A 144,179-nucleotide genomic window follows, 5' to 3' on the forward strand; every position below is an offset into this window, starting at 1 on the left:
AGAAGCCTGCATCTCCCAGAGCTCATTTTCATTCCCCGTTTCCTGGACCTGGATTGAAGCTCTTCAGTTTTGCCCCATCTGAGAAACAAAAACCAGAAGGAGGAGACAGGCTGAAGTAATAATAACGAGATCAAGTAGTAAATCAAGGAAGTTTGAACAAATGTGGCTAATTGTGTCATTCTGTGAAACAAAACAAATGTTGATTTAACTATAATTTAGGCTAGGGAGTCAAAGGCAGCTGAACAGAATATTTGTATGAGTAAAAGCAACATTTCTGCTCAGATGCAAATCTGTTGCAGTTTTTAAAATACAGATTTAACATCAGAGATGCTAGTAAAAAAATTACGTTTTTCAGGATTTTGCAAATTACAGCACAGTATATTAAGAGGAATGAATGGCAATTTATCTGAATATGCAAGGCTATAAACTGGTGCAGTTCAGCAGCTGCTCCACAGGCAGCTAAACTGTCTTTGTGATGAGAGCAAGAGCCTCTTGGAGAAGGGCAGAGTGGACAGTCATGGGTAGGAACTGTTAAAAAGCATCATTACCTGTAAGTAAGCAAGCACTGCTAGAGTGGGCTGGATTGTGAGAGTCACTCGCAGGCAGCCTGGCAGGCTGTCTCCCCTTCATTTTTAAAATTATTGGTTATTTGTTTATTTTAACTTTGGAAAATTTTGTTTCCTTCCCGATGATGATGTGATTTGAATTCATCTGCATATTTGATTATTGTATTGTAGAAGCTTAAATAAGTATATAAAATGAAAGCATAGCTTCAGTCCATTCTGAGGAATTGGCACCAGCAAGACACCTTAAATGCTCCCAGTGCTGCTGCCCTGCCAGACCTGAGGGCTCCAGTCTCGGGAGCTGTTGGGGCAGTGCTGTTCACCAGGGCTTTGTTTCCACAGAGAAATGTGGTGCATACAAGGGATAACAAAGGCAGCTCCTTTTTTTGAAGAACACCAAATAGATTAAGCTGGTCTCAGCTGAAAAGGATGCCATCAATTTAGACAGCAGCCTGCTCTTTCAGCTGAAAACATGGGAAATGGAGCAGCACAAATGGGTGAACTGCTTGATTCTCCAAAATATTTGTGAGATAATTAATCTCTACTGCTTGCTTTGTTTGATAGGGGACCAGCTTACTGCTCCATTACATGCAATGATATTGCTGAAGAAGGTAGGCATTTTCAAATGAGAGAAAAACAGAATTTATTTTCTCTTTAACACAACATTCTTTGTGTGTTGAGAAGTAAAAAAACAAACTGTCCTTGTGTTTGCGGCTCCTCAGAGCTGCAACACTGGAAGTTTAGGGGCAAAGGAACAGTTGTAAACCAGAAAGTAGGGGCAAAGCAAGCAGTGCCAAACTTCGAGGGAGAAAGTACTACTGTAAATATACCAAATGACTCGCCATAAAAAGAAGTACTGAGTGATTCCTCATGCTCTTGTGAACTGAAAGCAGCTTGGTGAGAAACCTCAGGGCAATCATTCCCAAGCTTGCTGGTACAGCAGTACTCTAGGATAATAGAGTTGGCTGCCCTGCTAGAGCACTCCCTCCTGGCCAATGTAAGAATTAGTTAAGAATAATATCCCATTTCCCTGAAAATAAGACAGGATCTTATTTTAATCTTTCCACCAAAACCTATTAATTTTTTACATGTGTAGCTGCCTGGACACTATTTAAATTGACTTTTTAAATGAACTGTAACTAGGGCTTGTTTTTGGAGTAGGGCTTATATTTCGAGCATCCTCAAAAAATCCTGAAAAATCGTGCCAGGGCTTATTTTTGGGGTAGGTCTTATTTTCAAGGAAACAGGGAGTACAACCTTGTGACGGAAGGAAGAATAAAACCGTTATAATAAATTCTGCACAGGAAGAGTTGGAAAACTGAGACATCTATCAGGATGAATGTCTTGCTGTTACAATAGTGGTACTTAGCCTGGACATCTTGGTACAAAGCAGCTTGAGCCAAGAGCATTAAAACTGCCTTAACCCTATTTAAATACCAAGTTTCAGCTGGAATGGAGAGGATGAGACTCCTTGTAGACATGACATCGAGACAGAGCTGAAATGTCTGTTCTTCAGCCCCTAATTTGAGTTTTTCTTCTGTGTTTCAATTTTTCCTCAAATGGCTAGAGATAATTTCTGTCTTATTCCTCCAATAAGATCTTTAAATTTCTCATTTACCACTCAGTACATCATTCAGATTCTCCAGCTCTCAGATCAGAATGCACTGCTTTTGGGTCTTCAGTGAAGGGTTCTCTACTTTTGGAACAGGAATCAGAGATATAGCACATTGCTTCTGCAGAGAGCTTGTTAGCAATTCTTTTGTAGTCAACTGAAGCATGTATTTGTTTCTCAGAAAAGTATTTTCTAAAACCTTTTTATTATTGTGTCTAAATATATTGTATTTGAGCTTCTAACCAGTTTCTAAACACCATTAAGAAATTAAAAAGGAGAAATTACTTGCCTCAGATTTCTTTTCCTGGTGATATCGTGTATCCCAGAATTGCCAAACGTTTCTGCCTTCTGTAGCTCTTACTTGACTTGCACGGTATTGTTGGCTGTGTTAAAACAGACTTGATGCTTTTGCCTTGTCCATCTTACTTGAGATTTCAGTCAGTTATGTTTTGGCTGGATTTAACTGAAAAAGCTCATGTTCTGGAACATAGAGGCTGAAGTTGTACCCCAAAACCTGGGGACATCTTTTCATTTGTCCTAACACATCTGGTGACAGCAAGAATCTTACATAGACAGCAACTTTATGTGAAACCCATTTGAAATGGCACAATACTGAATTCTGATCTAATGAGGTCTGGTAAGCTGAGTAGGGTGGGTTAACAAGACATTTTTTGGTCAGACACAGCCTAAACATGTCTTTGGCAGAGGATTGGGTGTGCTATTTGTGACCTTGGCTTCCAAATGCAACAAAGCCCAGCTTTCCTTTTACCCAGCAGATGGCCAACTGCTCTTGGAAACAGAGAACAAACCTCAGCAGAGCCTTCCTCTGTGCCATTTATAGCCCTGCAGATGGACACTCTAAAGGAAAGGCAGCTTTGGTAAAAAATAAAACAAAACCCAATAACTTTAAATTCAAGGCCTGATTCTTTTGTGCTCTGTGGTGGATCTCCCTTTTTTCCAGACAGCTCTCCTTGGGCAGGAAAATTCACGCAAGGCCTCTGGGAAGTGTAGCATGTGCTCCAGGGATGTGTGGTGGTTTGCTTCTACCAGAAGTGCAAAAGGCTGCAATAACAGAAATGGTAGGCTTTGTATCCCTGGAAAAGGTTAGTTACAGGAGAAAATATAAATAAATATTTTGAATTTTTGTTCAATGAATCTCTATCTGCCATTCCCTGATCTTGTTCTTTCTCTGAAAGTTCATTGCTGTTCCCGAGGGCACTGCAGGTTTAGCTGGACCCAGCTGCTCCCAGTGGTTGCAATTCTGCCTGATGCCTGTGAATTCAGGTGGTCGGAGAGCGCTCCTAGATGGGAATGTGAAAATCTGAACTTGAGCTAGTGTTTCCTCCAAAGTTCACATTCAGGGTTAACCTAGCAGCTCAGACATGGTACTGCAATGTACAGTTACTCATCTGGAGGGGACAGGTTCGACTCACTTAGAATTATCCCTACTGTTTTGTCTCCCACCATTAACTTTTAAACCGAAGGTAGGCACGGGCAGGCGAATGGACAGACAAACATCTTCTAGCATCAGTAAAGGTCTCACAATTGCAAAATGAAATGGAAAACAGACTAGAAATGGAAACAACAAACTTTCCTCCATTGCTAGGACATTATGCAGTCTGCTGCAGTGTGGCAACCGTTGGTGGACACTCAAAAGCTGGAGCATGAGGTGCTTAAGAGCCTTAGACTGACCAACCACAGGCTTTGTCAACCCACATCTCCAGAACTGAGGACACAGTAGACATCAGTTGTCCTCCCAGACATGCTGTGTTTGCAGTAGTTTTCCCCCTTCTGCTTTTCCCATAACTGTTACAGCCAGCACTGTTCAATTGCCAGGGAGGAATATGTACACCCTGTCAGAGATTGCTGTAGTGCAGACATTACAGAAAACCATTTCCCACTTTATTTGGTATAATTTCTAGCACAATTTGAGCTACTGTTTTATTATTCCTCATATGTAGCCAATTAGCATTTTCTGTCTGAAAATCTCTCAGATGGCAACACAGCAAAGAATATGAATTAAGAAAGTATGACTCTGTGCTAGAAAACGAAGAAAACTGGCAGGAATCTTATAGGCAGATAAAGCAAATAAAACGGCATTAACAATCTTAGCAAAGCATTCCAGATTTTGAAATGACAAAGTCCTTCTCAATAAGCTTTTTGCATTACTTAAACACGGGCTGCAATATGCCGTGCAAACAGTTTTAATGTTCTCCTCTTACTGAAACAGGAGGTTGTGCAACCAGACTGCAATACACACGTTGCCTTTTGAAGAGAAGTTTAAAGAGCAGTAAAGTACTGTAAAAGTATTGTTACAGGAGCAAAAGCTCTTTTCAAACATTCTAGCTGCTCATTTCACAAGAGAGGGAGGTTATTTAAATTCTGTGCCATGGTATATTATGCATGTAAGCCATAAAAAGTAACCTTGGGAGACAGAAGCATTGCCTGCACCCGTCAAAGAATGGGTGCCACAGGCATTTGTCTTTCAGAGGTGGCAAATTCACATACAAAACTGTGTGCAAATGGGCTAAGAAATGCCGAACAGGTGGAATGGAAGGTTTCTAACATGGAAAGCGACTAACCTGAGGGGAACTTCTGAGCAAGTAAGGTGGAATGTGCTTCCCTCCCCTGCTAATGATCTCTGCCATTCTGCCCTTTACCTTGCATCTGTTACCTTGATGTGCTTTTACTATTTCCTGCCCTGCCCCAGGTATCTCTAAGCTTAGTATTTGATTTTGGCACCCTTTTCCCTGTCTTGCTTATGCTTGTTTCAGGCAACAGCAGCTGCCTGGAATAAATCCTTTGGGTCTTATAGAGCCATTGTTCAAAGCTGTGTTTAAGAGTGCTCTTACATGTTTGCAATAGTAAGCAACTATAGAAAGAAGCTGGAATGAATTAAAATGTAATTAAAAGGCAGAGCTAAATACTCTAATACAGTGAAAGCAGTTGGAAGTATGCTTGTACAAAAAGACTTCTTTGATTAGCACATTATGAAGAATGATGATTTTTAGAGGAAGAGCATGCAGTACTTATTTCATCCGCCAAGATATGTCATTGGTTTTGTGTTTTGAATCCAGTTTTGAATAAACACAACGAGGCAGAGATGTTAGATTCACTGTCTTCATTTTGTAAGTAAATGTCACTTTAGGTCCTCTTTCTACCAAGTGACCAGTACTGCAGTGTATACTGGAACAGCCTCAGGGATGATCTAGTTATGCTCAGACTACATTTGCTCCAAAGGGAGATTCTAGCTAAAAATATAAGTCTTTCCTCTTTTCCGTCATACCCCCTTTCTGCAGAAGAGAAGCATTTGGCACACAGCTCCTCTGGCAGCTCCACGCCAGCTCAGAGGCTGCCTCGCCACAGAGCTATTCCTTGGAGTCCATACTGGATCACGTTGCTGGAAAAAGGGAATGGCTTGGCTATAGGACAATTTTCTCTATAGTGGTGTTTTGTTTTTTTTTACTGGGTTATCCACAAATCACTAGTTAAAAGGAATGGATACTTAGAACAGATGAATTCAGAGTTACCAGTGAGACTTACTATTTTGACTGTTTTACATTTTACAAGAAAGAAAACAAAATGCCAGTAAACAACTTTTGCTAACCCTGTGTATGCCATTCATGTAGCCAACTCCGATTTTGAAAACCTATATGTATAGCGTGCATTTTTATATTATCTAGTACTTCAGAACACAAGATGGCAGTGTACGTTGTAGTGATTTCAGGCTTCAAGCTGCTCCTGCTACTCAAACAGAGCATATAACATTTTATTCTGTCCTATATTAATCCGATCATGTACTTACAATATTAGAAATAAACCTAAAAGTATTTGTCAACAGCAGAAACATGCAATTTGCCAATAAATGAATATTGCATGAACAAGCGTTAGGTAAAGCTTAATTCAAGATTTTATCGTACATAACAACACTCTGGAGACATTAAAAGCCTTTTATGGAACTCCTCAATTGCAATAACAAGAGGGTATCCCTTTATGAAGGAATGGTAGTTGGCTCAGTTGTAAGAGCTTCAGAGCAAAACTGGCTGCTGGGGAACAGCACAGAAGAGCTGGCGGGCTGAAATACGTGCTTAGCTCAGGGCTCTCGGAGGAGCAGCGCAGACCACTGAAGTGGAACAGAACGAACAGTATCTAAAATTGAACAGGTGCCTTTCTGTAAAAAAAAACCAACAAAGCAGACAACTGTTTGGCATGACAATTCAGAGAAAAAAAAAATCCACTGAGAAGCATCAAATTAGAGGATAGATCTCTGGCTGAGGACAAAATTGTTTAAAGGGCTATAAAGAGTCAGACATTTCTGTGTGTAACTTCAGTCAGAGTCTCTCTGGGTACCAGTGGGCAAAGAGAAATGCAGTAACAAATTTTCTAGGCAACTACCCCCCAGTCTCTTTTCTTGGGTTGAATTGAGTATCCGAATTAGTAGGTGTAACTAAAAAGTTGTCTTGGCTGCCTTTCTGAGCTGAACTCCTAGTATTTGGTTATGCAAACATGGCCTCATTAGAAAGGCGTGCTACAGAGTAAAAAAGCCCTAAGAAAAATAGTAATATTTCAGAGTGTAAAATAATCCTGGAAACCATTATCCCCATGGGATGTGTAACACTGACAAAATTGTGGGCAGCCCTGCTTTCTCCTCAGGGGATGCTCAGGGGACATTGCCTCCCTGCACCTGAACTCGTGGCACTGACGGGAAAGTCAGGCTGACCCAGAAGATCAACACTCAACACCAAGGTTCATCATTTCTGGATACAGCTCTTAATTGAACATAGACTTTGATCATCAAAATATATATCTTTCTCTCTGACAGGTGTGATATAACTATTTTCTGTTTCCATCCTCCATTGTGCTGAGCAATGGAGAACCTCACGGCAGTGCGCGTGGAGCATGGCATACAGAGCCGGACCAGCGTTTTCGATAGAAGGTGGAACTGGGAATGCTGGTCCCCAAGTCTGCTTTTCTTGCGGTCATTATCCATGTGTGAAAATACCGGCCTGTTCCCAGTCACTCAGTCACAGCAGCTCCAGTGGAACGCTGTCAGATTTTTCATGGTAGTCCACTCCTGTCGTTACAATTGAATCAATTGCTGCCTGTTATTGCCTTATGTTCCCATGCATAAATCACTGGGTTCATTCCAAGATTTCCCTCCCTCCCCCCTACTTTCTGAGTTTGCGTAAGGTTGAATTAGGCATTGATTCAAATCAAATAATTCAAATGTCATTTTTTCCTGGTATTTAAACTAATGCTGGATGTGTGTTCGTGACTAAAATAAAGCGTCTGCCTAGCAGTTTTAGTCATTTGGTCTGTTAGTTACCGTAGATTACAGAAAGCGTGGCATGTACAGAATTATGCATGCACTTTTCAGCCATCTAAAATGGAGGATAAATTGAACATGTCATAGTTCTAGGGCAGTAATTTATATTGAGTACAAGCTGGGGAGGGACCAGAGCCAAAACCTCAGATCTAAATTACCTTGAGTTCCAGGGAAATTTTAATCCAAATAAAAACTTCACAGCAGTTCATTATATGATTAAGTGAAGCAACAAGAGACCGTGTATCAGCACTCCCAAACTAAAGAATTTACACCAAAACTGAGCCTCTGTAGCTAAGTCCACAGATGCCCTGATCACCAAAGTTCTCTGTATGCAGTTATTGACTCTTGACTTCTGCTGTCTGTTGTAACCACTCCATGTGTCTCTGTTGGCTTTACATATATCCCCATTTGCTGTAAATGAAATTTTTCAGCCCAATAATATCTCTTCACTGGGAGTGTGTCATGAGGATTCACAAACTCAAGATTTTTCATATATGGACTATTAAAGTCAGTCTCATGGCCTTCTTTTCATTACAGGTGCTTATTCAAGGTTTGATTTGCCAGGGTGCCTCTTCCCTTTGGCAGCCCTGGGAATTGCCTGCCTTTCAAATTTCTATGAATGCAGATACTGCCAGTAATGTCCAGGTTTGAGAGGAGAAAGGGAAACACTATCTTTTCTTACTTCTTCTGCACGGTCTTCCTTCCAGTGTGTCCCATCTTCTTTTGCTTCCAGTCAAAACCAGACTACTTTTTAAATGACAGTAGTCAGCCCACGTTGACATACAATGAAATTCCTTCTTTAGGTAAAATAGTTCTTACTTTTCTATTCCGAATCATTCCTAATCCAATCTTTTTTTTACCAGGTATAACCAATGTCCTCATAATCATGGATAATCTACCCTCCTCCCAAAATAAAATGCAGCTATAATAGCCTACCCTAAGATTAATTCCCCCCTCACCAGTATGTCACAAAAGCACCTCTTTGACCCAACGCAACCCAAATCAAAATTAACTTATTTCCCATAGTCCAAAACAACTTCTTCTCCCCCAAATAAACTCTTCTCTTGCCATTATATTGGAATGACACTTGCAAATTCAGGAAGTCACACAGAATCACAGAATGTTAGGGATTAGAAGGGACCTCAAAAGATCATCTAGTCCAATTCCCCTGCGGGGCTTCGGACACGTTCAGGGTAGGGAGCAACTGGGAAAACAGGTACTGGGGTTATTGCTACCACTGATACATTCCCCAACTAAACACTGATTGTAATAATGAAAGTAAAAGGCAATATATTTAAAATGGGCAAAAGTAATATGCCTGTGAAACATGTTGGCAAATGGTATCGAGGCCAAGTGCTTAGCAAGATTCAGTAAAAGGTTATACATACATATTCATACATTTATGTAGGGAATTAGATTGGACCTGATAAAAATTCATAATGGATATAAATGTTCACAGTTCAGGGCATAAATCAGCCACCAGCCTGAGGTTAGAAAATAACTTCCCCGTTAGTCAGGTTCTTACATAATTATCCATTATACTTGCGGAGGGGGGAAAAGAGGTTGAAGAATAGGGCAATTTCCTCAGAGACATCTGGGAATTACTATTGGCAGACAACTAATTTAGATTTGATCTGGTATGGAAGTTCTTATTACATCAAATAATGTAATTTAGAATTAAAGCATATGATTTATTTTGTATTGCTTACTCTTCGTGTAATCAAGTTCATGCCTGAGGGGAACTGCAATCTTTCCCTTATAAGCTGGCCAAAGGTAGTGAAATCCACTGTGCTGCGTTTTCTCACAGAGCATCCTTAGAAACGGTTTCAAATTTTCCAAGGAAGTCAGCCAGAGTCCCAGAAATTTAGTTTGTTGAAAACCTAGCCAACTAATATAGCCAACTTACTGTCTGTATTAGCAGAGGAAAAATTGTGTGCGTGAAATGCATATTCTGAAAAGTTCTCATTCTTGTTTAGTTTGCATAAAAACCTGAAAAGACTTGCAGAGCTCCTGAACATCAGAAATTATAGCACACGACCTGCTCCAGGCCTGTTTTTCCAGCTTGGTATTACCAGCTCATCTAAGCAAAGCATAGGTGTTCAGCAGACGTTTTTCATCAAGCAACATACCTCCAGCGCTTTTGTTGTGCTTGCAAACAGTCTGCAAGCAAACGTGACGCACACTGCATGCTAATAAAAACTGCCTTGGTGACCTTGCAAACAGATAGCTTGATTGAAAATCAGATTCTTAATTGATGAAGAAACTCTAAGTGAATACAGGAAATTATTTACGTTTGCTGCAGGGATCAAGAGATACTAGCTGCTGCATCCTGCTATAGTTCCTCGAATGCGTGGGATACAGTCATTGTAATTACAGCATAAATTAACATCACAATAGATGTAGGAAACTGAGGAGCATTTATTACCAAACATCTCACTAATTTTCACAAGAAAAAAGAGTGCTACTTGGCAACAATCTCTCTTAAGCATAATTTCTGTTACTAGTGAGTAGTACTAGAAATATTGGACATCTGGAAGGTTCTGTGGCCACAATCAACAAACACTATGGCCTTATTAAAAAAAAAAACAACTTGTTGTGCAAACCTGAGTGATCCATTCAGACAGATTTATAAAAGCAATGGCTGAAGACAAGGCAGCAGGTGTAATGCAGTAGATTTTTTTTAAAAGATATCAAATCATATTCCATAAAAATCTTACTGGAGCAGTGGATTCGAGCTGGCTTTGCTGGGAAAGGGGTGAGAGGGCTACCCCAGCCCCATGGCAAGGGTGGCAGAGCCTTTGCAGCTCCCGATGCCCATTGGGCCTCCTCTAACAGCCAGGGCACTGCAGAACAAACAACACTGCTTCATGGCTTTCTCAGAACAAACAGGGCAACTCCCTTCAGCACAGTTAACTCTTAACAGTGGCAACATTATCAGCCCTGCAGCTGAACCTAAAGAGCATTATGATCATATGGGGTGGGCCTTGTTGGGGCCATTTCACACCAGTCTTCTGCCAGTCACAGAGGGAGTCTTGTTGTATCTCCCACGTCCTTATGTACTCCTGTTGCTCCGGATGCTGCCCCGCCAGCATCGGGCTGTTTGCTTGGGAGGCCCTGAGGCTGCTCACAGCCCAGCTGCCTCCCTCTGCCAGGCTCTGCTCAGTCCTGGGTGCGCTTTCCCCCTCCAGCACCGCTTAGAGCGTGCTGGAAAACCCAGTATATACTGGGAGCCTCAATACAGCATTGCGAAGACACATACGACGTATTGAACTGTGAGTAGAATTTTGGGGTATGATACATAGAGGTGTGAGGGCTGATTTTTTTACATATATATTCTTTGGGAAAATGAAGTAAACATCAGCCTGCTGCTGACATTTACAGTTGTACGTCGCAAAAAGCCACAAATACCAATGAAGAGAGAATTATAGATGGGATGTAAAGAAATGATGCACTCAAAAAGCAATAGTTTTGATCTAGAATAAGGTTAAGTTGATAGTGTACAAATAATCCAAATAATTTTTCAGTGGAAGAAATAGTTTGAAAAGCATGACTTGGAAAACAAAATGATAGGAAATTCTCCTTCTTTCCCTGTGGAAACCAGATGGAAGTTTGCACAGAACATGGCAAGGCAAAACAGCAATGTCACTTTGGACTCCACATGAAGAGCTGTAACAACATCAGGTTAAGTCATTTTCTCTATGATTTTGGCCTAAAATGTTCAGTTCTATCCACAGTGCTATCAAAAAGACCAAAGATAAATGAGAAAGAGTTCTGAAAAAAGCCAGAAAAAAAATAAACAGCCGGAGGCCAGATTTATTTGGAAATACGTGTATATGTTTAACTTGTCCAAACCTTAAAGGGTGATTAAGAGAAACCCATAATGGACGCCTTCTTCTGGAACAGGGTACTTAGAAACACAAAGTAGGAAAAAAGGGTCAGCAGGTCATGGGCTGCCAGAGATCCCAATACTGCTTTGTTTGCTGCTGCTGAGCAGCTGCCAAATTATTTTAGTAGCAGATCCCAAATGAGTGCGTAAAAATGAGGGCTACATTTATATTCTGAGAATCAAGCTTAGCTTTTCTTTCCTCACAAACACACTTCCAGAGACAAGCCTCCCTGTTTCTACCACATATTTAAATAAAAAGTAGGCACACGGTGCAATATAGTGCTGAGGATCACGCCAATTGCTTGATATTGTGTCCTATGGAAATCCAGCCTTTGTTCATCCCCCGGCCTGTGCGCTGTCCTCTCCCCATGGCGCACTAATGGGGATGAGATTAGGAGTGAGGCTAATGGGTGGCAGCACCATGTATATAATGGCATATTTAGGAGAGGAGAAAGAAGTAAAAGTTAAGCTAGAAAGAAAGAAAGATAAAGAGAAATGAGACAAAATACCAGCAGAAACCCTGCGACTCCAGGGTTTCTGCATTTCTGACTGTTCCGTTCATCCTGAGGCACAGAGGACACAGCGACACTGGAAGCCGGTCTGTGTGGCTCATTCAGGGTGTCGCCTCTGCTGCCCAGCAGCCCTGGGGCTGCACAAACACGGCTGTGCAGCGCTGGCCTCTGCCCTCCTGCCCTCGCCCACCTTCCCAGCCCTGCGCACATCTGGAAGTCGGAACGCACCAGATGCACCAGGCCTGAGGCTGCTGACAGCTGAGGGGTTGCCCGCGTTGCACCCCGTGCGTGCTGCTGCTCCAGGAGCCGCTCCAGCACAACAGCCTGAATAGAGTCAGCAGGATGCTTGTATTTTAAACATGGTGAGTAAGGACTGCTAAGGGTTAGCAGAATATACAGGCATGACAAGAGGCCGAAGGAGTAAACAACATATTGTATTCCCATGTCATATGAGTATCAGGAGGAAGATCTCAAAAAAAGATAAAAGGGAAGGGAAAAACAGTGACAATAAAGCAGCCAGCTTCTCCCTTTCTCTTTGAAAAGCAGAACAGGAAATAACCTGGGGTTTCCCCTATTTAGCAAATTATTCTGTTATAAGAGGATGTATAGAATGATTAATTGGAGGTTAAGAAAGGTATTTCCTAGAGGAGATTATGAAGATGAGATTATCTCTCGTATCAGAAATGAAAGTCAAAGAGACCTCAGTAGTATTCTTGCTTTCATACTTTCTGGATTTTTTTGTTGGTGGAAGGGGCAACAAAAAAACTGATGAACTATAGTATACATTTGGGAAATGCCTGGGCTCTCTGAGCTCCAGGGAACATTTGAGAATTTAAAGGGAAAGGCAGGCAGGTACTGGGTCAGCTCACCTATGGCATAAATGTATTCCAACACTTGGAGGATGGTGGGGAGTTCAACAGCATGTCAGGCGTGGGGTTCCAACTTCAAACCACATGATGCACTTTAGACTCTTTTAAAATGTTTGTTTATAGTTAGTCTGGCTTCAGCAGTTGAAGTCACAAAGCTAAGTCTTTTAAAACTATACCCAGTGTATTCAGTGGAATGCAGGTTGCAAACGTTTCTATTCATGGAACTGAACTTGGATTGTAAATTGCAAATCATTAATTCTGGAATAAGTTCCTTCATCTATTTTAGGTTGTTTCAATATTTAATTCTAGAGCAGTTATTCCATTCTAGAATTATTCCAGAATTTTCTTGGCTCCAGAAGGTCATAGAGGTATCTTTCATCACACATACTGATACTATAGTATGCATTGAGTAAAACAAGAATAAGGAGTTAGGACCATAGATTACATCATTTATTATCTGCAGATGCCAGAACATTAAGACTTTCAATTGTTTTCCCACCAAACTGAATGCGGCAGTTCGTTAATACAATTACCTCTGTATAATTGGAAACTAAATCAACGATGACTGCGAGATCTGAATATTACTTCAAATAATTTCATTTTTATGATGCTATTTTGTTGTACATGGTATTACCAAATAGCTTATTCATTTTCCTGCTGACTGTGATTTGAGTTTGCGCCTTTCTTTGAGAAGGAAGAAGTGCATTTTCAACCTTTTTAGTTTTCTTGGATACAGCATGCATTGCTCTTAATTATTTAGGCTGACACACATTGATACTAGAAGTCCATAGTCTACAGTGAGTGAAACAAGAGGGAAGGATCAAGTGGATTATATCTGTCCCAGGAAGAGGAGAAGGCACCAGAGGCCTCTGGGAAGGCAGGAATTTGGGGTAGACAACTAATTGGAACTCGTGCATTGCGAAGGATTTCCCCTGCTGCAGTCAGAGCAGCTTCCTCAGTCACTGCTTGCTCGCTCTTCTGAAAAGAAGCAGTTTTAAGGTATTTGGAGGAGGTAGCAGGGAGAAGGGCCACAGACTGCTCGCTCTGTGTCACAGTTCATGTGGATCTCTCAAATTTACAGGACAAAATTGAACTTTACTTTATGAGCTCATTAGGAAATAAAACAAACATGACAAGCAAGGGCTCAGTCCCCTTTGTACCAGCTAGTCTAGCACGTGAATTCACTAATTTGTCACTTAAGTCATGAGGTTTCTATCTCACAAGTTTTCTAATTCATAGCTCGCAATTCATTAACTCGTAACTTGTAACTTGTGCACCTATGAGCAAAATAATTGCCTAGCCAACAGTGAGAGTGCTCATCCTTCCTCCTTCATGGTGCAGGGTCCCCTGTATCACACTGGAATCACAAACATCAGTGTTTTATCAACACTCTTTTCATCACAAATCAAAAACATAGCATTATACAAGCTACTATGAAGAAAATTAATTCTATCCCAGCCAAAACTGGTACAATCTCCAACCCTTATTCCATACCATTGACATAATGCTCAAGTCCCACCACTATTCAGTAGATCCTCAGACACTTTCCCCCTTCCCATCCTTTGATATATACACAGATATTGTTCCCTTTATCTATGGACCACCCCTGTAAAATATCCATAAAATATCCACAAAATGTCCACTGAGTTGATTAGTCCATGACTTGGATTCGGTCTGTTACGGTGGTCACTCAGGATGGGAGAGGTGGTGTATTGTGTGGAGTTTTTGGGCACCAAAACCAGCTCAGGTCAGGTCACTGCTGCACTTGCTCTGCACCTCGTGAGGCCCGTCCTCCACTGGGGGTGGTTCCTGCTATAGTACTTCTTATCATATGCAATTTCAGTTGTAGGTTACAACAATGTAAAGGTATATCCATTACAATCTCTGCCTCTGGTCTGTTTGGACACCGCAGTGTACTCCTCCCCTTGCCTCTGCTCCAGTGTGGACTTACAAGCCACAGCCTCTTCAGGGGTGTAACCCGCCGCCGCCTGGACTTATCCATGGCCACAGATGCTTTGAGGTGTACCTGCTCCAGCATGGACTTATCCACAGCCACAGGCACTTTGGGATGTCCTCCTCCCACATGGACTTATCCACAGGTCACAGTCCCTTCAAGTCAAGTTGGCACTGGAGCTTCAGCCTGTCCAGCACAGCAGCACAGGCACAGCAGCGATGCCGTGGCCACCGGCCAGCCCAGGCACATGGCCACTGCTGTTATCAAAATGCTCCCAGGCACAGCCGGGTGAGATGATAAACACTACAGCAAACAGCAAGAGCAAACAGCAGCCACCAACAAGCTCTGGACTCTTAACGTACAGTAAGGCAAGCATAGGAGCCTGACAATAATAGCTAAAAAGCTGTAACAGCTATAGATTTGGTCTAGCAAACTCCAGGCAAATTGGTCATTACCTCGAACCCTTCAGGCCCCACACTGGGCACTACAAAGTACTGTCGTGGTTTAATCCCAGTGGGCAGCTCAGCCCCATGCAGCCATGTGCTCACTTTCCGCTGGTGGGATGAGAGAGGAAATTGGAAGGGTAAAAGTGAGAAAACTTGTGGGTTGAGATAAAGACAGTTTAGTGGGTAAAGTAAAAGCTGCATGTGCAAGTAAGGCAAAATAAGGAAATTATTCTGTACTTCCCACAGGCAGGCAGGTGTTCAGACATCCCCAGGAAAGCAGGGCTCCATCACACACAATGGTTACTTGGGAAGAGAAACGCCATAACTCTGAACATCCCCCCTTCCTTCTTCTTCCCTGCAGTATTTATTGCTGAGCAGTGTCGTATGGTGTGGAAGATCCCTATGGTCAGTTGGGGTCAGCTGTCCCAGCTGTGTCCCCTCCCAGCTCCTTGTGCATCCCCAGACTGGTGGGCAGCCTGAGAAGCAGAGGCCTTGATGCTGTGTGAGCACTGCTCAGCGACAGCTGAAACATCCCTGTGTTATCAATAGTTTTCTTCACAAATCCGAAACATAGCACTGTACAAGCTACTATGAAGAAAATTAACTCTCTCCCAACCAATACCCATTTAGTAAATAAAAAAATAATTAATTGACCAAAAAGTCATAATGAGTTTTCATTGCATGAAAGACATAGTAAGATCAACAACTAAGAAATGTCCTTTATCTTGTTTTTTTATAAAGCTAACTTAACAGGAAGTGAATTCTTAATGTGTAGGGTTGGTAAAACGCGCATCCAGACTTGCATGTACATAAGCATCTGTACATTACAAAAAGCTCTTATGAAAATTGTTATCTGTTGAGTAGATCAGGCTGCTGTTGCAAAATGAACTACTGCAGACTGATACTGTCACGACAGCAGTTCTTCTCTGGGAATGAAAAGGGGGGTCACGCAGAGTTCCTCCACAGGCTTCTAATATACTGCCACAAAGTGGCTAAATTGTCCTTACAAGCTCTATTGCCTGTTTGAAATGCACTGCTCTCAAGAATTTTTCAACTTGAAAAGAAATTAATTTCTAAATTTAAGTCGTCAAGCCATAACAAGACATAAACTCTGACAGTCACGCATTCAAAGCATTTCAATGTCAGTTTATTCTACAGGATGAGACAAGTACCAGCAGAAGATAAACAATTCCTGATTCCGCAGAGCCAAATTTAAAGTTGAACTTTCCTCGGGAAGAATAAAGGTCTATATTCTGCTTGTTCATACTCATGTATAACGTCCTACCACTTTTTGTATTTGCGTGTTTCCTGGGAATGAGATAATAACAAATACTTAACCTCTGGGACATGGGAAACGGTTGTAGGCACATGGTTACTATTTCACTAGTACTAGAGACAGGATCTTCTCCCCGAAGTGAGGAAGGAACCAGCTACTGTACTTCAGACTGTACATTAACCTCATCTAACTTTCAGATGGTAAGGGTTAGGGAAGATGAATTCCAAACATCGTGGCTCAGGATGTACCATCTTGTGCCAACAGCCAAGCAGGGATCCATGGTCCATCTCATGACTTTGCAATGTAAGAAGGGAACAAATTTCTGCCACATGTGATCCTGATTCCAAGGTCCTTGATTTACATCTCGTGCAGAGCTCTCTGTAAAACAGAGGATGTCTCCTTATCACTGACTGAAAAATACTTTAACTGAATCCTTTCATTTTTGTTTTTCTAGTGATGTCACAGGGACTAATTTTAAAATGAAAGTTCTTGCTAAAAATGTAACATCAAAAAACTTCTAGTCAAAATCCCAGATTCTCAGTTCTCTTCCCGTTACAGTATCAGTCAAAAATAGTCACTGGTTCAAAGTTCAGAAATTCACTGTGACTGAAATTCACTAAACAAGTCAAGACTTGTCTCCAGTGTTTTCCAGAGGTTTGAAAGATGTTATTCCAACAGATATTTACCACCATTGCCCTTTTATGTGAAGGTATCAAATCTAGCAAGGTGTTTATTATAAAATGTGTATTTTCAGCAGTAGGTGGCACTATGAAGTTTCCATCTTCATACTCGTTCTAATACAAAATAATATTAAATGTTATGCAGATATATTAGAACTTCATTAGAATTTTGTTAATAGTCGGTTATCTGAAAATATGTCCACATCTTTCAATTTTCCTATCATTTTAAAAAGAGCATGAAAACATAAATAATAATATATATATATATATAAAAATCCTGATAATAAATGTTTTTCTAAATATTGCAATTGACAAAAGGTCAGTTGCCCCTATAAAGGGAAACTAACAAAAAAGTCTGTGTTTCCAGATATTTCAGGTTGTCTAATCAAATGAAAATAACAATATTGCCAAAGTATTGCTCACACTTTTGTTTCAGAAAGCTCCTAATGCCATATACCTTGTTCATCAGTGGCATACAGTGGGAATAGTGCAGTCAGATAAAGGATTTTCATTAAGCTGATTTTTGGATGGCTGCCTTACTCATCAGAAATGAAGCACTGGCCTGCCTGAGCTCAAGGTGTGAAGATAAGGAAAGGAGAAAAGAAATTAAGCAAGGAGCACAAATGAAATATATAGTCAATGCTCTTTTATCTGGTCCAGCCAGAAAGTGTCCTTGCCTGTTTTTTTCACCCCGGGCTCCAAACAAGCTGCTTAGCTTTGCGTACTGTTTCTGCACTATGATATAATCTATGCCAATGCCTGAGATTCACATTTGCTTTTATTTTGTATTCTATTAAATAGAGCATGCAGAAAATACACCTTTATAGCTTCAGGGTAATTTTTCACAAACTGACATAGTGTATTACTCATTTTGTGCTAATGTGGTCTGCTTGCTGTTTCTCTTACAGTACTGAAAAAGTCAAAAGCTGGTACTTAATAAAAACATCATTTGCAAGGAGCTGGCAGCAGCTGAACTCAAAAGGTTTTTTAACTTGTGACAGCCCATTTCTGTTTCTCCAGAGCCTCCAACAGAGTCCTTTCAGCTGGATTTAGTTGGGCTCACTTTTAGACCCCTGAATGAAGTGGTATTACAAAAATAATATATAGGAGTATACTTAAAATTTTCCTGCTGGTTCTCCATTACAAATGATGTATTGTTGTCATGCATTCTTCCTCCAAGGAATCAAGCCATAGTATCATAAGAGCTCCTTCAGTACACCCAGCTCATTCAGTGATGCAGCATGTTCTGCTTAGACCTCCATCATATGTTCAGTGGCTCTATGGATGTGTTTCAACTGATCTTTGATTTTAAGGCGAGTGCTCTATTTAATACAGTTGTCAAATGTTCATATAATAAATCTACATGGATTACAGGTTCTTCTTCCTTCAAAGGAATATATCAATTTAATATAATTACAGCAAGCAATGTATTTGGGTAGACACTCACCTGCAACATGGTGGTGCAAATGATTTTTTAAATTGTTACAGCTTTATCAAATGTGTACACTTGTGCTATTTATTAATTTTTAAAGTCACACTCCTGTACCTTGTAAGGCAAATGTGAAAATGAGATCTTGACCCTAGCGCTGTTTAAAGGTGCAAGGTGCACGAGCACGGCTCAGCAGCCGTGACTATCCAGAGCAGGCTCAGTGCCAGTCTGAGAGGGGCTACAGCAGCCACAGGGGCTAAATAAGCACCTGCAAAAGAACAGTTAGACCTTCTGTTCTGGCTAGTTACCGTCCTAATCCCATGCTATTTGGTTATATTCGATCATTGAAAGTAACCTCAAAAATGGTCCCAAATGATCATTTGAAAGGTATATATTGTCATATACTGTCAGCCAGGCTACAAACACAATGGCAGCGGTCACGCCCTGTTCAAAGCCATATTCAGTGCACTAAATTGATTAACTATTTGAGTGCTTATTGCATTTCTAGATGGAATTCAGCTTGCTTTGTGATTGATATCATTTATGAAATAATGAGACGTGATTTAAGACAAGGCACCCCGACAATTCGGTAGCTGTGACACAGGTGTAGGGATCCAGGCCCGGGCCCCCCTGCTCTAAAGCATTCCCTGCTGCTTTTTGGGTGTGCTGGGGCACCTGCTCGTTCTCACACCCGAGGAATACGATGCGTTGATGGATGCATATTAAATAGATGGAGGAGTCAAAAGGCTGGCAAAAAGTTACTAGGAGCAGTGACAATACTGCTCTGTGGGGGTCCTGTCTGAAGATGTAAAGTCGAAACAATTTCGTGTACCGAACTCCAAATCTCCCTGTCTCCGAACTGGCTGTTTCGCGTGTTGGTCACTCGTTCGGGATCTCCTGCCGGGCAGGAGGCAGCCGGGGGCAGCCGCTCCGCCTGTCCGCTCCCCGCACAGCCCCGCTGGGATCCCCGGGCGCTCCGCCGGTTTCGCCGTCACTTCCACCGCCCCCTTACAGTGCTTGAGACCGCAGTGCGACCGCACGGAGCTGACAAGCGCTGTGCGAACGTGGAACACGCAAAGCCGTGAGCAGATGGGCAGCTGCGCTAAGGCACCAGAGCCTACACAACGAGCCGGCTCCGGGGGCTGCGCGGGGAACGGCGGCGCCTGCCCGGTGCGGCCGAGGGTACTGGGGGCCGTCACCGCGGGCAGGGCCGGGCTGGCCCCGTGGGGGTGCCGGCTCCTCACGGACGGAGGCTCCGGGCAGCGGGGGGGCGGTGGAAGCGCCAGGGGCGGGCGAAGTTCCCGGTACGGCCGCCGCCGCTGCCGGGAAAGGAGCCGCCTCCGCGGGCTCCCGCAGCCGCTGAGTGGCTGGGTGGCGGCGGCGGGGCGGAGCGCGGGGGCGGCTGCTGGCCCGGGCCGGGCCGGGCCGCCTCCGTTCCCAAACAGCACCGGAGCGAGCGGACAGGCGGTGCCAGCTCAGCCGCCACCGCGTCGTACCGGCCCCTCCGTGCCCCCCGGCCCCGCGCGATGGAGATCGAGCTTCCCCCCGACGCCCAGGTGAGAGCGCGGCCGGCGGCCGGGATCACCGGCGCCCCGTCCCCTCCCCGCAGGGCGCGGCCCGGCCCGGCCCGGTGTCCGGGCGAGGGGTGGGGCGGGCGGTCACGAGACTGGCGGAGCACGTGGCGCTGCCCCGCCCCTGCGAACGCGCTGAGTCACGGCGGGGCCGGGGCGGGGCCACACAGCCCCCCCGCCCGCTCCAGGGGGGGCAGGTCGGGTCGGGTCTGGTCTGGTCTCTTCCCGCCCATGCCGGGCGCGGAAGGTCAGTCAGGGCCTCCAGGAGCCGCCTCCGCGGGAGCTGCCCGCTGCGGGCAGCCTGGGGCGGTGGCAGCAGCTCCGAGGAGCCGGGGAGGGTGAGAGGGCCGGCGCCGGCCCCTGCGGGAGCGGCCGGGGAGGTGCCCGCCTGCTGCCGGAGGGGCTGCTCGCTTGAGGCGCGGCCGCCCGCTTGAGGCGCAGCCCCGCTTGAGGCGCAGCCCCGCTTGAGGCGCAGCCCCGCTTGAGGCGCAGCCCCGCTTGAGGCGCAGCCCCGCTTGAGGCGCAGCCCCGCTTGAGGCGCAGCCCCGCGTCAGGCGCAGCCCCGCGTCGCTGCCCCCGGCGTGGCCGCGCGCCCCTCGCTCCGCACTCGGGTGAGTGACCGCAGAGTTCCTTCTGTCGTAGCGCGGCGGCCCCGCCGGGGCCTGGTCCCCTCAGCGCGGCCCGGGCCGGCAGCAGCTGTTGCACAATCATGCACTTCCCTGGGGTGGCCTCGGTCCAGCCTCTCACACGCAGCCTGAGGAGCCTGAACCGGGGTGACACCGGCCTGGGCCGCAGGTGAGGGGCTGTGGCCGGGGCTCCCCTCGCACCTCGGCTGCTGGGCACGCCGCTCGCGGGGCTGGGCCGGGGCGCTTCTCGGGGCTCCGCACAGGACGAGGCTGAGCCTTGGTGGTCTCCTCCGGGGCGGAGCTCTTGGAGGCATGAGCGTGTTTGCGTGTGTTGGTGTTTCGTGCTCTTGTGCTATGAAGCCTCTTCTCTAGAAGGCTGGGGAAGTTCAGTGCTTCTGGATTGCAAACTAGTTGCACAAGAGTGGGGTGAATAACTGGAAAGACAATTGAACTCCATTGTAAATTTATATAATTACATTTATCGTATATGTCATTACATGTTTTTCTTGGGCTTTTAAATGGAAAACATACCCTTATCAACTACATATTAGGTTTAAAAAAGTAATATTTGAAACTGCGTCTAAAGCTCTTTTAAGACTCGAGATTTTTGAGGGTCCTTCAGTGTATGTCAGTACAAGTAACACCTTGTTAAGTTTCTCTGTTCATTGAATGCTGTTGCTTTACTGTCCTAGGCCACTTATGCCCCACCTGTTTTTCTAGCCCCATGTAGCATGTCAATGACCTCCACCTTGCCTCCTCACTTTCTTGGAAAATACTGCAATGAAAACCAGGCTCTTGGCCTGTGCTACATAAATTTAATAAGTTAATTTCTTTTTGCCTATAGTATCCATTTACGGCATTGTTTTTTCTCTCATTTCTGAGAGAATCTTTGGACAGACTGATTCCTGGGTATCTGCTTCTACAGTGTCCAATCCACTGTATCTGCTCTGCCAGCAAACTTAGCTTTTGCTCCTCGTTTGCCTGCTTTGTCAAACCCTTCCTACTGAGCCACCTGCTGCAATATTCCTATCTAAGCTCAGCAGCTGCTGGTGTCTTCCCTTGCAGACTTAGCCTGAAAAGGTGCTGCATTTTTTAGATAGTAAATGATTACCATCTTTGATGTATGGTTTTAGATGTATTTATTAAATGGAAAATTCAAATACCCTTTCCCATAAAGTGTTTGCTCAAAATGAGAGACAAGGAATACAGTCTTCATTTAGCCCCTCAGGTTTTGCAAGGCAGTGGCTGGGAAGGGTGTGCACTTGTGCAAATGCAATACGAGCTCTTAGTTCTTTATGTGCCTGGTAGCAATTGCTGTAGCATTAAAGGTGAATGTGAAAGACAGGTGTTGGTCTAGCTCCTCAACTAGGATGTAAAATCACCACGTTCTGCTACATAATTCTGAGGGAGTTAGCTGTGCCATTGCCTGCATTATTCTTGGTAAAAAAGGACTTCTCTGCCTGGAAATAGGATGTATCTCTGTATGCAGAGTTGAAATGGGATGTTGCCTATTACAAACTAGTAACACGGACATCAAAACACCTAAGAGAAAAGAGTGCAATGGAACAAGAGTCAAGATGTTTCAAATCACACTTGTAAAGGCATGATATTCTCATAGTAGCTGTTCCTCTCTCCAGGAAATTTGAAGTTGTTGAAATGGTTGCCTGTAACCTTGTAAAACAGCTCAACAAGCTCTTCAGTTAAGTTTTGAGCCGTATGACAAGAAGAGAGTAAAATGAATTTGCTTTCCAGCACAAAGAATGAAGACATGGGTTGTGTTTAGACTGAAGTAAGACCAACTGTAACAACTGGCAAAGCCAAGTAAGCAAATAACTGAGTGCCTGTGTATCTCTTAGGGGGCTTTGTACCTGGAGAACCACCCTGAAGAATCTCCAGCTCAATTAGTATGATCTTTTCAGCCTAAAGGGCTTTAGTGAGGAATTACACATACTTTGTTGTTTGGGTTTTTTTGTTTGTGTTTTTGATTTTGTTTTGTTTTTCCTTAGGACATGCTGCATTAAATTGTCTAGTGAATGGGTTTATGTTTTTATTCCCTAATGGCCTATCATTTCCACATGAGGTAGATTCTGGAGGCAAACAAGTGTACTACTAAGGCTTGTCAACAAGTCTTTGGTTTTTGGCTTGGTGGTTTTTTGGTTTTTGCTTCTTGATAATGAGGTTTAATAACACTGTTGAATAGAAATATCTGATCAAGATATCTGTGGAAGTATCTGTTTATCTATGTATGTAGATACATTTCAATATAAGAAAACATCCAAATTTCTGAATATAATGTTATCTATTAAAATTATGGACAAGTCTGGAGGAAGCAAACGAGTACGACAAGCTTTATCTTAAGCGAAAATGCATTTATTTTGAACCTCTCAGTTCTTCTGTGCCTGCCTTGATATCAAGTTGAACTGAGGGGGTTTTCTTTCCTTCAAAACTCATGAAAAAGTATCTTCAGTTAAGACAGTGCTAGATGCAATGCAATGTGGTATGTTTACCTGAAATGTATGGAGACTCATAGGAGCTGACTGCGTCAATCCCTTCAGGAGGACAGCTAACTGGATATCAATGTTATTGTAGTAAATATCCTCTCTGTTGTAGGAACACTCTTTTGTAGTTTGTCTTCAAAATGTGCTAAGCATTTACAATTATATTGGAAATTGATGGAAGTGCAAGAAGCTAATTGCCTCAGAAAATTCAGCTTGAAGTGTGGTTAGGACTCAAAGCTAGAGAAGAGTTTGGCTTTGAAAATTTGTTGGATAATATTTGAAAGAGACCAAACTGGGACAAAAAAGAACATAGAGTGCAAGCAGAGGGCAGCTGGATGATCTCGTGTGCTTTAAACAACTTGAGACATTTTTATGGCACTGTGTGGGTGGTTAGGAAGGCTTGTGTACACTTCCCACTAATGGTCATGGCCAAGAATGAATTTTGGCTCTCTGTACCTTCTTTATTTTTAATTGAAGAAATAGAAAGAGTATAATACTTATCCTGAATAAGAATGCAGCAGGTTTTGTATAATCCTGAAGGACAAGGATGTTGTTAAAAATGTGTCAGGTTATTACATTTAATGTTGCACCTAAATGCCTTTTTGATTTCTTGTGGTTTCTATTCCTCAAGTTCTAGGTCTTAAATTTTAACACAGAAGAATATCTGTTTGATAGGTATTGCAGTCTTGGACACCTTTGTGGAATATGCTGGGCTTTGTGAGATTATGACAAGGAACACTAGAAATGAAAGGAACTGGGTGAAATACTTGTTTATATACTTTATCAGGAAAATCGATTCATACTATTTTTAAATGTAATTTTTCCTACATAGTTGTAAAATTTTCATGTTTCAATAGAACCAGCAAACTCTAAACCAGCAAAAGCTTTTGGAATCTGTCACTGAAAAATTTTTGAATGCATTAGATTTCTAAAGGAGAGTGAAAAAGAGTCAATTGCAGGCTCAGAAAAGGGTGGTCTTAGGGACAATATAGGAGGTTTAGATGACGACATCAAATGACACCAGCTTTGCTTGTAACACTGGATGTGTGCTTAATTGCAAAGAAGGATTTGGGTTGATTTTTGTATCTAGAACACTGCTTCTTTCCTTTCTCCCCCTTTGAAATCATGAAGATAAGCTTTAAAATGACTAAACCATTCACTAAAATTAGGCCAATTTGTGGAAATGTGATGTATTTGCAATGATTGTGTTGGCTGAGGCTAGTCTGGACAAGTCCAGACAGTAACCTCTCGGCATAAATTAAATATTAATCCCCTGCTGCTGTGTTTGGATTGCAGCCAGCAAAAAGTCTGCCAAAGGCTCCAGGTTAATCACCCTGTTAAAGTTTGTTGTGGCCTGAATCTCATTCCAACCCCAAGTGACCTATTATTTTAATATAGCACATTCCTAAAGAACTTGAAAGGGTTTGAAGTCTGTTCAGTTTTCTGATGCAGTGTATTATACCAAAGCTGGACTTTGTGCCACAGAGTACTGCTTGAGGTGAAGGCAAAAGAATACAATACATTGGCCAGATCAGTTGTTTTTCAGTAACAATCTGGTTTAACTGGTTTGGAGAACACATCACCTGTTACCTCTGCAGGTCTTTCTATGCAGATTAATGAAAAGTCAGGTAGGAGGAGCTGGAAGTTGTGACTTTGAATTCATGTTATCCAAAGATGACTGATATACAGTGAACTCCAATCCTGCTCAGGGTTGCTCAACAGTAATGCTTTTATGGCATATTTGTTTTATTAAGGTAAACAATTAAACCAGCCAGTAAGAAATGAAGCCAGCAACACTATCTGCGGTGTATAAAACTGCATTAAACTGTAGAAGACTTATCTGAAACTGATACTGGCAGATACATTTCAAGTAAAGATAGGCATTGTGCACTATTATCTTTCCTGCCCACTAACTGATTTCTGTACAGAAAAAGCACAGCTAGTGACAGTCACATATTAATCGGCAGTAATAAGAAGTTAATTTATCACGTAGTGCTCAGGTTTTTCTGAAGTATAAGAAGAGTATTTCTGCTCTGTGCAGCACAGTACTGAAGCAAGTACAGGGACAGCTCTGCCTCAGGATTTCTTTGTTTCAGTGAGTTTTTACATAATTATTTATTCATTTTTATTTCCTACCTTTTAAAATAAGGAAATTTAAAAAGTACATTGCCCAGCAGAGTATCTTGTTCCACTATTAGTTTAGTTTTACCTTGACATGCTTAGTTCAGCAGTACCTGTTTCAAATGGAAGCAAAGTCTCTTAGAGCCATACATTTAAATTAAATATTAATTTGGGTAACTGAGTGGTCTGTAACAACATCAAGTATGGATAAAAATGTTTAGTTATTTGACTACTTTGGAGAAGAGGATTTGTCTTATGAAGCATCTTCTGGTTTTTGTGTTTAGCCATTTTGAATTCTTGGTTAAATATTTGCTCATTTTTCTTTAGCTGACACGTTTTTTTGAATGCTATGTGTTGATAGATGTGCTTGGTGTTTGGCTCTTGATTTCTGCTTTAATATTCACTTTCAAAGAGTTAATTTAAGTGTTTTGATATGATTTTGGAGCTGTTAGAAAGCTAATAGGAGCTAATAAGAATGTTAATAACTCAATAATAGTAGTGGACATTAGCATTGTTTTACCAGCAGAGTGTAACTGCTACTCAGTGGTATATTAATAATTCCTAGCACAAGTACTAAGTGGCAAGGCTGTAGTAGAATGAGTATAGTTTAATACTATGTCAGTGCAACTTAGATACTACAGATCTGGTTTAAGTTTTTCATTATGTCAATTTAGATTTCTGCTTTTGGCCTGATTAGCTGCAGTTTTTATACTGGGAAGAAGGAATTATAAAGTAATGGGGTTTTTTTAGCTACGCTATTTTGAGGGTGCTGTAAATGGCTACTAATGTTTCCTATCCTCACAATTAAACTAAACTATTTGAAGAAGTATGGTCTCTGATGCTATTGCAGCACTGGGGGAGTTGAGACCACCAGACCTTGTACTTGTCTCACAGTCTTAAGACTTTTACTCTGACTTCTGCAGTATTTTTATGAGCAATGCAATTAAAAAAGAGAAGAGAAAGGAAAATAAAGTTCCTTAAAGTCTGACGTTGCAGCAACAAGTTATGTAAGACCAGTTTGAAGCCATCTCTTTCAGACCTTTTAAGGAAGTATCTTCTGTATATCTCTGAAATGTAAAGATAACTTCTCCCTCCTTGGACCCACCTCTGTCTCACAGTTCCAAGTCTTATTGCTGTTTGTTGTATTGCTTTTACATGCTGTTGTAAGTATGAAAAAATCCACTCCTGGAGACTGCTTGCAAAACCAAGTTTGCATACTTGAGAAATTGGCTCGGGAGGAGCTTGAGTGATAGCTTGCCTTTCAGAAGAGGTTTGTTTTATGATTAAGGGTGTGTCTATTTGCTGGGTTTGAAATTAATACCCACTAAATGTTGAAGCGTTGACTTTTCTACTGCTGAGTTATGTGAAAAACTGCTGTGACTTTGATTTGCTTCCTGCTCAGATCATCACTGCCGTCTAGCTATAAAGAGCTATGAGAGAAAGATCCTGGGGAGTTCTGTTTGCTTGAATCCTTGTGGTAAAATCATAAAATTGTTTTGGTTGGAAGAGACTCTAAAGATCATAGAGTCCAGCCGTCAAGCCAACACTATCACTAAACCATGTCCCTAAGAACCTCATCTATGTGCCTTTTAAACACCTCCACCGCTTCCCTGGGCAACCTGTTCCAATGCCTGACAAACCTTTCAATGAAGAATTTTTTCCTAATATCCACTCGAAACCTCCCCAACTTGAGGTCATTTCCCCTTATCCTATCACTTGTTTCTTGGGAGAAGAGACCAACACCCTCCATGCTACAACCTCCTTTCAGGTAGTTGTAGGCAGCGATAAGGTCTCCCCTCAGCCTCCTTTTCTACAAGTTAAATAGTCCCAGTTCCCTCAACCACTCCTCATAAGACTTGTGCTCCAAAATTGGTATCTCCCTACTAATTGCTATAATTAGAGTAGAGCAGTTTGCATGCTGCTTGGGCTGCTGGAAGATCCTCATTCAGAATTCCCAGCAGCAGGTGGTCGATGCAAGTCTGCTGCCCTGGGTGCCACCTGCTCCTCTGTGAGGTGGCCGGTCCTGTCTGCTGCGCAGCTGGGGCTTGTGTTTTTTGCTGCCTGGAAGCTCGGTCAGTCCTTCTTTTCGTCTTCAGGAACTGTTTGGTTATGTGCTGTTGTGTAAGAAGGCTGAATTTTGTTCTAAAACAGGGTATTTCCAGTTATATTGCATGCGGTTATGTGACCAGATAACATGTTCCACAATCAGCTGAATAATAAAAAGATGGGTTAAAGAGAGTGGTAGGGTGCGTGGACGGGCAGGTCTGAAGGTTGGTGCAGCTCACCTCAGATGTGTGACAATTCTTCAGAAGCTTCACAGCTGGGAGGAGAACGGGGAGAATTTAGTGGCAAAGATTATCTGAGACTAATCAGGGGTAGGATACCACCCCAGCTTGTTACACTACCACTCTCCTTCACTGGTATCACAGAAATAGTGACTGATCTGTGTGCACCTGTGCACTTAACATATTCATTAAGTGTCCTTGGAACAAGTGTACTGTAGACCCTAATGCAGCCTTCTGTTAATTATTTGACATGAGTCACAGAGACATATTTTGTGTTTTATAACATTGAATTATATTTGCACTTTGTTTTTCTGCTGTAGATGGGTATTGAGCAGATCTGTGTCAGCTGAGGAGTTTCTGGGAGATTATCCCACTGGTATTTGTAAAATAAACTTGAGTAAGCTTTTTAAACAAGTAGGATTTATGATACCTAAGGATGAAAATGGAAGTACTTCAGTAACAAAAATGGTACTATTAAAATAGCGTGACATGATAAAACAGAACTTCTATTTGAAGCCAGGACATAACTTCTGACAGCTGGTCTTCCAAATTGTTTAAATTGAATTATTTCGCTATGGAAATGCATGTCATGTTTAGGTGCCTCATAGCTGTATAAAGTGTGACAGAGAGAATTACAGCATAGCGATTTCTGATGCTGTGCTTTCCAATTTGGTTTTAGTATTTGAGCTCGAATATTGTCAGGTCACTTCTTCAACTAGTATAAATAGTTGTGACTCTAGTGAGATGTTGTAGTTCCACAGAATGTTTCCAGCTCGATCTGTGATCCTTTATCATCTCCCACTTCAGGAATCCAGTCTGCACCTACTGCTGTGAGGAATCCTTGCTCAGCTGATAAACAATACAAACATCTCTAGACATCTTTTATCTCTCACAGTTTTTTTGCTGGCAAAATGAAGAATGGGAGCTACTTAAATAATGAAACTTTTAATAGAGTGCTTTAAATTATTCTGAAAAACTCTGTTACTAAGGTCAGAACCATAGAGTTATTTTAAATTCAAAATGGAGCTTGGGATGAGAGTTTTTAATAAATAGTGTATATGTGGCCAAGATGATGAACAAGGTCTTACAAAATGCAGGTAGTAATTACAGAATTAACAGTTTGTAGCTGACTCTGTGAGCAGTGACTTACCATAACAAGATCTTTATCTCTCGTTGTCTGAATTAACTATGCTATAGAGAAATTTTAGAATCTTGCCATTTTTACTCTTAATTTGCTGTAATCTGTTTTTTTCCCCAAGTATTTACTGAGGCATAAGGAAGTCAAGTGTTTTGACCAAAAGGCAGAAAACTGTTCAAGATCCAAACCTGACATTTTCTTTGCATTCCATATTTTCTTATTTTACAAGTGATCTTCTTAAACATCTTGCTCAACAAACTGATTCTAATTACATCTGGGAAGCAATCAAATCTTCTGTGATGTCTACTACTAGAAACATCAGCTGTAAATGAAGATTTTAGAAACAGTCTATAGTGTAGTACACTTGCAAACTGGGTAGCCTCTCCCTTCGTATTTAAGGTTTGTTAAGCATATTAACATGCCTGGAGTATGTTTGCTGCTTATGGATGGAAGAGGTATATTGACATGTTTATTCATGACAAACAGTATTGTTTTGGCTGTCGTAAGTGCTGGTGGAGCGCAGGACTTGAAAAAGTGAGGGTTGGATTGCACCATGCAGAAACAAAGCTTTAGTTTTGTACACAGTCTTGTTCATTTCCGCAGTGGGTTTACCATTTTTAAGCAAAAGCTGTCATTGTGTGTAAAAACGATAAACTGGCATGTAGATGTCTATATTGTTGGCCCTTCTTGAGCTTTCTGGTTTTGTGTTTTAACTTTGCAGGACCTTCAAGTGGAAGAGGTTCCTGGAACCTTTGTGGGGGTTGATGGCTTCTAGAGGTTTGCTTTTTGCTGAGAAAAATGTGAATTGCAAGTGCTGAAGAAAATGACTAAAATCTGTCCTTACCTCATACTATGGAAAAACAACTCTCATAATGTGTGGCTGCGGGAAGGGGGAAAGCTATACAAATCCCTTTCATGCAAATTAAATAATTTCTGTGATGTTTCATGTAAATTCAGGGAGAGCATTTTTGGTCATCAGTACACAGTTGAACAGTGTTGTTATTTACTGAAGCTCTTCTGTAGTATGTCATTAATAAAGGCTGTGCACAGTGTCAAACCATTTAACTGTGAATTAGTTGTGTGGAAAGATAGTGTCACCACAGCAAAAATTTGCCACACTGGGCCTCTCTTCCTCGATTCTGTTACAATCCTGTACTGTCCAGTGGTGAGCAGTTGAATAGCAATGTATTTTTGGCCTTTTTTCTGTCTACGTGTGGGTTTTTTTTTTCTTATTGTAGAAACAAAATAACCTTTCTAAGTGTATTTGAACACTCAAAAACAAGCGCTGCTTATTTGTTCAAAACTGTGCACTGACACTAAATTCTTAGCGTAATCTGTATAAATTGTGTATGTGAAAAGTGCATAATAATTGCAAGACTCTGACCCACAAAGGTATTTAACACCCGTGCCCCACAGGCTGCAGTGGGAGGTGGGCACTTATGTACTTTGCCAGATGTGGGCTGACATGCAGAACATGTCACAGCTGACAACCTCTGGAGCAGGCTGTATTCCCCTCAGTGGAACTGAATGCTTAACCCTCCAGTCTTGCTTTCTAACCCACACAGGTATTCCTTTTGTTTGCACTTGTCCTTTGGCCCATGAACAACATCAAAGTAAGATACTTGTGAGATCAGTGAAGTGGAACTTGTTGTGACATGTTTCTTCTAATACCAGAGCACATGGTTTCCACATCCAGGCTGCGGGGCAGCTATGTTGTCCCATCTGGTGCCTGTCCCTGTAACTTGCCCAGTCATTGGCAAAATTACAGCTAAAAATTGGGGCTTTACAAGAAGATCCCAGTGCAGTGAGAATGTTTAGTAGAAGAGAGTTTCTGAATACACCCAGATAATATTTTGACTCACACGCTGTTTTCATGCATGGTTTGAAACACTTTTCCAAAAAGTATGTCATCCTGATGAAATCAAAGTAGTGGCTAATAGGTTATAACCCAAGGTGAATACAACCTCATCTATGTTATCTGAGGTTTTTTAGGCTCTTTTATCTGTTTCTCTGTTCATCTTTTCTTTCTTACTGGTTTGTTTCACTGGACATAAGAGTGTGCTATAATTGGACTGGATCGTGTTTCCCAGATGACTGAGCCATTATTATAAACAAGTCCTCTTGTAGATAAACTAATGTGTAGCCTGTGGCAATATCCACACACAGCACATGCCTGGGTGGGTACAACAGGGTAGCTTGAAGATAATAATTTAACAGGTAATTGTTTTCCAAGTACTGTAGGTTCAATATATATAATGAATTGGGACACAAAGGCTTTTGTATTCCTATGGTTAAAAGATCAGCAGTATCTTCAGATGCTGTATGTGATTTGTTTGGTTTTGTTTTTTATTTTGTTGTATAAATGACAAAATTCAATAAATGTCGTGGGTTCTTTATGATGCAGTTTTTACTTGGGAGGAAAAAAAAACCAGACACAAATAAAGCCATTAAGTTCAGCTTTTCCTGAAATGAAGTAGACTTCTGTCTGAGATGGCTGCTATTTAATACCTTTCAAAATGGAGTTACATGGTATGCTACATGGTGATGAGACAAAAACTAGAAAGTTCTCCACAGCAGAATCACTCACTTTACTTGCTGAGGCAACACAGCAGAGTTTTTTTGATGTATCAAGCATGTAAAAACAAACAGCCTAACCCACTCATTTATAAAACAATCCCATATTCTTGCCAGCCTCCCAGTTTCATTATGCAACTTGTGTAATAGATTGTAACTTGAATACACATTAACTTTGTGTGCTTATTGACTTCATCATTTTGTAATGCTGCTGATGCAAGATAAAGTGGCAAGGAAATGGCTCTAAGCTGAAAGCGGGATTCAAAATTTGAGTGGAAGGGATCAAAACACTTTTATACTAGCCAAATATACTGTGGAAAAGTGAATATTAGATTAACACAATATAATTGAGACCTGAAAAGGGAAGAATACAGAGCAAAGCTCTGAAAACACGCAAGATTCATTACTTCAGATACTGATATTCCAGAAAGCACTCTGGGATGTCAGGAGATTTAGAGACTAAGTTTGAAGAAGCTCGATGGCACCCGTGGCCATTTTTGGCTTTTGCTTAGCAACGAGGGCAGTGCTTGTAAATATGGGCATAGTTATATTTATTCAGGAGAATTTTATCACCATCAGCTCACAACATGAGACCTCACTCTGACTTTTCCTTTAGGCTAAGGCAGAAATAGGGGAATTTGGAGAAAATACAATGTGTGACAGATTTGGCCATGGATATTATAAATTATTGAAAAATATTGAACAATCAGGTATTACACAAAGAAGTACCAATGTCAGATGTAAGATTGCTTTCTGTAAGCCATGTGAATGAAATGGGGTTTGTTGCCTTCCCCCCCCTGCTTAAAAAAAAAAAAAGTTGAGGCAAGATCTGTCTTGGGACCATTCAGCCCATGGAAAACTGCATACTGTATCATAAACTCTATTATTTCAAAGCTACCTTCTAAAATATATATTGATTAAACAATTCAGAAAAACACAGCTACTTCTGGAGTGTCTGAGACAGAGCACCAAACAACCTTCTTGCAAAAAGATGTGCAGTGCTGAGCAAGAATCTGTTGTACCAGAAATGGTCATCTCAAGGCAGACCAAATTGGTGGGAAAAGGATAAATGTGTGTATTTCTGTCTCCAGAGATTAATGAGCCAGGGAGGAGAATGTCACTCCTGCTGCCATGCCCCAGGCTGGACGGGGGGCTCTGAGGCTCTCGCACACTTTCAGTATTTTAAGGAGTCTCATGGAGGTGAGGATTGATTGGGTTTTGCAGAAAAAGAAGACTGTTTTCAAGTGTGGAAGTAAACTGCTCTTTGTGTCCCCTCTTGCCCTTCTCTTTGCTGTCTTTCAGATGAGGGTGTTTTTCTTTACCTGCTGTGGTCTTGTTCTACTGTTAGCATTAGGATTTTGCAGCTTTTTGGGCTGGAATGATGTTAGTACATTAATGACCATGAGCAGCCTGTTGGGAGCTGTACAGATCTTACAGTCGTAGCCTTTGTCAATGCCATTCCTGGAAGATGATGCTTCAGGTGAAATAGGTAAATCATCCCCCTCTCAGAGGAGTTATTTCTGGAGTGAGGGTTGGGTGAGTGGGTGAGTGGTGTCCAGAATTGCACTTGCAGGGGAGGATTGTCCTTCCAGATGGGCAGAGCCTCCCCCTTCCCTGTCAGAATAATGCCCTGACAAGGCTTGTAGTGAAACTGTCTTAAGAATGCTGGACGATCCAGCCAAGGAGTTTTTCAACTAATCTAATTTGTAAGAGTAGATCCTGAACAATTTAACATTTATTGGTAGACTCTGCTGAAATACAGTGGGAGGTACAGTCTGAAATATGAGATGTCAGGATGAAACAGAGGCCAAGTGCTTTTGGCTAATGAAATATCAAGACAACTTCTGTTCCTGGCCTGGCAAAGCATTCTAGAGGTTTCTTACTTCAGTAAGAAAATGAAATTTGCCTACAAGCACTAACATTTCAGGGACTGCTCTTATGTCTCTGTCTGGGCAAAAGAATGTCCCAAGGCACATGGTCAATGTTTTTCAACAGGCTTATTTATATATACATGGAGTGGAAACTCCCTTACAATGTCAGTTCTCTAAAGCTATGGCTCCGCAACACTTCTAGAGCCCTTTTTCAGGTAAGTTAGCCCGCCTGGGCTTAAATGTTGACCAAGAGATCAGGCATCCAAAGACTTTTTACGTCTAGGAAGAACATATGGGCATGAAGAAGCAGAAGCAGGCTGGTTTGTGGTCATGGTGTACTGGTTTAGTGTCAGTCCAGTTACACCAGTGGTAACTGGCACAGGTATGAAAGACGGGAAAAAAAGACACCCTCTCACACCCACCCAAGCACCATTTCCTTCTGGATGTCCTGGGAGCTCCTGGAGAAGAATGTGGGACAGCAGGGAGCTCCACAGGGCAGTCGGGGATGTGACCTTGTGTGTTCACAAATCACAGGTTGCTGTCATGTGGCTTAGTTTGACAGCTGTCTGTGCTGTCACACTTCCAAATCCTAAATCCAGACAGCTAAAATTGCTGCTGTACCCCTCTGCCCTCCAGCCTAAATAGCTCCTGCCATTCCCTTTCCCCTGTTCTTCTCATAAGGGCAGCTGCTCGTTCGAAGGTTTTTATGTCCTCACTGCCCCTTCCTCATTCTTGAGTTAACTTTTGTTCTTCAATTTCCAGTTGTGTGGGATTGAAAATCATGGGTCAGCTTCAAAACTCAGTTGTTTTTAGAAAAGTTACGGGTGTTGGACTAATTTTATCTGCTTTCAGTGCTTTCTCTGAAGCAGGAGGCTTATGTGTCCAGGATTTTTTTCTGTAATTATGAGTTGTAATTAAATAAGTAACTTACCTTGAAAAATATTTAGAAAACCACTACTTATGGTGATTTCAGAGATCTTCTGAAGACATCACATGTTTTATAAATCTTTCTTAAAACCTACTTGACTAAAATCAGTTCCTCCTGAGGATAAAAAGGGGTAGACGTTCAGCTGTTGCTTGTGCAGCCTGTGCTTTTCTGAAGTGTTAAGATGCTTCCAGCTCCTTCTCTTGCTTTATTGCTTCATCCCCTGCCTTTTAGTCTTGCCTTGGAGCATCTCAGGTCCTTGATCCTCACTTCCCACATGTTGTTGTTTTTTTATCAAAGCAAAAATGTAAGGTGCTTTTTGTTCATTCCTTTCACTTTCTGGAAAACAAATAGGAACTGGGGGATACTTTGTCATCTCTCATTCTGTGAGTGAGCTGTAAGAGTGTTTTTTCTGCTTTTTGTGTGGTCCTGGTCCGAGCTCCCTGCTGGCTGCAATAGCCATTGATTTGGTGCCTCTTCAGCTCTGAAGTTTATTTGTGCTGGCATGTGAAATCTTTTCTCTTCTTGGAGTGAGGTGCTAATGGATTGTGGGCAAGCACAACAAAACCTTGCCTGGTGAAGAGATTCTGCTGGTGTTATCCCAGTTTATGTTGCAAAAGGCTTGACTTTAAGAAGTAAATGTGCTCTGCATGTAGGGGATAGCTGATAACTGGTTGAAAGTGCTGTCTGAGATACAGTGGATTGTTTTCGCTGCTGGATGTTTTTACCAGTGGTATCTGTAAAAGGCTTATTTACCAAACAAAAACAAAACCAGTCAGATAAATCAAACAGGGATGAAATGAAAGATTGGCATTTTGTTTAAAGCACAAAAGTCAGTCTATGAAAGTAACATGAAAACAGGGTCCCTTGCCTTTGTTCACCCTCCTGCAAACATGTTCACTTAGGAGCAATAAGAGTTAATTGTCAAACTTTACAATGTAGTCAGAGATTTTCTCATAAAATGTATAACAGACTCTGCCCAGATGGCAAATGCTGATATGTAAATCTAAAACATGAAAATTTCCACTGGGGGCCAGATGGTGGCTTAATGTGAATTGTTTAACATTTATGTTTATCTTATTAGAAGTGCCTTTGTATGTCCAAACTAAGCTATCAATGTGGTGGAAGAGCATATCAGTAAATGAACAAAAAAAAATCAAACCATGAGTGCAAGGCACCTCCTGCTTACATGGGTCACGGGAAAGCAAAGCATGTCCTCTGTCCGGAGAAGTTCTGTCTGTTTGCAAACTTGTGGAGAAGATATTATAAGCAAAATCATGGTTTGCCTGCTTGGGAAATGGATTAAAACCATGTTACTGTAATACATTAAATCAAGGCGTTGGTGCTCAGTGCGCAAGGGCTGAGCTCTGGCTGGGTCCTTCCCCCGCCCCTCGTGCTGCCAGACCCAGCGTTTCCTCTGATGCAATTCCAGGAATTGCACAACGGGGGAAAGAACAAACGGGCACTTGTGGACTCTGTCACATGAGGAACGGCTGGCGCCTTTACAGTAAATAGGTCTGACACGGAGGGAAGTGGTCAGGAGCGGTCAGAAGCGGCTCAGAGGGGCAGCAGCAGCCTCTGGGGCAGGTGAATCGTTCACGGGGCTCTCGGTTCTCGTGCTCTGTTTCAGATGTGAATCCGTGCTCGCTCGTCCCTCCAAGTGAATCTTTCTGAGACCAGCACATCACGTTGAGGCGTCTACAAATCAGAGGGTAGCTGTTGCACAGGCAAGAAGTAAAATACCTTTTAATAGCTTTAGTGAAACACTCCAGGCATCAAATACACAGTTATTTTTGCTTTCACAGTGGAGGGGGAAAAATGCTTCAGCGATAAACCTAAAATAGAGCGCTTGCCTATGTCTGTGGTTGTCTCTGTGTATGTGTGTGACAGTGTTCAACAAGGCAGAGAAATAATTTAAAGAGGATGGATGTGGGAGGCTGAAGGAACAAAATTGCAAAATATTTGCTTTAGACTGCAGTTTTAAAAATTTTTCTTTTTTGGTTCTCTGCCATCACCTCGTGCTGGGGGTTGTGATTCACTGCTTACTGAATCACTGGTCAATGTTGACTCCATTAACTTTGACCTGCGGCTTTGGACTAGTGCCTAGATTTTTTTTTCTCAAGGGCAATATTACTAAAAGCATTGGTTGAGCTTATAGATAAGCGTTAAATGGCAGGTTAATATTTAAATCAGTGTGCTATTTTATGATATTACATATTAGCATATTGAACAGAAGAACACTTCCTCCATGCAACCCATTCATGTGAAGAGTAATTACTCAAACTGTTATTCGAAAGCTAATATTGCTGTATTTATATAGAACTTTCTAATTGAAAGTAGGCGGGCTCTTTTCCAATTACTTAGTAGTTAAAAAACCCCTACCCTTTTGGTTTTATGTGCCACAAACGCAACAACTAAATAATATTCAAAAAAGGTGCCCCTGACAAGCATCCCCCCAGGGCAGAGCACCCCACGGGGCAGCAAAGCTCAGCTCCTTGCCCGAGACAAGACACGGGGCTGAATGTGATCCCTGGAAACATGGTGACAGGAGCCGATCAGTGCTGCTGTATTTCTCAGACAACAGCCCAGGTCTTGACCATCCTGGAAAACAGGCAAGCATGTTCATTCCAAATGTGATTCCGCTTGCTGGGCCGGTTGCTCCCGACACACAGTGGTGGTGCTGGAGGTGCTGGCGTTCAGCCACCACCTTGTCCCTGGTCAGCTGGTGGCTTTGGAGGCCTCTCATCCCACAAACCAGGCAGCACCCAAAGCTACTTATTTTAGTAAGGAATACGGCCAGTAGTGTGGCTGAAAGGTTTAATAGCTGTGACTTCAGTTTGTGTGCTAAGGCTAAGTGGTTTTTCTTCTGAAGGAAAACATGCTAAGGCTTCTGTGCCTCTTTTTTCCATCACTTTTGTTTTTCACGATTTAAACTGAAACTGAGCACCAGTTCTGCTATTTCTGTGCTCTAGGCTTTTGCAACTTGGGGAGGAAAGCAGCTCTGTTAATTCACAGCCTCGTGCATGATACACACAGAAAATCTTTTGAGTCACATTTTAAATGGTGCCTTGTAAATGAATAATTCAGAAGTGAGCCCTAAAATCCAGATCCTGCAGTTTTATCTAGAACATATTGCAAATGCTTTGAGACTGGGAAACAGTTTTGAATCTGCTGCAGAAGGAGACAATGAGCAGCTGGTAAACTACGGGCCCTTAATGAAACTATACCATATTGCAATATCTCCAATTACTGCAGAACTTAATTAGTTCGTTTTACCCTGCCAATTTGGAGAGACCAAACATTGTGTTGGGCAGCTACTGTAATTGTTTCAGCTTCTTCATTGCTGGCCATTAAAGCTGAGTGTGGTCTCCCCCAGCAAGGTATATTAAATATGTCTTAGATTTGGGAATGGCTGCATTGTTTTACACACAGATATTTGATGTAACTGCTTGATTTTAGAGAAAAGTAATTTTTTTAGTAACTGATGGAGGTAGTTCGTGCAATGTTTAAATAGGAGTGTTAATAGTGTAGCATTTTTAATAAAGAAATGAGAACACAGAATTGCTTTGTTCAGATGTGGACTTGCCCTAAAGCTTTTTGCTGTAATGGCCGTACAGAAGGGATCATTTTGAATGGCAGCGTGACTTGACATTGAGGTTACTTTGCTTCTCTATTCAAAAATAGTCTTTAGAGTTAATGGAATGTTTTAATTTGATATGGTGGCCAAATGAATGTATCTTGGGTGTAGAGCTGTTCACTCAAGCAGTAAGGTTCTCTTGAAATGACATGTGGCATTTGGTATGTTATTTGTAGTGTGCAGCCTGGTGAGAGTGCCCTACACTGAACATTATGTTTGTGTGCTGCCTCTGAAGGGTCATGTTAAGAATAATGAAACATGCCATAAAATCAAAACTCCTGGACACCAGCTAGAAATGGTTGGCATGTACCCATCTGACAATTTTGGCCACCAAGTATTAAAATTCTGTGTCAGTTGACATCGAAAGCGATGATTTTTTGAGTGCTAGATTTTCTTCACAGAAGTAATCCAAATTTAGCCCTGAAAAATACCGACTGTTTGAACAGTAAAAAAACCAAAGCAATTCACCAACCCGCCTCTCACTAAAAAAGCCCATGTGCAAAAAATTAAAATAATTTCTAGCCAAATAAAATAATATTAAGGGGGTGGATTTCTCTAAATAGCAGAGTTTAATTTGTCTTCTGAAACACTACAGGCACAAGAGATCACTGGTCTCCAATAAATACAGGTCATCGTTAGCTGTCTGGCAATGATTGACGCTGTGACAAGCCAGAGGCCAAATGGTTTACCAAAATTTGACACCTATTGGCCTCTAGTTTATACTCAGCTGCTCCAAACCAACTGCACTAGGCCATCAACTTAGACTAAATTATTATTTCTTAGTAATTATTATTAAATCATTATTTTTTAGTAACAGTCTCAATAATTGTTTTTAGTTCTACAGTGATGTTATGTCACTTGGTGACTTTCAGACCAGGTTATCCTCTGGCTCTGGTTATCCTCTGGCTCTGAAGCCCTGTTCTCCTGTCCTTTAATACTTAGTAGCAGGATGGAACATAAATATTTTAGAATACATTGTGCAGTATGGCTGTTAGACCCACTTCAGACAGCCCCTGTCATGTTTTTAATCAGCTTTTACAGTATTATAAGATCATACTGAAAAAAAATTTCCACGGGCAAACTTTTAAATTTGTTATTTTCTCTTAAAAATGACTTTCTTAATGTGACATAATTCATTTTATAGCTTCATGCGTTCTATGAGCTAACTTAGGAAAAAATGTATGTATTCTCTGTTCAGTTCACGTGTTACCTTACCAGTTGTAACAAATTGCTTCGTGTCTCTGAGCCTGCGTTCAGCCCACAGCGACCAAACCATCAGTTCGCACACTTCAGAGAGGTTGTACAGAGCCATATTTCACTTAGATAATTTTGTAGGATTAAGAGAAGCAGCCTTGGTTACATGAGCGTACCTGTTTAATAGAGACTTTAAAAGCTTTGCTGTTGTTCTAAACCAGTTTTGCTGGGGAGGACGCTTGCTTAAAAAATCATTTCTATTACAGGACATGAACTTGATTGACATCCTTTGGAGGCAAGATATAGACCTTGGGGCAAGGCGTGAAGTTTTTGATTTTAGTCAACGACAGAAGGAGTATGAACTCGAGAAACAGAAGAAACTCGAAAAGGAAAGACAAGAGCAGCTCCAAAAAGAGCAGGAGAAAGCCTTGCTGGCTCAGTTGGAGTTAGACGAAGAGACGGGGGAGTTTGTTCCAGTTCAGCCGGCTCAGCACATTCAGGCAGAAAATACTGAGCCACCGATAGATTTTTCTCAGGTAAACTCTAATGTGCGTTTGTGAGCATATTTAAACCTTTTTCCATTCACAGGAAGCCATAATGCGAGTGGTTGCCTAAAATGGATTTGCATTTGTTACTGTAATGGAAGATTCTTCAGTTATGCAAAGATACAGTAACATTTTTTCGTCGCTTTCCTATTTAGACCACACAGACTTCAAAACCAGAAGCAGAGGCCTTGTCTTTTGATGACTGCATGCAGCTCTTGGCAGAAGCTTTCCCATTTCTGGAGGACGATGAGGTAAAAACAATCAATGCAGTGGTTTTGCGGGTGGTCTTCTAGGGGATCAGTCTCATGTCTTCCCTTACTAAGATTTGTCTTCACCAAAATATTGGTTTGTGATATGATTTTTGTCCCCAAGCTGACTCCATCTGGAATAAAGCACCGCCCTAGGCTGAAACTCGGGCTGCATCCGGAGGGAGCGGAGCGCTGCTGTTGTCTTCTGCTGCCTGCACCCGCAGCCGGGGCTTGCTGTGGATCCAGCTGTTGGCAGCTGCTCCGGCTGCTGCAAACAGCGTGGCTGGACCGGGCCAGTTTGTCACGGTGGCCGTTGTGCAGCTCTCCGGAGCTGGTGTGTTTGAGCTGCTTAGTTCCCAGGTGCTGACCCTCGCTATGGGATGTGTAAAGGGAAGCCCCTCACCAGCCACATTCAGTTTCTAGCTTTTTTTCCACCCCCACCATTTCTTCCCTTAATATGAGAACTCCTTTCATAGGAATATTTTTGTATTCCCGTTATTTACAAATATTTTTTTGTTGTTAGGAAATACCTGTCCGTTCTGAAGAAATTGTAGAATACCCAAAGCCAGGTTTTAGCCTTGGAAAATTCAAAGTGTTGTGTTGTTTTGGTTGTTTTGGTTTGGTTGATGTTACTGTTTTGTTTGGGGGAGGGTTGATTTTTTTGTTTGTTTGTTTGACCACTCCAGGCTTCTTCAGCTGTATTTGAGTCACTGGATCCTGCTCAGGTGGATAGCAACCCAGTCTTCATCTCCTCTGATCAGACTCAGCCACCTGAATCACCTGTTCTAGTTCCACTTACTGATGCGGAGAATATGCAGAACATAGAGCAAGTTTGGGAAGAATTATTGTCCCTTACAGAGTTACAGGTAAAGGTTTAGTGTGATAAAGACCTTAAAAAAATAGCATGATATTTTGGAAGAGTATGGACTGCAGTACAAGAGCATCTTAACAGATGGTGATCATGACTGTCGTGTTGGATCCTACACCCATAGGTTGTCTATAACTCAATATGAGCTTTAATTTTCTTAAAAATAATATATTGAAAAAATGTAGGAGGAAGGAAATCAGTTGCTTAGCAGAAGGCCTTAGTGAAACACGATGTATCTTCCCAATCGGAACTTCCTCAGATTTAGCAAATCATTGTTTGCATCTGTATGCACCTTGTTACAGCCTCATCATGGTTGAAATTTCAGCTGCTTAAAAATGGAGCTTCTGAATTATAGATTTAAACCAGGAATTGTTTCCACAAGCATTACTGTAAATGTTGTTTTGGTTGTTTGGTTTTACTGTGTCTGTGTGAATCTTTTACGGTTACTTTTGCATTCAACTTTTATCTAAGGAAAAGGGCCTGTAAAGATGATAATAGAACGTATATTTAGACACATAGAAGAGTCAGGTATAGTTATATAACTACTGTTCATATATGTGCAGGAAGAACTAATAATGTCATGTAGATGAGTGGAATATTTCAACAAAAAAATCACTTTGCTATATTTCTAAATTGTGCATTACAGGAGACATCTAGGGGTTCTTTTTCTCCTATCCATATGTTTTTATTTATATTTTCCTTAGATTTGATTATAAAATTGAGTGAATTTATTTTCAAGTATGTTGTAGAATGTCATAATGCTTCAGCATGATGCTGCTCTACTTGTTGTTAACACAAGAGATGACTGCTCAGTGGAATACCTGTAAATCCAACTCATAGTGAGAAAACCAAAGAAGGTGTTTGTAGGAACTGCATTTTTTCTGCCACTTTACTTTTTCTCTTTGTGTTTTTGAACATTTTCCAGTTTTCCTAATCTCTACTGTCGTGGTTGGCTTAAAAGCCCCACATAAGTAACAAGGGCAAGTGGCTGTGAAGAGGCAGCAGTGATGCTGAAAATACACTACCAAACCAAACCAAAATTACCTATTCCAGTCATTTGTAATAATAATTGAATAATCTCCTGAAAGAAGTGAGATAATTAAATTGAGGGCATTGCAGTTTACAGATTATGTTTGAAGAAAATGTAAAAAAAACCAGTCCTCATGTTCAAAACCTCAGTTTAAGCCTTGAACAATCTCTGGTTAAATAATCAGTGTGTGGTCCCTTCTTAAGAGAAACAGAATCATTCTGGTAATTGCCTGATTCTTTGGGGACAGCAGGCACATTTCTTGCAGTTTCAGTTAAGCAAATGCCACCCCGCTGGAAAGCACGTGGGGCTGGTAGCCACTGGAAGCCCATCAGCCTGATGGTCTCCGTGGCTCACACTGATGTCAGCCGGCTTAACTAAAAGTATGTGGCGTGAGTTAATGTTTGCGAGGCTTTATGTTCGTATTCTTTATTTCACTGAGGATTACATTTCTCTGCACTGAACAGCTGTTTCATTTAGTAAATCCTGAAGCAGTCTTGTCCTTTGAGGATATCCATCACGTAGCATGAAATTAAGCGTGCAACAAGTAATTGTGTGCGAGTAATGTGCATTAAGTCTCATGCAGTGATTTCACACGTCCTGTACTCCTGCCGTTTCTAGCAGTGCTGCTTGTGAGACGTTCAGACCTGGATCTGCACCAGCAACTCAGCAGAACGGGAGGGCATTGGAATGGGTCTCCAGCATCCTGCTCTGAGTTTGAGAGGCTCTGCTGTCTTAATCTAAATAGCTTCATCCAGAACAAGTTGTTTCATACTGTTGCTTTAGGTATCGAGTCTTCTTCCTAGATTGCATCTCTGTGCCAAAAGCGTGTTGCAGTCAGCCAGGTTACAGCAATGTTGTAATACCCATTTTATGTGCATGTTGATGGCTAAAATATGTAATGTTAGTGGGTTATATGGAAAGGTTTTATCACTGGTTGGTGATGTGCTACTCAACTTCTCTCTTGTATTTCCCGTGTAGTGTCTTAATATTGAAAGCGACAACCTGGCTGAGGTAAGCACAATCACAGGCCCCGAAACCAAGCCAACAGAGATGCACAGCGGCTATAATTACTACAGCTCATTACCCATCATGAGAAAAGATGTTAACTGCGGTCCAGATTTCCTGGATAGCATTGAGGACCCCTTTTCCAGCATTTTGCCGCCAGAAGACACCAGCCAGCTGAGTGTGAACTCTTTAAATGACGCATCCCCTTCAAACTCCGATTTCTGTGATGATTTCTACAGCACCTTTACTGATGCAAAGTGTTTGTTGCTGTGTCCCCGTTTGCCTATCAGTCAACCCCTCGCAGAAATTCTGAGTGAACCCATCGATCTTTCCGATTTCTCACTGTGTAAAGCTTTTAATGGCAGCCACTCAGGAACCGCACCAGAATGTAACGATTCAGACTCTGGCATTTCACTGAATGCAAGTTCTGGCGTAGCGTCGCCTGAACACTCTCTGGAGTCCTCTGCCCATGGAGATAAGACTTTTGGTTGTAGCGATTCTGAGATGGAAGACGTTGATGGCACTGCGGGGAGCGTGCCACAGAGCAACGCCAGCGCCTACTCATTGCAGCTCCAGGAGCAGGTGTTTTCTTCTGTGGGGCCAAGCACTCAAGCGCCTGGTTTGCAGTGTACGAACACGCCAAAGAAAGAACCCCCGGGCAATCCAGGCCAGCCCAAAGCTCCGTTCACAAAAGATAAACCTTCAAGCCGCCTCGAAGCTCATCTCACGAGAGATGAGCAAAGAGCAAAAGCTCTGCAGATCCCTTTCCCTGTCGAAAAAATCATCAATCTCCCTGTTGATGACTTCAATGCAATGATGTCTAAGGAGCAGTTCAACGAAGCCCAGCTCGCGCTTATTCGAGATATACGCAGGAGAGGCAAGAACAAAGTGGCTGCTCAAAATTGCCGTAAAAGAAAACTGGAAAATATAGTGGAACTGGAGCAAGACTTGAGTAACCTAAAAGATGAGAAAGAGAAATTGCTGAAGGAAAAAGGAGAGCATGACAAAAGCCTTCGTCAGATGAAAAAGCAACTAACCACTTTGTACCTGGAGGTGTTCAGCATGCTACGTGATGAGGACGGGAAGTCCTACTCTCCTAGCGAATATTCCCTGCAGCAAACCAGGGATGGCAACGTCTTCCTTGTTCCTAAAAGCAAGAAGTCAGAGACTAAACTTTGAAGGGCAGCACAACTGGCTACTGTTGTTTTCCGAGTTAGTATTTTTGTATCATTATCCTGATAGTTTGTACTGTGAGGTGGAATGCAGAATTAGGTAATATTTTTGAAGTAATTCTATGCAATGATAATTTTGAAGCTAATAATTAGTTTATGGAAGAGGCAAGTTTAAAATGAATAGTGTAATGCAGATGGATGTATGCAAAATTTGTAATCTCACTTTTATAACAGATGTTTCCTTCTTATAGCACCACTTTGCCTAGTTTCCATATACATGTAAATATTTAAAGATACCGTATTTATATACTGTTCCTATCTCTTGTTATATTCATAGATTTATTTGATATATATATAAATGATTCTAGCCTTCTAAATATAATTTCTTGCAAGACAACCAGTATGGCTTCTGGTACTTTTTTTATAAATATGCAAGTGTTTGTTTCCCGTTTTTCTTACACATTTATACTGGCTTTATATTTAATATATTATTTTAATTTAGTATAAAAGTTGATAATGCTTGAGTTTGATTTATCAGTTCATTAAACTTTTGTTTTTAACTCTACTTCACACACGTTTATTTCCCTAAAGTAGGGAAATCCTCACTAGTTTTCCAAGGCTAAGTCTTTGTGTAACAAATACGCTTAATAACCAGCAATATGTCACACAGCGTTGTTGGTCTCACTGACGCTTTGTTCAGCCTCATTTTAACTGCCATTTGGTGGAAGGATTGTGGAACAGAAAGTTGTTTCCAGTTGATGTAGGTTGACATAATTTGTTTTGCTCTTCAAACACTACTTAAATCCATGATCAGATCTCTCCTCCAAAGGCATTTAAAATGTGTTAATTAAGACATTGTCAGCATTACACGTTTTTCAACTAGAAGTTCTGTACCCTTTGGAGCAGTTGTTCTGTACCCGCGCTGTCTCTGAGCAGCGATTGTCACCGCAGTTACTTTGGAGCTTATGGGAAGAGGCAATGAGCTGCCAGCCCCCTGCACTGTTGGGAACCTGTGCTCGCTTAACCGAGAAGCATCGTGGAGTTTAAAGTACGATTTATAAGAGAATAAAAATTGGACAGATCAAGAGCATCGTTTCATTTACTCTTCAAACGGACTCATTGTACCTGGTAATTGTGTATTTTCTGAATACAGAAAGTGTGTAATTTGTAATACATATTGATCTGAACATTAAAAACCATATAATCTTCCTTTATCTTCCCTATGGCACTTCTAATAGAGCACCAGTGGGAAAAAAAAAACACATTTCAGATCAGATGTGCCTTTATCTTTTTAGGAATATTTTGTCTATTACAATATTTATACATGACCACATTTAGTATAATAAATAACTATTTGTTTTGCAAGAGCTTACAGTATATTTTGTGAAAAAGAAAGAACTGGAGAAGGGCAGGATAGGACCCACAAAGGTTGTTTAATAATTTTGTAGGAGAATGGGTTTGAAGTGGGACATGCGATTATGAAACCAGCCTTCCATCAGCTCATTATTCACAGAATAATGCTAAATAAAATGATACGTTGCTCATGAACTCAGCCTTCGGGTTTGTATTTCCCAAACCATTTAACCGTGATGCAGCTGTATATCCAGCAGAAAGCAGCTCCTCTCATGGTTGGCCACAACAGCCAAAAAGAACAATTTTTTTATTATCATCATCCCCGTTCCACATTCCACATTCCACTTTTTATGGACCTTCTCAGTGTCGCCAAGAACAAGGACACAAAGAGGAAGGGCAGGGGCTGGTACAGGCAGCCACGGTTCTGATGAACGCTGCTCTGCCACAAGACGCTGCGCACGTTCTCCTGGTTGTGACGGTTCTGTGGTGTTTGCCACTTTCCTACAACACCCTCGTGCCTCCCAGCCCTCTCAGCTGAATGGCATTAACTACTTTGGAGCCGGTGGTTATGTAGGCATCAGTTTTGGTTTTCCCTGTATGTACAGAATTTCACATGCTATTTTATTGTCCAGGTGGTCACAGTACTGTCAGTGTAACTCTTCACAGGCAGCTTTTGGTTTAATAACCTCAAATGATCTTGTATTTCCAGTCTTGGTCACCTTGTAATTCATCTTCTTACTAACTTGTTCACTGATTCTGAACAGCGAAGGCCTCGAGTAGTTGGTGTAAACGCACACTCAAACATCACCTGCAGCGTGACCTCGCTAACCCGGGGAGAGCAGAACAGTAACAACAGCTTCACTGGGTGGGCAGCTGTGCTGCAGGGCAGCGAAACGCCAGGAACCATGATCCCATCGGCCATGTCCTCTTTAAAAGCCAGGCCTGAGGACCAAGTGCCAGCACCGGGAGAGTCTTCGGTACCTAAACCTGGGGCTGTCAGATGCTCCAGCCCTGTCTGCCTTAAGAGAAAAGTCAGTTTCACACTGCCCATACTGTGTTAACTTGCTGCAAACCTTGAAGTGAGGCCCTGCCACATAAAGGTTTGTAGGTTTCCCTGGAAGCACGAGGAATCCCACACCTGACATCAAGTAGTAACATCTGTGATTCTGCAGAAGATGCTGGGAAATGTAAATCCAGGTGACACAATTTGCAGTTGGAGGCCACTTACCTTATTTGTACTGCCCTTCCTCTTGGTAGCGATGTCAGTCCTTCTGTCTGCACAGCTCTTGCCAGGCGCCAGGCGCAAGGGACTCCTTTTGGAGCAACGGGTCAGTAGCAGTGGTTGAAAACCTAAAGGCTGGATTAGATGGATGACGCAGATTTATTTGCTCTAGACAGGGCAGCCGCGCACCAGCTAAACTCAATCGAAGATACTGTTCAAATGCGCCTCTATTGACTTTGCCACCAGCTGCCTGGGCAGGAAAACATCCCTTACAGTCACCACACCTGGGCAAGACACGAGGAACACCAGACTTTGCTGCCATTAAAAGCAAGAGGACCTCATCCATGTTTAAAGACAGCAATTTCAGAGCAAAAGCATTAAGGGGGAAGCACAGCCAGCTGTGGCCCAGGGTGGTCTTTTCAGCACTGCCCCACCGTGTGTCTAATGCACAGGTAGGTCTGATGGCAAAGCACAGAGAACCTAAAAAGAGGGACTGCTCCTGGGTCCCCTCCCACCATTAACAAAGCAATGTCTCCAACTTAGAGCAGAAGTGTTCTCTCTCACTGTAATATAAATACTTTCATTACAAATTGGCTATAAAAAAGAGACCTCAGTAACCACCTGCCCTCCAGTTTGTTCCCTATTTTAGCACTAATGCAAAGGCTGAAGGCAAACAGCATCCTTACAGCCTTTGCAGGGGCTGCTGGATTGGTACTACCCACGTCTAAACCCCTACACAGGGAGACTCACTCTACTGCCAAGATGAAAAGAGCAACAAAGCCGCAGTTAACACAGAAGCCGTGTTTTAATTCCACCAGGCAAAGAATCAGGCTGAAGCAACTCAGACCACAACACCTTGTGTTGTTTAAACCAGTATTTTTCTCATGAACACAGTGAATGTACTCGCACCACAACACCCAACATCAGTAAGGAAAAAAAATTCAACATTATTTTGGTGTATGTGAAAACATCAGATTGCAAGCTATATCCTTCAATTTATTATTACTGAGATACAGAGCATGTTCCCAAACCTGAGAGGGACGAGTGACATTGCCAAGTCTAATGTATCACAGCGCTGACTCCATACACTGCCAAGTCTCCACCTGGAGATCATTTATTTCTTGATCAAAATGTTCCATTTTAAAGCTGTTAAAAGCTGAGGAGCTGGACTGAACCAAGGCTTTGCAGAGCAGAGTTGGAAAGATGATCCTGTAACTCATAATGTGTTACAATAATTTAAGACCACATTGTGTTCCTCACAGCACTAAAAAAAAAGTGATGGCAACACATTTTAGATGGTAAGTCATTTGACAATGTACACTTTATTCTGATACAAAATAGAAATATTTTAACAAATTTCAATCCATTATGGACTATACTGAAATATTTAATTTTTCCATGCTATTTTTAAACTTGTTTAACCACAAGTTCTAAGATTGCAGCACACTAGCACCATTGCTCTTGAAGTCTTTGCCAGTTACTTTAACATATCATTGTGGTTCCAGTCTTGCGATATTATCTTCTACATGAAGGCCATTTTTCTTCTACGGAGATACTTGGATTACTTTAGTTCAGGAAAAAGCTAATCTTAGATAGAGATGTCAACCTGTAGCACCCACAGCAGAAAAAGAATCATCCATCAGATAACCTGAATTTTAGTGATACTCAAGATCTTTCATGCTCCACACAATTTAAGACACAAACACTTGTCAGAGTCCACAGACTGATAGGTGAGTGAATGTTCCACCGCAGTGCAGACAGCATATGAGAACATGTTAACGTCTTAAACACAGGAACCAAAGACAGCAAGTCAGTACATCACACAATCAATGTCTGAAAAGCTAGGAGCATTCCGCTGCCCACCTTAAATATTTAAAGGATATCAACGTTAAGACACAGTGTCTAATTTCCCTGTTCTATAATAGCAAAACACCTATCGTATCTGCATCAACCAGGGCCCCTTTTGGGGAAATACATTATAAAGTACCATTTACTTGTATAATAGATTAACACACAGGTTTAGGTATCAAATAAATTTCTGCAGAACTGCAGCTTCGGGACCAATTATTTGTAAACTTCCCATCTTTACCTCTCCAGTTACAGCTGCTGTTTTCAATGGCAGCCGCCACAGAAAAACTTAGCCGTGAAACCACGTTCTTAACTCTTGGACAAAGATCTACTTGACAAAGTACTACCTCAGGATGTGTTTGACAATGTTTCTTTCTGAATAAATTGGGATATGAATAATTGAAATTAAGCAAGTCAGTCTAACAAGGATGTTACAAATGCAAGTGTGAAAATAATTCTAACAGTGTATCTAGTTCTGTGTGTGGTGCAAAAGGACCTCTCCGCAGCACAGACGGGTCTGCAGCAATGTAGAAACCTGTCCTGTTAGGGCAGAGCTTTGTTCTATACACAGGCCTACTAATGGGATGCAAACTAGAGTTTCTGCTAAAACACTTTCAAGATCTTACTATTAAAAAATTGTAACACTCCTCCTCCCCCAGGTACACAAGCATTTGCCCTCAACTGAGTAATCCTGAGGCAAGTGATGGTGCTCCCTGTCACCTGCTGCCACGCACAGGCACCTGGGTGAGGTCCCAAGAGAACTGTGCCCAGCACAGGAACGCAGAAGTTTCCACCGTCAGCTGTAAGGACACTTGTCACCTCAGCACCAACCTGCCTAGCATGCTACACTAAGGACACTGTCACCTCACTGCAACTTGAACAATTCTGGCTCAACAAAAATGCTTGCCAATGTTTTTTTAAAAAAAAAAAATCTATCAACTCATTGTTGAGATTTCCACTAAGCAGCTCCTGATTACAAGAAAATCTCAATGTTACCATTGTAAACTTCATCCAAGTTAACTTGTAATCGTACATTATAATGTCAACAGCTTGCTTTCTGGATGTTTACAGACAGCAGGTAATGAGGTTAAATACTTGAATCAGTCTGTGAACATGCAGAAGCCCCAGGTTAAACTGAAATGCACAGGTCCCATTTGACTTTATTTTCTGAGTAACTGGAGCATAACCAACACTAAAATAGAAACTGACTTCACAAAAGGAAGTCACAGACTCAAAAATACATTCATCAGTATAAATAGACACTAGACTATATAAAAGCAGTTAAAAATATTCCAGATCTGTAACAATCAAAGATGCAGAAAAGGAAATACATGTTCCAAGAGTTAAGAACCAGCGTGCATAAAAGCAGATTCCACGGTAAGTTCTCTCATTGCCATTCATCTGTATAAACGTAGTTGTGCTTTCAGCTGGGTACTGGGTGACAGCACTGGCCTCCACTAAACTGGCCTGCCTGAAAGCACCAAACACCTGAAAGGGAACTCTGAAGTGTACAGATAAATCCAAACCCACCTGGTACACCAAGACCCATTAATTAGGAGAGAAATCACTGCTCTAACCAGTGCCAAGGGCCTTTACAGAACTGCAGCAGCAGCACATCACACTGCTGAGAACTGTGATGAATGAACCGCTTCAGCATCTTCACCTCTCCAGGCTTCTGTAAGGTGGCTTTCTAGCACAAGGTACCAAACAATTTCTCAAACCCCTCTGAGCACACTCCCCATGGTAACTAGTGCTCATATTTCATAACATTTATCATTTCGGTCTTGTTGGTCTTGGACACAGAGCAATTTTGTACCTGCCAGGGACAGAAGATTCTTGAATAGCACTGTGGCAGCAAGCACCCCTCACCCAGCACAGGCAGCACTGAGTGACAGGCTGGAATACTTGCTCCTCAGTACTTAAGGCTTTCCTTGGTATTAAAAGGCTGGCAAAGGCAAGCCTAGAAGGAAATAAGGGTTAGGCAAGTGTTTTACTATACACTACAAATCTTACCCAGTCAGAAACCTTCAATTGAAGAGGATGTGCAAGACATTGCCCATTTTGTCAAGCAGCAGCTTCATTCAACCTGAAAATTAAAGAAATTACTCTTACCTTGTTTAACAATCTCCCACCACTCTTTATAATTCATGAAAAATTTTAAAGGCAAACCTTACCTATGCTCATTGCCCTTCCTTTCAGGTCTAACCGCTAGACCTATTGATTTTGAGTCAACTCAAGTAGCTATCACTCAAGGAGGTTCCAAAACGTGAAGAACTCTTGCTAGACTTTCTTCGATATTTCAGCTGTGATTAGCAGATTTAACTAGCCTCGGGACAGCTGCTCACTATCAGCACAGTATCTTATGCCTTCACTTGTCTGGAAGTTGAAGCTGCCGCTCCTGCTGCCTTGTCATTCTTTAATTATGCTGACTTCTCCATACTCAATAGGCTGCTGAAGTCCTGTCTTACGAGTCTCCTTAGCAAAGTATGGATCACAGAAGTACATCCTAGGTTCTTTAAAGCTGGTTAATCACTGTCCTCGCACCTTCCCACAACACAAACAACAGCTATGCTACCCCACCCACCTACAAAGCCATCACTTACATCCATCTCTTTTAACAGGTTGCATACAGATCTTGTTCATAAAGTTTATTATGACACTATTTTTCAAAGTTAACATTGTTGTCACAGTACAGCTACTGTTAAAAACAGTACAGGCCCTGTTAACAAGAACACTGTCAATACATTCTAAGATAATTTAGAAATACCAGATCAATTGTCAGAAGGGACACCAACCCCATCCTCCAGTTGTCCCTGCAACCAGATGCAGGCCCCGGGTACAAGTCTACACATCTTCTAAGCATGGTGACGCACAAAGCAAGTCAGTAGTTGGGTGGCTCACTCCCTAGTGAGTTGTGTCTCAGTTTCCAATGTTTTCAAACTCCAAATGGGTTGTTTAAAAAAATGCCTTTATTGAAATACAACCTCCCCCCCACCCCAAGCCCAAATTAATATGTACAACAAAAGCGTTCACTAGATCACCAATTCTTGCTTTAACTTTAGAGATATTTTAAACTCCACAGAAAAGAATAAGCAAACTTTGAAATCCAGTTTGGAGACTACTGTCTTGACACCAGTTCCTTGGTTAAGTGTACTGCAGTCTAAATACACGCCAATAACAGTGTTTAAATAACATTGTTTAATTGTTTTTTTTTCAAACAACACACTCATTTTTCTACTACTTCTTAAAATTATAATTCATTATTAATATGACTGATTATGCCTTTGAGCCATTTCACACATCTTTGCAGATTCATTCCTACACTGGAATTGCATTTACCTTATACTGCACATTGACCCAGAAGTGAAACAGGTGTGAATAATTCCAATACCATATTGTCAGGTGTTTGAGCATTTCTTCTATCGACTGGGTCCCTACTTTCTGAGTCTGAATTGACAGAAATCACTGTCCTGGCAATAGTTGAGAGAATTCACATCAGCTGAGAAAAGGACAGATGCAGTGCCTTAATTTGGAGGTCAGAAGTGAGAATGAAGTACAATTTCTAGCCATATGTGCTGATAAGATTTGCTACTCCAGTGCATCAAATCAAATTGTAACACACTATCATTCTACCTGTGGAAACTGAAGACTGTACCATTCTACATTGTGGCAAGTGTTTCTAGTCAGTAAAATACAACTAGATTGTGTTTGTTTTATCTTTGAGCTCTTACTTGAGCGTAGACGTTTGCAAGGGAAGAAGCTTGAAAACTATACTACTTAGAGCCCACTGTGGATGGGCTTTTGGAACGCGTTACCTGGGACTGTCAGTGATTACACCTGCGCTACCCTTGGCTCCCAGTCAGAAGAATGTGTCCAGAAAATTGCCTAGGGTGCATGCAAGAAAGTATATAGCCATTAAGTTATTGAGGAACACACCTATAACTCTCACTATGACGCCTCATTTAATCGAAACAGCGCAGTCTGGTGTGAGGGAGGGGGAAATGGGGACGAAGGAAGGGGATGAAAATTCCAAGCCACCCTCCCCAAAGTATAGTTTTATTGAAACAGAATCATTGTATATCCCAAGGAAACAGGCACTTGATTCCCCCCACCTTAACTTCTTGGGAATTACAATAAATATAAAAGTAAAAAGCAAGTTTCTTTTTCTCTTCACCCAGGACTTAAGCAACTGCAGTTATCCCTTATACATCTCAAATGAGACGGGAGACAGCTTTAATGTGTCTAAAGTTGGTCTTGTTAAAATATGTATCATGCCTTAATTTCTTGAAGCGCTAGTACTAATACAGAACTACAAATTAAAAAAATATGCACAAACCAAAAAGTAATTTGAAATTTTCATTAAGGTAAAGCTTAGTTCTATAATTCACAAACACTAATTTGAGTAACTCAATCCTAGTTATACATCTAAACAAACTATAATGCAACATACAGATGTTTTCCCTCTGTATGCCTATGTAACTCATGTCAATGACAGTTACATATATACACTGAGACTAGACCCCTTAAGACTGCAAATCAATAGGTGTTTCTATTGTTAACTTTAAATTAATACAAAATAGTAATTGAGAAATGCATTAATCCTCTCTATTAACTAACAAGGAAACACCCTAAACTACATTTTATTTCTGTTATAGAGTTCTCTGTACTAAATGTGGAAAAACTGAACTACACAAATATTGAAAAGTTAAAAATTCCTTAATTTCTTTATTCCTGGTACCACTACCACAATTTACAGGGCAATATACCTGATGTAATGGGAAAATAAAAAGAAAAAAGAAAGACAAAGCTACAACAGATAAAGACCTCAGGAATGTACATCTAATCGACACTACATTGCATTAATCAATAGCTGCACTTTTTGCAAACTGTGGCTATGACAGTCCTGAACAAGAAGGGTTTCCTGTTTAAGCTGCAGTAACTTTTCTGACTATGGATCATCGTTCCTTCTGTGGCAGATTTTACAGTTCCTCTAATGCATTTGGGACGACTGTCTCAAAGTAACCTGCAGCTTTCCTGACAACTCCTCGCTCTCTCTCCTGCTAAGAACTGTAGCCTGTTGAATACAGGATAAGAAAATTATTACTCTCAGTGAACAGTTGTACATCATTAATCATCATTAAAAATATGCATTGCACCTACCCTTTTCCTGGTAGCATTTTTAGAATCTTCTACCACCATAGCCCCCACTTCCACTTCCAGATCCATAACCACCTACAAAACACAAAGCGTACATGGAAATAATGAATAACAAGAAATTTTGCCCACAAAAGTATTTTCTGTACAAAATCATATTTACCACCATAGGGACTGCCTGAACTTCTGCCACCAAAGCTGCCACCACCTTTCATGGGACCATAGTTAGACTGCTGTTGTCCACTGTAATTGCCAAAGTCATTGTAGTTTCCACTTCCACCATAATTACCTGAAAGAAATGCAGATTTATAAAGCCACTTTTGTTCAACACTTAGGACATGAAGCTTGCCAAATTATGACATCCAATGTAGATGTAAATTTTAACTGTTTAAAACAATTTGAAACAGAATTGCAAGCCTTTTGCATGCTACTTCTACTCACAATACACAAATGATGGAAGACCCTTAGCATTTTGAAGATTAGAAAGATATCTCATTGAAGATGAAAAACATCATGCAATAACAGCAAACATACAGATTTGAGTAGGTAATTTGATGTTAATGCAACAGGCCAAATTTGAGGCCTCTGAACTCAGAAAAGCGTGAGCTTCACTGTCATTCTTCCACTGCTCAACACTTTGCACATATGACAACAGTGTTAACTACATACAATTTATTTGCTCTAGAAAGAGAACTGTAACACACATGCTGTATATAGACACCCAGAGCAGACTTTGTAGTTTGACTCCCCAAACTTGGGATAAACATTTAAGAGCTTTGTATAAACTTCAGATTTCTAGTCCTCACAAAGGAGGATGTGGGGTACATGGTATCAACTGGTATTTGCCAGTAACAGTGTACTTCTAATGGTCAAAAGCTTCAAAATTCTCCTACTCTACCTCCACACATTGATTTATAGCGGCTGCATTTTGAAAAAGAAGTTCCAGGCAAAACAATATTGTATAGGAAGTATAACAAAGCTGATCCAGAGGGAAAAACCTTTCCTTAAGTAACACAGCATTCTACATTGAGACCTAATTGTATAATTCCTTTTATGCAGTATCATACTTCAGGCATTGTACAACTCAGATCTGCCTAAAAAAAAAGAGTATGTCTAATTAAAGCTGGCGTCTTACCACCTCCAAAATTTCCTCCCTCGTTGTAGCCATCATATCCTCCTCCTCCACCTCCGTATCCACCACCTGGGTTTCCATACCCTGGTCCTCCTCCACCACCATACCCTCCTCTGCTGCCATAGCCAGGACCACCTCCATAGTTGCCACCTTTGAACAGAAGAGTCAAACAAAACACACCAAAGCTAAATACTGGTAAGAAAAAGACCCATTTAACAAAAAATACCCCCAAGAAACACACCAACACAAACATACAATAAACCGTCCCACAATGTTTTCCCTGTATTATATTAATTGTGATTGCATAATTTATCTGAACTATTTAATCCAGACAAAAAAAGCCCACTGGTTTATGCATACCCTTGAAGTACAATACTTAAAAGTTCACCACATGGATATGCTGCTACCACCACAACCATGCACTGTGTGTAATAACTGCCTCTTTACACAAATGAAATGGCTCCGTCAGTACTGTGTATCATTCTTTTATTCCTCTGAACAGAAATAACCCAGTAGGCAAAGCCCTCAAAAGAATTCTGGTTTATAGTTTTTATCTAGATATACAGCTTTATTTGAATGTCCAGTAGCTTTGACACACATGTATTCTTTTATAATCTCATAAAGCATATCTGAAATTCTTAGTATTCTAGACGGTGACCTGGCCTGCAACATTTTGATTGATTAGATCCAAACTGGGAAATGGTTCAAAAAAACACCCCAGCATCACTACAATGCATCTGCTTACAGAATCAGGACAAGTAACCACATACTACTTCCCACATTTTTCCCTCCATACAAAACCGCTACTTCCATAGCCATTTGTTTATTTCCACAGTTCTCTTCACATGCATTTGACACCCATCCAAACTTGACAATGAAAAAGATAATACTGAGCCATAGAAAGTCTAACAGTTGACAGAGAAGATTCTTGGTGTTAGCTGGTGGTCACTGCTTTATTCATTTTTAGTCATCTTAACTGACACCACAATCTTTGTTTAGTTCTAAATAATCATAAACAGCTGCTGTATGACCTCATGCCATAAGGTTATTTAAAAGGTAAATATGAGTATTTTTTTTCCCTCCATCATTTTGTAGGGAAAACAAAAAAAACCTTTTAACTCTTCACAGCTCTACAATGTAGAAAAAATTATCACCAAAGCAGACTTGTTTTCCAAGGTGAAGTCAAGACTTAGAGTTGCTTATAACATTGGGGGGAGAGGAAAAAAAAGTGAACAATACACTTACCATCACCAAATCCATTGTATCCGTCACCACCCCCAAAGCTTCCTCTGCTCCCACCACCGCCACCACCACCCCCATAGCCTCCTGGAACACAAAACAGATGAGAATGTTTCCCTGAACACATGTGTTTGGTGTTTAAGCCAAGTGACACAGGAAATAAAAAAATAGAAATTGCATTCTATATAAACATTCCAGTCATTTACCTCTTCCACCGAAGTTTCCTCCTCGGCCAAAGTTCCCTCCACCACCTCCGAAGTTTCCACGACCCATGAAATTGCCTGAGCCACCCCCACGACCTACAAAATATTTGGCTTAAATTACATTAAATGAAAATCAGTTACCTAAAATAACCATGCACAACTCAAAACTCACCTCTCTGAGAGCTAGCAGTCTGCATCTCTTGTTTTGAGAGTGCTTTTTTCACTTCACAGTTATGTCCATTTATAGTATGATATTTCTGAACTGGAGAAAATTGTGAAACAGCAAAGAGTTAGAAAATCAAATCATTGAAACCAATATGCTGTAGAACTCTCACAGAAAGCTACTGTAAGGCATGACCACACTTTAAAAAGGAAGTTTAAATCTAGCCCATCTCTTAGAATAGTCAAGCAGTTAATTATGCCAACATATTACATTCCACATTGTTGTTCTGAAATCTAACATTACGCTTTTATGCTGTAAGTCATTTTTTGCTGAAGAGTTACATACCAACAATTTTATCAACTGTATCATGATCATCAAAAGTTACAAAAGCGAAGCCTCTTTTCTTTCCGCTTTGCCTGTCCTCCATGACTTCTATGGTTTCGATCTTGCCGTATTTCTCAAAGTATTCCCTTAAATTGTACTCTTCTGTATCTTCTTTAATTCCACCAACAAATATTTTCTTTACTGTAAGATGTGCCCCAGGCTTTACAGAATCCTACAACGCCAAAAATGACACTGAACATTTTAAATTATTAAGTAAAGATCAGAAAATAAGGTTGACCAAAACACTAACTTACCTCCCTCGAAACTGCTCTCTTTGGTTCAACCACACGTCCATCAACCTTATGTGGTCGAGCACTCATGGCAGCATCCACCTCCTCCACACAAGAGTAAGTCACAAAGCCGAAGCCTCTGGAACGTTTTGTTTGTGGGTCTCTCATCACCTGCAAAAACATAGGGGGAACTCTGCATTTCTGTACTTTATTAAGTACCTATATCTTTTCAAAAGCACAAATATTTGACACTTTACCACACAGTCCGTGAGTGTGCCCCATTTTTCAAAGTGCTCTCTCAAGCTGTCATCTGTTGTTTCAAAGCTCAGACCTCCAATGAACAGCTTTCTCAACTGCTCTGGCTCCTTCGGCTCGTGGCCCTACAAAATCAAAAATCAAAACCATATTTTGAATACAAAACCAGAGTTAAAATTCCACAGAATTACTAAAAATTATCTGTGTACATGATAACTACAAATAAGTGGAATACATTTACATAAAAACAGTGACTTCTAATGGGTTTAGACAGCAGCATAATAAACACTTAATGAGGCGTGATTTTAATTAAAACCCTAACTAACAACTTAAGACTGCTCAAATACAAACAACAGTAAAGAGATTTCAATACGCTAAATAATTTGGTTGGTCCCCAGCCCCTTGGAAGCGCATCCATTTTATGTCTATCTTACTTTCGAGTCGCACATTGCTCTGTAGGGATTAACAACGAAGCACTGCTAGATAAAGGGAAGTTCTAACACTTTATGAGGCATAATCATGAGGAACTATAAAAAATTAAAGAACACAGTGTACAAGAAAAAAGGTTATTGTCCAAACTGTCTAATCTTTTGGGAAAAAAATTTTGAAAGGTTAGTTTTATGCATTTTGAAGAAAATTATCAATTCTTAATTCCTTTAAATGGTAAATTGTGTACTCTGATCCTTTTGTAAGTTGAGTACATGTGAGCAACGAAGTAGAAGTACGTATGTGGTTTTCAGTGTCACAGGAGATACCTCTTAAATGGGAATCAACATGGACTTCTGTGTTATAGGTTAAAAAAATGTCTTCAATAATGACTAATCAATGACCAGTAGTGTGTACAACCACTGGAATACAACTGCTACCTTGGCAAGCATTGTACAACAATTTTAATTGAAGCTCCTGACAATACCACCTACATGTGAGCAGCCACGTTTTAAAATGTTCTAATTTTCAGAGTCTGTTTTTCTACAGCACAATTAAAGTGGGCCTACAAGTGCATTAGTGTTTCTGCTCTCTTTCAGTGCTGCATGCTTTTTTTCAGTTAGGCAGGGAACATCCCTGCACATTTGACAGCAGTTTATGAAAAATGATTTTACAACTTTCTTCCACCCCCAAGACAGAGAAGTCATATAAAAAGCAAACAGATTAAAATCTTATTTAACAAGCTGTTACTTTTGTGCTTGTAAAATACTCTGCAACAAGGTGCTGGCCAGCTATGCTGCTGGGTAGCAATACTACATATGACTTCAATTCTGCAGCATGAATATGTAACAGGCTTCACTGTTTTCGCTGCAGTGGGTTAATCTAGACTAGATGCAGCATTAGCTTGAGAGGTGAATGACATAAAACCAGCCACAGACTTATACATGTAGATGTCTTGCTTCAAACCTGAAGGTAAAGTGCTTTCACCTCTGCCACAGTTCAAATAAAGGGGGTGGCAGCACTAGGCTTTGTCAGAAAAGTACACATCCCTTTGAGTGTAACACAACCACCCAAAAGAGCAATGAATAATGTAAAGAAATACATGATACAAGAGAGAATTTCTGAATTATATACTGCTTTCAGGAAACCATTGGCTTATGATGGTCAGGTTGTACTGGAGGAAACAACACTATTAAAGACTATGAAAAGCTGGCTGGGAAGTAAATCCCTGCTCTTACACCTGCTAAACTTGGTTAGAAAGAGCCCCACCATTTTCAGTAACAACTACCTCTTTAAGGCACTTTGTTACTACAGGCATTATATAAATGATTGACAATCAATCGTTCTGTGACTACAAAGTAAAGCTGCTTTTCTGTGGCCTTCCAAGTGGTCTGCGCTACGGAATAAAAAAAATAATTCTTCCTTCTAGCTATAAATAAACTTAAAATCTTACTGGGTGACACATCTACTGTATATAGAAAGTATTCTAGGTTAAGTGAAATGTTGTTTTCTGTTGCTAATTGCATGTTTTTTTAAATCTACTGACACTAGTGGATTTTTAGCAGGGTTATGTTAAAGCTGGGAACATTAAGTATTTCACACTCTCCTATGCATACTAAAGGAAATCTATGACATGAAATTGTAGAGCTCCGACTCATACAAATACCTATATAAGGAAACACTGGACAGATTTTTTACAGTTCTCTGACACCCCTCAAGGCTATGGGGTTTTCAGTTGGCAACTCAGACTGCTTTTACTTTAAAAGAATGACCACAGAACTCCTCAGGTCACTCCTGAAAGGAAAAGTGAAGCTCTTTTCTGCTCATTTTTATTATGTGCACATGAACTGCCATTCTCATATGGGAGGAAAAACACTTGCTGTTACAGCTTCTCTCATCTGTCAGAGAGAAATTATTCTCAGGACACACCTATGGTATAGAAGCTCTCCACAGAAATAAAAGGCATCACTTTCTTAGGGAATTATTTGTTTTGGTTTGTTTTTTTTTCAGGCATTTTGTTCTTAATGAGGATGAGAATCTCTAGAGTTTTCAAAGTGCTGCCCTCTGTCACACAAGATGTTGTTTCTCAGTCTTCCTGCTGCAAGCCAGTTATAAAAGCCATCTCTCCTGGGCAGCAAACTTTCAACAAAACATCTCTCCCTCCCTAGTGTAACTACCACACTGCTTCAGCAAGATCAGCAGGCTCCCTCCCACTCAGGTGACACTGTGGGCCAACACGCCATCTTGCAGCACTCCTTCACTCGGGGTGGGGGGGTAGCAGTTAGAATGTCCAGCCTGCCTGCAGCTGGCAAGACGCTTTGTTTCTCCCCCAAAAGCAGTCTAAGGGACTTCCCAAACACATTAACAGGCCCCGCGGGGGCGGGGGACTTTCTCTGCAGCCTTGACTAGGGACTCCCTCCCCTGAGCCCGAGTCCTGCGTAGCACTGCCCGCCGCCATTTTGTGAGCGGTCTCATCTCCTCCACCCTCAATATGGAGCCGGAGGGGCGGGGCCACGGGCCGCACGCGCGCCGCAGTGGCGCCACGGGAGTGTACGGAGTGGGGGGGGCATTACGGGAGCAGCTGGTTCCTCTGCTCGCCCTTCCTGGCCAGCAAAACCCAATTACCGGTTCCTGTGTCCTACCGAGAGCCCCGCACACCCAGTGCAGTCTAACTGTACCTCTCATACGAGAGGAAGAAAAAAAAGGCAATTAGCAGCCTCCCCGCCAGGGTTCCTGTAAAAATCTGAATCTTTGCAGAAATCCCAGGACCTTCTGACAATGTTGCTGCAGACACACGCTGCCTTTATTCAGAGTTCGCTATTAACCTAACTTCTCTATAGCAGGGGTTTTGAATAATCAGCCCTTTGGAGCTGCAGTGTTTCTCTCTAAAGGCACTGTTTTCAGGAGAGTGCTTCAGCGCACCGTAGGCTCTATGAACCTCCTACAAGTGCCCACAAAATATGTGGCACTGCACCTACGCTCACCTGCACCTAAACCTGCGTGGTGAGGCTGCTCTGTGCCCTGGCAGCTCAACCCTGCATTGCCTTCTGCAACCAGAAAGCTTACAAACATCTGGGGCCTCCTCAGATTGCTCTGTGAAGCATTTTCTGTAGCAACTTAACTTTAAAGTGCACTCTAGCCCAAGCTACTGTTGTAAACTACAAGGGCTCATTTTGCAGGCAGCAGAGTGACCCCAGTTACATTCTGTCCAAAGTCCAAGAGCAGTGAGACAGTTACAACACTCCTTCCAGAAGCTGTACTTCAATACAAAATAACCAGATACATGCAATTCCGACAAGTTTTGCTCTTAATTCAAGTTCATAGCCCTCCCCACACTGCAGTAGTGTATCATTCCAGAAAAAGTTGAACTAGCTAAAATATTCAGGCACACTGGAAAAATGTTGTTAGAAAGCAAACAATCAGAAAATGTCTCAGTTATAAGCTGCATAAACATATTTAATACCCTCTTTGCTGATCTTAAAACTGAGTTTATTTTCTGAAGGGTATCAAGATTTTTTATTCCCCCCTCCCATTTCCACACCCTGCCCCACAGTAACTAGCTCCCATCCTCCCAAAACAGCCCAAACATCTTCTCTATACTACGCACCTTATTCAGTCTACGGTATTTCTGCTAGAAGCAAAAGAAAACAGTTATTTTTACTTAGTACAGCCTCACTTTCATTTGCAGTGACTAACAGGCAACCATTTTTATTAAAAAAAAAAGGAAGAAAAAAAAAAAAGGAACCTGTCTTCATTCCCACTAAAAACAGGATTTTGAAGATAGGAAGGAATCAAGTTCCTGCAGATACTGAGGATGCATTAATTTCTTAAAAAAAAAAATAAACCTTGCTTTAATCAGAAAACATACATTTCATTAGTTTTGTTATAACAGAAAACTAAGAATGCAAAATATCCCCACTATGCTTAACACCCCACCCCTAAAAATTGTAAGTAACATACTGCAATTTAAAGTTACTCCACTAATATGGGGATGAAGAAGGTAGGAAGCAAGCTATGAATTAATACATCAGATAAAAATGGTTAAGTTTTTTTTTTTTTTTTAATCTTTACCCCTTATAGCTACTTTTTAATTTTAAAAAACAAGCAATCCTCTCACCTGTGAGGATCGTCTTCCTTTCCTCTTGTAGTCTTCCACTTCTCTCTCTTCCTTAATAGCAGCCATTTTGGAAGGGTACTCTACCTCAGCCTTTCTTTTAGATCTAGGAAACCTAGAAAACAGGTTGGATAAGTCAGTACTTACCCCAAATGCTGTGGAGCAAGGCCTTCTCGGGCTGTAAGGCATGGGTGTGGCTTTATGGGAGGAAACAGGAGAGGGGTGAAAGCAGAAAAAAAAGTATTTAAGAGTAAAGTTAAAATCCTCAAGCTCTTTTGCTCACAATTAAGAAGAGTTGCAGAGGCAACACCTGCTGTCCTAGCAAAGGTCTTTTTACAGCTGTTGGAATAACTAGGTACAACCTAAAGCTAAAATAGCAAACAACTTATGTCCATTACTGTCTTCCCTAACTATCATGAATACCACTGACACAGGGCAAGCAAATTCCACTTTGACACCCAAGCCCACAACATAAATCAAACTCTACTTCTCCATATTTTAAATCCAGAATTTTTTTAAGTTTCGCAAATACTGCTTATTAGAATGATCTTCTGTGTAACCTATTTTAATCAGTGACCCAGCAGCCTCCAAAACTGGAACACCAGAGGATGTGTTGTTTTCTGTATTGGAAAATATTTTCCACTAACACCAGTGCAAGAATCCTTTACTGATTCTATTCTTGCAGCATCAAAAGTTTTACCACTTGATCCTCAGCAATGTGTAGCATTAACCATCTCCAATACTTTTCCTTCCAAGTAATATATTCAATTACTACCCTGTACTCTATTCACATGCCCAACTATTCACAATAAATGTTATGTATCACTACAAAAATCAGGTATTTCACAAGATAAGCTCAATGAATCTGAATCTAAGCACTCAAATTAAAAAAAAAAACAACCAACTTTCCTTTAGTTTTTATTATTTCAAGTTTCCTTAGATCATTAAGTTATCTAATTTGTCTTACTATACTATATTAGTATCTTTGGCTACAGTCCATCACTACTTTGGATGTTTCTTTAAACTTTATTACAGTAGCCAAAATACAGTACTGTCAATCAAATAAGATGCTTCTGAAAAACTATATTTGTGCTACATTAAAATCATTGAAATTTACAAGATTAGATGTATATTTCAGTAGGGTTTTTGTTTAGGTTGTGCTTTGTTTGTTGTTTTTTTTCCATTATTATTCCTGCAAATACTGCATAGGGAAGGCAGACAGGTCTCTACTAATGACCAATATGTACCATTACTCAGAGTGAAAATTATTAATGTAATTTCATGTTAAAATCCCTCTTCAAAATAAAGTCAACTGTGAAATCATGAGTATCACGATTTAGTGTACTGACAGTTTTAAAGGTTTGAAGAAATAATACCAAAGTGTTTGTATTATCTTCAGTTACTTTCTATACAATGTTAAGCTCGCTCTTGAAATCTTTTAAGTGAAACATCAGTTTGATTCAGGAGGCATTAGGATACAAAATGTTTCAAATGAGCATACAGGGGAGGTATGAAACAACATTAACAACTCAAGGGCTCTCAAAAAAGTACCTGTACAGCAAAATGAAAGTTGGGGAATTGTTAGGGAGGAAAACTATAAGCCTAACTTAAGTTTTTAAGTAAGAGCATGCAATTGCTCCCTGATTTTGTCACCTGCTGCTTTCCCCAGTGAGGCTTCATGCTGGCCAGCATGAAGCTCTCAGGGAAGGTTTCTGCCACGATGGCCCACAAGAGTTGCCTCCTTGCTGATGGGTACCATTAGCTGAAGTGGAACACAGCCCTGTTCAGCCCTATTGCTACTTTGTCTGATACAAAATTGTTTTTAAAAAAGCTGTCAATATTAGCTTTATTATACTTAGCATCAAGAAAATACTATATTCAACTCTAAATAAAAATATTCATAACATTTTTATCAGCCAAGTCAAAGTAGCATTGAAACAGTCATATACCGCAAGTATACAGTTCTGTACCGCAGAACTGAAAGTAGTCTGAGAACAAATCTGTTCTTTTAAGGAGCAGAAAGTCACTAGGAGATGCCTCATTACTCAGAAGAACTTATAATGCTACTGTATCTCTTACAGAGACAAGTAAAGAGGCGAAACAGACATTTCCAAGATGGAAGTTCACCTGTCCATCCAGAGAATACTATGGAGATGTGTTGATCCTTTGGAAAAAAGCTACATTGGACCTAATGTGCATACAATGTATCATGCCAACCTAAGAGTCAAAGGAGCAAAATACATTTTCAGCTCTGTGTTGGCAGTTTATTCTCAACGCCAATAGGAACATCTGCTGAAAAAAACCAAGAATATTTTAGCTTAATAACTTCTGTGGTGGGTTTCCAAGCTTCCAAGCATGTTTAAATTATCATTATCCTTCCCACTTGTCAAACTATTCAACAACCCTGAAGAAACTAAAACAATTGTTTACATGGAAAAGTTATTTTTAGCTGTTTTTCTAAGGGATCCAATTTCTTTTCTGTTTTTAATGTAAGAACAGAAATTGGTGTGACCTGTTGGTTTCTCTGTTCTCAATTCTCTTACGTTTCAGCTTGCAATGAAGAGGGTCAAGAGGAAAAAAAAAACACAACCAAAAAAACCTGCAGCATTTTTGCTTGCCATATCTTGAAATACTTGAACAAAAAGAGATCGTGACAGTATTTTCCTCTGTATGTTGACGTGCATTTAACCACAACTTCATTAAAGTTGAGGAAAATTTGAAGCAAGGTTTGTGAAGGACTGCTTCTTGTTGCCCGCCAGGATCACGGTAGGACTCGGCCAAATGTCGTGGCTCTTGTGCGTGTGTGGCTGAGGGAGCTGATAAAGGAAAATGGGAAGCTATCTGAGAGCCCTCCTGCTTCCCCGGGCAGCAAGAGCTCCCTGCACGTGGGAGCCCTCCCGGAAAGGGGCTGAAGGATTTTAGGGAGGTGCTGCAACGTGTGCCAGCATTCTTTAGCGAGAAGCAGGGAACTTCACTAAACGACCTTAATGCTTTAAAAGTCTGTTCCCAGGAAAGCCATCTCTTTGGCGCACTACTCCGGGTAGCTTGCGTAGGGAGGGCAGAACAACGACACACGCATATGTGTGCCCCAGTTCTCGCCAGTCTCTCCCGAATACGCGCCCGGGTGTTTCTGTGTCCCCCCGGAGAGCTGAGCAGGCCGCTGCTACCCACAGCCCCGTCTCCCGTCGAGGGCCAGGCCCACCCCCACGCTCCGCAGCGAAATGGCGGCCGGCGCCGCGGTGCCCGCGGGGCCGCAGAGCGGAAGCGCAGCCTCTCCCGCACCCTCCCTCTTCCTGCCAGCAGCCGCCATTGCGGGCTAATGCGCCATCTCGCAGAGAAAAAACGCGTCCGGAGCGCGGCAAAAACGCTACAAAGAGGCGACGGCCGCTCCGAAGCCGAGGGGCACCATTACGTGATCCCTTTCCCCCGCCGCGCCCAGCGCCCCCCCTTCCCGCCCGGGAGCTTTGCCGGAGAGCTCAAGCAACACTGCCGCCGAGGGGGGGGAAGGGGAGGAGGCCGCTTCACGTCCTTTCCACGGCCGGGCCCGGTGGGCCGTTACCTCCATTTTGTGACCAGCCTCACCTCCTACAGCGCCAACATGGAGCCGAGGGGAGAAGGAGGGGGGGTCACGTGGCGGGAAGGCGGGCTCCAGGCACCGCGCGACAGGGCGCGAGGGGAAAGCCAGCAGCTGCGCTCGCGCGGCGGCCGTTAACCGCTTTCTTCTCCGCGCCCGCCGCCCCTCCCCCCGCGTGCCGCCAGAGCTGGGCTGCGCTCCGTGCAAAGGCCCCTTCCTCACCCAGAGAGGGGGAAAGAACGGGGACAGCCGGGGAGGCGAGGCGGGGAGGGGGTGCAAGAGGAGAGAAAAGAGAAGATATAACCGTGCCAGCGTTCGGATAAGCGCCTTCCCGCCCTCGTCGGTCCCACGCCAGCCGCTGGCCTCGCGCACTAACCGCCGCCCGCTGAGGGGGTGGTGACGCCGGCGCGCAGCCGTGACTGGTGCGCACAGGCCGACCCCGCCTCTCCCCGCCACGTCAGGCCGCCCGCCGGCCCCGCGGCCTCCCCCCGCCCTCCCCCCGCCACTGTCGCCCGCCCCCGCGCCGGCCCAGAGTCCTGAGCGCAGCCTGCGGCCTGCAGGGCGTGTCGTGTGTGACTGCAGCCATGGGGGTGCTGAGCGGGAGGGGAGCCCGTGAGGGACAATGTTGATCAGACACGTTAAAATCCTTTGTGGAAAAGAAACGAGAAGAAGGGGATGTGATACATAGAGAGGACTTGTGCAGGAGGATATATCAGGTTATGCCTGATGCGCCCAGAACTTTCTAAAGTTACTGCTCTCTCCACACATTGTTTTTATTCTGGAGGTGCTGCAAAGAGGAAATAAGAAAAATATTCACTCTCCGGAGACTGTTTAGCACTCACCCTTTGAAAGGGAGGGCAGGTTAGTCTATTTCTGGTTGAATACCAAAACATATCAAAGCAGTAAGTTTTATAAACTTTCATATGGTTTCTTAAACAGAGGCAGTGCCCATATCTTTAATGGTGTTTGACATCATAAACTAGCATAGAGAGTTCAAAAGAAAGGGGTGTTCTGCAACAATTTTGTATAGAACAAAGCAGAGTTAAGCACATACATAACCATTTTTTTTCTTTATCTGTAAAATGACATAAGGAAAAACAGCATTGCAAAAACTTACCCTTAAAGTCAGAGTTCCTTCAGTCTTGATTCTCTCACAGTACTAGTAGCTATTTCAGTAGAATGACCTAACCCTAGGCAGGAGGTGTTGGCACTTACTCTCTTTAAATATACCTTTTTGCTATATAAAGGAGTAAACCAGTTGATGTAGTTTTACTGAAAGATTTGTAGGTGGGTGCCCCTCATCTGAAATACTTGCATAAAAGGGTTATGAGTCACTAGAAGTTCAGTATTAACTGCTAATTTAATTTTATACCCTTACCCTGCAGTTCTCTCAAAAAAAGAGGAAAATATTATCTTTGAGTTTCATATAGGTATGTTTCATTTTTGCAATGTCGGAACCTGTTTCATTTCTCTAACTAAAGAGAATTTTCTTAATATGTAGAGAAATTCCCAATAGGTTTAGAAACGTTCTGCCCACTATTGTGTATAGAAGCTGATAGAAGTTTTTAGACTATTCCTAGATTTTTATCTCTGTGAGAAGGTGACTTCCTAGAAAGTAAAACCCACTGGAAATCTCAACAGCTTCCAGATATTCTTTGCATCAAAGCCAGACCAAACAATTTCTCATCTTCTTTCTCTCAACCAAGCAAACCACACAACTTTTTATTTCAAATAAAATTCTTCATATATGTGTCTTTTATGTTGCTGTTCTCTTATGCCTCTTCCCTCAAGGTGAGAATACTGTGAGACAGACAACAGTACTGGCTTAATGTATCTCCTAGTTTAAAAGGTTGTTCTGTTTTACAAAGGAGCTGCCTCCCCAAATTTGAAGCATACCATACCTTTATTAGTTTGATTGTCATTCATTTCACAGCTACGTGTCACTCATGAATCCTGATTGTCTTGCAGTCTCATTTGGTTGCACAGGCATAGGTAGATCACATTTGAATTCTATAGTGTCAGTTCACAGTTGTCCTCTCCTATGAGTAATCAGTTTTACAGAATGTGGTAATTTTATAATATAATGCTTCCTGCACTGACATAAAAGACAAGGCAGTAAATGAGGGAGATGCACATTTTACAAAGATTCACAGTTGCTGATGAAAATTATCCGCAAGATTGAGGTCTTAGATGAAAAATAATAATTTTGATTTGAGGCAAACAACTTTCTGCTAGTAAAGTGTTTTCAGGTTGGTTGTTATCTAGTAGAATATTGCTGATATATTTTCATAGTAAGATGTAGTTTTATATTATGTAGCAGATGCAGTATTGGTGATCTATGCAGATACCTAACATGCTTTTCTTTTTTGCTAGCAGTGTTTGTAAACATATACTCTCCTCTTTGTAAGCCAATGGAACAGTTTGTACCTTGTTAAAAAAACCCAAAACATTTGAAAGGCTTTTAACTTTTATGTATTTATGTGGCTGAAATGTTGGTTTATTTTCATTATCCTTTTTTGTTGAGGATTTGTTGGAGGTTTTGTTGCTTGATTCTTACATGGCATTTGTTTGTAAAGTGAATCTTTGAAATGTAAATATTGTTGGTGAAATTGGCCAAAGTTTGGTTTTAGTTTTACACAGAGATTAGGATGGGAATATGAAATTGATTTTGAATTCTAGCCTCCAGAATATTGATGTTAATAGAGCCAATTCATTGAACTCGATATATTGAATAGTTTCCTAAACATTTTTCCCATTTGTTCTGCTCTTCTTTAGATGCCAATTAAATCTGAACATATTATACTAGACTTCTGCTCTCTCTGTGTTTTATCTGAGTTTCTTCTTAACATTTTATTTGCTTGAAGCCTCCTGACACAAATTAAAGGGAGAAGTGTCCATTTGGGATAATATTAGAAGTAACGAAACAGTAAAACCTCTAGCAGTGAAGGAAAGACAGCTTGCTGAGATGCCATTATAATATAGTTTGGCTCTGTGACTTTATGCACAAGGATTTCATGTTTCTTGTCTAGATCGTAGGATAGGGCAAATTCTGCTACTAGCAAAATTATGCACTAGACAAAGTATAAAGCTTCATGTAAAGTGTCAACAATAATATTTAAGGAGCTTACCTGAGATAAGTATGGCTAACATTCTGTGCTGCTTGATTTACACAAGGGTCTGGGGTAAATTAGGGATTTCTTAAAAGCAATACTTTTTAGTGCTATATATTTTGTTAGCAAACATACATTTTCTTTAAATATAGATCAAATAGAAAGGGGTATATGTATTGTTAGGGGAAAAGAGGATTTGATAGCCACTTACAGTTGAAAACTCTAGGTAAAATGTAATTTAATATGTTGTATTTGAGATGCCAGTGCCTCAGGAGGCAGTTGTGCTAAAAATTGTGTAATAAAATCATAACAGCTGGGAAAAATGGAAGAAATACACGATTTGTAGTATAATCATTAATTGGGATTCATGTTGTTTACACAGGAAGAAAAAAAAACAAACTCAAGATGCAGAAGAAAGAAGAAACACGGAGGATGTAGCAGGTAATATCTGCTGTTCTTGACATCAAAACTGTAAAAAATAATATATGATTATACTTGATCTTAGTGTTCATTCTTTGTTACTAAGTTTTGGAAAACACTAGGTAGCATTAACTGTACAACTAAATAAATAGTAAGTGTTATTTGGCACATTTTATTAAAACGAGGAACTGCAGGTGGATTTCCTGCTTGCCTACATATCTGTACAAGAGAGTGGGGCAGGGGAAATAAATCTTGTTCTTTCCTTGACTGCAATGCAGATCTGGCTCTGGGAGGGGTTTTCATATCCGCATGGCTCAAACACATGGTCAGTGTTCAGCCAATAGTTAGCCTTACATCTGGCACTGAATTTGTGTGGCTCATAATGCCTTTTCTGACTGCTAAATGTGAAAACCTCACCCTTTTTTTCCTAAATTTAATTTACATATATTCTTTAGCCTGTGATTTATATCAAACATAATTTTAACTGTTCATCTGGTATACACTGTAGCTACCCTAACAACTGCTTTGGCAAGGATTGTCACAGACAAGATTTTTTTGGGAACACGGCTACATAGATTATTCCTTTCCTGTATTTAGTCTCCCAGCTATGCTTAAGATGCGAGGATTATACTTTCTGATGGCATGCCATGCTTTAATCTGTTTGTAAATTGTACTCCACTTTTAAGTATTACACCCCCATGGCAAGTCAGATATTTCAAAATGCATTGTGTTGATTTTTTACATAACTATCTTCTGGTTGTTGCTGCTGAGAAACATTCATTTTATAACATGCATTTCAGATTTTTAGATTACTATGATACAAGGACATATGTGCAGTTATTTTTATATAGCATGAAATGTATATGAATAAGTTTATGTCTTTCAAAAGCTGCCAAAATAAATTTAAATTCCAGAGGCTAATACCACATGTGCTGATGTTTGCATTTGGAACATTAAGGGATATCTGTTTAAAAAAAACCTCATTGAGTCTTCATAATGAATTCCATACAAGTTTTCTATTTCTTCCTAACATACACATTTTGTATTTACTTTGAAATAGATATTGCTAAATGCAAAATATTATGCTCTAAAATAGAATACAAGTGATTGTAATTTGAACCAGTATAATATGCATTATTGTAGTTTCTGCTAAGTATCTTGTAATTCTTTCTCAGTACATTTAAAATGATCGTATGGACCAATACCAGGAGTTCAATGGAGATGCTGGGTAAGTAGAATAAAACTCTAGAGATTGTCAAGAGCCAATCTACTCATTGTGGCTGATTAGATTGCTTAATTAAGAGAAATATATTGAAAATGCTGGGATGATATAGCCAAAGGTGAGGAAACTGCAGCTAGTAGCCATTTGTACATTCAGAGACATCAAGTGTATGAACTGATGTATTCCATGGAAAATTGTTTTATGAGTTAAAAAAAATGCTCTGTAATGCTAGAATATTTGCCATGGAAATGGCTGCACATGCTTGTTTACCAAATATTTTAGGCCATGTGCAATAAACAGTTGGAAAATGCTGAGTGGTGGATATATTTGTGGCAATATATAATCCGATGACATATCTGCCTTCAGGACACACATGGTTTGAATTCATTTCCCATATAATTAATCATTTTCTATGCGATAATAAGAGGATGTTAATATAAACAGATAGAAATCTAACTGTCTAATTCATAAAAATGTATTAATGTTAAAGGCTGTAACTTTCAAACAAGTTATGTTGTGTAAATGGGAACAAATCAGATTTAAAATGTTGATCTTTTGCTTTTGGAAAAATGACAGACAAGTATTTTTGTGGAGTTTCCCCCGAAACCTGTTCTTCTTGGTGAAAGGTATAATAACTAGTACCTTTTGAGTGCTTGCAACCATGACACTATTGTAGTTGTGTCATCTGCATTTAACATATGTTTCATCAATCTACATTATCCAGATGTCAGAGGACTTGGTTACAATATCTTGTACCAGATACAGTTAAAACATAGTTGGAATCTGTGGTGTTTAAGGGGTTTAATAAACTGCCTAACAGTGTCCCCAAAGTGTACAAAAAGTCTGGATACAGGCTTTAGAGTTATGAAATCAGATTAATGTCTGATATACATCCTTGCACTTACTGTTGGCTGAGGATGAGGCCTGCAACCGAAGCAGACCTAAGTAATTTGCAGGTATTATCAATTTTCATATTCTCTCTGAGTGCCATTTCAGGGACTTGTTACTCAAAACATGCAGATAAATGTGTCTGATTGCTTCGCTTTAGTGGATCCATCTCAAAGAAGTATCACCTGGGACTCTGTGATTTTGAGTTCTAAGTTTAGTCAACCAAGAAGGCTGTACCATTTTGAATACTAGCTGTAGTTGTACCACAGATTTTCCAATGATAAAAATGATTTCTTATATTTTTGTGTCTATCAGTGTACAAAGTTTTATTTAAAAATCAAGAAAGATGCTTGTATCATGGAAATAGACAATGCATGTAGCTTGCTATTTCTGTAATTTACAGTTGCCATTTTATCTAAGCAAGAATTAACTGTTGTTGATGTTCTCATATGGACACGTTCTAAACCTCCACCACACCTGTTGCTTTTATTCCCTCCCTCTCGTGCAGTTAGCTATGGGATTAACTGAATCAGTTATTATTTTCTTCTGTTCTGTAGTCCTGTGCCCAAACAAAACCTCTGTTTTGCCTATTTTTTTTTAGCTTAACACTCTCTCAAGAGTTTCAGAAAGCAGATTGATGCAATTACACAGCATATCCCAGTGGAAAAGTAGGACTACTGTGTCAGACCTAGAACAGTAAGGCAATATTCCAAGCTGACGGGTGGAAGCCACAAATCTTGACCATTATTACAAAATTTGTGGTAGGAACACAGAGGAGAGTATTATTAGCCAGTCATAGAGTATTAAATTATACATGACTGCCGCACTGCCGAAACATCAGCCACCCACCTAAAGATTTTCCTCTTCTTTGTTTTGTTCACATTGATGACAAGAGGCGGATTTTCCTATTTTGACCTTTGAGTTAAATCTGTCAATATTGATCTTAAAATCTGCCAACAGTCCATCTTTTGAACCTGGTGTGGTTTTTGTTGTTGTTGTTTGGTTTGGTTTGGTTTTGTGTGTGTGTTTGAAATCCATATCTGAGATCCAATTTAAACTAAAACACAACCATGTGTGTTTCCAAGTGGTTTACACACATTTTGGCCGTAGGATGCTGAGGGAATTGGCAGTATGTAAGCTGAAAAATGTCTGTACATGTTTCACCTCGTTATTAGGATTTTAATTTACTGATATTCCAGTAAGAATGGAACACAAACTTTAGTCCATTCTCATATGACTTCTGTATGTCTGCAGCAGCAAGGTTCTTTACTGTAACCAAAGCTAATTACTGGACAAAAATAACGGTTGCTTAATTACTTCTCTGTGAAGGGTAGTGAGGAGAAGGGAATATTTTGGTATTAAATACAGTTTCTTTTGGAATGTGCATGTCCATACTACATGCTGCTAGATATTATCTTAGCTTGATAACTGTCTCACAAACCTTCAGTTCCTCACAGCAGGGGCCATGTTCCTTTGTTATCTGCATAAATGATATTAGTATGCAAGAACCCACATTTTTTACCACTGTATGAATACCACCAGTGCAGGAAGTCTCCTCAAACATTGCCAAAACTGTCTCAGGCCTTCCTTAGACTTTCCTGGACACTGTTGCTCTTCCTAGTGCTCTGTGAGTGTTCCTGCTTCTGCTGAGGACTGTATAGGAAATTTGCTATGTAACACTGTAGGACTGCCACCTTGTTACTTCTTAATTACAATTCAGTCTTGTAAGGTCACAGTCTAGGTAGGATGATTTGAAGAGTAAACCAGAGTTCTATCTTTGCTGTCACAAGTGGCTGTGCTTTAACCATTCTGTGAAGAACGGCATTATAAGAAAAATTAAAATACATAATTGCTCATTGTTACTTCTGGGGTGGGGCAGAAGGAAACCCTATGTGTTTATGTGTTTCATACTGCAGAATTTGAATACCTTTTTTTTTTTTTTTGGTAACTACTGGCAGATTGGTTATGACTTCAGCTATGGTAATTTGGTAATTGAGGATGTTTTCCAACATCCCATGATTTAACATGTTGGATTGTGAACTGAAGCAGCTGAAGTATAGGCCCACTTTCCCCCTCTATTATCTGAAGATGGTAACCTCCAGCAGGGGAGGTACCAGACAACAGGCAGTGTGCAAATGACTTTAATCTCTGCAGCTGTTGGCTCATTTCTATTCTGGTGCCACATGTTGTTATCAGTAATTTGTGACATTCATCAGAAGTGAAAAGCAATGTTTTTTTCATTTGAAAAAAAACCTGTGTGTATGTTTTTCCTGGTTTTGTAATATGAGCGCTACCATTGCAGTTAAACTGAATGTTACAGTATTAATTCAGTTTGTTTTATTACTTGGGCAATACTGCCCTAGCAGTTGCTGCTCAACAGACAGAGTCAAGGTGAGGCACAGCAAGGAAAAAAAGGGTCATTAGCTCCTAGCTAATCAGAAAGAAAACCTTAAAAAAAAATCTCGTTCTTAATATATAGCAGAGGAAAATTATATAAGAAAGAAAGGGCTTGATGAATTTAGTAGCAGGAGGTTACAGAAAGAAATAAACCCCTTTGTTTTCTTTCTGTTTACTTGCTTGGTGAATTTCAGACCGTGGACTTTTCTGTGGTTGTATTTACAGATAAGGTAATTGATAGTAGTTTAGCTGGAATTAGTATCAAATTAGAGCACACAACAACAGAATAAACATTTGACTCCATATAGAGTTTGCTTAAATATATTTATGTAATATGCAAAAGTATTACCACCAAAGCTTACATCTATTTTTCTAGTGATAAGTCCTAGCTTATAAAATCTGAATTCTGAGCTGCATATTCCCACAATCTGGAGTTGTTTTGTTTGCAGGTTTGCTTTCTGATCTCTCAATAGGCATTGCCTTTTACTTTATTTTTACTCATAAGTGAACTGAAGCCTTGCTCTTTTTGTAGCTTCCTTTTATTTTCAGTTTTTGATTTGCTGTTCCATGTTATTATCTGTTTTAAAAAATACATTGTAAACTTTTAAAGTTAATAGTAATTTTATTTTTATATTTATGATTAGTATTTTTCTTTAGTCTTTACTTCTAATTTAAAATGAGATGGCTGATATAGCACAAAGTAAATATAATTAAATGTTAATAAGTAATTACTATAATAAATACATTTTACTTGCAATGCCACATTAGTATTTTACTCTGAGGTCTGAATCTTGGACTTATATTATTGTACACAGACGGCTAATCCTCATACAGCCTTCCACTGCAGTCAGGCCTTGGTGAAGAAGGAGTCCTTCTTTACAAAACCGATTGGTTGCCGAGGATCCAGATTATTCCTGAATGATGGATCTAATTTTTTTAATTTAAGAATAATGATGATACTGATTTAATGTATCAGTTCTCTTGCAAAGTAAAATATTTTGAGCCACAAATTCAATTCTATTTGTTGAAATAATCTATTAATTCAAGATATGAACAAAAATCTAAGTTTACTCTGTTTGTTTATTTTGATATTTCATTCCTAAACCATGTAACATTTTTCTTCATTTTGACCATGTCCAGGTGGACTGGCAAGCCAAAATGCTAGTTCTAAGAGTACAATTTGTATTTTACTAATAAATGTGGTGGTTTATGTGTGAAATAATATTTGAAACATCTCCTCATACATAGATTAACTAATTAAATAGATTAAACAGGGTCAGATTTAAATTCTTGCATATTTTGGCAAACACCACAAGTAAGGTACATATGTGCTATACTACAGCATTTCTTTATTTCTTTGGGAAGAATCAGAATTAGGGATATCAAACCTGAATCTCTTTTGCAAAGGAAGACATGAAATACTTTTGCCGCTACTACAATAGTATTATCTGAAAGAATATTGATTTCCTGAGTATGAACTTTTTGGATTTGTAGTACTAAGGCTCTCATTCAACCAACTTTGGGGTTGGTTAGATACGAAGTTGTAATATAGGTCTCTTACTAGACTTAATACATACTAGCTTTGAAGAAAGTGTTGCTATATTCCTAAAAAGAGGATGAACCTTTCTTGAAAGTATTGTTATAAACAATACATTTGTCAAATAAACCTCAGATGGTGACACATACATTTGTTTTAATCCACAAACAGATTTGTATACAATTTAAAGCAGTGAAAATTACTGGTCTAGCTTTGTGAGTGACTGATTTTTTTCTTTTCCACCATTCCACATATAAATACTGAGAAGCTTGGCATAAAGAACACAGCCTGAGGCATACCCCATAAAACTTACAATGCAATTAAATGAGCAATTTCTACTGGAAATAAAATGGGTATGTTGAGTAGAATATGAATTAAACCAAGCAAGAACAGAGTCAGACAACCTTTCATAGTACTCCAGGCTCTTCAAAAGAACCCCCAGGGTCAGCAGTACCAAATGCAGCTGACAGGTCAAGGCCAATCAGTAAAGAAAGATAACTGCAGTTTGCAATGAAAAGCAGGTCATTCCAAATTTTGATTAATGTAGTCTCAATGCTGTAGTATCCACTCGAGTGGGTTAGCAAAATAAAGACAGATAGCAGTGGATTAACTCTAACACTTCTTTATTATATTGCAGCTGTTAGAAGCTTCTCTGCTGCATTCACCAAAAAGAGGTTTTCTCCAATTTACGATCCTTCGTCTCACACTGCTGTCTGTCCTGAATTCTGTGGAATTGACTTAGTTACAAGGGGCTGCCCTGTTGACTATCTACAGGACTACCAAAATGACCTCAAAATAACTTTGGAACAAGGCAAACCCACCGTGTTCCTAACATTATGGTTAGTTCATGTTGGCAGTGTGTTTATTCTGTGGAGCATATATGGCAAAAAGGTGTCAGCTCCCATGACTTTGTTAAAATGCTATGGGTGACTAATTTGTTGTTTATTGTCAGTTTTTTGTTGTACAAAACAAGGACTCTTGGGCTATAGAGTGAACTTCGCAAGTGTATCTTGCCACTGGCAAGAATCTGAGGAGCTCACATACCATGAAGAAATGTTGCCATGTAAGCTTTCCTCTTAGGAAAGAACAAATGTGATCCTAATCTGTGTTCCTTAGATGGCATTTTTTTAAGATAAAGAAGTGCCCTCTTAATTATTCTTTTCTGTTCCAAGATAAAATTAGCAAGTAAGTGTTTGTATGCATACTGTCCAACAGTCTTCCAAATCAATCTGTTAGAACTGGTTGCATCATTTTAGCCAACAGCACTTTCATGACATCAGTGATGATCCTGGGAGCACAGGTGCAGTCTATGCACGTCATCTCCTCGGCACTGGTGTGCAGGAGCTCCTTTTTGCTCTGCTGTGCAGCTGGATGCAGGGCAGTACTTAAAGTGGGCTGGAGACTAGCCTGGCAGTGGTACTGTAGGATGCAAATCGTATCATGTATGGCACTGTTGTTCAAAGTGTACATTATCTTCTCTCTGGTCCTATGGAAGACCAGAGTAAAAAGGAATACATGTAACTTTATGAGCTATAATGTTTACTGATGCCACAGACAAATTAGCACGATTCTGTTGAGGTGACAGCTGTTACTGATACAGAAATCTTGTCCCATCTTTCAGAGCAACTTTGGTTGGACAGCTACTCAGAACCTGCCCTATAACAGGAGAAAGCTTGAATTTCTTGTTAGGGAGGATGTTACTACATTATAGAAGTATTTCAGTGTCTATTCAGACCACAGCTGACAGATTGGTCACAAATACGATGTATTTGTACATTAACAGTGCTCACTTATTGGTATGTGAACATTTATGGGTTTCCTTGTCCCACCTGTAAGTAAGTAAGTATAAAATTCATAGACATTCATTTCCAACAGTTGCCTGATTTTTTTTTTTTAATTTTATTTTTTTTTTTTAATTTTTTTTGGTCTCTTCTGAGTCTGAGCAGTAGATGACTAGCTTGTAACTCTCCTGCTTTGAACTTTGTGTGTGTGTCTGGATGTGTGGGGCTGTGTGCCAACACATATGTCCGGTCAGCCCATCGTGACTAGTCTGAAAGAATAAGAGCAGAACATGGTGGTGAAGTCTGTTGCGATGTCTGATCTTCTACCACTGGAGAATGGAAACTGGGTCTCTGCCTCTTAGGGCATTAGTCTCCAGTAGCAGACAATGGAAGCAGCAGGCTCTAATGAGAAAAGGGAAGCCAGTGAAGGAGACTGGCTCTGTGAAATTTATTAGCCCATGCAATAAAGCTGCTTCTTTGGAAATGAACCTGAAGTGGCCTCTGAGTTTATTTGGGATAAAAAGCCCGGTAAGGGAGGCTTTGCAATCCAAGATACTGACCTCTACGATCTCCCAGCCAGTAGCAAAAATATCAGACTCTCCCATCTGTGCACAGTACCGTTTATTTTCATCTAATAAAAAGAAGCTCTGAATCTGTTAACTATTATCCATTTCCCTTTGCAGGATGTATCTTACCAGTCATCATTGACAATATTGCTATCAGACTCATTTTAGTTTACAACCTCAGCTATTTCTCATTTGCTTTGAATAATGGTTTTCTGTTGAAAATTAGGTAGCTGTCTTGTTAATTAGTAAGATATAAACGAGACACATGACTGCATTTTTAAAGCTGTGGTGCCAGCTAGTGGTGAAAGATGATAGACAGCATCTCAAGCTTGACATTTATGTAATTGTACAGTATATTTTTATTTGCATCATGATACGGTGACATTAAGTTTTATTTGTCAGTTATCATTACTTTGTGACAAAAAAGGCAAAATAAAACCAGCAGCTGCTATCATTTTCCAGTCAGATTTTAATTGGGTGTTGTTTATTTGAAACCTTCCTGCCATTATTGATGGAGTTTGATTGCATCATTCATCAGGCTATTTGCCAGTGAAGTCTTTTAGTCCTTAGTTTCTCATGTGTGAACATCAGTTCATATGCATGATGGACCTGTAGATGCTCTTTTACTTTGCTAGAAAACTGAATTTCTTAAAAAATGCAGTAGAATTTAGTTGTTAGCAGTGGAAAGATGCTTAGACGCTTTATGCAATTGATTAATTTATGAACACTGAGGAGAGCTCTAGTGTGGCAAATACGGAGTAAAACTCTTCATTGATTATATTTACTTGTAACTGATGCACTACACTAAAATGTAGAGCCTGTATATCATTAACATGTGAAGAAAATCCAAACAATTCACATGCATTATCTGTACTCAAATAATCTCACAGCAGAAAAGAAAAATATGCAAACCTTAAGAACATTTGTGAAGAAATGTAAAAAGATATTTTTTTCATGTTTTTTTGAACAACGGGTCATTGACAGGCCATCTTTTCTAGTTTAATTAAGCAATAACTGATCTCAGTGAGGTTGTGGAAGGTTCTTGAATACTAATAAATAAAACCAGAAGATGAAGCATTTCTTTCATTAAATAGTAGGAGCTGTTTATAACTCTATTACTTACTGCTAAAATCAATTATTATTACTAATACTCTACAAGTAATTTATAACTGAAGGCATACTGAAGGTTATAAAGCAGAACTTTTCTTTTTAAATGTCAGACATAGCCATGAAGGTCAGCTATTGTGAATAAGGACATCTCAGATGAACACACTTGTAATAATATTTGTGAAGATAGATCTAGTGTTAGTGACAGCTGCAGGCAGTAAGCAGAGCTGTCACAGTCTTCCTTCCGATCAAAAACATATGGCTACACTGGTGTAAAAATACAGGGAAGTTTATAATCCAAGGATTATAAGATTGTATAAGATTTGATCAACTTATTTAGACACACAAGCAATTTATTTTAAAAAGATGCTTGAGATATTAACTTATGCAATAAATAGTCTTCTGTTATGAAAATGAATTGTATTTCAATAGGCATGAAAGAATGTCAAGGGCCCATGGTGCATGTTTGGTTCCTTGCATGTAACTACTTGAAAAATACTGTCATATTTTCATCATATACTTTCTTTTTGTCCACTTCCCATAGACAATGTATTTGTGACAGATGTGCACTTTCAGTTTTTTTCATGTGCTGTTATGAGACAGTTGTTTTAATTTAATACCACAGGGAATATTTACATGAAGAAAGCTATGTCTACTAAAATATTAAAATGCAAGTACAAATCTTAAATGATTTCTTTTAACTGTGGGTTTTATAATGTCCTTCATGCTCTTTCCTTATTTATCACTTAAATGAGTTAGGATAGTCTGCAAATTGGTAGTTTCTTGACATTTACGTAACTGTTGATTCAATAAGGTTTTAGTTTTTCAGTGAACTTATCACATATTGCCCAGACATGACAGTTGCAGAAAATTAGGTGCACGCTTTGAATTTCGGATCAACTAATGGCATTCTCCAGGTTCAGTTTTCTCTTCTTGGTGCTTTAAATTAAATAATTGTCCATAAATGTCCTACTGGTATGTAACTGAAATACCATATTTATGCTATAATATTTTATTTTATTGGAATTCCACTGTCATTTAAAAAATGTCACTTATTTGGACTAATGACTATAGTGCTGTCAGCAGTGACATTAAATTGCCAAGATATTTGACTTCCAAACAGGATAATGTGGAGTTCAATGGTCTAAACACAGTGACAAATATTTATTATGTTGAAATATCCATTTGGATTGGCAGTCCTTTAGCCATCATGGCAAATTTATTTCTTGTACAGAATGAATACTGTATGCAGAAGACAGAAATGATACAAAAATACTATTCTAAGAAACATTTTAAAACATATTTTAAAAATTATTTTGAGGTTTATTTTTCACATGTTTACTTGGTAAGATATAAATGTAAGTTTCTTTACTACTGTAGAACATATCTAGTTATAATAGCACTGAGACAGTATACACTTAGTGTATTCTAAACTGGATACCCTTGTGCATCTCATAAAGCTCTCTGAAATGTATGCATTTTTAAATCTTTATAGTAGATTAAGCTCAGTGGGCTTAGAAGAATCCAGATTTTAAGCATAAACCTTGCTTTTTAAAGAAGAAAAAAACCTGCCTAAATTGGGTTGTCATGTAATTCCTTTGCATCCATCTACTGATGTTGTGTTGGGACTGGATTTGATACCATGGCTGATGAAGCTGGGAAAAAGAGATTCACAATATTCCTGAAGTCAAAAGGAATGTGTTTGGAAGGCCCTCTGGAAAACAACAACAACAAAACTGCTTTGCAATTTGTAAAAAGCTACCCGATTTGAGTACCTGGTGGTGGCATTTTCAGCCCTTCCCTCAGAACGCTGGCGCTGGAGCTCTCCACAGAGAGCTCTGCGTCAGAAGATGTAGTGGCCCTATATGGTAGCTGGCCACATCTGTCAGGGAACTGCTGCAGATGGTTCAACTCATCAGCTGACAGAACTCTTGGCAAACATCATCCAGGAGTGCAGGAACCTCACAGGACTAAATGCTAAGCCTGCCTCTTGTTCAGTGCCATGACATTCTCTGCAAAGTAAGATCCTTAACCATTTCTATTGGACCCTGGATACACTTGAAGGTAACCAGGCTGCAACCCTGTTTTATACAATTTGCAAATGTGAAAAAAATAAATTAATACTGGTTGCAGCATTACAAGTCCACCCAAGCAGTGTCTCAAGCATAGCTTACAGTATCTTTTAAATTTTAGCTATATCTGATGTTAGTATATCTCTATAAAGATGTCACAATAGTGACACAATAAACTCCAATGCATTTCTGGTACACATATTATACGTTTGTATTTGTAAAACTTTTGCTTTAGTATCAAGTTCATATTGCTTTGTGTGCAGTCACTCATGCAGTTTCCATTACTTTTATCTACTTTTCTTCTTGTTACTTGATGTTTCTAGCAAAGTTGTGACGTTTATGTTGGTGTTGTTGGTAGCAGAGCGATTACAGCAGGTGTGGTTCACAGTTAACTTCTGCAACAGAGCCGGTAGAGGGAGCATACATGTCAGTGTTTTGTAGTACTTGGAGATTTTGGTCAGTTTTTTGTCCTGGTTTTGCAAATACGTGTATTTTTAATATATGTGGTTATTATATATGACAATGTGGCCAAATGTTTGTGCTCTGGAAGTGCAGTAACTGTGGAGAAAAGCTGAGGTGTTTGCTGGTTTATGATTATAAAATCAGCTTTGATTTTGCAAAGACTGCATATATCAGTCTGTGTACTGGGAGTAATGATTTGGACAGAGGTTTTTTGGGCTCTGGAGAGAAGAGAATTTGCTCAGAAAAAACCCTTCTATTATACCACAGAATACACTGTCTTTAGAAAACTGACAACATAAATTTAAGGACAAGTTAAAATGACTTCACACACTTGCAAGGTCAAGCCCTTAATAAATCACTATATGCATTGTGTGCAGTTCACCTGTGTGAAATAGGCTTGAAAAGGTTGTTCTGTTTTCAGCTGATGTTTGGAGATACATTTTGTGTATGTACAAAATATACTATGCAAAGACTTATTTTTTTCATTACGTGTAAATGCATAGACTCTTAGAATGCGAAATTGCTCTGAAATCACTCTCACATTCATAGTCATTGTGTCTTGGGTGGGCCTGCTCCCAAAGTTGACAGGAATTTTATATAAAGAATGTCAGGCTAGAAGGGTGTTTTTTGTACAATCTTATGTGTGTTTAAAAATACAGTGAATTAAGTATTCCTTTGTAAATTCTGTTGTTTGCATCATCATTTAAACTTTATTTAAATATACTTTTTTATTATTTTTTTTTTTATTTAGCATTATTACACTATGTGCTTGGTTAAGCCAGGAAGGGTTGATTATCATTAAAGTGTTATTTATTTCTATTTTATTAAGCTCCTTTTTACATTCATGTTACAGGTTAATTTATACTTTTATTTCATGCACTACTTGGCTTTACTGATTAATATGCCCCATGGCATTCAATAAAGCCAGGCAGTGGAGGAAATAAGAGTGGTATTAATTTCTAACATTGCTATAAATTTGCCTTAATAAAACTAGCTCAATAACACTGCAGTAGTAATACAATGGATGCTTCCAAATTGTTAGCAAAGACACAATTGAAAGAACAACCCATTTTTTTCTGGAATTTAAGAATGCTGTGCTGTCTTTTTACTAGTGTTCAAATTAGACTACTTGTTATAATACCGAGTGCTGTTACACTGTGTTCTAAAAAGTGGTATCTATTTTTCAAAAAGAACTATTTTACTGAGTCAGTCAGTTCAGTCAGATGCAGGTAAATCCTTTGGATCCTTTCAAATGCCTTGCAGATTTTTGTGGCCACTGTTACTTAACAGACTGCCTAAAAACAGATTTTAAAATATCAAAGAAAAAAGAGAAAATTCTGGAGGATAAGAGCAAACAGCAAACAAGAAAAAATAGAATAATGGATTTTCTTTTTAGTAGTAAAATAACAGCTATTGATTTATGTTTTCCAATATTTTCCATTGATTTACATATTGATTTGTAGTAGAGTGAAATTCTCAAGAAAGAAAAAGATATAGGATTGGTGAATGATAGTTTTAGATCTGTGAACCACTCACTATAGTGTAAATATTTTTGCTATATTTAATTTTTAACTATTAACTATTATAGCTTTAATTTTTTAAATCTTTCTAGTGTGAAATTCTTAAGTAATCTTTGCCATGTAGCAGGTAGCTGTGACAGACTTTATCTCATGTCCACATTCCTTTCTTGCTCAAACTTGTATTGCCTTAACTAAAAATTTTGCTCAGTAAAAGGGTTATGGATACAGCTGTTACCTGACCTTAGTGCAAAATGAAGGCACGATAAAGAATGTTAGCATACAAAAATCTGAACAAAACCATCGTTCCAAAAGATTGTCAGATCCTCAGAGTTTGATCCTGGAAGGTGCATGGAGAAGCTCTTAATTGCTCCTGAAGCCGGTGAGGTGTGAGCTGTCTCTGCACTTTGCTGGGTCACACCTTAGTAAATCACTTGACACATTTTGCAGGGATCACCTATGGGGTGAAAGGCAGCAAATGTTTAAAAGGATTAATATAAACATTATATATCAAATTGAACTTATTTTTACATTCAGGCAGCTATGAAAATAATGGTTAGATAAAATCAGATGGTCAGCAAACTATCACTTGATTTTACTAAATAAATGCACCTATATGTATTTACATAATGCATAAGCTGAGAATGTACTGATGTAGATCCAAATTCAAATTTTAGGTTTTATGTAGTGATCTTTGCTTAGTATGTTTTTCTGAATAGTAAAAAAGCCTGTAAAATTGCCTTAGTTACTATAAAAGTCTTATATGTCCAGACATACTATTTAATTTGCTTGTATGGTGCTGGTAGAGTTTAATTATGTCAAATGACTTTGCTTAACTGTTCTGTAGCTTTTTAATCATAGAGTCACTGAAGTTAGAAATGGATATGATGTCCTCGCATGTGCAGGGCATAGCCTGTTCAGGTCTGTGCTCTACCTGTGCAATGTGTGATATTTTATCTGGGTTAGTCCTCTTGCAGATTTCCATTTTATCCACCGTTTTCTCAGAAGAGTATTTAGTTTCTAATGGAAATCTAAATGTCTTCCTGTATCAAACTTTAAACAAGGTAATAACCAGCAATAGGAATGACATTCATGGTCATGTTAGATTCCATGTTTTAAATGGGGATATAATCCTTCATATTTTGGAAGAAATTTGCCAACTGCTGAGTCAAGCTGGATGGCTTTTTCTAGAATTGTACTTTGTACTTCATGCAAAGCTCCTCTATATGCCCCTGGAGCGGTGGAAAATCAGGTTAGACAAACAAACCATCAATTAGGTTGTTTGGCTGTTTGCCTCTGTTTCAACTTCTCTCAAAGTGGCTTTTATTGGTAAGGATAGGTCTGATATTTTTCTTGTGCCTTTTTTTTTTTTTTTCCCTTCCATCCATATAGCACGCCTGTGCTTTGATAGAACACAGAAAATTCTCTACTTTTTGTAGAAGCAAATATATACTGATTTTCTATTCTGCCCCTCCACAAAATGTTTCTCCTCTTTCAACGTATTTTTATGGAATTATAAGCTGTCACCTTTATTTATTGGCTGGCAATAAATATTATTTATTTTTACACCTCCTTCTTTACAGCACAATTTTGGAAGAGGAACTATAGTCTAAACATTGTTGTTAAGCTTTACATTTCCAGCTATGCATTTAAGTAACTTTTGTTTCAAAAGGTGACATTTTCTGGGAACTAGAACCTAAAATTCAAAAAGAATATAGCCAAACCCCTGCCTGTATGTACAAGGAGAGTGTAAACTGAACACAACACCCACCAAATACAACTGTAATTAGGATCATTAAAATATTTTCTGGATATCTGAGGCAAAAATCTGTGTAATGACACAATAATCAGGCTGACACGTTCTGTATGAAGCGTTTGAAAGAGTTGTTCTGCTGCTGGCGTTCGTTAGGAGTTCGAACAGTGCCTCTGTCTGCGCCTTCTCGCACGCAGCAAATGACGCACGGGGACGGGCCTGCCCGGCGATACACACGAGCTCCGCAGCGATCGCTTGCGGGCAAACGCCGTTTCTCGGCAATCCCGGCGGGGGCGGGGCCTTTCCCTCCGCGCCACGGCCACGCTCCGCCGCCGCAAGGGGGCGCCGCGGCCCGCCTGGCCGCCGCCCCTCCGCCCTGGAGACGGCGCCGGCTGGCGGGGCTGAGGAGTCCGCTGTGATGGATGGGGAGTGCTCACGCCAAGACAAAATATGCAATAAACTTAACGTTACTCGGTACAATTCTTATAATGTGATCATTTGCTAGCGATCGTTATGGGATCGCTGTACTGAAAGCGGTACTGCTGTCTGCTCAATTCCTCACAGCAGAGCTGTGCCCTGCAATCAGTTCCATAGCAGTGTGCTAGGCATGTTATATCCCTGCAGAGTGTCACTGCCTTACAGCCTTTGCAACAGATCTTTTCTGCAAATAGTTGCGATCTTAATAAAGAGATAGGAAAATAAAGGTGGGATGGGGGGGCGGGGGGGGGGGATACAATTTGCATATAACCATAATTCCTTTCCTTATTTGATTTCATATATTTGTTTAAAATCCTGGTTGAAAGGCGGATGTGAGGAAATGTCCGATACCCTATAAACTGTTGGAAATTGACCTCAGTTGATGTTTCCTTTAGGGACAGTAGTTTAAATGCAATCCTGAACACACTGGATATGTGTGGCTATATATGCCTCTGTCTGGAGTTTAAGGAAACTTCTTCCTCATGCTTGGGCTGGCGATGCACATATAGAAAGGCGAACTTGAGTATTTTGCCCACGATGTTACCACTGCTCCTTACATGATAATAAATAGTGATAGTTATTATAATGACAGTGATGATGATGATGATAATAATAACAATACTAATAACAACCAGCATGAAGAGCAGAGCAGACAAAAGGATTTGCTACTAGGGAAAATAATCAGAAACATTCTGGACATCTTACCCAATCCATTTAACAGAAATAAACTTTGTCTTTAAAATTCAGGCAAAACAACTTCTTGTTTCTTTTTCTCTTCTCTTTTGAGCCAATGCTCACCAAAAGCCCTTCCTATTCTGGTCCCTGAAGTGAAAGGTTGTTTGGAGGATCCTTAAAGAGTGTGGATGTGGTCTGCTGCATCTTAGCTCAGGTACAGAGTCCCTCTCCAACTGAAAGATGTAGGCACTCATTGCAAATTTCAGAAGTATGGCCTTTTAAATTAAAAAACAATTGACCTCATTTTATTGGGCCTTCCTGAGACTGATGCTGGATAGGCACACTATTTCTTTGTATTTAATTAAACTTTTTGTGAAATAAATATCTGGCATGCATATAGTACATATGTGTGTTTATGTGTTTATAAAAACAGATACTGACCAAGGAGCCTGAGGAGGTTGTCACAGAGGGATGGTGCTCCTAGCCTGATGCTTTTAGGAAAATGATACAATAGGTCTTACCAGACATCTGGAGCCAACACATTTAAGACAGTATGGACAGTTTGTGTTAACTATAATTCTATTAGTATGATGGTCCCACGCCTTCTTCCTAAAATCCACCAACTTCTGTGTTATAAGCCTGCACAATAAATTCAGTGAGTGAATTTAGGGAGAATACAAGGCTTTGTGGCTTCAGAATTCCATCCAAGGAGATGCATCTGAAAGTATGCGCTTTTCCATGGTTATTTTTATCCTGTTCTTTGTTAGAGAAACTATGCAGGAAAAATGTGTTTCTAAAATGTGTTCCCAACTATAATAGCTGTTGCAAAGCAGGGGCTTTCTTTTTTAAGCTTTAGAGTATGTTCTTCCAAATTGCAGCTTGCTTTTTTTTTTTTTTTCTTTTTTCCCTCTGGCATTTGTTACTTGGAAAAGAAAAGATGGGAATGACAGAAGGAAAAGATGAAAAATAGATTACAACAAATGGAATAACTCTTTAGAAGCAGTTCATTTTTCACCTCTGGGTGCCACTGTTCAACTGTTTCTTGTGCAGTGACCATCTGCTTAGAAGTCCGTCTCTTATTGGAGAAATATTCCCCGAAAGAAACTGTTAAAGAGATACTGCCTATATCTTTGGATAATCAATAAACAAGTTTCCAATGTACAGATATTAGTTATGCACTGTTCTGATATGCCATTTACATACTGAACAATGGAACAGTAAACAGTCCACATTTGTTCAGTTTCATGAGTGAAGTAGTCTGATGGTTTATTTAAAACTTCTCTTGCCTCTTTAGCTAGAAGACAAAATGTGAATCTCCTTTTTCTTCCTGTGTAAATGAGTACTACTATGGATTTATTAAGTATGTGGATTTACTGTAATCATTCAGTTGATTTAAACAAATTTTACAATATCAACAATAATTTGCTTTATTGCCCACATCCTACTTAATTCAAAAATCTATTGACTGATATCATTTATTTTCAACTGCTGTGGAACCGTTAATATTCAGAGCAAAATTAATTGCAGTCTGTGTATCCAGCTGTTCCACCAGATTAATTATATTGTGACTATTTCTTCTGGAAACTCAGCCAGGGCAACTCATTGCTAAATGGCACTAGACCTCTTCTCTGAACTGCACTATGATTTTAATTCTAGGCAAATAGAAATCTTCTATGAATGAAACAAAGTGTGTAATTTAACTCCTTCATTACTGTAGGGCTGTGTTTTGGGCAACATTTTCAAAATAATAGCAATTGCATTTTAGGTTGTGATGATATGTACCTTTTCTCCCCCAGAGAGGAGCACTGCTGCTGTCTTGCCCATAGCCCATCTAGAAGCATTCTTCCTGAGCCATACTAAGTACTGCAGTCGAGCAATGACAGCTAGCAAGTCTTCTCATATCTGCATACAGACCACAGAAAGTTCCATGATAGCTGTAGAAACAGGCATGGGCTGTATTTATTTCTGTTCTAATAGTTCTATATCTGCATTTGTTCAAAGTGGTAGAGGAAAAATTCAGACTAAAACATCTGTTAAAAATTAATTCCAACTTTGTCCCAGATTTGTACATTTTTTCTATCCAGTTTCATTGGAAAATCCCAAATAAATAGAGCACTTCAAAATAAAAGAATTTAACTTTATCCTGGGAACACACAGTTCAGGTTTTGGAAGGGGAAATATGTAATAAAATGCTGCTCAAATGAAACTGGTAAAGCTGTAAAATACGTAAGTGGAAACTTTGAGGAAACTGGCAATGAGAAACTGGAAATCAAGCAGTAATTGAAGTTTCACACAACCACCCTTTGCATGTGTGAGTACAAAGGAGAGACTAGGCACAAATGTGAGTCAGAGCTGTCCTCTCAGGAACTGAAGGGACAGAGATTCCCAGCATCTGTTTCCTTAACTATCACCCAGAGGATACTGGTGGTAAATCACAGTGAGTAAAAATAGCATCAGAAAACTAGCTCAAAACAAATGAAGTTCTGTATTTTGCAGTACTTTTGCAGTAGATCTGTATCCAGCTCAGCTTTCATCTGTGTTCAAATTGAATGTGTCAGATCACATTCATTTATAAACAAATTGTTATTACAATCACAAGCAAGGATAATTAGGATGTCCCACAGAATAGCCAGCCAAATTTGATGCATAAATGGGAAATTTATCTTACTCAGTTATTTTAATGAATGCATCAATGTCATCATTGCAGGACAAGATAGCCAAACCCTTTGGTACTGTTAATCACTGCCCTTCTTTTGAAGTGAATGGGTCTATGTTGAGTTGAATCAACTCTGGTCCAGCCAGGAGACTCCAACTGGAAGAGTGAGTTTGTATGTATGGTTTTAGGTGCCCCATTGATCTGTAGATAATTTCCATGTCATCAGTGAAGGCTGAAGTAATGATACTTTGCCTTGAAGGTCTCTAGTGAAATTTAATTGAAGTACTGTGAGTTCTTAATCTGGAAACATGTGGTTGCAAGAAATTCTTATCAATTGTAGGAGTTCTGAATTTATACTGGAACATCAAACATTTAACATAATATTTTACCCATTTATTAAAATTGTGATTTTAAAAAATATGTCAACAATCAATATGGAATCAACATGTATTCAGTATATCGTGTTTGCTGTAAATACCCTTGTATGTGATACAGCAGTTTTAATGAATTAGATTTTCAGGTAAGCCCTACAGAATCCTGTGGTTGAGGAATATTTGATAAAACAACAAAAAGCTGACAAAAAAAAAAGAGAATAATGATATGCAATAAATACTAAGAATGAACCACTGTTAAAAGCTCCCAACAGAAAAGTTTTACAATGAGGATTCCTATCCTACTATCTCCTATTGCTGTTCTATATAGAAAATTTGACTTAAATTAGTATCACAAACAATGCATTAGCAAATTAGCAACAGTGGTGTTCAAGAATATTTAAATTCTCTGAATCTTTAAAGAATTTAAAATTCTGAAAAAAAAATGCTGTTCTGAAACTGACAAACTTAACAGCGTGACTCTCATCTAACCATAAGTATCTGTTCTTTATAATTATTTTCATCTTTGCTCTACAGTGCATTTAGTTCAGTGTCCATGTTCTCTAGTTTATCACAGTTACCTTTCTAAGAAAGTTTTCTTTCTTGGCATTTATGTTATTTAGAATCTGGACCTTGAGGTGAAGAGTACATTTTAAAAGAAAATAGTTCTTAAATTTTTAGTCAGGTGAACAGATTACAATTATTTTCCTTTTGATATTTTACTTAACTAGAGTCAGGGTTCCACAGCACTCTGTTGTTATGCTATATGCTATTATGCAAACATTAGCACTGGCACAGAGGTCTTCCTCTTAAAGAATTTGTGAAGAGGCCTTCAAAACCATTAGTTGCTGTTGTAGCCATCATGCCCTATGGCTTTATGAGGTGTAATGTTGAGTAACCAGCATATCATTAGATAGGAAAACGTAACTGAAGAATATTCAATGTCCCCTTGATACAATGATGATCCAGCTCCTTTCAGTCCCTTGTGCTTATTTCTATTCATGACAGGATCATTTCTAGTGATTTTCTTCCAGTAGTATTTGAGTCATGTGGTGTGGTGAGTGCACCAGCTGCTTCAGGCACAGATGACATTTTCCTTGCATGCTTCCCTATGTCATTTGGCATTTGTTTTCCATTTTATGTGTTGACCCATTCACTCAGGAGCTTTAGCAACTGAAACACATCAGATTTGTTCATTGGACGTCATATGTATTTTGTCTCATATCTGCTGCTGTGAAAAGGTGTAAAAGACCCTGAGAGACAGGAGGCAAAAAAGGCACCAGGTAAATTCAGTGATGTCAGATTTATTTTGCTGTCTGCACCCAGTTTTCTTGATTAAAAAACTGAAGCACTTTACCTACAATATATGTGGTTTTAGTATTAATGTATTATTTTTATGTATTAATTACCTAAAACAGCCTCCACGCAAACAGTAGCAACAGTTCTTTATAGCAATGAGGAGAAAATCCTAAGAATTTAAGGCCAGTAGTAATTTGCAATGTGCAATTTCCTATGGTTTTCAAAAGCATTATATTAAGCTAGATTATTTTTCTTTGCTTTCACCCACCAATGATGTAAACAGCAACACATTTTTGTATTTATGTTGCCTGTTTTTCCATTCTAGCTCTGTTACTGGGATACAGGAATGTGCTGATTCATTCAGTAATGTTTTGAGACATCCATTTTCACACTGTATTTGGTTAAAAAGACCAGATGGCTTGGCATGACTGGGAAGTTCTGCTCATAGCTTCAAAATCAAGAGCTATGAAATGAGTAGACCTGTCTGCAGATTGTTTAGTCACTGAAGGCAAGCTTTAATGCAACTGTTGTCATTTTGTAAGGAATACAGGTCATTATTTCTTGTCCTAAATGAGTGTCTAGGTTTTAGAAATTGTCCTAAGTATTTGTAGAATTAGGTTTATGTATATATGTATACAATGTATAAAATATACCATTAACTTTTTACATATATAAACACATAATAGAAACAATTATGATAGTTTCTGAAAGATGTGTCAGCTGATGGAAGTTGGATGCAATCTTAATACAAAATAGAATAGGTTCTACAAATTCAGATGCAAAAAAAGCAAAATATGATTTGCTGTGATGTCTCAGAGACACTTTCAAATGAGGTGAGCAACAGTGTAAATACTGATATTAAAGCACTTGCCACTGCCTGGCTTTCTTCCTGGGTCCTCTGCTGCAGATGAACAGGAAGTGGATTATCCTGAAGTTATGGGAGGACTTTTATCTGATTTTTAGTAAAGACTGTAATGCAGTTGCTGGAACAAACAGAGCCATAACCCTTTCCAAGAAACTGAGGTTTTGCCATGGACTTTCCTGGAAAAACAAAACAAAACCAACAAAACACACCACAAAAAACAGAAGCCAAACCATGGTTCATAATGTTTTCTTTCTCATCGAGCTTAGTTTTAGGTTTCATTTAGTTGTGCTCTGAATACATTTAGTCATAAAATAATTAAATTTGCATACAGATATTGTTAAATTTCACCTGTGGAGACAAAATGGTAAGGGGTGGCCACATGCCTAAGAGCAAAACAAAGTGAGGTGTAGCAGGACCAGTTCACCGCTGTCAAAAGAGAGATGTTCTTCGTCTGTGCTCCATGTCAGCTTCTTCTCTTCCCTCTTCCTTGTGCTTTTCTACTGTTTACTTTGTGGCAGCTGAAATGCTCATTTCATGTCTCTTGGTAATTAAGGCTAGTTTTTGGTGAGGAATTGGGTGTTGCTGATAGCCCCACTGAGGCAACAAACAAATAAGCACCAGAGCTGATAGGAAGAAGGAGGCAGAATAATACAGCCAGATGCAAGAGCTCAGATGTGAAAGGCTGAGCAGGGAGAGAGTAGACAAGATTTCTCCTTTTTTGTACTAGATATAGTACAAAATTCTAGATTCTGCCATCTAAAACCTCCACTGTCACAGGAGAGATTCTATAGAAGTTAATTATTTTTTAGCAAGTTGGTGCAAAGGATTCTTAAAAATATAGGACTTCTGCATGGGAAAAACTTTAGTTGCTTAACACCGAATCCAACAGACTGTATTCAGTTCTGAAGTAAATTTTCCCCTGACTTCAGTATTTCTGGCAAGTTTTCAAGAATAAGTAGAAATCCTATCCAAGTGCCAGATTTGGTCAGTAGCCAATATATTATAGAAGTACACATGTAGAAAATAGAGAAAAGAGACCAGCTTGAAAAAGGAACAGCTGTAAGTTCCATCTCTAAAAAGTCCCTTTACTGAAAGGCAAAGTGGTCTTGTATGTGGTGTTTTCTGGTTTGGAAATATGAAAACTTTGCATGTGTATAGTTCTTTCAGTTTTCACTGGAGTTTTAAGTGGCCGCCTCTGAAAAGCAGAAAGGCTGCAGTCTCTGATCCTTACATTCTCAAGGTGTGTCCTTTTATCTTCACAGGGTGGTTTTGTACTGGCACACCAGAACCTGGACCTTTTCTTGCCCTTTTAGCAGCCTGCTCTAGGTTACAGTTTGTTTATACTCAGCTAATACGCAATTTTAATTTCTCCTTGTTGTTCAATAGGCACACTTATTTGCAGCACATTACTACAATTTTTTATGTGAACACCGAATTCCCTCTTGAGCTTTACACAATGCTCATTGCTATCACACTGGTGTACTTCATAATAATTAATTTATTTTAACCAAACTTTTGGGTGATAAAGTGCCGTTACCTCAGTTTTACAGATACAAAACTCAGGCATGTAGGAGCAAGCAGCAAAAGAATCTACTAATTAAAGGAGCATGGTGTGACAGTACTAGTTTGTTTTTTGTGAGATTCTGGTATTATATAGCACTGTATTATATAATAGCACACACACTATAGTAGCACATTCAAAGCAATGTTTCCATTGATTTCCATTACTCCTGTCATGCATGAAGAACACATTTGGTGATCACTTACAAAAAAATTGCTTTGAGTGACTTGCCCAGTGTATAAGGACTCTTCAAGTCAGTGATAGCATCTAAACCTTTAGGGCAGGATTCAACCGCCTTATTCAAAAAATCATCCATTCTTTTTCTAGTGACTTTTAATTCGTTTAATTACATAGCTTAACACACATAATTTATCAAATATTTCTGGTTGTGGCAATGAAGATAAAAAGTGAGAGATGTCAAACACTAAAGGAAAGCTTTATGAAACAACAACCCAGGCATCATTAAAGGGGTTATTTGTTTCATGGCTGACTGTGAGCATATTAAGTAGAGAATCTGATTTGAAGAGACTTGTGAAGTCCTGAAGGTATTTCTGGGAATATACTCACTAAAATGAAGGATAGTTGTTGATGAAATCGATGTTGGTGGTGGTTTGGAACAGCCTGTAGATTTTATTTCTATTTGGTTTTTGTTTAATTGGTTTTCTGCACGCATACACAAACTATAAAAATCTATTTATTTCAAGCAATCACAAACAGAATGGGAGGAAATGTTTCTATCCAAAACTTAATCCACAAAGGACGCTTGGGTCAAACAGTTATTTTTATCTGGCCATTTACAGCGACTAAATGTTATATGAATGTGTCTTGCAGGAGCTGTTTATAGACCAACGGTTGAATCCAGTCCTGATGGAAATATATGGAACTCTGCTGGCCACATTAGGTTATAACAGGTCTGGAACTGGGCCATCCAATTCAGCAGAGTAGTGCAGGATGCAAATTGGTGTTGAATTTGATTCACTGTGGTTATTAGGTGTGTGAATATGGAGAAAATAGAGTCTTATGGAAAAATTATTAACAGCTAAAAATCAAAAGCAATATTTCCATTGGGCATTTGTCTTGTAAGCATTCTATGAAGCGTTAATAATATGCAATTAATTCCGTGAATGCAACACATGCACTCTTTATTATCAGGGTTTTGAATATTTGTGAAAACATGATCCTTTCAGGTCTTTACAAGACACTAAAAACTTTGTCTGCGTTTAAGGCTCATGGTGTTCACCTCCTGGGAGTCTGAAGGAGGGTAGACTCCTGAGTTTGCTTTGAGATGACTTGGACCAGCCCTGTCTCTCATACACATTGCAGATCCAGATTAAACTACTTCAACACCTTATTATAACATATAACAGAATGCTATTATCAGGCACAAGGTATATGTGCAGCAAAATATATTTATATGTACATGCTTTTCTTAAGATCTGAAGCTCCATTTCTTCATTCTATCTAAATCACAGAACAGTCTTTCATTTGTTTTGTCTACAAGCTTATACACCCATAGTTAGTTGGCTAAGGTGGAGTGGTTTTTTGGGAAATGGTAGAAATGTTGGGAGCAAATGACTGCACAACTTTTATTCTTGCTTTAATTTGAGCAAGAATAAAAGAATATGACTATTATGCTATGTTTAAGTCTATGTCTATACGGTCAGTACTCTGTAACTAGGCGCAGAATCTGTCCAATAGTATCCAAGAATTTTTTTCAACAATTCGTGCACTATTTTTAGTGAAAGTACATAGAACATGTTTACAGATAAGTACTAATGTTTTTTCTTTTGCTGTATTTTTAAAGCAAATTGTCAACAGCTGAGATGTAGAATTGGTTATTTCCTGGCAGTTAACACTCAAGTTTCCCATAATAAGATTTGTTTTCCCAGCAAACTGATGCCTTGGTACTGTAGGATTAAAATTTAAATCATCTCAATGAAATGCCTATGTTTCCATTTTTAATTGTTGAAGTCAGAAAGTGACTAAAACTACATAATTGTAAATGGCTTTGGATTTCAATTTAAAGAGAAAGCTGTCATCTTAAATAAGTCAAATAATTCAAAAGATAATAACTTTGAACAAAAAAACTCCAACAACCCAGCCTCAAGTGATGTATATTTATAAACAGGAAAATAATTTTCAATTGAAGAGTAGTCTCTAGAGATCATTACACTTCCACAGTGAAACAATTCTCAGCTTGAATCCAATCAACTGTCATAACTTTCCACTGTCCTATCACTGTACCCTTATCAGCTAGGATGCTAATTATTTCCCCTTTGACCATATAATCTGATTCTGATGATAACAAAGCAAACTTAAGTGATTAAACATACAATTATTGGACATTTGATGTCATCAAGTGGCAAGGTTCGCTTTTTCCTCCTGTTCACTTCTAACGCTATTGTTAGAGTACCATAAAAGTCCCTTTGTATTGTCACTTAAATGGTACCTTTTCTATAAATGCTGAGCACACTTATTGCTTTCAGGAAGCAAAGGAGGAAAAAAAAAAACCACTTCATGTTATGACTGTGGCTTTTTACATTCTGATTTAAACTTTAGAAGATGAAAAATTCGAGGTCAAAAGGTAGTTATGTTAAAAAATATTCACTTGCATTGCTATATTGATTTTTTTTAAAAGGGAAAAAGCCAATAGCATATAGTTGCAAAATGCGTTCATTAGCCTTAATGACGTTTCCAACACCAGGGCTCTAGCAGCCTTCCCCACCCCATCCACCCCCCTGCTTTCTTTTTTAATTCTTACAGTAAACATTGACTGAAAAGTAAACTATATCTTTTCCCTGTAACATAAATGATAAATTATGTGAAGAGGTAATATTTATCTTACAATTCTGTTGTTTTTCTGAGGAAAACAGTAACAGAGAATCAAACCTCTTAATTAACTGTTGGATTCTGAAGCAGGTGTTGGAGAAAAAAGGAGAAAAGGAGCCCCCTTGGGCACCAACACAGTAGGTCAGATTCTCATTTCATTTTTATACCATTTAAATAGGGCTGGACAGTATATAGAAAACTTAAGCAGAGAAGAGTTTACAGTTGTATTAACCTTTGAAATTTTTAGATTGACAGGCTAGTGCAGAGCAGTCTGTAGGTACACCTAGTGACCACTAAAAGCCAATAGTAAATGCTGAGTGACACATTTTTGAGCAGGCGTACACCCAGAAATAGGCAGAATAATAAGTTATTTGTGTTGCAGTATGGACATTAAAGTGTTGTGAAAGTTGGAATTATTTTGGAACCTGATACAAAGCCTTTAAAATCAATACTTTCATTTCTTGGAGTCTGAAGTGCTTCAGATCAGTAGCAACTTCAGTTTTAATCTCACTCAAATAATGGTATCATCATCAACCAAATGCTTTCCTAGCATTGCTGAAACATTGTTTCAACACTGATTTGTAGGAGAAAGAAACCGCTTGCTGAATCACTGAGACCACTTCCTGAACATTTTAATTTTATGGGAAAAAGAGAATAGTTATAGGATATTGAAAACAATAGGCTCAGCAGCTTTTTGCTGTGGGAAGTCTGACAATAATGGTCTTTCATTTAAATACTGTTATGCAAAAGTAATTTATCTTTCTTTAGGAAATCTAAGAAAACAAGGAAAATGCTGCTGAGTTTTCATCTGACGTTTTTTCCATTGTGATTATAAGGTCAGATTTATGATGTGAGTGTATCAGATAAATAACTGTGAATCTGAAATATGCTCTTCCTGAATATTGCCTTAAAATATTGAATATTTTCTGCCTTTTTTTTTTTTTCTGAAAAACAAAACGAAACAAACAAACCAAAGAGCAAATTAGAACCCCCAAACCAACCAACCAAACCAAACAAAATCCCAAAAACAATGCAGCAACCAGAAATAAGTTAGTATAGGGATTTTTTAAACCCCATTTGAGGTTATATTCTCTAGAAAAATTAAAATAAAATCTGTGGAAGAAGTCCAGAAATATATTATATCCATTTATTCAAAAATACTTGTCTGATCTCATGAGATGTGGACATATCAGATCCTCAGAGACTGATAGTTTAGTTAGAAATTGGCTATAAATATTTACAATTTACAATTGTGAATTTTTAAAATACTGAACATTATATGTTCATGAGAAGAAGAGAATTTGGGGACCATGTCTGTATCAGGATCTGTTTCTGCTGGTATAAATCAATTAGGTTTTATAAAGGCTTATGTTACATTATGCTGATCAGCTGAAGCAGGCACTGAGTGAAGCAGTTTCCTTGGCTGTCAAAAATCAATAAACAAGAGAGGACTGTCTTGAGAAGTATAATGAAGTTTTTTTGAGAACAATCTCAGATTCCAGAATTGGCATACTCAACTCCTGATACCTGCGTCTGATTTAGACTTGATTATTCATTTTCATATGCCTGACCTCTCTAAGAACCCGAATATTCTTTATATATTGCCCCTGCTTATCCACCTGTGGTTCTATGTATAACTAAAAGTTTGTTATTCATGTTACTAAAACCAAAATATCTTAGTAAAAGGTTACATTATATTGAAAGACTGGACTATACGATAGCAGATGAAATTAAATACTGATGAAAGTAAAGCAGCTAACATGGGGATAAAGCATTTCCAGCTTTATATATGCAGGGATGATCTTTGAACTGATTATTATAATTCAAGAGAGAGATAACATCATCATACCAGAGTTATGATAGCTAGCTCTATGAGGACATCTGTTGAATGCTGGGTAATAGTAAAACTAAATAAAATATTAGGAATCATTAAGAAAGGAATAGGAATCAACCATTGTTAAAACCATTATGCAGTTACACCTTCAGTACTTGTTTGCATTTCTGACCTCTTCAGCTAAAATTCACACAGCAGAACCAGAAAAGTCATAAAATAAGACAACAATGACAATAAAAGAAATAATTAAATAAATTAGGGTTCTACAGCTAGGAAAACAGGTAATGAAGGGAAATATGACAGGTGCCTGTAAAACCTCGAGAGGCAGAGAGGAGTAGGAGTTGATTGTTTCTTTTAATGCAAAAATGAGGAGCTGTGAAATTAAGGTACAAGGTGACAGACTTAAAAAAAAGGAAATATATTTTCAAAAAGTTTAATTTGGCTGTGAAAATTTTTGTCACCGGACATTGTGGAAGCTAAATTTTACCTTGGTTCAGTCAGCAATTAGATAAATATGTGGAAGAAAAATCAATCAAGGGCTATTAAACAGAGATATTACCTCTAGTTAGGAAATCTCTCCCACAAATTGCTGGGAGGTGGAAGAATGTCCAGGGATAGTATTGCTGTATAATTGCCCTGTTTTAATGCTCTTCCCTAGGTACCTACTATTGGCTTTTGCTGGGAACAGGATACCAGGCTGCCTTTGTTTTGTCCTGCCATAGCTATTATGATCTGCCCTAAAAATAGCAAACATTCCTGCTGAGTATTTTCCAGTGCAACTCAAAAATCAACATATTCACAATGGGAATAAAACTTAGGCCACAGAGATATCATGGTTCTAAATACTATCTGCCAAGTGCTTTTATGTCCTATAATTAAAAGTTTGTGTATGCTTACATATGATATAAGTATATGGGTATGTATACATGCAAACATACCTCTATATGTAACAGTATTGTCATTAATTTCATTTATGAAGATATGGTCTTAAACATTGTGCTTCTTTAACAACATTCATAAAGATGTGCTTAAAATGACAATATGAGTAGTTCTATTGACTTCAAATAAGCTTTCATATTTTGCTTGAGTACGGTATGTGTGTGTGCATTGGGCATTATTATCACTAAAGGTAAAGTGACTCACTATTAGTCACTATCTTCTTACTATGCTTAATTCTTTTTCTTAGAAGTAAAAAGATATCAAGTCAATTTTCAGTTGGAATTTTTTCAGACATTTCTAAATAATCATGATTTTTGGCCTGTATTGTCTGTGCAGTACTTAGACTGTCTCTTCAGACATGGTGAGAAGAAACAAGCACTTCCATGGGGTGATTCCTGAATGAAACTAAGCTTTTGGTCTAACGTTGTCTGGATGAAGCAAGTCACTTTAAAATGGTTGCTTTTAGGTTTTCTTACCTTTTTTTTTTATTACAATATCAGAGAATCGAGTAATAATGTGATTCATGAATGTATGTGTGTGCAGCTATATGTTTGCTGATAAGCACATCACTGCACAGCACACTCTGATCCAGTGGTGGATCAGAGATGGTGGGTATAGTGGAAAGACTTTAAAAAGAAAACACCAGTCCTGAAAGCCCTTATTCACAAGCCTACTCTATATTTGTACAAGACAAGGAGATACGATCACATTAATGTAACTTAAGTGCCTGGGTAAGTCATGTGACTTATTCCGCCTGTCACTGAAACCCATAATTTCAGTGCCAAGCCCATAACATCTTTTAGAGGATATAGCCACATGACAGACTAAAATAGTTGCACATTTATACAGAGAGAAACAAAAGAAGATGCTTTCAAGGTTTAAAGCAAGGCATCAATAAACTGTGGCAGATGCCCTCTGAGAGTCCCTCCCACCATAAAAGGTGATAGAAAGATAAGGAAGAGGGACTTCAAGTTAGAAGGAGTCTTGCAAGTTGGAAAAGTTTTAAAGGCTTTACTAATGCTACTAATAAATAGAGAAAATATACAAAATATACAAAACCGATCTTGAATGCCCAGTATGGAGTTGGTGTCACTCTAGCGGCGGTGGAGCTGGGAGCTGGCATGGCTCCAGCAGCTGCAGGGCAGGCACCCAGAAGTCATGGGCGGCACTTCACAGCAAACCGGAAACTAGATTTCAGGGATATAGGGCCTGAGGCCTATAGATTGCAGGCAGACAGACAGGATCCTCTCTAAATGCTGGCCACAGTCGAAGAGAAGCAAGACCCTTGTGATCTCCATCTTATATAGCATGTATGACAATTATGGGATGAAATACTCAGTTGGTCAGTTTTAGTCACCTGTTCTGTCCATCCCTTCTTGCAAACACGCCCCCCTCAATTATGGGATGTTATCAGAATTCTTAGCTGTCATAGCAATAAATCTAAACATGAACTTCTTCAGCATTCCATTGGTCACTCTTACAGTTTCAAGTGTAAAAACATGCAGGCATTTAGAAAAACTTAGCTAAAAGGAAAATTCACTAAAAGATCTTGTTTTTAACAAAAGAGGTCTTGTTTTTAACAAAACCAGGGCAGATGCTAAACTTTTTTTTTTTTTGGAACAGATGTCTGGATCCAACACTAGAATCCCCAGGGAAAACAGTAATCTCTGAAGTAAGTGTGCATCTGCCCACTGCTTCTCTTGCTGTGATGGATAGTTACAGGAATAAACTGACTCAGCAATGATACAAGGAATCTCTTTCACTTCTCTAGTCCTGCTACTTCCTCCTATTTAGAATTAGTAGATAGATACTCCGATTAAAACCTGCTGTCTGGATACAAACTATAACACTGATTAAATGGATTGTTTTGCCAAGGGAGATGTAGCTGAATTACCCATTTTTCATTCAAATGTTCAAGCTTAGAGAAGTAGCTTCCAGCTCTAAATATATTGAATCACCATTAACCCAATGAAGAGGGTAGGAACACAAATATACACTTCTTATTAGATGAGCAGAGTTGCTTGTCTGATAACATGAACAATTAAATGGTAGTGTTTATTTGGATCCTTTTAAAACAAATTTGATTGCACATGACAAGGTGTTGATTAAACTTGCAAGAACAAGAATTCAAGGTACCCATGTTAAAGTGTTTGTGCAGATTTGGTAAGGGCCCAATACACAACTGCTGTGCATAAATAATCAGTTAAAAAAGAAAAGGCAGAGCGACTCACCAGAACTCAGGCTCAATAGAGTTATTACTTGTTCACAGTTGAATAGAAGCCACTTCCCGCAGGAATCAGTAATTGAGCCCTGTTCATTCCACTCTGTAAAATGATCATGATGTAAAAGTCTAGCAAAATGCTTTGAGAAAAGAACACAATTTGAAAGTGCTGAGTTTTGCTATTTGGGATACATTTCATATGGGAAGAAGTAGCTTTGAAAACATGAGAAAATATCAAAATTTTATGTTTGTAGCTCTCTTTATTTCAGTTAGTATTAATTTTGGGTTTCTTTACTACATAATAACTTATTATGTATCAAAAGAGAATGAAATGCAGGTGTTTGAGTTTATTAGTCAGGAGTCTTTACTGTAACTCTCCAGATTTATAGCAGTTGTAAAATGGATTCATAGAGTTTGAAGGCTAAAAGAAATGGTCATGATTATCTAATTTGACCACATATCATAGAGGATATGGAATAGACACCTGTGGGCTTTTACGAGTAGCAAGGAAAGCAGTCAGTGTCATAGCCAAATGTAAACCGAACGTGCTTACTTGTGTTGATAATTGTGTAGCAGCAATTTATCCAGCAGCATTTCTAATCAAGTAGAGAGTCTTACACTTTTGGCCATTTTGTGCTAAAAATATCATATAAGAGGTGTAGGAAAGTGTGCAGTTGTCTTTGTCAAAGATACAGGAAATGAGGAAAGATGGAATTCAGTTTGGCAAGATTTTGGTGGGAAAGTATTTCATTAAAATTCTGCTGCTCAGATTAATTAAATACTGTTTATAGTGAAGAGAAATTATAACAATTATGGAAAGTGGTAGTCTATTTAAGGATGGAGTTTTAAGAAAGAATCACTGTTCATGAGAACATGTTATTGCTCTTCATGTAACTGAGAAAAAGTAAAATTTCATGTGTCATCAAAACTAATGAGTGACAATACCATGCTATGCCTGAATTTGATTTTATACTCTTGAGTGACTGATAGTTGGTGTTGGGTGTTTTTTTGAATGTATCAACCTAAAAAATCCGTATTAGTATTACCAGTAATATCAAATGCTATCAGTTTCATATGCGTCTATTAACATGGAATATGAATGAATGCCATCAGTGTTATGAATGAATTTCTCAATAGAATGGAAATAGTTGGAAGCACCGAAGGTGACAAATTATTTTGGACTTGTTTTTGGTTTTGACATTGCTTTTGGACTCTTAGGAAGGTCACAAGTTAAGGATAAGTTGTGTTCAAATCAGGACCAGAGTATTAATGTGTATGATGAAGTAATTTTGTCCTGTAAGCCTGTCTGGCTTAAAGATAAGGAACCTGCCTCTACAGGGGACAGTAAAAGGCTTCTTTCCTAAGTTCAGGCCGGTATTCCTTGACCTGGAAGATAACGATTGCAGTCTCAAATCTTTTTCAGGTGTGTGTCCATGTGTTTGTGTTTAAAAGATCTACAAAACAATACATTTGCGAAAAATAGCTACATTACTTTAGTAGGGAAAGCCCTATGCAAAATGACCATTACTGGTTAGACAGTAGTCCACAACACTGGAAGGAATGTTACTTGCATCTTCAAAAAAGGAATTTGCTGTTTCTGCTTCACTAAGAAATCATTAAGTATTGTGATGCAACTGAAGTAATTCCTTTCCCATCTATCACAACTGGCGAAAAAGAAAAATTTCACTAAGTAATGCTTTTTGTATAGCCTCCTGATCTTAGTGTTGCACATGTATACTAAGATGTGAAATGTTTCCTTTATTTATTGCTTGAAGCAAAGCCTATTGCAAATTGTGTTTCCTTCTGTAGAAATTTTAAGTGAATAAATGCATAGGTGTGGCATATTTTCCACTGAAAGGGAAGGAGATACATGGTTTAATTGTTTATATTACTTTCTGGTGGTTTGGCTGCTCAGAATGATTGTCATTTTCTTTCTTTTGACCAGGCAGCTAATTAACTAAACATTCCATAAATATTTATTGGCATGTGAGTTATATGTGAAATTCAACTCAATCCAAAGGTAAATCTTAAAACTGTGAATGTTTCAGGTCTTAACTGTAAACTCAGCAATAGAGCTTAGCACACAGTGTGTGCTAATCCCACTCTGATTGGAGGCTGTAAATTTTCATTTCAGCACTACTGGGTCAGTTTGAGTTCAGTTACACTGCAGAATGAGCAGTTTACATGTCACATTACCACTGCGTGCTAACTCATTCTTTCAGTACTGAAAAACTGATTACCAGATGTCATTTGTGGAGGTAGAATCTTAATGAATATGAAAGTCCTGTTCTACTGACAAGACAGAAATACCATTTTGGGAATTATTTAAGCAAATATATTGAGATACCTTTAATTTTTTTTAATATATATATATAATGTTAATAATATTAAATTTTTTTATTTTAATAATATATAATAATAATTTCATCTTAATAAGACACTTTAAGAATTAGTGACTCCTAATAACATGCTTTTTAAGTGTTAGTTTGAAATTCAAAAGCCCCCCAGGTTACTTGTATGTAACTGAAAATAGCTTTTAACCAGTGTTTATGGTTGCAAAACAGTGTCTATTAGATTTATTCCCAAAGTGCTGCTTACATTTTAGTGAAATGATCTGTAGCAAATTTAAAAATTCATGCAAGAAAGACGAACCACTTTCTCAGACTAAATATGCATCACTGGTGATGCATCATTGTCTTTTATACCTTCATCATCATATCTCGTAACACTAATACGCAAATTTGTGCACTACTTAGTAAATTTTATTTTTCAGTGATTTATGAGGGTGCCCTTTTTTGCATGACTCTGCAGAAGAAAGATCCTGCCTACCTCCAGTGTTATTTAGATCATGTCTTTAGTAACAGGAACGAGTTCATATGTAAACAGGAACTTAAGGCTGAGCTCAGAGGGTCAGCAGTACAAAGTCCAGCTGCAGGCCAATAGCAGTGTAACCCAAGGGTCAATAGTGGGCCCAATACTGTTGAATGTTATCAATAATATTTTGGATTATGGGGCAGAGTGTACTCTTGGCAAGTTTGCTGATGACACCAAACTAGGAGGAGTGACTGATACAGCAGAGGGTTGTGCTGCCATCCAGAGGGACCTCAACAGGCCAGAGAAATGGGCTAACAGGAACCTCATGAAGTTCAAGATAGGGAAATGCAAAGTCCTGCACCTGGGTAGGAATAGCCCTGTGCACCAGTACCTGCTGGGGACTGACCAGCTGGGAAACAGCTTTGCAGAAAAGGACCTGGGGATCCTGGTGGACACCAAGCTGAACATGAGCCAGCGATGTGCCCTTGCAGCAAAAAAGGCTGCTGATGTCCTGGGCTGCATTAGAAGTTGTGTTATCAACAGGTCACAAGGGAGATGATCCTTCCCCTCTACTCAGCATTAGTGAGGCAATACCAGAAGTATTTTGTCCAGTTCTGGGCTCCCAGTACAAGAGAGACACAGACATACTGGAGACAGTCTAACAAAGGGCCACTAAGATGATTATGGGACTGGAGGAAAGGCTGAAAGAGCAGGGACTGTTTATCCTAGAGAAACGATGGCTGGTGGGGGATTACAGCAGTATATATACGTATCTGAAAGAAAGGTGTAAAGATGGAGCCAGGTTCTTTTCAATGGTAACAAGACAAGAAACAATGGGAACAAACAGGAGCCCAGAAGACAGGAGATTTTGTTTGAATGTGTGGGTGAATGGGTGAATGAGCATTGGCACAGGTTGCCTGGCGCAGTCATGGAGTCTTCCTCCTTGGAGATACTAAAAAACTGTCTGAATGTGGTCCTGGGCCACCTGCTGTATGGGACTTTGCTTGAACAGGGGTTGGACAAGATGATCTTCAGAGGTCCCTTCCTACTTCAATCATTCTGTGTGTGCACCTCTTAAAGTTAAAATTATTCAATTAAAATAATAAAATAAAATCCCTCAGTGCCAAAATGGGGTGTAACTTTGATGAATAATTGTTGTGTTGCTTCACCAAGTGTTTTGGCAGAATAGCAGAGCATGGAAAGATGTATTCTGAATAATCGTTGACTTTAATTTCTCATCTTGTGCTTGCCTTTTTTTTTTTGACTAGCATGAAACTGCTGAAGAGCGATAGGGAAGTCAGCAGAGGAATTACAGACAACAGAGCTACAAATTACACCTCCCTAAAATTTCATCACTGCGATAGCAGCCTCCCTCAGTTCAGGTTTTGGTGGTAAAAGCGTCAGGAAGCATTTTTAGCAAGATAAATATTTACAGAGCAATCTCCATTACTGCAAACTATGAATAATGCCAGCCTAAAACCATGTGTACCCTTGGTCTGGCTCATGACTATGGTTAAACTTCTGTCTGCTGCTGTTTGAAGTGCTTGAAGACAGTCAGCCACACCCATTCTGGTTAAAAAAATACAGTGAAAAAAAATATTTCCAAATTTTCTGTGTTCTCTTTTCTGTCATATTTGGAAGATGGCAGAGATGTACTGAAGAAGCAGTACTTACATGCAGAGAACTTCATAAATATCAGCCTTCTTATTTTAATTCTGCCTGGCTGGTTCTTGGTTTAGAGGACCTGGAGGCCAGATGCTGTATAGAGGATAGACTTCCTGGCAATAACCCAACTTTGTGAAAAAGAAAATGCTGTGCAGAGAATGATGAAGAGCTGGCTTTCCCAAGTTTGGAATAATTTCATCGATTTACAACCAAAGCACGACTAGTGATAGTTACCATATACATCAAATGAAATAGATTATAGTAGGCAGCTGAAATATTCTTGTTCTAAATAGTGAATAACGGAAAGAATAACAAATTTGCAGTTTGAAGGAGGAATGTGTTGGGAGTTAGGTGCTGCTAGATATTAGCTGACTCATTGATAGGAAGGCCAGTAAGAGGTTTCCTTTAATAACTTGTCTTGCTTTATAGTTGTGAAGATCTATCTATTTTCTTTAATCTAAGACCTTATAAAGCTACTTTGTGTTATAATGGTGGTCTGTGTAACTGGTGAAGGGCACAACTGTCAGTTCTGCTCTGAAATAATTTACAAAGATAGATCACTTGGTATATGTGCTAAAATCAATCCAGTAAAGTTTCTGAGAAGTGCAGAGACTATATAGGTTTCTATATGGCTCACAGCTTGAGCTTCTTCAAATCTCACTGCTGTTGCAGTAGCAATTTTTCTTTTCCTTGCTCCTCTCCTTAACAAAGCCTCACATGGAACTCACAAAAGCTTATGTAGAACAGACTGCTGAAGAGCTTTGATTTCTGGAACTTAAAATCTTTGAAACTTATCAAAATGTACAGATTTGGGAGCCATGATATTGTTCTTCCGAGTGTATGTGTGCGCACACACTCTGTACATTCACATGCTGATAGGGGAAGAATGCTTCAATCTAAGCTTTTTTTTTTTTTTTTTAATTTTTTATTTATATTTTTTTTTAAATTTTTAAGTGCTGCCATTTGTTCTGCATTGTTTTCTTTGGGAACTTTCTCTCTCATGTTTGTTGTTCCTTAAATTCAGTCCAGGAACAGTTTCATTAGATATTGATGGCAGTAGGAGTTGTGCAGGCAATGGCAGTTAGCTGGCATAGCTAGTGTCTGAAATTTGTCACTTTTTCCTGCTGCACAGGGCCATCAATGGAATGGGGAGGTACTTGTCTGAAGTGCTGTGGGTAAGCTGAGAGACCACAAACTGCTTTCATGTGTTCACGACTTCCTGGGTTGAGAGAGCGTTGTACTTTGGTTTCTGTGAAGACAGTTACTGAGCATGAGGAAAGTTCATGTGGCCCAGTCTTTCCATACTACGTAGGCTTCAGACCTCTTGTCCTGCTTGGAGAGTCCTACTTGTACCTTCCTACTAATCTTGCAAATCCTATTGATGTCCATGTCTGTCTGGTACTTTCAAAAATACATCAACAAGATCAGCTTGACCATCACTAGGAAAAACAGCTCTTCATTTGATGTATTTATCACAGGGACAAATGCTTAAAAACATAGTCAATGACATCGCTAGTGTCTACATTTCATTTACAGAGTCTTTTAAATCCATGACATTTACTTCCTGGCAAGACATGAGGGAAGTAGCATGCGGCCCAAATTGGAACAGAATTTATTAACTGCTTCATTGGCTTTTAACCTAGAGATGCAGGACTACTTTATCTTTCTATCAGAATTAATTAAATTAAAACAATTTAGCTTTTTTCTTGTTATTTTATGCTCTTTTTCATACTTATTGGCTTAGTAGTATTTGGTTACTATCCTATTTTTCAAATGATAATTAGACAATATTTAGTGTCTACTTTTGTCACTGTATCTTGGCAGATTTCAGGCACCATTGGCGGTTGTGTTTCAAACAAGGTAATCACGAAATAAGAAAAAATTCAAGGAGGAATATGCTTTCCAATCAGCTGGTTCTAGATAAAAATCTAGTATACATATTGACTAAAGTTCTTTGTGTGCTGTAGGCACTGATATAAGAAAACAACTTTGAGCACTTGTAAAATTTCTGTCTTTCGCGTACATTGATTTGGAGCATTAGGCTAAGCTGTATTTCTGTAACTGCTTCATGGAAGTAAAAGTCAGTGTCTTACTGAGCTTGGAAGAAACTCAACAATTTAAAATACCAAAGTACTTTTTAATAACCCCCTTGGGTCTTTTTTATCTGTTTTTTTTTTATCATGTGTTATACTCTGTGATCTGGGTTGTTACCTTACTTCCTACCTTTATGCTCAGAATGGAATATAATCAATAAAAAAACTTAATTCCAAGTTCATTTCTTTCCAGTGTCAATAAACAGCTCAGCTGTAATTTGTTGTAATGTCCATCTTGTGTGCCATATCTGTGCAAGTTTAACAAGTGCTCTCCTCTTACAAAGCTTTTGTGAAAAGTAAAGCTTAGAGACTCTTCTGGAAATTAATAGGAGCTAATGAATTTTCAAGTTTTCAAATATTCCACATTTATGACTCCTTCAGGTAAAAACCCCCAGTTATTTACACAACACACTCAAAGAAGGATTTCTTTCTTCTTAAGTAAAAGGGCTGCATAAAAACACCTATCGAATTCAGTGACCACTGAGTTTCCCTGAAGAAAAGCTGCACTTGGAACTCTGCAGACGTAGACATTAAAATAATAATAAAAACCAGGCTGTTGCAATAAATAGTTTTCATTAGCACATCAAAGAACTACACTCTTCTTTCCTTGCTTTGAGTTTGACAAACAAGCAAAATGTCAGGAGATCTGCCTTCTGCTTGACTTGTGTGGGTTGTTTAGTATCATCTTCCTTAGTTCCTGTCTATAAGAATTGCCTCATAGGGATTAATTAATTTTTGTAAAAGGAAGTGAGATTTTTGGGTGGAATTCATGGTAGAAGTGAGAATTTATCGATACTGCTTTTTGGAATTTTGAAAATAAAATCTTTGTATACAGATTTTATTCTTACTCTTTGCAGACAGAAATTTTCCTCTTAGTTACTTCTACGAGCTTCGGTATGTTTCAAATAGACCATGCACAATTATGTGGAATAAGCAAAAGGTCACATTTTAGACTTGAGCATCTTAGTCATGTCACTGATAATGTTGATCTAACCCTTACTTCATTAAGTGAAAAGAATTATTTTGTCTTCTCTAACTAGGTGATAAAGAGTGTAGGGGAAGATAATGTATGGAAACTTTAGTAAGACTCAGTGCAGTGGAGACATATAAAATGACTACAGTGTAATAAAGAAGTGTTAGGGTTAATCCATTGCCATCCATCTCTATTTTCTATTCCACTCCATTGCAACCACAAATATGAACCTGACAGATGTTAGTAAAAGGCTGGATGTAATCCAGGATACAATGGTAGTTGTGGATAGAAAGTTTGAAAGTTTCATCTCAAAGCTGCAAGAAGCTGAGAAAGGAAAAAGAAAAGTAAAATAAAAGAACTTGGGCTCAGTGACTGGTGGACAAAACATGAATGAAACTGAGGAACTGTAACGTAAATTAATATTGAGAAATACAAGGTTGATATAGCTTCATAAAAATAGGGAACTGGATAGCTTGAGATGTGTTATTTGTCACTATGGCTTATAATGGTGTTGAGAGATAAGTAATTTATCACTGATTTTACGTTGTGTGGTGGGACTTTCTATGCTGGGATTGGTCAGCTCACCACCACAAGGATAGGATTAGTGTAATGGGCAAGCCTTAGCATTAAGGGATAGAATTTCATAATTCTCATGTAAATATGAGTCAAGAGTTCAAGTTTCAAAAATCATATTTTAAAATTTCTGCTATGGTCCAATATTTCAGCTTAAGTAAGTGTTTGTGATTGTCAGAATGCAAATAAAAAATACGAGCTTGGAACACAGCTCACCCTTTCTTGCCAAGGTAAGGATAAGCGTATTTCTTTCTTTCACCTCCCCAGTGCCCCTGATTTTTTTGGCTAAGGGCATGGAAAATATATCTACCTTAAGAATATAGGAGTATCTTTGTAACAGTCGATCTGTTCAGCAATCTTTAATAATGCTGTCTTTATTCACTGGGCTCCTTTCTCACTTATCACGTTTTGATGCTGAGTTCAATGAAACCTATGTGGTATTAAAAGTATTACTACCTAACTGAGATACTCTCTGCAACTTAAATAGCTGTTCCTAGTGAATTAATAATAGTTTTCTCACCCTTGCTAGCATTATATACTTGTTTGGTTCAGGAAAGCATGAAAACCTTGGACTTTGGCCAGAAAATGTTCCTATTGTTTTTGCTGAAGAGTTGACAGAAAACGGCTTTTTATTTTAACTCAATCTTCACTGCTCTGCAACAAAATGCAAGCTAGGCCTCTTTAAAGCTAATATTCTAGAAATTAGAAAATACAAGCAGTAGAGACTTACATGTTTGTAGCGAGCTATATCTTGGCTCTGTCCCAGTTGTTCTTAGATATTTTTCCAGTAGTAATGCATCATTTAGTTGTCTGCTTTCGTGTATCTGTTACTCAAAAGTCCCTCAGTTTTTAAGATCAGTAGAGCTGAAATCCAGAACTTCATTTTCTGTGTCAATGCCTCAATTTTGGCTGAAGTATTTCTTCCATTATTGGGAAGAAAGCAGCTTAAGCAGTCCTACAGACTGGTTAGTTACCCAGGAGAGTAACATCTTTTATGACCAATAGGTATTTTTAGAAGAAAGACAGAATGTTCCTTCAATAGAGCTTGCAGAATTTTTTCCAATGGGATGATGCCTGTTTGATGGAACAAAAATGTTCCACAGGAATGTTCATTCTGTCACAGCTATCAACAGAAAGCAGGCAGGGAGGTGAGCTTTTATTTTCTTGCCAGGTTTTGTACCAATCAACCAGCTTGTCAACAGCTGTGTGACCTCTTTTCTAGGCTCTCCAAGCTCTTGACCTGGCAAGCTCTCAAGCTTCTCAGTATCCCCGTTCATCATGTAATGGGCAGCCAGCTTTTTCTCTGGCTGCTTGTCTGGATCACAGAGTGGCTTGCTCCTGGCGTGCCTAAGCTTCCAAGTGTCTTGCTGACTGGCTTTCTTCCCTTCTGTTTAGCTCCTCAAATGCCATTTCCACAGACTGCCTCATTCCTTGTCTCCTTGGCTTTTGAGATGTGGTTACTGTCACTGGCCTGCTGTACATCTCGTTGGCTCCCTGGTGGATAAGCATCAGAAATCCAGCTGGCTTGCTGTCCAGAAGTAGCTTCCTAGTTGGTTGTGTGTTTAGCTGCTGTATGGATGCTCTGTAAGGCTTGCCATCACCGGCAGTTGGTTTCTGCTGGTGGTCTGCTCAGTGGGGTTCTCTGGACTTTTTTTTTTCAATTTTCTTAACACAAAACGTACGTTTTTTAAACTTTATATAATGATTAAATATAACTCTTTAAATAAATACTTGCACAGTTCTTACAGAGAAGTCCTAAGAATTTAGCTACCTTGTTCTTCAGTGAGCAGGAGGCTTTTTAAGGGAACAAGGGAACACTGTTAATTTAAAAAGCTAAATCTATATATATATAGCATCTCTCCATCTCTCTTTTTTTCTTTTTTTCTTTTTTTTTTTTTTTTTTTTTTGCTAACTGATGTATTTTGTCCTCTTATTAAAATGCTCTTCTCCTGTGAGTTTCTAGAAAGACTCACATGACTCAGAGAAGGTGACAAACTTTTCAGGGATAACACACTATATACCAAATAAACAAATGCTTACCCTGAAGAAATACTCTTCAGTTATTTATAAGTTTCGTCAATATATGTGCAAAAGATAAAAGCACTAGGAAATACTGCAAAATGATATTTCAAATAATGGAATTTGATTTAAAATATTTTACAACTGAGAATATAATCTAGTGACGTTTAAAAAAAATGTTATCTCACTATGTCTGGCCTGTGGCGGGAGAGGCAAAACTATTATTTAGGAACATGAGGATGCCCACTTTGGACATCACTGTTTAGAAAGCTTTGATTTTGAATTTCCCCTATTTTTGTTCCTTGAACTACTTTCTGGTACAGATGCTGTTCTTTAAGTTATTCCTGTCTTTTTCTTATATTTTGCTGTCTCTTTTCTTTTGTGAGTTACCACGTATGGCAAGCTTGAGCATCTGATGCTGAAGGCAGCCGCCAAAGTCAAGACTGCAATTAAAGTTTCTGATTGGAATATTTTAAATGGTAAGTGCTTAAAACAAACAAACAAACAAACAAACCCAACCAACTAACCAAAAAATTAACAAAAAAAAACCCCAAAAGCTAGGCAGGCATTCCAGTCACCTCTGCTGCTGACAAATGGTGCTTTATTCTTTTCCCAATCCGAAGTTTCAGTAAACTGCAGAAATTGGAAACATATGAAAAATTTTGTGAAAAAAGGTAACCTTACACAATTGGTAAGGATCTTAAAGAACAGGTAACTTGCTTTTCTCAAATGATGTCAACAGTTTGAAAAACGAGGTAATATTCTTTCATAGTTTCGGTTAGGGAAGATGAAAGATGTGCTGGTCATACTTAATACTACTGCAGTGTTTATGATAATGATGATGGTGAGACTGTTCTATCCACTGAAGAAAATGTCTGCAAGCAGTCTTCTGTCAATACATCAGTATTTCAGAGTATTAGTTTGCTCCTCTACTGAGAGGTGAACTAAGAACAGAGCATTGGGAAGGGACTTCTAGTGACCGCTTGAGCCAGCTCCCTTTCTGTCCCTTTCCCACCAAGTGGAAAGCTGTTCTGTTCACACTGCCAATGTGCAGTGTTTCCATGAGAAGGAGTACTGAATGGAGCAAAGGAAATTCACAGGGAAAGATACACCTCTGTGTAGAGGATGCAGTTTAAGGAGATGAGAGAGAAGTCCTTTGTACAGTTGGTTTGAATGTTTATTTAAACAAGATATAAATCTTCAGTGGCTGTTCTTTAAAGCAAATATTTACCCATTGCTTCAGGACCTAATTCAGGCACTGATTCACATTCTCTCTCCTTTTCCAACACTTCAAGATATTTAATGTGTTCCTCTTTGGCACATGTTGGAAGATGATAAAAACTGTTACAAGTCTCATATCCGTGTCTGAAGTTTAGACAACTATAGTGCACTCTTGGTACTTAAAAGCTCTTTCCTGTAGGCCATCAGGCCAAGGGAAGGGTATCCAGAGTATATTGCTGAGATTTAAATATGCCTGTTTGGCTAAGAAAAACCCTCAAGTTAAGGCAAAGCAACACTTGCATATCTTGTAATTAATGTGAAAGCTTTGTACTGTGTTACTAGGAACTCTTCACCTGTTATTTGGCATCATCTAGTTGGAAAAAGGTGAAAACAAAGCTGTGCAAATGGCTAGAAGTAATTTATTAAAACAAGACAATTAGATTTGCTTTGCTGAAATTTCTGGACTGAAAAAGTACTAGTTTTTCCAAAAGGAGTACTACACATTGTAGTTTTTCTGAGTGTGAACAGTGCCACTTATAAGCAACATTTATGTTCCAGGAAATAGTAGAAAGTTATATGCTTTTATATATACAATATAGGAAGAGGGAAAAGGATGTTATTTGTAAATAGTAGAGGGGGAAATGGTTCCTGCTTCTAGAAAAGAGAAGGAATCTTACGCATTTATCAAACAGAGCTGGAAGTTCTCCTCAGCTGAGTGGTCCTTGCTAGTTTAGCTAGTAGTATTTATCATTATCATATCAAATTCACTATTCATGAGGTTTATTAATAAGTCATCAGATTTTTATGGTATCAGGAAAATATTATTACATAGTATACCTAGCAGTGAAGTGACAAACCCTGAAAAACAGCCTTATCTAAACTGTAACGGCTGGTCTGGCTAGTAACACCATAACAACTTTACCCAGTTATTCTGTGTGTTGGCTCCCTGTGGATTTGAGCTCAGTTCCCACATTCAGTCTCTTTCTAAGCCTGACCATAGCAATCCGAAATAGATATGTCTTCACCAGCGCAGCCTCATCCATGACCATTTATAAAGCCAAAGAAAGTGTCAAGCAATGTGGAAGGACTTAGAAAGACATTAATGCATGAAAAAGATTTTCACAAAAGCTGGATATAGATTTGATAACACAGATCTATTTGAGGAATTATCCCAGATTTTATTATTTCAGAGTTCAGTACAAAAATCAAACTTGTAATTTACTTTTTCTACTTCAAAAATTCTCCTCTGAACCCTTTGGGAGGTAGTATATAAAATACCACATAATATTACCTAAGAGGCTTTTACAATTGCTTACAGTAAGTTTACAAAGCAATTTGAATGCCTGCCAGTGTTAGTGTTTTAGAGAGTTTCTTCCTTTCCACACACTTTAAACATCCGTAAAGTATTTCCAAGAAAAGAAAAAGGCATAAAGATAATACAGTATGTTTGGCATTTCTGATAAAGAAAGGCCTGATTTATGAACCTTTGCACATCACTCATATTCACAGTTTGTAGTTTTGCATTGCACGTGCAATTTCCTTCTGTCTGACAAACAAAGAATGGGGTTCCTGAAAGCAAGTGAAATTGGCTTACACAGCTTACATCGTATTCTATCATGACAAACGGGGAGCACATTTATTTTCCTTGAAGGTTCCTGGTACGATGATTGCAAAAATAAGTGGCTTGTGTTCACTCCACTTATGAATATATAAACACAGAGGAGGTACACGAACCACCTCTAGGGAAAGCCAATGCTCTCCAGTTTTCCAGAGGGTACCAGGGTTTGCATCTTCATAATGGATCCTGGAAGAAGTAAGAGGCTGGAGCTGAGGTTCCCCTGTCCAGCAGTTAGTTGAATTAGTCAGAAGAGCAATGGGACATGTGTGACATCCTGGAAAGGTCTTTGGAGTTCTACATAGAAGTTTGTTTCTGCATTTCAGCAGAGAGTGCTTCTGCAAAACTGTTTCCTAAGGGCCATGAGTAAATTTCTAAGCCTAACTTTCAGATTTTGTTGTGTGTAAATGACTGCAGTAGAGTTTTACAGCAATTTTTCTCAGTATTATTTTCTGTGTTTAATTGATACAGCTAATACATATAAAGCTCTTAGCCTCTCCAAAGAAAGATTAACTCTTACCTGCTCATTTGAATTTGTAGTAATTTAATTTTAGACTAAATACTTAAAAAAAAAATGATTCACCTTTTGTATCTGAATGATCTGCATGGATTCACTCTGGATCTGAGGGACATAGGCTTTACTATTATAAAACTGCACAGTAAAGTGAAGCCATCTGTGTGATGGATGTGATGCGTGATGTAAAATTGTCATTAACCTTAACCACGGCACTATTAAACTGGTCAAGAAACAAGACTATGCAACATTTGGGCACACAAATAATATATTTACTAATGTTTATTTAACTAGGAACAACATCTCAATCAGCTGTAATCTTTTACTGAAAGTATTTGTGGCCAAGGGAGCACTTACACTGTCTTGTAACTTCTGTCTCTCTTACGTATGGCCTAAAGGAACAACAGCAAAAATATGCCTGCAGGGTATATATTTGTAATGTGTAATTCTTAGAGAACAGGGATTGTTACAGTTGAGAGGTGTTATACAACACCTAAATAGATGGTAAATATATCTGGTCCACTGGAACATGGTAGCTTTGCAGGACAGTGGCTGATCTGAAACAAGGTCTTGATTGAGAGACTGTAACAACTCTACAGGAGAGCTTTAGTGTAAAGAATCTGTGCTCCAGAGACACTAAGTAGACCTTGGCACAATTGACCATTGTGGTCTACTCTGCCAATAATATGCATACTGAAGAGAGGTCATTAGTCTGCAGATTGGAGTCCCTTGCACCGCTCCATGACCCAGCCAACACTGTATTCTTTACTGCTGCCAGGTATTGATAACATGCCTATAAAATTCTTTTGTGTGTGATTTGTAGTGGAAAAATATTATAGATCACTGAGTCTCAGAAGTATTGTCTTGGAACTTCTATTTGACAATAAAACTCCATACTGCAGGAAAGCCTTCCTACTCATGATTTTAGATTAATTCAAGACAATATAAATAGCAGTTTTAATGTTTTTCTACTGCGGGATTGTTTATTTCATAACTGAATTCAATCAAAATAGAAATTATCTTTTCTAAAACAAATAATCACCTTTCTAGAAAAGATAGGTAGTAATAATGAGTTAGTATATACCCACAAGTGCAAAGACAGAATTAAGGCTGAAAATTTATCATTAACAGGCGTAAATATTACTTAATTGTCAGGTCTGGTATACCACACTGTTTGTTGCAGTCACTCCTTACTACTATGAAAAAATGGCATTTGTTATTAACTTCAGGCTCTCTAGTTCAGGGAGTTTGTCAGAACCTTTAATTAATAGATAATTTTTTATTTTAATTATGATATTATGTAAATTTTACATTATTTTGTCTGGAAATTACTCCTTATACTTTAAAGATAACAGTAAATAAACAATACTTGTTAGTAATGCGTGAACTCCTGAGGACAGGGTTTCAAAGGACTACAGACACATGTTCAAATCATATTGAAGAAACAAGAGTGCGGTTTGGTTTAATGTTTGCACAAGAAGTTTCATAAATTTCCTATTCAGAAAAAACAGAGATGACCTGAAAAAGGGCATGAAAACAGCTTTATTTGTAATACTTCCACTGTTTCTTTTCCAGCTTTGATGAAAACGTCTATTAAACATGGTCTTTCTTTCTACATCTAATTCCCATTTTAAATTTTGACTTTTCTCTGTGTGTGAATAAAAGCATATTTCTGGCAACAAGTAGAAAATCAACAACTGAAAATTCTGAGCAACCTCCTATGGGCACCTATGCATTGAGAACATCTGAGCATTGGTTACAAAATTGTAGTTCAGTTTGGGGTTTTTTTTCCTATTTTCTGAGCAGGGGCTAGATGATAAGGATAGTAGTGTTTTGTATTTAAACCACTTAAAACCTGTAATGGTGCTAGGAATGCAGAATGTACTGTGGGTACTGACACTGGCAAAACATGACACATGCCATGTGACACATCAACCTTCTCCTGTGACCCACAGTGGGCCAGTGAATCCTTTGACCCAGGTGTGGTACCGGTGCTCTATTTATGTGCTCAGATGCCAAGTGACTCAATCTACTGGGATTTAAGAGATTTGTCCTCCTATTGCAGTTACAAAATGTGAGCCTATACATTCAAATATCATGATGGTGATTTAACACATACAGGACATTTTGTGTTGGTAGTGAAAAGATATTAAAGTTGAAAAAAAATCCATTACTTTATTGGAAGCAGCTCCTTTAATTTGTTTCTTTGATTTCTTCTGTTGGTTGTTTGGACTTCTGAACTTTTTTATCTTTTCATACAAAGAACATGGAATTTATACTCAATTGAATGCAACTTACATTCAGAAAAAGCTCAGTTTTGCTTGTGTTTTCTGGGCCATCTGCAAAGTAAGCACAAAAATCAGCAAACTTACTTACAAAGCCAGTTGTTTGTCCTAGCTCAGGTCAAAACACTGAAAGTTTGCCTGTGAACATTCTCTGAAATCCAAATGACTTATTATCAGGCTTCCTTTGCTTTTGATCCTGTTGTAGGATGATGTGTTTTCCTAATGATGCAGAATCTCTCATTAAGTTCAGGAAACAGGATATAAGGATAAGTCAATTGACTCAATTTATGGGCATAATAAAGCAGGCCCTATTACCTTCAGCAATCAAGGCAAGACAAGGTGAAACACAAAGCTGTAAAGTTATCATGACAAATAACTTCTTATTTACCTGCAAATACAGAGTTAATACACTGTTTTTTGAAGGAGAATTTGAGGCATTAAAATGTGAAAATAATAGCCAGATTCTATTGTTTAATATGTCATCTCAGAATATTTCGGAATTCATTCAAAGCCAGAAATATCTGTTACTAAGGCATGAAGAACTACAAGAATTTTTTGAAGTATTTCCTAATGTCTGCTCTACATCTCCTTTTGGCCTTTCTGAGTCAGTGTTAACAGCTGGGCCATTTTTTTTTTCTTACTCATAATATAATTAAAACCAAATTTAGTAGGAGAATAGATGTTTTGTTCGTTGGAGGCCTGTTAGTTTTTAAGAAGGTGATTGGCAATGTGCACAGCTGTTCCTGACAATTATAAAGTTGAAACAGTGAAACAAGGAAAAGAGGCTGAATTTACCAAATATTGTTTCCTTTGTATGTCAGTGAAAACAAATCATTGAACTGGCTAGAGTTCCTCATGCAGCATGCATAAATCAAACTCCTTTACATGTACTGCATTATGGAAATTGCACATGAGACCTAATATCTTCCCAGAGAAAACAATGCAATGGATGCTTTACCTGCATGGAACACAGTAGCAGGTAAAGAAAACACTGGCAATTGGGATTGAAGATATATACTTTTTTTCCTTAGCAGGGAAAGAAATACTTTTAATTCTGCTGGAATATAGTCCAAAACTGGCCAAGAGATGTTGCTTATTCATGCAATTAAAAGTTCTCTTGAATTTCACCTACCTATATCCAACTAAGTTCAAAATTATGAAAAGAGTTCTTATGCTTGTGCATTAATTAAGTCTGTGATGGTACAAATGTTGCCAAAGGAGGAAAATGGGACAATACTGAAAGAAATCTGTGAAGCAAGTTGTCAGTCATTGGTACTATTCCCTGATATTGAACTATGGTGCTCAGAAACAAGTCTGTATTGAGGTGCTCTGTATATGTGCTCTTGTTCTGAGAAATACTTAACACAGGTCTTTGATCACTTAGAACACTTTCTGTAGGGAACTGCAGGGAAAGATGCCTTTGTCTGGGTGTCTTAGGTCCGAATTCAGTCCAAACTGTAATACTTCACTCATGTTATTTTTGACTCATTCAAAGTGTCTTCTGTGGTGTGACACAGGAAGCAGATATTCTAAGGAGAATAATGTGAGTGACCCTTGTGTATCATTTTTATGTTTGTTTTTAAAGTGCTTTTGAATCATAAGGAATTGTAAGTGCTAAGTGCAAAGGCATCATGAATATTATATAAATGTACATTCATTAGCATTAAAATTTCAGAAACAAATTATTTCCAGTACCAGAACTTATTCTTATGTTCAGCAACATAACAGGCAAAAATTAAAGTACTAGCAACACTATTCCTGTGCCAAGAAAGACACCGCATTTCAACACAAGGGGCAAAGGAAGTAGAGTCAACATTGTAAATATTTTCACTATCCACTTTGTACAACTGCTGGATAAAATGATCTTGTAAGCCCATTTACCATGTCTTGCTTTTTCTCCCTTGATATTTGTGCCTACACTTCTGAATAACTACTGGTTACTGAAGTAGTAAGGAAAAAAATATAACAGCTGGGACAGTGCAACTGCTGTGTAAGGTAAATGTAATAAAGCCATTGATGATTTTACTAACTTCTTTAGTGAATGAGAATTTACCTTGGGAATAGGGATGAGTTTGCTGTCCATCATCATTATTTCATTCATTAGCTAGATGTTGCTCTGGGTGACATGCATGCTATTGGCCTTACCTGGTTTTTGCTGGGTTTTTTTTGCAATACAGATTTGCATTTCTTTTGTTTGTTTCTTGTACTTGCTGTGAGCAGTAAGGAGAAGGAGACTGCTGCTCTGTGAGGAATGTGAAACTGAACCCTTGTAACACCTAAAGAGCCAGAAAACCTCATGGCTCTGTGCCCTGGGATCTGTAGTTGTTTGGGATGAGCCCAGCCTTTTGATTTGGCTGATTTTTAATTAACTTTGCAGGTGACAACAACTTCCAGTGGCTGTAGTAGCTGTACCTGACTTTGCAAGAACATTTGCGGTGTCCCTTTAAGAATCAGTTTGTTGCTGCTGTCAGAGAACTTGAATAATTTTTGAATGCTGCTTGTGATCAAATAATATCCAGAGAGGGAAGAGAAATTAGTATGTTCCTTCTTGTTCATATTCATAACTAAGCATTTTCTTTGATTGATATGCATATGTAACTTCCATTCCTCTGCTTTGTTGACTCTCCCTCTTATTTCAGACCTTGTTTGAAACATTCTTCTGTTTGTTACTTAACTCCATTACTATGTTACTAAACATATTTATTGGCAAAGGGATAGAGTAATACTGCATTGCTTGTGAATATGCATATTTTTACTGCTTTGTCCACTTAGCTACAGCTGAAAACAGCCTAGAAAGGGGCACAAACTTAGTGACTTACCCTCAGTATAGGAAGGTTAGAATAAAATCTAAAGGCCTAATTAAAAAAAAAAAAAAACAAACACAAACAAAAACACCCACCAAAACAAACAAACAAACAAACAAAACACCAACCCCCCCCAGCAAACAAACAAACAAAACAAAAAACCCACAACTTCCTAAACTTTCTAGGAGAGTTTCAAGTGATTTCAGACTTCTGGGGGAGGAACAGAATGAAGGCTGGGATTTGAGGAGGCTAAGGATGTCAGGGGAAGGGGACATTCAGTTGCTGAGGATCTGAAAGCAGACATTGGTTAGTAGGGCTTCAGAGGGAGAATTTTAGAAGGTTGTAGGTAGGAATGAAGACTTAGGGCATTGGTAGAGCTCTGGAGATTTGGGAACTGGAGAAATCATAGCATTCAATTTGAGAAAGGATAGGAAAGGATAAGAAAGGATAGGAAATCACCTTCACAGTGTGAAGGTGAGCTTTGCGGGAGAGCTTAGGCACGTAAGAGCAATGAGTGCTCTGAAGGAGTTGGTGAGGGAAAAGGGACTGAAAATAGAAGGTTTCAGGATGTGCCTCTTTGTTGAGTCTGTGGTTGATGGTTGGCCAGGTATATGGTTCTGTTTGTCCCTTTCAGCCTTCAGGGGATGCTCTTTTCCCTTCCAAGTAGAAGCTGGTATTCAACCCTTTGAGTGTCCTGGAAGGGGAAAGGAGGGAAAGAGGAAGAAAGAAAGGTCTGAAGAATTTCCTGTGTGGGGGAGGTTAAGACTGCAACCAGGTCTGGGAAAGAGTGGTGTAAGAATTGAGAAATTAACTGTACTCATTAGAACTGGACTTATTAGGCTTTCTTCTCTTCTGGGAATATCTGCTGGTACTGAGAAGAGCAGGCAGTGATGAACACTGTGCCATGCACTCTCTTGGGCAGCAGTGGCAGGACCATTTGGCTGTGAAAGCAGAAGCAGTTCAGAGTAGGTCTTTTCTCTCATGAGACACAGACGTGATGAGCAGTATGTCACTGCAGGCTGTTCCTCCTTTGTTGCTTGAGTCTTCTGGTCATGTGTGAGCAACATAGGAAAGTTTGTAAGCCCTTCCTAGAGAGTGTCTAGTTCACATATGAGCTAGTGGTTGGTTGGTGTGGTGACTGATGAGAAAACAAACAGGACAGAACTGAAAATGAATGTAGCAAATGTTGGCTTCCAGGCATATGTGTTTCTTTTAAAAGTTGTATATAAGAAAAAGCCCTCTATAGCCACCTTGTTAACTAGCAAATGCAGATCCAAGTACTGATCGTAGGAGCTGTACATGGTTGCTGAGTAGCCAACATTTATATTTCAAGAAGTCTATGCACATTTGAAAAAGTTCACTGCACATTCATGTGTCACTGCATGTTTTTATGGCCCTGCTGCGCATGCAGAATTGTTTATTTTCTTCAAATAGAAAAGAGTGTGAACCTGACCAGCACTATGAAATAGCATAGTCCTCTCCTAACATCTGGTTCCTTTAATACTGTAATAGACAAATAGCTAAACATTCAGTGGCTTAATTTCTTTTTCTTTTTGTAAATCTGAGGCATTCAGATGCGTATCAGATCCTGACATGCTTGCTGTTTTTACTTAGACAAAGTCACTGCTGACTTTGAAGCCCATATCAGCTTTGTTTAGCTAATGAGCATTGACTTGAGAATTTAGCCCCAAATTCCTTTTATAGATAAATCATCTGGAGCTCTCACATAAGCAAACTGACTACTTATATTTCCAGTATTTTGGGGGTTTCCTAGCATCAGGCGCATCACAGAAGTGAATGACCTTTCTCACAATCCTTCAGTTTCACATTGGAATTAGGAATTTAAAACAGAGGTTTATATAAAATGCAATTTTCCTGGCAGGAAAGTGAAGTAAGTTCAACAACTTTATACCCAGTAACACGCCCACAGAAACAGATAGCAGGAGTATTGGACTATAGTAGGAGCAGGAATGACAAAGTGTTGTAGGAAATAGGACTGCTTGACCAGACCTTTGAGGACTTACATCTGCTAAACATTATATCACATGTGGGCAGCTACACAGGTGTTATAAAACTGTTGGTGTTGAGGGACTATTTAATTAGCTAATTACGCTTATAAAGGGACACCTTAATCCGTGTGAAAGTCCCCCAGCTGAAAACTCATTTTGTCATTCTATTTTCAAATTTTCTCTCCACAAATGGTAGTTAAATAATAATTGGAAATTTAGAAGAAAAGAAAGAAAGAAAAAGAGAATCTAATTTGTCAATAAAAAAAATCGACTTTTAAAATTCCTCCCTGGTGGTCTGGTATTATTAAATATTCTCCTTGATTTTTTTTTTTTTTTATCTTGGTTTATTGGAGGGAGAAAAACAATTATCTGTAAACGTAATTTTTAATGCATAGTAATAAAAATAAATGGTACAGTTCTCCTGCCGCTCACCTAAATCTTCTTCCCTGGTGGTCTAGTGGTATTAAATAATCTGTTCCACATGTATTCATCATTTGCTGACAGGAAAAGGAAAACTTTTTACATTTTATTGTCCACAAAACAAACACAATGTCAGTTAATCAGGTGGGGAAGACTTTTCTGAGGGTCACTCAAGAAACTAAAGAAAGCTTTTCCTTTCCCAGCTGGTGTAATTTTAGCTCTCTTAATTTACATGACAATTTATATTAAACTAGAAGGGCAGAAATTATTTCCAGGATACCCTTTGTGTTTAGTCCTATTTTGGCCAGATAATATTTGTTATGGTTTTTTATTCTTTTCTGCAGCAAATTAGCTGAAGTGTTGAGTGTTCACCACAAATTATCCCATTGCTGATGAGTCATTCCCTTTCTTTAGGATATTTACTGTCTGTTTTACACTCATACATAACAATTTTAAAATGTAAATCTCACAGTGCTTTACTAAATTAGATCAGCATTCTCCATCCTATTTGAAAGACGATAAACTGATAGGAGGTGGCGTGCAGTGTGAACTTGCCTGCAGCTGTGTGGCAATTCTATGGCAAGAGAGGAAAATAGAACTCCAGTCTCTGTTGTTGGTGGTGTGGTGGTGGTTTTTTTTCCCCCCATCTTACAGACCTCTCCTATCTTCTACTTCAAAAACATGAAGAATTTATTTTCCAAATGCCCTTAAAGAAAATAAGCTTCGGCAATGGAAGTAGAGTCATCATTAATTCTTATTAATCTTTTTTAATGGTGTTTGTGCAGTTTTTAAAAACAATGCTGGATAAGTTTTCCATTGGCTAGTTCTAGACTATGTGAGGTCTACTTTCCTGTCAGAGAAGAGAGACCAAAACACACTGATTTGTTGGACAAGGTATTATATATATTAATACTGAATTTTTAAAATAGAACATTTCTTCACTGTTATAATTTTGGTTTTGGCACAAAGTTTAGTAACATGTTTTAGAGATTTATATGTGCTAAGTGATGATACTTTTCATTGTATAAAACAATATATATGATTTACTTATTAAATACAAGCCGATATTATTAACATATAAATCTCAAGTATTATACGGGATGTATACTTCATATGGCACATTGGGGATGTTGACAGAAACTGCTTCATTTCCTTTGGGTTGTTTTACTTTGGTACAGTTTGGACATTAAAAACAGCAGTGGGTAGAAAATGCATACTGGATCATTTTTACAAAAGCTAGTGCAGGGGCTGTTTTTTTTCTAAAAAGCCTGTAAATAACAAGAGTGTAATAGACTGCCATGAGATGTAATTTTGATCTCATTATGCTGTGAAGACTTGATAAGAGAGGGAAACCACCAGAGAGGAATAGATTCTCTATCACAAAGATGTTAAAAGTAAAAAATCATTCGAAATTGTTCATGGCCCATTCTTGGGAAGCACAAATATTTTTGCTTTAAAATAGCAAGATATGTACATTTGTTTTTAAACATGAATTGCTTTCATCTCAGAGGTATAAAATAATTAACTTAAACTCTGATAAAATCTGTAGTTAGTAATTGAAAACATGTGCATTGTGGGACCGGAGGAATGTTTCCAGCTGAGCTGTGTGTGGCAGAAAGGAATCTCTACAGAGCTCAAAGCATTCCTGGTTTTATGGTAAATGTCTTTCTCTCCTCACTGAATTCTTATTAATCAGTTTTATTTACATGGCGTTGTAGTGATCCACTGAAGAGTAAAATGCTTTAAAAACATTTTGAAAGAGACTTAAGAGCCCTTGAGGGAGCAGACTTTAATTTAGCAGCAAGTTCCATTATAAACCATATTTAATGATAAGGCTTTGAAAACCTCTGAACTTATTATGTATGTATGTGTATATGTATGTACTTATTTTCTACTTATGTTGTTGGAGTGACTTATTGGGAAACTCCTTTATAGTGGAGTGATGAATGACTTGTGTGGCCATGATAATTTTATTAGGACATAATATTTTTTTGCATTAACTACCATGAATATATTCTAAAAACTTTTTCATTAATGACTGCTCTCTGGGGCATGTAGTTCCCAGGGACAGTAACACAAACTAGAGTGCTGTCTTTGGGGCAAATGTCACACTGTTAAAAGCCGAGATTGAAAAGGAAAACCTGATTTAAAACCTTTACTTGTCTATAGCAAATAGCATATTTTCCTCCAAAACATTACTTTTTATTAAATATTTTATTTATAAACAAACCAATAGCTTCTAGAGATTGTTCAGTTCTAAGCAACAGACCATATTGTCATTTTCCAAAAATGCCTGAAGATATTTCATTTATTTCCTAATCTGGTTATTTCTATTACCATAGGGTTGATGCAGTTTTCATCCCTGTAGCATTCCTCAGAAGACAATAATTTTGTAGTTACATGGGAAAAAAGTTCAATCTGGGTTACAAAACCTTCCTAGACCATAAGTGAATATGTGGTGGCTTGCCTGTAGTAACTCCCATGTTGCTGTGTTGCTGTGGGACTGTCAGTAGTCTTATTAGATAGTTCAACGCAAGCCCAGATGTATCTATGTGAATGGCAGATCTACTTTTAAACTATATTATAGACATGTGCTCTGATTTATTTCTAAAATATAATGTACAATTGCATTAAGGTGGTGAGTCTATGAGAAAAGCACTATCTGATTGTGTAAATGAATACTGGAAAATTATTTAATTATACAGGCTTTGCATAACATTAGCATAACATTTCTGTAACAGCCAAAATAGAGTCTTCACTCCAAACAAACATACCACCTACCCTTGTGTTAACATGTTCTAAAGTACGAGGAACTTATATACTAATTAGAATAAAAATAGTATTATTCTGATATGAAGAGAAATCTAAAGGAATCTAGCAGGTGTTCAGTTTGAAACAAACAGCAAGAATCCTTTTTCATGCAAAGTAGGCAGTGGAATTCCTGACCTCAGTGTTTGGGTTTGGAATTGAACGTGCAAAACCTTGATTATGATTCAAAAAACAAATTTCTGAGAGAAAAATATTAAATACAAATTCACTGCTTTAGTTCAGAAAATCCCCAAAGTACAAATTGCTAGGGACTGAAAAACTATACTGGAGAAATGCCAGTGTGTGATATATAATCCTTCCGAAGCATCCTTATTGGCCGTAACAAAAGATAGGATGGGAGATTAGATAGATTTTGGTATGACTGTGCTTGTCTTGATACACTGCTGTAATATCATTACTTTGACAGCACTAGTCCTTTGTCACAGAATAATTCTTACAGTTGTTAGTCTCTTTGATATTTGCACTAATATCAAGGACATCAGTCTTCGTAGTTAAAGCTAAGAATCACAATAGTCACTATTTATGGGCATTACTCTTCTGTTATTGCCTACTTATGTGACTTAAGGGAATTCTTCAGCTTGTGTGCCTTTGTTTACCTTACTTAAGAAACTATTTTTGAGTTTTCATTAGATGAGTGTTAAGATTCTTGGTGAGATTAAAAAAGGAGTCAATTTATACTGAAAAGGCTCTACTTAACTATTTTTATTTAGCATTGTTCTCCCTAATTTTCATTTTCATATTTGTATTCATTTCACAAAATAAGTGTTCTGCAAAAAAAATCATGAAGAAGAGTGATACATACTGGTGAAACATCACTCTGAAAGGGAAACTTCAGTTGTAAATCTGAGGAAAGTATAATTAGCATCTGAAAAGCCAAGCAAAACCAGTTGTATATCCTGATTATCATTATGCACTATAGCATTACATTGACATGCCCTTAATCATAAGGAATCAAGACAGTGATGCATAAATTATTCATCAAATCTTCATGACTTAGTCATCTCAGCATATGATACTGACCTTCTTCAGGACAATCGTGAAACAAAATAGGAAGTTTCTTGTATTTTGGATTCTTCTTGAGAGTCACCTGTGGATATCTGACAAGAGAGGGGTATTGCTGCATTAGAAGCTCTGCAAGGTGGTGACAACCCTCATAGCTCTTTTATTTCAGGCAGTCTTTGTTTTGAACTCACTAGTGAAGCATTTTAAGCCTGCATAGTATCTTTTCAGTACATAGTTAAGTGGGAGCATTCTGTTCTTTTAAATAGTTAGCACAGATGGATCTGTTAGCACTAAATGGATCACTGTTTGAAAGAGAAATCTGAGCTGCGACTCTGAAATGATCCCAGCTTGCAGACCTATGGGTGGGAAAGCTTAAAGTGCCAGGATTGCACTTTACCTGTTGCAAGTCTAGAGGCAGGAGACACACCTGTATGACAGCCCCGTGGGACCTATTAGTCCTACCCTAGAGGCTTTCAGTTCTTGTGCCAGTGTAGTGGCTGATACAAGAGCTTGGTGGCTTCAAAGGATGCAAAGCAGCCGTTCTACCTAGTGTAAATGGGCAGGAGCTTAGTCTTTATACTAGGAGACCATGGTGAGAATATAGTCATTGGAAAGTGACATTCAAGTCATAACATTGACTATTTACATCAAAGGCTTGCTTTATATCTATCAGGTTGCTGTCTGTATGGACTTCAAATAAGGGACTGTCTCTGGGAGTTCATTCTTGAGAATGAATGGAAGCTCTTGCCCTTCTAAGGATTCTATTCAGCAGTAGTAACTAAGAAAACCAATTAGCTGACATTATCAGCACAACTTGACATGATTTTCTTAAGCTATAATGTGGGTTCAAAATTGAACCTATCAAATGTAGTTTTGCTTTATCTAGATACAAATCAATAAAAATAGGTTCACTATACAAGTGCTTTCAAAACTCAGTCCACAAAAACAAATATCCTGCACTTTTTGTTAATATTTGCTTTGCTCTGTTCCACCACAATGGAATTGTTAACTCCTCTCTTGGCCTGCTCTTCCATAAGATAATAAATGTAGCACCCAATCCAAGTCTTTCCTAAAATCCCCAGATATTCAAGGCTACTGTCAAAATTGTTTTGTCTTCAGAACTAGAGTGAATTTCATCTTGGGAGTAGTCCTGTGTGACATCTTTGATGCTGTTTCTGGAGGAACTGCTGAGATTTCTCTTTCATGCCTTATCTGTGAAACACTACAACAGCCTCAAAGAAGTGCACAACCTGTGCTGTAATAATAATGAGAGGGACTCTTTTCCTCAGAAAGGTAGAAGACTGTAATTTTCACGTAGAATACATGATACAGTCTGAAATAGAACTGATTGGCTTTTCTTACTAAGTATTAGTAAATTATTATACGACAGTGTAGTTCAACATTTTTTTATGTGAGAGTCAAGTGAATACAAATGAATACAAGCTTAGTTATTGACAATGAAATTTGAGGATTACCTGGCTAAGGTAGTGTTGAAAGTACAGTGGGCAAGTGGAAGGTCATTTTGTAAGGTCAGAAAATGTCCCAAGATGCATATCAAAAAAGAAGGATTTATCTGATGGGTTGGAAAATAAGCACAGTAATATAGCTCTGCACAAAGAAATCTTCTGAGACAGAGTGGGATTATTCTTCCTTTGTAATCTACTGGCCATCGTCTTCTTCCAGTGCAGAGAGTGATGGCTACAGTGGTGGAACCAGCTAGTGAGCTCTTTCCAGGTCCACACCTGTCTTCATAGCTGCAGGTTGTGGTACAGCTCCCCCAGCTACCCAGGAGAACTGCTTTTTCTGTGGTTTCTAGCCTTCATCATCTTTACATTGAGTACAAGAGTTATACTTTGACAATGAACATAAGGCCTTGTACCAGAAGCTGCACTTCCACACAGGTAAACAAGGTGTTCTATGTGAGAGGAAGAGGTGGTTATGGATACATTTTGTATGCAATATGTAAGTACCCTTGAAATGTATCAGCTAAACTGAGCAATGTCAAACACAGAGTTGACTAGGCATATGGCAACAGCAGAATTAATAGGTTTTCTGAGTAGTTTTAACTCTCTCCATCTTCTTTTCTGCTTCACTCATCTGTGCCTTTATCACATTAAATGTATCAAAATGCTAGCTGCTCATTAAAGAATGAGTATGCCTGTGGCAATCTATAAACTAAGGGTAGAGTTTCAGAGGGGCTGAGAGCCCAGCAGCTCCAGCCGATGTCAAGTGGAGTTGCACGTGCTCCACACATCTGAAAATTCATGGCTCAGTTTTTCACCAGAAATCTGTCTTAAGTGTGGCTCTGTGTGTAGTTGGGGAGAGGTATTAAAAATGCCAAAACATGCAGCCACGTGCAAATGAAGAACAATGTTTTCATTATGTTTTCATATCTACGTTTGAGAGAAATCTTTTAGAATGTCAGAGGGAAAATAAAATCCTTCATATTATTTGCAGTTATTTGCAATATATTGTATGTATATCAGAATAGGTCTGCAGGTTTACAGAGGGCTGTCCCATGTAGACCTGCATCTCATGTCCTACATCTTTGCAATGTAGAGAGCCTCATTATGTGCTCAAGCACTGGCTGACATAGTCATCCTGGAAGGAGTGAAGTAATAAAGACATACAGGTCTGAGTACTTGCAAAGGACGTCAAAAGGAATTGTGTTTTGAATGTAAAAGTTATGTAGTGCTATGGATGGTGATCTGAGAGTCAGATATTAGCAGCTTTTTATGAACATCCAAAATTACTGGTGATATTTCTGTAACTGGTAGCTGTTTCCCACTTCTTCATTTTCCTTTCAGGAAAATGAGAAAATGGTACCACGCAAAATAATAATACTGCTTCATTTGACTTTGTTCTTGCTTTTTAAGAAAAATGTGTTTATATTCTATTGAGGAACTCTAGAGAGTTCCATATATAGAACTGAAAAATTCTGTACTTGTGGCCACATGTTCTGCAGAGCGTATAAGAGAAAACACTGCATAAGTATTAATTTGCTGAATGAAGTGGGGATCTGTGGAAAAATACTGCATACAGTCATCTCATTAAAAGGATCATCACAGACTTTGTGGAGTTTTCTACTAACCTTTGAGTGTCTGGTTTGCTAATTTAGCATCAGTTTCATATCACTGTGTGTGTAACTATATTAACCATTACAGGACAATCACAGAGTTTAGTGGGACTGTCCTTGCAGGAAAACTGTAACAGGATGGTTATCACAGGGGTTTGGTAGTATAGCCAATGTTGCTTAATAAGGTAACAGCCTCTTCTTTGCCTTCTAAGTTGCATATGCAATATTTTAATAAGTGCTAAGTTCACTCAAAATTTAAAAACAAACATTCCTCACAAAAACCTAACCAGAATTAACAGTGATTTTGTTCCAGCCAATACATTTATTTATGAAAGAAACAAGTCTATTATTTAAACAGGCCCCTGGGTGCATTTGTAAATACCAAACAACACAATTAATAATTTTTGGTGTATTACACCACTAGCCAGTGGCTGTGTAAAGGGTATGCCCTGCATTTTTCGAAGTACTAACATTAAAGGTAAAATCTCTAACAAGCAAACCCCCAAACCCTCTGCCAGAAAAACAAAACAAAACACCTGGTTTTCATAAATTTACGCATAAAACAAGCGCTAATTATGGTGACGTTTTTGTAAAAAACCCTTGACATAAGATTGATCCCACTGTGGTGGGGGTGTGATTTTTTTGTGTTTTGTTTTGGTTTTGTTGTGTGGGGTTCTTTTAGTTGTTTGTTTTTTGTTTGTGTTTCTTTTTTTAATCATCCTCTGAGCTGTTGTACAGTGTTGAGACAAATAGAGGCCTTGAGGTATCACTGGGCTGGCAAGTGTTCTGTCCCTTTAAGAGTCTAAGCTTGATTGTCGTGATGAGTCTGCAAGCTTCAGAGTGACAATAATTTCGAGTCTGATTTTTAAAAAATGATTGAAAAATAGGACTTCCTTCTACAGCAAGCTTTCTAGATACTGAAATGGAATCTGTGTTCCTCATCTCATCTATAGCAGTGTCCCAAAATTCTCTGTTTCTTAAATATTTTTTAAAGTGCTATGATTAGATGCCAGTAGGGTGCAATTTTTATTAAAGATAAATTAGGATTGAAGTAGGTTAAAAAGTTCTGAAGAAAAAAAATAAACAGAAGCACGAATGGCAAATGGAGAAGGAATATAATATGAATAATAAAATATTTAGTACTTTTCAATTAACTGTTCTGACGATTAGTATATTAGTATATGATATCATAAAAATAATGCCTATTAATTTTTTGCAGCTATTATCTTGACTGTGATTTACTCCCTTCAAATCATTAACAATGCTATTAAAAAGGTGGATGTTGATGAACATTCTGGGTAGTGTGCAGGAACATAACAGGATTATGGCTGAGGGTCAAGAATGAAGCTGAAAACCATCAGATTTTAGAGGACAGAGGTAGGGGACTGGAAGGGAACAGGCATCTGAAAGGAAAGGAAATGAAATTAGTCTGAAGGAATACATCAAAACATCTGACCCTGTCCAGTTCCTTAAGGCATCTGAAGTGCTTTTCTGGTAATATTCCTTCTCTCTTCCCCAAAATCCTGCAGTTTAATTTTAATCCTGAACAAACCTTTGTTTCCTGAAAGGCACAGCCTTTCGGAATCGCACAGCTTTTCTTCACAATGGAAATCTGCCTGTACATCACGAAGAAGATAAATATGTGTATGAATAAGAGTCCCTGGGGTCTTTTCTGAAGCAATGAAGCATCCGTGCTTCAGGTTACAATGGCAGCTTGAGGGCAGCATTTCCATCCACAAGAAAATGGCTGTGATTCTCCGTAAATAGAGGCCTTCTTGGAAAATGAGATAAAGTGCATAACCAGGAATGTGTTAACCAAAGAGAGAAGAGAAACATCAGCAAAATGAAAATGAACGGCTGACACATAGTTGGGAAAAGGTTACCAGTGGGAATTTCTTTGTCTGAATGGATGTTTTGTTGTATAAATAGATGTGTTTTTATAATGATATTAGTTGCTGGTATTAATTAAAATTGTAATCAAATTTCCCTGGTGCTTTTTGCACCTGAAAATGACAGTCCTTCACACAGCATTAAGGATTCACTGAGTTTTCTGTTAATGTTAAAATCTTACGCTCAGGTACCAGCTAATTAGACCATGCATTTAAAGTGAGATCGTTCTTTCTATGTTTTCTTCATGAGTTTCAGTAGAAAGGTAGGGCTGCTACAAAAGAGGTAGTAGCAATGCTTCATGACTGACAAAACGTGTTATATTACAAGGACCACAAGAGATTTTGCATGTCCAGCGGCTTTTTATAAACGCAGACTCTGGGCAAATGTCAGCTGGTGAGAGAAAGAGCTGCTGGCCAGCCTGGCAGAGGGATCCTAACTGCCTTATCTCTGAAGGTTGTGGTCTGCAGCCTGGCTGTGTCATGAACTCTCCAGTGCTTGCCTCTTGCCTCCTTCAACCCTCCTTGATTGATACGGATAGCAGCAGAAGAAATGTGCATGCTTACATCCGTTTCGTTTTATTACACCCATTGGCCCAGGCCTAAGCAGTGGGCACACCAGGGAGTGTGTTGTCTGCATTTCTGTCTGTCCTTCGGATACCTACGGAAGCTTATGGGTTTTCAAGTCCAGCAATTATTTTACACCTGTCGTGGTTTAACCCCAGCTGGCAACTAAGCCCCACGCAGCCACTCACTCATTCCCCTCCCCTGGTGGGATGGGGGAGAGAACCAGAAGAGTAAAAGCAAGAAAACTCTTGGGTTGAGATTAAGACAGTTTAGTGGGTAAAGTAAAAGCTGCGTGTGCAAACAAAGCAAAACAAGGGATTCATTCACTGCTTCCCAAGTGCAGACAAACGTTCAGCCATCTCCAGGAAAGCAGGGCTCCATCATGTGCAACTGTTACTTGGGTTGAGAAACACCATCACTCTGAACATCCTCCCCTTCCAGCTCGTTGTCAGGCCATTATGAGAAGCTGAAAAGTCCTTGACTGCTTAGCAACAACTAAAACATTGGTGTGTTAACAACATTATTCTCATACTAAACTCAAACCGCAGCATTATACCAGCTACTAGCAAGAAAATTAACTGTATCCCAGTGGAAACAAGGACAACACCTTTGCAAGGAGGGAAAGAGGTAGGATGATGTTTTTAACAGTAATTAAAAAACAAGGATAAGTTGTGAATCCAAGCTACAGCTCCTGGTTGCAAGAGCTCCTCATACTCGCTCAGTTCCCAATTCTGGACACTACAGTCTGTTCTGTTGTTTCACATCCCAGTTTCTGAGTGGAAGTCCAGCAGACTTTACTCCAAGCAGTTAGTATTCACTAAAGGAAGAATGGACTCTTGAGTTCCCAGTAAGGGAGAAAGAAAGCTAGAGGGTGAAGAGTGATTGATAACTGTAGGTACATGAGGAGACATATTTTCTCACTATATGCTTTGGGTTTTGTTTGGTTGATTTTGAGATGTGCAGGTTTCATCTCATTACTTGTTTCACAGATCAGGCTCATGCCTCGTTTCACACATATCTGAAGAAATGAAGGTGAATGCCTTAAATAGTTGATTTTCTCCCATTTCCATAGGCTTGGGTATGTGACTTCAGTAATTTCTTTGAGAAATGTTCAGTGACTTATTCCTCTGCCCTCAGAGTTACAGTGTGCTTATCTCTTCAGAAGAAATAAAAAACCAGACTGCCTATTTGTTATTTAACAATAACAAAAATTATGATGAAATTATGTTACATTATTTTTTATACTATTTTACAGGAATTAATATGTTTAGATAGCATAACCTGACATAATGAGAGAGAACTTTTACAAAATTTTTCATGTCCACAGAGCCAAATTATAATTTGAACATGAGCACCATGATATAATATCAGCTTTCAGCTGCTTCCAGAATACTGCAGAAGAGCCAGTCACTTCCTTGAAGGTATTTTTAAGTGGCAGTTTAGAGAGCTACAGATTTAACTGGGTTATCTGGCCCAGCACCACCAAATGAAGTAATGATTAATTGGACTAAAAGATCTCAGAGAAGCACTTTTTGATTTTTAGAATGAATGAGAGAGATATTAATAAATACATGCTTTGTAATTTAGAGTTTCTATGTTTTGACTGTGTTTCTTTATATGCTAAAGGTACATTAATCCACTGTTGTCTCTCATTCTCAACTGCTTTCATAATGAAACAGGGTAAAGAGGTGAGTGCAAATATGGAGTAAAGAGACAATAAAAGAATTAACATACCATTAACTTTCATTGAGCCTGACATTCAGTAACTGCTCTCAAAGAGCTTTACTTTCTGTCTTCTCGTTGTTCAATGCTTCAGCTGCTATCTTTGGGTAAAAAAATGAGTGAAGGGGCAGCTTTTAAAAAATTCTGCATTCTTGTGAATGTGAGTCTTTGTTTTTACACCTTCTGCCACAAGATTTCTGCTGATTCCTTATTGCCAACCCACCTGAGTTCTCTTTCTGTATCCCAGCATCTCCCTTATGTATCTTCTGGCCTTCTGCTGAGTACTTTTTGTCGCCTGCCTTCTCCTTTGTGTGCCAATATGAAGTCCAAAGTGATAAACCTGAAGCCCTTTAGTACTGTTGTACAGCACTGTTTATTAGTCATCAGTGCAACTATCTGCCATTAGTTTATCTAATTAATGATGGATTAATATATATTTTTGAGTTCTATGGTTTAATTATGCAGTACTTTCTTTTCTTTGTTTTGTACATACCAGCTGGTTATTCCTTGAGAACTTGGGGAATTTTCTGTAATCTGCTTTTCACTGAATGCACAATCTATGTAGTATCTCTTTATCTGGAACACTTGTTCTAATAGCTCTTCTTGTATACTAGAATCACACATGTGGATCCTGAGTCAATAGTGGCAGCTTTATGTCAACTTTCATAGTCTGAATTATGCCTCATAAGCAGCATAAAGTCTTGTTAAAGTATTCTGAATAGGCCACAGATAAAATTCTGTTCTGTTCATATAAAAATCCAGATATTGCTCCAAAGAAATTGATATGGAGACCTGACAATAGTGAAATAGAGACTTGAAAAAATTCAAAGTCTGTAGAAAGAACAAAATGGAAGAAATTTAAAAGCCTTACTATAATGATCAGAAGATGTGTAATAGATAGAAATACCTTTTGGACCTTTCAGTGGTTGGGTAATATCAATATTATGAAGTTTGCTTGAAAATAATTTTTAAGAGTATGTAATAACACTGTTCAGGCTGAGAGGGAGCTCTGAGCTTACTTTCGAGCTCTAGCATTACTGAGGCTGGCATGGTGTCATTATATAATTGCATCCAGGTGATTTCTTTGCAGTTATCCCAGCATTTGTTAAATAACTCAAACCAGAAAATGACAAAATGGTAGAATTCCTTTCCTCCCTTCCCCTAAACATATATTAAGGCTGCCTTTTGCTGGTTCTTGTGTTTATTTTTCTCAAATGCTTGCGCTTATTTCTTAGCCTAGAAATTCCACTTAATAAAGTTAGTTAGTTTCAGCTTTGTTTGCCCCCTTTTTTTTTTTTTTTTTTTTTTTTTAATTCTCAGAAAAACTAAGGCATACAATTAAAGCACCCTTATTAATTTATAAACTGGATGGGTACCTTACCATAAGTGTCCTTAGTATTATTGTTGGCATTTGCTGGTGTATTGCTTGTTTTGTTTTGTATTTAAATATGTTGCATGGTAGCAAGCCACACATTTCTTGCTTTCCACTGTATCTGGAGTCACATTCAGTTAAGGTTCACTGGTGTTTATCCTTGGGATTTTGGCTTGGCCAGAGAGGAGGGTTATCCACAGAATTTAAATATAGACTTCACTGGCATTTAAAGCCCAATGACATTTGGAGATGGAAGTTTGATTCTGGTCCACTGCTTTCTTAGTTTTACTTTATTGTTGCCACTGTAACAATTGTGTTTCTGATGCCATGATTCCTGTTGTGCCTGATACTATCAACTGTACTCTCAACTTCTTAGTATGGCAAGAATGACCTGAATAAAGTGTAACTTATTGTTTAAATTGTAAGATTAATTTTAATGGCAATAGGCTGAAACTTCACACAGATCCATGAATTCATTTTGTTTAGAGCTGGTCGAAGAATTACACCCTCTGCTTAGATGCCATACAATTGACTTTTTTAGGTGATACTTCTCTTCTATATATTTATATTCAAAAACCCAAATAATTCCTGTGGACTAGATGATCTCCAGAAGTCCCTTCCAACCCCAACCATTCTGTGATTCTGTCACATATCACCCAGGCACTGAAGGCTATTGTAAGCATATGTCTTATCAGATATACGTACCATAAAGTGTGGCATGTCTTCATAGGGAGACTGTGCAAAAAGATAGGGCGATTAAGTGGAGAACATTGGAAAAAAGTGTGAGGACGTGGAAGTAAGAGGGGGAAAGTGCTTTCCAGAGGCCAGTAGCCCTGCTACTAATAGAAATCATTCTGTGATATTTCAATACATTTTATTTTAAATATGATATTTAATTTTATCTGCATGTAGCATAAATCCAGGGACAGCAATTGTTAGACTTAAGAGACTTCAATATGTCAGTCTTTCATAACATAATGGAGATAGTATGGAAAGTCGTTAACTTAAGGAAGACTTGATATTTTGACTGGTTTATAGGTTTCGTCAGTTTGAAGGTGATTCTGAATAAAGTACCTTTTCTTATTTGTGAAGTGACCTGGTCTTTTCTGGATATTATATTCCAGAAAGGATTCACTGAGTGCATTTCTTAAACATGATGGTGCATAAAGCACGTGCAGATCAAGCAAAAATAAATTGCTTCAGACTTAAGTTAGATCTATGCCTTTGCTGTTGTTAGGCATAAATCTTTCTGCATGTAGGTCTAAACAATGTCTTGTGATCAAAACAAATGGTTCTGAAGAGATGGTTATGAATATGAAGCCAGTAAATGCCCATTTACATTCTGTTAATTTTAGTAGGAAAGGCAGATTGCTGTTTTCCATGTATAAAATACCTAAAATGTGTTTTGTGTGGTGAATTGCAGTCACATGCAATAGACATCACACAGGTGTTTTCTGCTCTACATATTTCCTATTAAGACTCTGTCTTGGTATTAAAACTCTCTGTTTGTGTTTCTCAGGAGACATTGGTTTAATTCCAAGACTTCATTACATTTAGGTTCTTAAATGATGTTATCGTAGTTCTGGGCTCAGCAGCTCATGAAGGAATGTGACTAATATCTGTCACATGTTGGTCATTCTCTCATCCTGTCCCCAGGGAAGAAGCATGTCCAATGGAACGTATTGGTTTGCTAGAGATTTAAGTTTTTATTTTAAAATTCCCAAGTTGGTATGGTATAATTTTAGGGACATGTGTCTTGCACTGGGAATGTAACAGCATGGGCTTTGCAGTGGTCCTTATTCTTTGTGGGAGTTTGCTCCATGCATTTGGGTGAGCTGAGGAAGGTCCGTGTTCTGCAGGCAAACAGTAATTTGCTGTTGAGTGTTCCGCTGTTCTAGAGAAGTGTAACAGTTAACAGCCTTCCACTTAGAGCTTCAGGTCATTTTCTTACATTCTCTGGGTCCAGACTGTGGAGGAAATGAGTACGTGATACTGTGTGGTCATGCTTGAGATGGCCCTGAATGAGCTACCTCAGAGCCTTTGGAACAAAAAGAACTTCTGAACATGATTTGAAATTCAGCTGAAAACAGAAAACATCTTTGGTATGCTTGTGCTTAAAGTAAGCTGAGGGAATTCTATTACAGACATCCTTTGTGACCTTTGACTGTGTGGTATCTGGGCCTACAGACAGCCATATGCACACCCAAACACTGAAAGCATCACTCTTAGAATGTGGTGCTTCATGCCTGGCCAGCTCTTGGCCTAACATTCACACAGAAGCGGTAATTTTCATGGCTGGAAGAGGACAACATTTTAGACGTAAATATACAAAATATTTTGGTTTGTATTCTTAATTACTTGTAGTTCTCTGTTGACACCATATTTACTAGTCCTGTCTGTTGAAGTATGGTGTTAAAGAATGAAAAGCTTTGCAGCGTGATGAGAAATAACGTTGAAGAGTGCATTACTGTACTCATTGCGGCAATTATGTCTATAAAATTGCAATCCAACCTTGTAAATTATTGTAGGGATGACTCATAAGTGGTGATAAGTTCTTCTAACAAGTGTTTGGTGAGTTGGTATTTGCAGATCAAGTCCATAATTAATGGAAGACCCAGAGAGTGTGCTCACATAGATGCAGTTTCTGGAAAGATCTGAAGTCAGAAGGAAAGAATTTCTGGCACTTGCTTGATTACAAGATCAGGTCTATAATGACTACAGTAAGACAGCACTGCCTTTATTTATTTTAACTATGTGTAACGTATTTTTAGTAAATTTAAAATTTACTAATTTTTTCCTTGCAACTATCGTAAGCAATGGAGTGGAATGTGCTGTCCTCATGCTAATTAACGTTTCTCCAATCTATACAGTGTCTCAGTCAGCTAAATAAGAGCATTTATGTACTGGTTGTTTGAGGATGACAGAATCTCATGCACGTAAAACAGCTCATTTAGAAACAGTGAATTCTTTCCCTCCAAAATAATTCTTGGTGTGTTAGGTAACCACTTAGTAGTCATCCAAAAGGGAGAAAGAAAAATAGAAACATCTGTGAAGAATGGACTGTGTCTCTGCCCGTATGTATGTATCTCTAGCTTTATAACATAACATAAATGGGATTTTACCCAAAAATCTTTTATTGTGGAGTGGAAATAGAGTACTAAAATATTAGTACGGTTTACTCACTATATAAACTAAAACTTGATAATATTCACAAAAGTAGTATTTTCTAAGGAATTTCAAAATGCAAAGAACACCTGGACTAGGAATGAAACAGAGATGTGTTCTACTATGACGAATAAAAGACCCTGATTCCACCAGCACTTGCAGGCATAAAGAACTGTGGACATACTGGCAGACCACTGATTATTTCTAAGGCAAATTTTGTTAAAAAGTTTCCAAGGATACTCAAACCTTTCATGTAGAAACACCCATGAACTTGTATTTTGCTCATAGGAGTAGTTTTATAGAAGCTAATGGGGCTACTTACATGAGTAAGACAAGCATTGGAATAATTTTTAAGGAATCCTTACCTGGATATTAATATATATTATGAGCTACTAGCTAATTAATGTGCACTTGTGAAGGATGAAATCCTCCTGCAGATGCTTAAGATAGTCTCGTAAATTTGCTAAGAATAATCATGCAGTAATGCTACTAATATACTTAGTTGTCTTCAGGTTTGAGCCAGGGTCTTCACTATCATGGTAATTTAATAAAATTTTATTTTAGGCTTGTGACAGTTTAATGATTAAACCAATCAGCGTTTAAAAAGTAGTCTTAAAAATGTCTATTTCATTGTGCTCTCTGGGAGAAAGAAAGCACAATGGAAGGAAAACACGTCTATAGAAGCAGCTTAGAAATGTCTTTTATAGATATTCAAGTGTGCAGTTTTCAGCTGCTGGTTTGATTGCTGAGGGCTAACTTGAAATATATGAAGTGCTCATTGGTGAAAATGTTACAGACACGGAGTTTTCTTACAGTTTAGTTTATACTACAGATTCACTCAGTGGACGATGTGCACTAACATGCAACTATCAACATGACACTTTGTTCAAAACGGGAGCTCAGCATGAGTGTGTGCCTTATGCTGTTTTGCCTGTCTGATTTTTATTTATCTGAAATTAAAAAAAAATAAATAGTAAGATTGGGCCAAAATCCAGAAATATTCCTTGACTGGGCCTGAATAGGAAGGACCTGAGAATAAGAGGTGGATGAAGATTCTGGATTAAAGAAGGCAACCTCTGAGTCGTGTTGACTCACTGAGGAGATTTACACCATCTTCCTTTGCAAGGCAAAGTACTTATGTAATTTTTTATATACTTGCTGTTTTCTTGACCAATCCTGTTCTGTCATGTATTCACACTGGAAGGTGTATGAGCTTTTTGCAAATATCCAAAGAGGTCTCATGCATCTATTTGTTCTTTCTGGTCCCAAATTCCAATTTGATTTCTTTTCTGACACTTTTAATTAACCCCTGGGATCTATGAAAGCTCTACTGCCAGTTTCAGTGGGATTATAATCCCCTTTACCCCCCTTTTTACTGCTGGTAGAGTGGCACCGATGAACTGCATACTAGTTTTCTGCAGTGACATTTCAAACTTCCCCCTTATTATTAGGGACATGAAGGAGGATCTTAAAAATTATAATCTAGCCTGAAGCTGTTTTAATCTTCAGAAAATGAAGGGGGAGCTACTGTTTGTTCCTGTCAGCCAATTCTAGTATTCATTTCCCCATAAGACTTCCTTGGCCCACTGGAACAATGGGGAAAAGTCAGTATTTTAGAGTACCCAGAGATGTCTCTTTTGTTCTATGGGTGAAGGATATGATACGCACATGGAAGGTGACCGTATGCAGGGTTCAGGGTGAATCACTCAGATGCAGAAAGATGGTCTCCTGTATTTAAATATTACGTTTTAAATGTGTTGCAGTGTTCCAGGTGTACACTAAGTCCATTTATGAAAGTGTAAGATGACAGTTTAACAAAAGATTTGAACCTGGAATGGCTCACTGTCATCAAAAAGTTGACCTAGACACCTGCATGAAGACTCAGTTCACAAGCCTGGTCCTGTAGACAGAACCCTCTTGGAGAAATTATGGGTCTTGTCATTTGACACAGAATTATCCAGAACTGGGCTCTCAGCAGGGTAAAGCAGAAATTTATTTAGGAATTACTTACATAAAACCAATAAATGCATATGAAATAGACCATATTATATAATGCCATGTATTTCTTAATCTCTTAAACATGGTGCAGACTATTGTATTGCCATTGTTATGGATTTCTGATACAGCTAAAACCAAGAGTGAAGTTAACAGGAATATTTAGTATTAAAAGTGCAGACAGAAATTACAAAGTTTGATTTGATTTATACAAGCATAAATGCAAAATGACCCCACTATCATTAAAGGAATTGTACTAGATTTACAGTAGTACAAAGAAGATATGAAACTGGCCCAGGGTAGGCACTTTAGCAATGAAATGTGTCCATTTATAGGTAAAAAATGTACAGCAATAAGAGATATGAGGAAACTAGGGGAGATTCCATCTGGCAAGGCCATGAATTGCCCTGGGAGAACTTGCTGTCTAGGCTGGCTTTCACAATATCTATTTCTGTAAAGAATTTTAAAAGCTTGAATACAAGTGTCACCTACCAAAAATTTGCCAAGGGGAGGAAGAAACAAAATGTGTAGTGGCCTAAGCTGTTCACTCTAGTGCTTAAACCACTGAAATCCTTGGTGTACATTATCTACACAATTCTACTGCCTTTTTAGTGTTCAAGTGACAGAGTTCTTTTTTCTTACAATTTGTTTAAAAAGAAGTCAGTGGCAATCTTGCCTGGGATGCATTTTTGGCAGAGACTTTGTGCTCTTTCATCCTGTATAAAATACTTTAGAGACAATTTAAAACCTTAGAAAAAATGGTAATGTAGTGATGGTACATAGAGTTGTTATGTAGCAAGCTCTTCATCTTTGTTTGACACCACTGCCAGTCCCAGCCTGTGCCTGTAATCTTGAAGTCTCATGCACATGGGAGAACTGTGAGTTTGTAGTAAAATGAAAACATTTTTTCATGGAGATCAGATTCAAATTCTGATTCTAAGATCCTGAAAAACATCCACCCCTGCCTTACTACTATGGATTTAATTTCAAATGATTGCCTTTCTACAGAGATAAATGAAAGTACGGGTAAGAACAGTAATACAGTAGTCTGGCTGGCACTCCACTATTGTTCCGGTAGGTACAACCATCCGGAGCAGACACTTCCAGGATTGATAGCAAACTTCAGTCGTTCAATACTGCTGGCAATACCAGTCCATCTTTAGTGAAGGGCACTATTAATAGCCAGGTAAAAGCATTTGTGTATTAGAAGATTCCAGTTACGGTCATATTATGTCAGGAATATGTCAGTGTTCTATCTCGTCTTGTTACTAATGATTGCTAATATAGTACTTACAGGATAATAGATGAGGAGGGATGGATTACAAAGTTATAAATCAATCAAAGTTTTTGTGATACATTTATATGCTTTTGCGGTTTGTTAAATCATCAGACCCCTCAGATTGATTTTTGCTTTAACAGTTAATCTACGTTTTTTAACATGCAGTCAAGAGTTAAATTTTTGTAACTATAAATATTGAGAAGAGTATTATGACACTAGCAGGAAGATTTATTACATTCTGATGGCAGAGCTGAAAGGATGTATATACTATACCACTGAAGTGTCAAGATGCAAAGGTTGATTAGTCAGAAAGAGTTTGTTTTACACAGAGGAAACTCATCTATATGTTCATCAGCTGATATGCAGCAGGAATTCATCTGCACAAATGTTTATACTCACAGATGGTCTGATAGCAGCCCGCATGTAGGATAACATTTGAGTTTGTAGTGGGAATGCTTACATTATCTGTGATGAAGCTCTGGCAGTACACAGGTAACTGTCACATCTAAGGCCGTACAGCTACTCAAATATTCATCATGGCTTCTGATAAGCAGTAAGTGACCCTCAAAGATTCAGGCTTTCTGTTCACACATTTACCCAAAAGGTGAGATTCCAAACTATGAATTATTTTTAAGGGAAAAAGAGCAATTAAGTCATTGGGTGTAATCAGCTACTTCTTTTAGGTTTACAGGTAACTTTTGTATCTGAATGCCATCCAAGTATAAACAAATTTGACAGCTGAGCTTTTGACAGAAGTTTTGCAATTGAGACATATGTAAATCAGAAACAAGACTAAATCTACCAGACAGATCCTGTTCAATTAATATAGCTTTGAAAAATATCGTTTCACAGCTGACCAGAAAACTGGTCTGTGCAATCTTTAGAAAACACAGCATTGTACACCAAAAGTTATGCAGGTCCACTGGGCTTTGGCTGAGGAAGGAGACCGTGAAAAGTTGGAAGCTGTGGATCATTAGTGAGGAGGTTCTTTGGTAGATTGTACAAGCATCCCGTGTAGCTCTATGTGATGTTTCTGTCATTGGTACCACTTAAGCCAAGCAGAGTCTTGCACTTGTGGAATGCCTTCAGTGTGGTTGAATGCAGTTGGTAAAGTCCAGCAGCAATCTGAGCTGAGATACACCTCAGGTGTGTTACGTTAAGTGATTCTGCATATGTGTGGCCTGTTGCAATTGTGGATGTCCTAACTACTACATTTATACAGTCCTAAAATTACATTCGGCCCTTTGAAGGCAACCGTGGGGCTGATGTGGCCTTGGGTGAAAATGAGTTTGACACCTCTACCCTAGCTGAACCACTTTTGCTTTAGCTGACATGGTTTACTTCTCAAGTAGAATGGGCAAGTAATGTGTAAGTGTTAAGCTGACTCTATTATTTGTAATTGTCCATACATATATTTCATCTTAATCGACTTTGATTAGAAAAAAAGACTTGTATTATGTTCACAGAACACTTATTAAAAGAATTTAAAATAGGCTAATGACAGATATCAAAATATATTTGTGTATAGGGAGAGATTAATTTAGCAGATTTATTTCCAGGGGAGTTCCTCAGGGACCTAGGCTTGTTTTGATACTAGTATTTTCGTAAAAAACCAAAACAAAACAAAAAACAAATGAACAAAAAAACTAGACAATGCTGAAAAACATTAGTTGGTAAAGTCTGTAGATGAGACAAACATTAGTATCAATAAAGAAAAAGCGCAATTGTTAAATGGATCTCAGTGACCTAGTGACATAGTCACAGACCAGTTATGTTATTTCCAATTGCTTGTTAGTATCACAATAGATACTTGCTTTAATATAGCAAGATACACTGTACCTAGAAGTTAAGAACGTAAGCAGTAATTCTGTCTTAAAAGAATGTAGTACCTTATGAATATTTAGTTCAATATGAGCTGTCAATATTGTACCTAAAAGAGCCAAAGGGTTCTGGTTCCTTGGCTGTATGAGAAGAAAAGTATTCATAGAAGTAAAGAAGTACGAACAATACTGGCAAGATCACTAATCAGTTTGTGCTGTTTTCTGGAGACTGCCCCTCAAGAGGTAGATATAAGAGAGCTCAAATTCAAGCCATGAAAATTAAACAGGTGCTAGAAAATAAGCCTTATTCTTCAAAGGAAGAAGCAAGATGTTCTGTTTACACAGCTTCTTAAAGATAAGGTCAAGAAGTGCACAGATACCCTTCCATGGGAAAAATTGTGATAATTGGGCTTTTCTGTCCTGCTGACAAAGCATAACAAGATCGAATGGCTGGAAGCTGTGAGAGTAATTAGATGCACGAACTGCTTGCCAGGTGAGGTGGAGGACTCACCATTAGTTAGTTTTTTAAGGAAAGGAGATTAGATCTTCTTAAAAAATGTAGTAATCCAGCTTCAATGAGAAATTGTAATACTTGTGTGTTTATAGAGATAGTGAAAGTGGATTGCTGGAGTTTTCCAGTTATCTTCTCTGTCCTTGGCATTTGTAAATCTTTTCTTTTGCAGATTGTAGCAAGAACTCAAATGTTTGCATTGCTCTCTCTCAAATGCTTTTGCATTGTTTTGTGACACAGCCAGCTCTGCATTAAGACAATTGTTATAAAGAGGTCTCAACCTTCAGTCAATCAAAAAGGAATTTCCCCAGACATCCAATTAAATCTATAGATCCAAGAATTTTGTTTGTTTGTAGCTTCCTCTACAGTTCTGAGTTGTACAGAGAAACCACTGGGACGGGGCTGACTTGTTTTGTTCACATCCTTGTGCCAGCCTGGCTGCTGTCTGGCAGGGAATACACCTGCAGCTCAGATGGGGGAGACCCTCAGTAGCGGGGCTAGAGTTCATTAGCTGAGATCACTTGGGCATATCACACCTCATCACTTTCCTGCCTGTGTTGAAGTTTTGCCTGTTGGACTCTTATTTCTGCTCCTCTACTTTCTGCCTCAGCAAGTAATTTAATACCCCAATAGAGCCAAATATTTTGGTTTAACTAGAAATTTTGGGAATCGATGTGGGCCATCTGAATGAAACTTAGTGGTTTCTGATTAACAGATGGCTAGTTGGAAGCATCTAATACTGCTTTCTGACGTTGAACTATGAAATTTTGAAATAGACAACTTAATGACTTTTATTTACAGCTCTTTGCTTAATAGAATTAGCGTTGTGGCTCCATTTTCTCCTTAAATTGTCTTTAGAGACACTCTTACAACTCTAGTGATTATCATTGTACCACTAAGTAACCTCCCTGGTCCCCTGTTTCTCTATAACATACTGATCTGATTTTATACTAGAAAAAGTTTGGGGACAAGCAATTCATTCTGTCCAACCTTCTGAAACTCATCTTCAAATGCTTTTGGAGAATATTTACTGTAATGTATTCTGCTTGCACTACAGTTTGTAGGTTGCATATAATATTATCTTCCTCACTATATGCATGTGAACAAGGCTATTTGTGCAGAACAGTATTATCTGTCATTCTTTGAGTTTTGTTATTTGTAATGTTACATTTTTTTTTCCAGCTTAAAAATGTGCTATTTATTATAAACAGAAATGTGATTGCATTTGCTAGATACATGACAAGAATAAAAAGTGTAATTTTTTTTTTTTAAATATACACGAAGTCAGATATGTTTAAAGTCTTCTTCAAATACATTATGAGTAGTTAATAAATTAGTGAAAGTGAAAATCAGTTTTGCAAAGGATTTGCAAGGAGGAGAGCTACATTTGTCACATGTCCTATAAATTAATGTGACCAATGGTAGTGCTAAAACACTTGTCATGAAAAATCTCCTATTTAGTTGTAGCCCCAAAACCTGAACCCCACAGTCACCCCAAAAACCCAAGGCTCAGATTTAGCTGTATTGGGGAAACTCCTAGCAATTGGTGGGAAATGTAGCTGCTACATTGCATGGTCTGTCTTGCTTGTCCAGCCATGAAGTTAAATCTGAATGCATTTCTGGTTTTGATTTTTGTTTGGGTAAGAGTGTCTGAATTCTTATTGGTGTTAAAAATCAGACACATAAAAAGAATAATGGACTGCTTTGGATAAGGCATTTTATCAGTGACATTTTCTAAGATGGGTTTTCAAACAAAAAGTCTAGAAACTGAAAAATATGTACTGTTTGGATTATTTTTGTTGTTCTCTGCCCCTGTATCACTGCAATAAACTTCAGCTATAATGCAGATGTTTCATTCTGTACGCATATAGAAAAACAGTTAGGACTTCTGGTCAGCACACAAGACAGGCTTTCTTGAAATGCTTCTCCTTTGCCACTGCTTCCTTGTGTTTTATTGATAAAATATTTTGCAACTTCCTGACTATGTAATGAAGTTGATTTTTTTTTTTTTTTTTTTAATTTGAGGTACAGAGCAAAAAAAAGCATCACATATAAAGGAAGCTACTGAATATAAAGCAAACTGCTTGGCTAGCTGAATGACTTTTTGTGTTAATTCAAAATTTTATTTTTTCTTTTTTGGCCAATAGCCATGAAAATTTACTTTTGCTTTTATCTGGACCTGCTCTTTTTTCACCTTATGTTTTTAGCTCCAGACCTCCAATAAGGAATGCAC

At 38.8% G+C, this 144,179-nt stretch overlaps 2 protein-coding genes across 22 annotated transcripts; one reads left to right on the forward strand and one right to left on the reverse strand.

Moving 5' to 3' along the window:
• The first annotated feature begins 19,941 nt into the window (after positions 1 to 19,941).
• NFE2L2 (NFE2 like bZIP transcription factor 2) lies at positions 19,942 to 45,070 on the forward strand. 6 transcript variants are annotated; one of them, XM_080347161.1, is made up of 6 exons: positions 19,971 to 20,109; positions 35,793 to 35,889; positions 39,260 to 39,529; positions 39,694 to 39,789; positions 40,473 to 40,652; positions 42,663 to 45,070. In XM_080347161.1, exons 3-6 carry the CDS (start codon positions 39,263 to 39,265, stop codon positions 43,866 to 43,868), a joined length of 1,749 nt encoding a protein of 582 aa, XP_080203287.1. In that variant the 5' UTR covers positions 19,971 to 20,109; positions 35,793 to 35,889; positions 39,260 to 39,262; the 3' UTR covers positions 43,869 to 45,070. The 6 variants fall into 6 exon arrangements, with proteins under 6 accessions (XP_080203285.1, XP_080203287.1, XP_080203290.1 ...); XM_080347164.1 differs by lacking the exon at positions 19,971 to 20,109 and adding an exon at positions 20,351 to 20,735 and having other exon boundaries at positions 35,793 to 35,896; XM_080347162.1 differs by lacking the exon at positions 19,971 to 20,109 and adding an exon at positions 20,351 to 20,735.
• Positions 45,071 to 47,739: 2,669 nt separating this feature from the next.
• HNRNPA3 (heterogeneous nuclear ribonucleoprotein A3) lies at positions 47,740 to 65,590 on the reverse strand. Of its 16 annotated transcripts, XR_013922298.1 has the most exons (15): positions 65,463 to 65,590; positions 61,588 to 61,699; positions 61,078 to 61,101; positions 57,047 to 57,169; positions 56,814 to 56,960; positions 56,521 to 56,731; positions 56,185 to 56,274; positions 56,016 to 56,123; positions 55,816 to 55,896; positions 54,574 to 54,720; positions 53,602 to 53,727; positions 53,445 to 53,516; positions 50,298 to 50,370; positions 49,815 to 50,100; positions 47,740 to 48,042 (listed from the first exon to the last, which is right to left on the reverse strand). XR_013922298.1 is itself a non-coding variant. In XM_080347175.1 (13 exons), exons 2-12 carry the CDS (start codon positions 61,651 to 61,653, stop codon positions 53,464 to 53,466), a joined length of 1,173 nt encoding a protein of 390 aa, XP_080203301.1. In that variant the 5' UTR covers positions 61,654 to 61,699; positions 65,463 to 65,590; the 3' UTR covers positions 52,628 to 53,358; positions 53,445 to 53,463. The 16 variants fall into 16 exon arrangements, 13 of the variants coding, with proteins under 13 accessions (XP_080203301.1, XP_080203292.1, XP_080203302.1 ...); XR_013922297.1 differs by lacking the exon at positions 49,815 to 50,100; XR_013922299.1 differs by having other exon boundaries at positions 47,740 to 50,100.
• Positions 65,591 to 144,179: the final 78,589 nt, after the last annotated feature.

Source organism: Nesoenas mayeri, assembly GCF_963082525.1.
Source record: "Nesoenas mayeri genome assembly, chromosome: 6".
Taxonomy (NCBI): Eukaryota; Metazoa; Chordata; class Aves; order Columbiformes; family Columbidae; genus Nesoenas; species Nesoenas mayeri.

Coding starts and splice junctions, on each gene's coding strand:
- HNRNPA3 (XM_080347165.1), bottom strand. CDS start 61,653: ATGGCTGCTATTAAGGAAGAGAGAGAAGTGGAAGACTACAAGAGGAAA. Junction 56,275..56,520: donor TACAGTTGATAAAATTGTTG/GTATGTAACTCT, acceptor AATTTTCTCCAG/TTCAGAAATATCATACTATA. Junction 56,124..56,184: donor GACTGCTAGCTCTCAGAGAG/GTGAGTTTTGAG, acceptor ATGTAATTTAAG/CCAAATATTTTGTAGGTCGT.
- NFE2L2 (XM_080347159.1), top strand. CDS start 20,080: ATGGAGATCGAGCTTCCCCCCGACGCCCAG. Junction 20,110..39,259: donor AGCTTCCCCCCGACGCCCAG/GTGAGAGCGCGG, acceptor TTTCTATTACAG/GACATGAACTTGATTGACAT. Junction 40,653..42,662: donor TGTCCCTTACAGAGTTACAG/GTAAAGGTTTAG, acceptor TTTCCCGTGTAG/TGTCTTAATATTGAAAGCGA.